The 144,179-nt window shown below is 41.1% G+C and overlaps 1 protein-coding gene across 2 annotated transcripts; it reads left to right on the top strand.

Moving 5' to 3' along the window:
* The first annotated feature begins 24,139 nt into the window (after window positions 1-24,139).
* LOC117515438 (uncharacterized oxidoreductase YjmC-like) lies at window positions 24,140-71,442 on the top strand. Of its 2 annotated transcripts, XM_034176003.1 has the most exons (12): window positions 24,247-24,263; window positions 41,025-41,095; window positions 41,202-41,350; window positions 45,785-45,973; window positions 48,045-48,106; window positions 48,249-48,302; window positions 50,796-50,894; window positions 54,917-55,052; window positions 64,069-64,187; window positions 66,799-66,894; window positions 70,064-70,174; window positions 70,318-71,442. In XM_034176003.1, the coding sequence occupies exons 3-12, from the start codon at window positions 41,248-41,250 to the stop codon at window positions 70,381-70,383; spliced, it is 1,035 nt and encodes a 344-aa protein (XP_034031894.1). In that variant the 5' UTR covers window positions 24,247-24,263; window positions 41,025-41,095; window positions 41,202-41,247; the 3' UTR covers window positions 70,384-71,442. The 2 variants fall into 2 exon arrangements, with proteins under 2 accessions (XP_034031893.1, XP_034031894.1); XM_034176002.1 differs by lacking the exon at window positions 41,025-41,095 and having other exon boundaries at window positions 24,140-24,263.
* Window positions 71,443-144,179: the final 72,737 nt, after the last annotated feature.

The following is a 144,179-nucleotide window of genomic DNA, read 5'->3' on the forward strand; positions in this document are numbered from 1 at the left end:
ACTTGATAATAGCTGTGGAAAAAAAACCCATGAATGAATACAACATGATTGTAAATTGCAGACCACCTAAAACTGAAGCATTTTGTTTTCATTTTAATCTTTTTATTTATTTATTTTTTCAATGTATTTCACACATATTGTTTTCGTGCAAAGCAGTTCAGAGGTCGTGACCAAGTGGTTAAGTGCACTTGTTTCAGATGTGGAAAATTCTGGATTCAAGGCCGCCCCTGCCCATTCATGTAATGTGGCATTGCATCAGGAAGGGCATCCGGCGTAAAACGTGTGCCAAATCAACATGCAGATCCACCTTAGATCTGCTGGGACAACTCAAAGGGACTTAATATAGAGCAGTGGATGTTTGAAGTAGAAAAGTGGTCACTATATTTATTTATAAATGTTAGATATTCCACAGCTTTTCATGATAGGGTTTTAGGCACATGAAATGTACCTAAAAAAAAAAATTAATGCAGTACTGAATAAATTGAGAGGAATCCTTCAGTCTGGATTATTTTATGAGTCTGGTACATAATCATGATTTCAGAACTAATCATATTATCAAAGAAACCCACATGCTAACATGATAAAGATTTTTTTTTTTTTTTTTAAAGGGCCCAAATCTGGATTAGGTTAAGGACTAACACATGGTTGATGACATCCTACTAATAAAAAAAAAAACAAAAAAAAAACTCAACTGACTGACAAAAAAAAAAAAAAAAAAAAAATCAACTCAATCAGAGACAGATCACTGCAGTTAAGAGATCAGTTCGCTGACAATATCCCCATCACTTAATGAGAAATTCCTTTTTTAATGTAATCAAAACAGACACTAATCACTTAGTCGTTCATTTTCTATACCCGCTTATTCCAATTAAGGGTCGCAGGAGGCTATCCCAGCAATTATAGGGTGAGAGGTGGGGTACACCCTGGCAGGGTTCCATAACACATTCACACCTATAGTCAGTTTCCAATTAACCTAATCTGCGTGTGTTGGAAGGATGCCGGAGTATCCAGAGGGAAATACTGCAAACATGGGGAGAACATACAACTCCAAACAGAAAGGACCAGACGAGACGTGATCCCAGGACCTTGCTGAGGCAACAGTGCTCACTCATCTTCAATGGCTTACTACAATTAAGGGTCATGGGGGCTGGAGCCTATCCTAGCAGTCAAAGGGCGTGAGGCAGGGTATACACTGGACAGGACCCCAGTGTATCACAGGCCACATATAGACAAACAAACACATACACACCTACGGACAATTTAAAGTTTCCAATTCACCTAACCTGCATGTCTTTGAATGTGAGAGGAAGCCGGAGCACCCGGAGAAAACCCACACAAACACGGGGAGAACATGCAAACTCCACACAGAAGGACCACAGATGGGAATTGATCCCATGACCTTCTGTGAGGCAACAGTGCTAACCACTAATCCACCATGCTGCAACACTGCCATCATGAGGGTACAGGCCATGCATGATTTATCAGTAAAACAATGCTAAAAATGGTGAGAATTTGGGGGAAGTAAACCTTGACATGTGTCATAGGCAGGAATTTCATCCAGTTTCTCTGAATCAAAATGCAGCATAAGTAATGAACATCAAAGAAAGATGTCCATTTCTCGTGCATTTTAACATAAGGAAAACAAAGAACTGCAGAACTAAAGAAGATACTTTTGTACCACAACATGAAACATTTTCAGTAGCTACAGCATGTGCTGACTGACATGCAGAAGTTGTATTGTGTAACAACATAAGTACGGGTGGATTTCTAATTACAGTGTGTGAGGTCTTAACTGAACCAGGACTGTATGAGCGAGCAAAAACAAATTCAATGAATAATGGATGCAGAGGAGATTAAACTAAAAGCTGAATACATTTTGATCAAGGATCATGCAAATACTTTCATTTTTGTTATTTATTCTATTTATGTTGAATAGAAACAGCTACAGCTGTGGTAGATAAAGAAGAAAACCTAAAAATCTGAACATCACAATGAACACAAATTACTTACAATCAACATTCTTCTCACACTTAATCCCTACTGAGTTTTTATGACTGATACAAAATATTTGCATTTGTGTCTTTAATTTATGTATTTTAATCTGATATCATTTTACTGATCATAACCAACCAGATATTTCACTTGTTGCTGTTTTTCTTGTTGATTTTTTTTTCTATACCTGTCAGTATGTATAGTATGTATTCTGTTTCAGACCCTCTGCCGCTTTTGTCTCTTAGCCAATAAAGACGAGGAAAAGCTGCTTTTGTGGTTTCACTTTAAAGCGGACATTTTTGTCTTTAGATGTTTGATCTTGAGGCGGGCCTGAGGGCGGAGTTTGGTTGTTTTCAAGTCATCCCAGCTCTGAGCCTGCTGCTGGACCGACTATATACAGAATGTCTCGTTTGGCTGAACTTTAAATGTGTACTCAGTTGTAGACCAGAACCGCCCGGGCAGACTGTGACAGAGCAGTTAGTCGCTGTAAGGAGACCTACAGTACAGTGGGTTGAGTAGAGCCACTACAGGGCCCGGTTTCATAAAACACTCTAATCTTGTTTAGTCAAATAAACTCAGTTGATCAACTTTTTGACATTAGTCGTTTCACAAAGTGTTTAGTCAGCTAAAGTTTTGCATTACCCAACTGAAGTTTTTAGCCTGGTACAGAGAAGGCTAATCTTATTTTAGTCAACAAAACTTCAGTGTCTTACCTCAAAAATGGCGGCTATCATGTACCAACACTTGATGGAACACTCAAGAGCACCCCTACATCACTCAGATTCCTCCAAAGGGGGAACTTCCTCCACTTTTGGCCGTGGTTGTTGCAGACAACTGTCATGATGTGTTTGTGACTCACATTAGCCACCGGGCGTCGATGTTACGCTGAGCAAAACAAGGCTTGACAGACGTGCTGTAAGTGTATATAGAAGCACGTCGTTCTGCAATTCGTATGTGTCCGTAAATGTTAATAAAGCCAGTTAAAGAAACAAAGGCTGGATAGTTCATGACAATGACCAACCCGGAAGTAAACAAAACTCTCATGCATTGGAGGCATTTCTTGGCAACAGCACTCGTGAGGCTGTTATGTGCGTGAAAATCATTGACTAACGTTAAACGGCTAATCTACAAGTTTAGCCGTTGATGTGAAACGGTGATTTGACAGATAATGTTAGGCGACTAACTGTCGTCGACTAAGTAAGTTTAATAGACTAAAAGAGTAGACTGTTTTATGAAACTGGTGTCACCGACTGAATGTTCCCCCCTAAAATCGGTCTTCCTGCCTTCACTGCACATGCGTAATTTCGGCACATCAGCAGCGATTCACAGATTATCACCTTGTTTCTGCTTAAAACTGACTTTAGAATGATTCAAGAGGTTTTACTTTATCATCTGATGGTTAATAATCATTTTATTTGATCGGTTTGGGTGTAGAGAGTCAGACTCAGAGAGTCAGATTCAGATGCACTGCTGAGGCACTCTGATCACTCCTCTGTCTTTTATTATGAAATAATAGAGAATTTATGTGGAAATGATTGTTGTACAAAAGCTTCAGATATCTGTCACTGAGATAGATGATGACTGGAGTGCAGTTTTAAGCAGAAACGAGGTGATAATCCGTGAACTACTGCTGACGCTTTGAAATGATGCATACACAGTGAAGGCAGGGGGACCAATTTTTAGAGGGGACCATTCAGTCGGCGACATCGGGCCCAGGTCCCCTTACAGCTGAATGCTCTGTATTATAGTGTTAATTTAACTCTGAAAATTCTAAAGCTCAGTATATACTCTCAAACTGTATTAAAATCAACTATTAAAGTTCATTTAACACCTGACTTATTGCTGTGTTGTGCTACAAAACACACACACAAAAAACCCACATAGAACTTTAAATTATATTCATATCCCAGTTACCACCGGAGAAAAGGAATTTAGATTTTAAAAGATAATAATGATCCTGCAAGAAGTGAAGCAAATTAATACTTCACTTTAAATCATAAAGCAGTTTATCATCTTGCTAGTTTGTTTACCATCAAGAAACAATATGTCCTGCAAGCAAAATTTGATGGACACGCCCAGTGCTGTTAAATGAAGTTAAATGTACATGCTTGTGAAATGCAGACGTTCTTGTCCTCCTGCTTGTCCACCTCCCACTCTTTGGAGTCCTGTCATATTAGCAGCCTTCCTTAGGCCTGCAGACTTTTTTTTTTGTAGTTGTTTTAAATACACCCAAATGACAGCCTGTAGCTTCCAACTTTCTGTTTTGCTCTGTGGTCTGACAGAAATGCTTGCAGATGTCTGTGCCGAGACAATTACAGACTGAAGGTCGACGCTGTGCTAACATCTCTCTGGGAGCTGCTCACTATAAAGCTGAGGCCTGGACAAAACACACACACACACACACACACACACACACACACACACACACACACACACACACACACACACACACACACACACACACACACCACACACACACACACACACACACACACACACACACACACACACACACACACACACACACTTGAATAGTTAAAAAGAAGGTTTTATTTTTTGACCTGAATTTAATTCTCTCAAAACCAGTCTTACATTTTAGAAAGAATTACCACAAAATAAAATACAAATAAACAAATACAAGTATCCATTGAGAGGTGATGCAAACAAGTGACAATGGTAGTTCTATGTGTTAAATCATTTAATTATACAAAATTGAAATAAAAACGGCAAATTTTTAAAAAATAAATTATTTATGTAACAGTTCTTCTGTGTTTGCAGCCGTGAGTCTTAACCAACTTTACATCTGACTAAAACCAAAACTATTCACTTTGACCTCATGGTCAACTTTGAAAATGAACTTGAATTTGGGACTGCAGCTCCCTCTTGTGGCTATTACAGACATCTACAAAAGTATGCAAAAGAATCTTGGGCTTCATTCACTAAAGTGTGCAGGAATGTTCTGATAAGTGCAAAACCACTGCCAGATTCATCACACATGCATACCAACCAATTTTATTCTCACCACTGTGCGTATGTTTGTGCATCACAATTATTCTAAACTTACGTGCCCCTGAGTTGCAGTCTACATACTGCCACGCCTCTGATTCTCTGTACAAGGTCATCTGTTTGGTGTTCGTTACAAAAATGTAACGCATTTGCTATATACGTCTTGCATATACGTCTATATGCGGCATTGTGACAGACTGGCGTCCTGTCCACGGTGTACCCTGCCTCACACCCTGTGACTGCTAAGATAGGCTCCAGCCCCTCATCACCCTTAATTGGAATAAGCAGGTATAGAACATGGATGGAGGAATATTAAATACAATTCTTAATAAAAACTTTAAAACATGAAGTACTATGTATTTAAATAAAAGGATGTTTTTTCATGTTTCCTGGAACACTTGGGCCTGAGGTTGTTCTAAATTTGGTCACAGAGTATGAACAAATTTAAGCATAAACATATGGATCTAAATGGAGCAGAACCATCAATTACTGTGATTACTGAAGTGCAAATTTCAAAAACATACTAAAAACCTCACAAAGATGATGGAAGCAAAGCATTATGGGATGGCAAAACCTGGAAAATCCTTGACAGTCTCTCCAAATAGTGTATTTGCATGGCAGCACTCACATTTGGTGGTGGAGCAGCAGTCACTGCATTTGAATACTGAATGCACATGCAACTTATTTCACTCCAAAATTCAAAACATTTCCTGCAAAACAGAGTTTCCACATTTATTTAAGTCAAAATCATTTCAGTGTTTCTTTTTCTTTCCCTCAAGCTTCACACACATGTACAGGCTCACACACACACACACACACACACACAGCCTCACAAATATGGAGGCAACTGGGAATTAATTTTGTATCACCTCCATATTCTGTGGATAAAATGTACATCAGGCTGAAACAATCTCATCACATATCCATCCCCACTAATTTACACTTCTGGAAATGTATTATTTAATCTCAAGCTAAACAAATGAACAGATCATAAAGGTTGGGCTTCGTTTTTGGCACTATATGGCAGGGAATACTTCCTGACAGACTTTATGCGGGACACAAGTGACGTGTGTGTGTGTGTTCGTTCATTCATTTTCTGTGCCCGCTTACTCCAGTTAAGGATCACGTGGGAGCTGCAGCCAATTCCACCAGTCATTGGGCAAGAGATGGGATACACACTGGACAGGCCATCAGTCTATCACAGATGCGACATATGGAGAGAGAAACATTCACATTCTCACTCACACCTACGGTCAATTTCGAGTCACCAGTTCAGCTAACCTGCGTGTCTTTAGAAGTGGAAAGAAGCCAGAGCACCTGAAGAATGACTTGATGGTGACTTTGTCCCACCTCTGGTGTTGAGGTACATGTGAGGGACCAGCTGGTTAGACAGTATTCAGTGTGACTGAAGATCATTGAGTGTAGGAATGTCCTGGCTGCGTTCATCGTCAGGCTGTGCCTGATATGCTTAAAATTATGTTAAATTTTCTGGAATTCACCACCTTTTTGACCTGGCTTTTAAAGACCAAGGTAAAATCAAGTATGACTCCAAGATATTTAAACTCGGATACCAACTCTAATTCATTACCATTTAAGAAAATGACAGAGTGTGTTAAATTTAAAGATTGTTTAGTGAACATCATACTGACTTTTCTTTTTTTTTTTTAGTTCAACAGGAGGCATGATTTAGTGAGCCAAACCTGGACATCAGATAAAGCAGATGTCAAAATGCATGAGGCTTCTTAGATGTTATGAGCCGGACCTATTGTCATGGTAACGGTCGGGTATGGGAAAATATCAGACACTCAGAGTGCACGTACACTCGTAGCCATATAATAAATTTGAAAATTAAATATGTTAGTGAATTGAATGGACACTTAATAAAATAAATTATTAACAGAAAACATTGTACACTAATCTGCACTATTTTAATGTTCCTGTGAGACAATTTACTTCTGTTAAATGTCCAAATATATCAATGAATTTGGATCCCCCCCAGCCCCTTACTGAACTTTAAATTCATCTGTACTGAATCACTTTTATCCAAATAAAATTTTTTGTACAACTGGTCCCTGTAAATAAAGCACCGACTGAGGATTAAATGATCTTTTAGTCAGATCACCTGGTTTATCTGGATACCTTGATGCAAGTTTGCATGTTTCACATTGGGATCTATTTTAGCAGTGAGGAGGACGATTTTCTTAAAAAGAAAACCTGAAAGTTCAGCTACAGTTTGCCAAACACTGAGAAAGAATCAGCCTGGAAGCAAACCTGGGATCTTCTCGTTATGAAGCAACAGTGTCAGTATTATATATATATGTGTGTGTGTGTGTGTGTGTGTGTGTGTGTGCGCGTGTCCTGGACCCTGAATATGACTTTGATTTCTCACGTTGATCATTGACCAGTCTTAACCAAAAATCCAACCATTTCTTCCCATAGTCTCAAGGTACAGTGCCCTTCAAAAGAATCGGACACTTCACATTTCACACATTTTAATTTGTTTATGCCATTTCAAACACACAAAAAAAAAAAAAAAAAAAAAAAAACTAAAAATTTCTAAAATTAGCTTCCTTAAACTCAAACTGAAAGCAAATCTCTAAAACTTGATATAAATGAATTAAAATTATAAAGCTAAGATGATGGATTGCATAAGTAACGGAATGCTTTGGTATAATACCTGTAAATAATCAGTATTACTGCCAGTTTTCTTCACACAAGTCGGGATGGATACATGAACATTTCCAAGTCACTAGATATGTCTTGGACTTTATTTACATCAATTATGAATAAATACAAACAGCGCAACACTCTATGGTAAATCTGTATGGAGTAGATAGTTCTCAAATACTGAGTGCATCATGCAAGCTTTACATTTTGTATCCCCAGTTATACAGCTTCATGATAAAGTGGTATACAGAAGGATGTTCTTTCAGCAAAACATCAAATCTCGGCTTGCATATCAGATGTACCTTTTGACAAACTGTAGCTGAACTTTCAGGTTTTCTTTTTAAGAAAATCGTCCTCCTCACTGCTAAAATAGATCTCAATGTGAAACATGCAAACGTGCATCAAGGTATCCAGATAAACCAGGTGATCTGACTAAAAGAGAAGTTTCAGAAGAAGTCGGTTTCAGCATTTTATCCGGATATTCCACTGTTAAAGGAGATTTTTTTAATGAAAGACGTGCGGATGGGTCCGCGCGTCGGGACGCAGCCGACGTAGTGCGGCGGCACAGGAAAAACACCTCCGTGTTGATAACCATTTGTAAAATCCAGGCGGCTTTTGATGGCTTTCAGTGGAGTGAGTATATGAGAAATTGTTTAACAGGCAGGACATGTTCCAACTTGTCCTTAAGGCTTCCAACGGAGGTGTTTTTCCTGTGGCGGAGCGTTGCGGCGGCTGTGTTGCGGCGGCTGCGTCCCGACGCGCGGACCCATCCGCACGTCTTTCATTAAAAAAATCTCCTTTAACAGTGGAATATCCGGATAAAATGCTGAAACCGACTTCTTCTGAAACTTCTCTGTTCTCTCACGACGTCCTGGATCAATAGAGCCTGAAATGTGGAGGTTTTCAGCTTGAAACAGGCTGACAACGGCGGCTGAGAGCGCTGAGCGACGTCTCACACCGTGGGAAGTCCTTAAAGCGACAGAATCACCTCAAAATCTCTCATCAGCCGTTAAAATTTTCACTGAAAACCAGCTTAATTTTTCGAACCGTGTCCACTTCGATGTGTCTCACAGGTTTAGAAAAAAGTTTGATCAAACAACGCGCCAGTCTCTCAGCAACTTCTCAGACAAAGGAATTCCGACGAGGGGCTGGACGACTCCTCCCGCAAGGAGTGCTCACAGGCGAATGACGTCACCGACAGGCGTGGAAAAACTCACGCATGCGCACGAGGGTTCAAGCATGTCTGACGTAAAAACATATGAATGAAATCCATATAGTTTTTGAAAAAAAATAAAAAGGACCGTTACTTTATTGACAGCCCACGTATTTTATAACTTAAAGCAGAGAAAAAAAACGAGCACTTACAGGGACCAGGAGTGGAGGTGCAGGGCTCAAAAACTAAGTCAATATAAAAATATAGCCAGGAACACTCAAGTGTCCTTCTTAATAAAAGTTTTAATGACTCACGGCAAGACGACAGGATCAGGAGCACAGACGCATTTCGACTAGGTCTTCATCAGTGTGTAAGGCCGTTCAGGAAATGACATCTTTTATGGTAACACCAATCAAAAACAGGTATAAAACTCCACAAAACATGCAAATGCTGACATTACTGATAACAAACCAAAACGTACAAAAACGGATAATAATAATAATAATAATAATAATGTATTTTATAACTTAAAAACGGGACCGATGCTAACGTGTTAGCATGTCTATAGAGTTTTCAATGTTGAAGTTAGCATTAAGCTGTTGCAGCTGTCAGCACATTTGTTTTCTGTATAATAATTCATGGCTCAGCGTTTGTTGTCGTAAAAGAGTCAAATGTATTACAAATTGTAATATTTTATTCATTTATTTGTATTTATATATCAGTAATAATAATAACAGAAACAACAACAATAATAGTAATAATAACAAATAATGCCACAATACAGTTGTAGAGAAATGGACAAAAAGAATCTGATAAAACAAAACAGAAAATTTAAACCAACTAACAATGAACATAAATAAATATAGAAATAACTGTTTCCTGTGAACACGTAGTGACTCTTAAACCTCCACTTCATCCCTGTTTTATTAAGTTTAATGACAATTTGTTTCAGTCAAACCACATCTAAGCTGTGTTTTTACACAAGAAAAAAATAAAATGCAGTAAACTGCACATTTGTGTCTTTTTTTCATGAAAATATCTTATTAAATATAACATATTGCACTTTCGTCAGGCCTTTAAAATACTTTCGTGGACTCTTGCTGTAATATGTTGTCAGTGGTTGAGACAGTTGCTGTAGGCATCTAAACCTGATGGAAATCTCTTTGTGGTGTGTCGGTGATGTATGTATGTGCAAAATAAAACAAAACACTACTCCAGGTATGTTTTTGATGAGAATATAACATAACTTTGTTACAAGGTCAAACGTTGATGTTGTGTGATAAAGGCCTTTAATAATAACTCACTTAAAGAAATAATGGCAAAACTCACATGTAAGTAAAAAAAAAACAAAAACAAACAAACAAAAAAACAACCCAAAACGATTAATCGAAAAAATAATTGACCGATGAACTAATTAGTAAAATAATCGTTAGTTGTAGCCCTAATGTTTAGGCTGAAATAAAATATGTCTTTCCTAAAAAATCAAAATCCGGATTTCAAAAAAGAAGAGAAAAAAGGACAGGGAAAGAAACTAAATGAGGGAAAGCAGCTGCTAACCAAATTCTTTGAGAAGAGAGGTGAGCTTGAAAGCTAGCTATATTGAGTTGGGGGGGTCTGGGGGACCAAATTGCACCGGGGCAATTTGGGGGGTCTTCAATATGGTTAGTACCTAGGGCCCAGAATTTGGTGCTACGCCCCTGGCTGGTATCCGAGTTTAAATATTTTGGAGTCATTTGATTCTACCTTGGTCTTTAAAAGCGAGGTCAAAAAGGTGGTGAACTCCATAAAATTTAACATAATTTTAAGCATATCAGGCACAGCCTGATGATGAACGCAGCCAGGACATTCCTACACTCAATGATCTTCAGTCACACTGAATACTGTCTAACCAGCTGGTCCCTCACATGTGCCTCAACACCAGAGGTGGGACGAAGTCACCATCAATTCATTCTCAAGTCATCAATCTGCAAGTCCCAAGTTAAGTCTCACGTCAGCTTGCAAACAATTGGCGGTCATTATGACTTGAGATTTGACTTGGGACTTGCTGATTCATGACTTGAGAGTGACTTGATGGTGACTTCGTCCCACCTCTGCTCAACACTCAAGGAACCTTGAGTCTTTGTATAAGTCATTGCTAAAAATATTTGATAAGAAACCACAATCATATCATTATTGCAACATCTTAAATAAACATGATTTCTTAAGTTTTGAAAACTATATACATTTTAAAAGAGCTTGCTTAGTTTTCAAAACATTTAATGGCCTAGCACCGCCTCCCCTTGGGTTACTTCATCAAACGCCGCTCCTCTTGTGGCCTGGAGCCAGAACCACTCGAGCATCCGACTGAGGCGACTGTTTCTTCCCGTGTAGATGCACCACCTTTGGCTAGATGGCTCTATCTGTCAAGGGTGGTCATTTCTGGTATACCATACCATCCACTGTTAGGGAATACCCCATTTTTAGTATTATAAAAACATCTGAAGGGATGATTAATGTCTACCCAAACCTGCCCTCACAGCTATTAGTGTTTACTATTACACTCAACAAAAATATAAACGCAACACTTTTGGTTTTGTTCCTATTTTGTATGAGATGAACTCAAAGATCTAAAACTTTTTCCACATACACAATATCACCATTTCCCTCAAATATTGTTCACAAACCAGTCTAAATCTGTGATAGTGAGCACTTCTCCTTTGCTGAGATAATCCATCCCACCTCACAGGTGTGCCATATCAAGATGCTGATTAGACACCATGATTAGTGCACAGGTGTGCCTTAGACTGCCCACAATAAAAGGCCACTCTGAAAGGTGCAGTTTTATCACACAGCACAATGCCACAGATGTCGCAAGATTTGAGGGAGCGTGCAATTGGCATGCTGACAGCAGGAATGTCAACCAGAGCTGTTGCTCATGTATTGAATGTTCATGTCTCTACCATAAGCCGTCTCCAAAGGCGTTTCAGAGAATTTGGCAGTACATCCAACCAGCCTCACAACCGCAGACCATGTGTAACCACACCAGCCCAGGACCTCCACATCCAGCATGTTCACCTCCAAGATCGTCTGAGACCAGCCACTCGGACAGCTGCAGAAACAATCGGTTTGCATAACCAAAGAATTTCTGCACAAACTGTCAGAAAACCGTCTCAGGGAAGCTCATCTGCATGCTCGTCGTCCTCATCGGGGTCTCGACCTGACTCCAGTTCGTTGTCGTAACTGACTTGAGTGGGCAAATGCTCACATTCGCTGACGTTTGGCACATTGGGAGGAGGTGTTCTCTTCACGGATGATGCGAAGGAGATGTGTTGCACTCCATGAGGCAAATGGTGGTCACACCAGATACTGACTGGTATCCCCCCCAATAAAACAAACTGCACCTTTCAGAGTGGCCTTTTATTGTGGGCAGTCTAAGGCACACCTGTGCACTAATCATGGTGTCTAATCAGCATCTTGGTATGGCACACCTGTGAGGTGGGATGGATTATCTCAGTGAAGGAGAAGTGCTCACTATCACAGATTTCGACTGGTTTGTGAACAATATTTGAGGGAAATGGTGATATTGTATATGTGGAAAAAGTTTTAGATCTTTGAGTTCATCTCATACAAAATGGGAGCAAAACCAAAAGTGTTGCGTTTATATTTTGTTGAGTATATGTGAAACTCAGACATTGTGTATAGGGTTGGGTATGTGCCGCAATCTATGTTGTAGCAGCATTGTGGAGTACACTGTGTTTAATATGATTTTGTTTTGTGTTTTTTGTTGTACTATTTTAGGAACTTGTCTGTACCTATGGCTGCAATTGTATACATTTATGTTTTTATTATTATTTGTTTTAAAAAGAAAATGTTCATTAATGTGCCTTGTTCATCTAAGCAAATAAATTTGAGAAATTGGGACTGCGTATCAGATTTGCGACTTTGCTTAAAATTTTCATGGTGTGAAATAAAACAAAACAAAAAGCGAACAAAGAAATTATGAGCGATGAAGAGGACCATTCTCCGAGTGGATTTTATACACTGACGAGATTGAATTGGAGGAATTAACAGCAAACAAGCTCGAAGTGAACGTGCAAAATGAAGACCATGATGAAAACACAGCTCTGAACAGCCATATAATGAACAGATTTGCTTGCTTGGGTCTGTACGGGAAGACCTCAGTCTGATATGTTTCCGTACAGATCTGCGCTTGGTTATTAATCCTTTATTATAATAACTAATTGGGCAGCCCGTTGAGGGCGGGCGCTAAAGGGGTAAAATATGATGCATATGACGTAATTTCTCTACTTCTGGGAACAGAATCACAGCACTTTCTCTGAGATTTCGGCCAAATTACATGCAAACAAAGGGAAATACAAAGAAAGAGTGATGATGCGGTGGAAAGTGGACATGTGTTATGGTTTGTTTATGACCTGGAGCTCAAACGTCTCGAGGCGGTTGTGCAGGTGAGAAAACGTAGCTACTCTGGCTAGCTGTGTAGGCTATCACTTATCAACACGATGTCTCCCATTTGCCTCGTCTTCCCTTCTCCACTGGGAACTGAAAAAAACTGCACTTTTTGCAACTGCTTTGGTGTGTTAGCGTTGTTTTATGTGTGTTTTTTGAGTGATCTCAAAAAGAATTGGACAGGAAATGGACTCCAAAGTTTAGATGTTGTAAGTGAAAGGTGCCTACACTGATAACACTGATAACAGAGTCATCTAAAGCAGAGCTGGGGTCTTCATTATTATCAGGTTGTCCTAAAGTTCCCTGAAAGCCTTCAGTTAATTCAAAATGCTGCAGCTAGAGTACGGACAGGGACTAGAAGGAGAGAGCATATCTCACCCATATTGCTATAGACTTAGACTGCTGGGGGGGTTCCCATGATGCACTGAGTGTTTCTTTCTCTTTTTGCTCTGTATGCACCACTCTGCATTTAATCATTAGTGATTGATCTCTGCTCCCCTCCACAGCATGTCTTTTTCCTGGTTCTCTCCCTCAGCCCCAACCAGTCCCAGCAGAAGACTGCCCCTCCCTGAGCCTGGTTCTGCTGGAGGTTTCTTCCTGTTAAAAGGGAGTTTTTCCTTCCCACTGTCGCCAAGTGCTTGCTCACAGGGGGGTCGTTTTGACCGTTGGGGTTTTTCCGTAATTATTGTATGGCTTTGCTTACAATATAAAGCGCCTTGGGGCAACTGTTTGTTGTGATTTGGCGCTATATAAATAAAATTGATTTGATTTGATTTAATTCGAACAAATGTCACAAGCGCCGTTTGAACAAAGAGCCACGATTTCTCCCTGTGCTAACTTTTATTCCTGAGCCCCCATGTGGGCGGTCCTTAGATGGTCGTGAATGCGTGGCTGTATGATTGGCTGCAAAGTGAAGTAGGTGGGTATAAGCGGGTGTCGTGTTCACGTTGCGTTCAAGGCAGTATGAAAGATTTTATGGTGTATTTGTTTGTCGGCGTGCCAAGCAACAAATCAGAGTGTTCCATAATGCCGTTTCCCATTCTGTTCCAAATAGATGCAAATACTTTGGTTTTATCAATTAGACAGCTATAAAAAGCAGTTAGGTCAAGATCAGATAGTAGCACCAAATCCAAGAACATTTTGGATGTGCGGTCAGTCATTTTGGGACTTTGGGCGTGCGTTGGCCATTTTGTGGTATGTATCAGGAACACTGACAGGTAATGGCAGGCGAAAACCAAACAGTACACCATTTTTCTGTGTGAAGCTATTCTGTGTATATATTGGCGCAACGGGACCTGTCCAAATCCCGCGATATCACGCAGGGTTTCAAACAAGACTGTGCTACACTATTGAATATACAGTTGAATTTAAAGTCATGGGGGGTGGGGGATCCAAATTCATTGACATATTTGGACAGTTTTTTAAAAAGCAACGCAACAGTTACTTTCCCTAGTAACTAATTACTTTTATAATGCTGTAGTGGCATGAGAAGTCTTGTTGCATTAACTCAGTTGAAAGTTGAAATAACTTTAAGAAAATCTGTTGCAAATTGTTACATCAGTTTTTCACATTGAGACAGTTCCTTTTTTAGAATGCACATGAGTAAAGACACTTATCCTGTGTGGTCTTTTCCTGTTCACAGACTGACTGTCTGGGACATGGGCGTAGACAACGGGGTGAGGGGTGGGAACAGCCCCCCAACCCCCAGAGTAAAGATCCACTTCTGAAGATATTTTAAAGACATTTTTGCACATAATATGCATATGTCGCGGACATGGACGAGCGAAGCTCGTCAGCATCTCACCATGTGATTTAGGTCCTTCAGACTTTATTTTGAGTAAATGCTTCAGGGGAGCATAAGCATGGCAAAAACCTTTCAGCTTCAGACCCCCCCCCCCCCCCCCCCCCCGCCTTTTTAAGCATTTTTCTTTATTCGCCTCTCACATTCCTGGAAAAGCTCCTCGCCATCTAACCATGTCCTTTAGTCCTTCAGACTTTTTTCAGTAAAATGGGTCTTGGGAGCATGAGCATGATTAGAACCTTCAGACCTCCTGCCTTTTAAGCATGTTCCTTATTTTGCTTTTCAGCTGACCCCCCCTAATTACAACCCTCTTAAGCCCCTGCCACCTAGGCATTTTTTAAATGTAGATGTAAATTATATTCAATGTTTTCAGCTGTACAAGGGCTGTACAATATGGCCAAATTATCGTATCTCAATAGTGTCATATAAATTGTCATGTAAATGTCACTTATATACATGCTGTCCATATTTTTGAGCCGCTTAGGTGGGTAGGGACAGTTCCCATGGGATAAAAAAGCTTTTCAACCTACCATCCCTGGTCTTAAGACCATGCAGGCACCTAAGTGGCTCTACTCTTTTTTTTTTTTAAGATATTTAAGTGTACCTTAGTAAACACTAGTAGAGTTCCACCTTAGATTTGGAATGTATAATAGAAGATATACCTTACTGAATTTTCATATCAATATGATATATGATATGACTATGATTTGACATAAAGTGCAGCAACAGTGAAAATTAAACATTCTTAAACAAAACAGTAATAATACCCCACTCATTTTGCACTCTCCAAAGTATTAGAACACTTGGATTTCACACATTTTAATTTGTTTATGCCAGTTTAAATACAAGAAATACCAAAAAAATGAAGACATAAACATTTCTAAATTATCTTCCTCAAAACTCAACTGAAAGCAAATCTCTAAAACGTGATAAAACCTGTAAATAATAATCAGTTTTATTGCCAGTTTTCTTTAGGACAAGTCCAGGGATGGAAACATGAACATTTCCAAGTCACTGAATATGTCTTGGTCTTTACATAAATTATGAAAAATACAAAAGTTAGCAAGATGTGAGACTATCACCAGGTGAATGAAACCCTCAGCTGTGCTACAAAAGTTCCATTGAAGCACACGCTGGGACGCTTCTAGTTGCGACGTCACTTGTACTCACGAGTACTTTGTTTTTCAGACGTCTCCGTAGCTGTTTGTTGTGAATACCGTATACTTTGAATCTGGTCACGGAAGTGCACAAAGTAATCCACGTGGATCACCAGATGCTCACTAACAGCCTAAATCTAAGTTGTTATGATTTGGTGTGACATGTCCTTTAACTATGCTGCTCCCTTCTCCTCTTTAGAAGGAGCAGAACTATCAGAGTGGTCACAATGGGGAATTTAATAAATTTAAAGGAATGAGAGAATAACACCTCTGGTCGTGTAATGTTTTTAGATATTTCTCTCTTTTTTTTCTATTTTTTCCAAGGACATCAATATGCGCATTGGGTTATGCGGAGTCTTTGCATCCATCTGTCTGTCCGCCGTCTGTCTGTGCTCAGCATAAGTCCAGTACAGTTACTGCCAGAGTAATCAAATTTACAGGGAACTGTTATGTGCAGACGCAGGTTGAGGAGCCGGACCAACGCTGACTGAACCCAGCGCTAAATAACCAGAAGCGGTTTCCACAAACAAAACGATTTATTTCCCCCTCTAGTGCAATAATTAGTGTACAACATAAATATGTGGTTTGTCTGGTGGAGTGAAGGACGGGCGCGCTCTCCAGCGCCCAAAAGGATCGAAGCCCCGGCGCTTCTGGACTCAGATTCACCGCCACAACACCCCCCAGTGGACACGACAAACTGACTCTGTGAAGGATGGAAAAGGTGAGGTAAGTCAACAGAGCTACAGCAAATATCCTCAGCGGCACACACTATCAGCAAACCATTCAGGTCTGAATTTAAGCTTTATGTAATGAGCAGCTTCTCACAGCAGGTGAGGATCATCAGTCCGTACGCCACGGCAGTGAGAAGCAACTGCACCATTCTCATCAATGTTCAAATACACTGCGTAACAAATACCAAATTACTATTAACGATCATTCAGACAAATAATCCCTCTGATGTGTGATGACAGCATGTGTCCCCTCACCCCGTCCTTCCTTCACAGGCATGATGTGTCAAACCCTGGCGCGGTCCTCATGCGTCTCACAAACGAACGTCCACAAGGTCGAGTTCCCGGCAATTCTGCTTGAACCACTCATGGCTTAAATGCAGAATGCCATCTCCTTACTGCTTCAGCTGAAAGTCTTTAAGTTTACACCGTGAGCATCATCCACAGGTGCAGCTAATAATGCTGATGAGGGTGAAGGACTCTTCTGCCATCACCGTCTCCCACAGACAAAAACCAGTTTGCATACTACCTGGAGAGCAAGAAAAGAAAAACAACACAAAAACATCCAGCCAAACCCCCCAACACACAACGTACCCCCCCATCAACGGGAGCCTCCGGCGACCGAACAGGACCAGGCCCGAGAGAACAACACCTCCCTCCGGGGTCCATGGCGAAGAAAGCAGCCAGCAGCAGGGCACTGCTGCGGGGGAAAGGCCGGCTGGGCATCAACAAAAACCCCAGGACAAGTCCCATATACAACCCAACATAGAAGAAAAACACAAACCCACCCAAACCCTCCCCAGGGGACCATCCCATCCAACCCCGGGAAAAAAGAAAAACTCCCAATGCAATAACCCAACACAGCCCCAATAACACAATACCAACATAAATTCACAAGAAAAATAACAAACAAACCCCCCCCAAGAACGATATGCAGAGCCCACCCCCCCCCCAGAAGACCTTTACCGCCAGTTCCAGGAGAGAACAACCAAAACCGGAATCTTACAGAGGTCCCCAGGTTTACATGGAGGAACAGCGCCCCCCAGAGGACCGTACCATCAACCCCAGGAGGCACCCTCCCCACAACCAGGAACCCCAGACCCGGCCACACTTGGTTTAATCGGCCCCCACAATCAATTCCCCCCCAGAGGACCGTCCCATCGACCCTGGAGGTGGAACCTGGAAGGAAACATAACAACACAAAAATCCAACCCCCGGCGGACTTCATTAAAACACCCGGGGGCAAAATAAAAACACTGTCAACCCTGTTACCCCCCCGGCACCCCGAAAGACCCCAGATCACTCCCAGAGCCTATCGTTAGCACAATTTTGGCGAACAGCACAAAACTACTAAGCTGGGGAAGGAACAGGAAAAACTAACCCGGCCCCATCCACGAAGTGCAGCGGAAAACCGGAAAGACGTCCGTGTGCCCCAACCCGACCATACCACCAGCCTATCAGGGAGGGGTGGAACTACCAAAATGGCAAACGGCAACAGATCGGCCCACCACTCCGACTGAGGTATGTTCCCGCCTGCACCACACCCCGGTAACACCAATGACGAACGGTCAAAGGCTCACCGGGGCTGGAGAGGAACCGGGCCCTAACCAAACCCAAAAAACGCCCCTGACAAACCCCCCCCAGGTGCAGAGGTCTTCTGAAAACGCTCAGCGTGACCAACCTGCACCACCCCACAACCCAAAAGACAACAATGGTCTCAGAGCAATGTGAGGTTGGGGTTAGGGAAGCAGGGAAATAAAAACAACAAACAAAACGACCCAATCCTCAAACAGAAAATACCTAAGTCCAATAATGAAAACAAACGATTACTGAGTCCAGCTGAGCTCCGAACTGCCAGTCGTTCACTCCTCCGGAACCGCCTCTAAATCCCCAAACAATTTATAACCCCTTACAAAAAAAACTGGGTCCATTTTGGAATGGCCGGGGAACTACTGTTATGTGCAGACGCAGGTTGAGGAGCGGACCAACGTCTGACTGAACCCAGCGCTAAATACCAGAAAGCGGTTCCACAAACAAACGATTTTATTTCCCCCTCTAGTGCAATAATTAGTGTACAACATAAATATGTGGTTTGTCTGGTGGAGTGAAGGATGGCGCGCTCTCCAGCGCCAAAAGGATCGAAGCTCGGTGCTTCTGGACTCAGATTCACCGCCCAAACACCCCCAGGTGGACACGACAAACTGACTCTGTGAAGGATGGAAAAGGTGAGGTAAGTCAACAGAGCTACAGCAAATATCCCTCAGAGGCACACACTATCATCAACACATTCAGGTCTGAATTTAAGCTTTATGTAAATGAGTAGCTTCCTCACAACAGGTGGAGGATCATCAGTCCGTACACCACGGCAGTGAGAAGCAAACTGCACATTTCTCATCAATGTTCAAATACCACTGCGTAAACAAAATACCAAATTACTATTAACGATCATTCAGACAATAATCACCTCTGATGTGTGCTGACAGCATGTGTCCCTCACCCTGTCCTCCTCACAGGCACGATGTGTCAACCCTGGCGCGGTCCTCGGCGTCTCACAATGACGTCACAAGGTCGAGTTCCCGGTAATTCTGCTTGAACCACTCATGGCTTAAATGCAGAACGCCATCTCATTATCTGCTTCAGCTGAAAGTCTTTAAGTTTACACGTGAGCATCATCCACAGGTGCAACTAATAATGCTGATGAGGGTGAAGGACTCTTCTGCCAGCACCGTCTCCACAGACAAAACCAGTTTGCATACCACCTGGAGAGCAAAGAAAAGAAAACAACACAAAAACATCCAGCCAAACCCCCCCAACACACAACAGGAACATTCTTGGGACATAGACCTTGGACAAGTTCAAAGATGGTTAACCTTGACCTATTTTAAGAGGTATTTTAAGAGGTTTAAAAGGTTTCATTCTGTTCAATTCTGTTCCTTTTTTTTTTTTTTGAGGGGCCAGGGTGAAAGCCAGTCAGAGTAGAGCGGCACCGTAGCGTCGTGGCTGATTCTAAGCCAGCTGCAAACTCCATTTTGTTTGTGTGTACATCCTCTTCATCATATATTACGTGAAATCTAGCGAAGAAATAAACTTTGCCTCATTGAATGGTACGTTCCTGCTAAACATGCATACCATTCAACTTGGCTCACCTCATGAAATATTCATACCACTGAACTCATAAACATTCATTATTTGTACAATAACCAGCGGCATGATGGTTTTTTACCATCACTATCATCCATGTAATGGCAGGAGATCTGGATGCCCTTTGATTAAGTTGAGCATATAACAGCAGTTTTAGGTAAAATGGAGAGCAGGCTGTGAATGCCTCTAATCAGCTGTGTGTTGTAAGGTTGTATGATAGCATAATCTTGTGAAGTCAGGCCATGTGCTCCCAGCTATGCTAGCTCAACATCTTGCTGAATAGCTCTCCATGCTAGCTTAGCTGGCGTATAAGTTTGTATTTCCACCATGTACAAATCAAGTGCAGCTGGAACATTTTTAAAAGTATTTTAGCAGTTTGATTAAATAGAAAAATCTAACAAAGATGCTAAATTAAAAGACCTTTAGGGTCAGTGCACACAGCTGCAACTGCATGCGATTTACTTAAAACATAACAGCACTCAGAGATGACCTTCTGGTGTCAGTGGACTGAGGGACGTTTTGTCCCTCAGGCTTTTGTCAAGATCAACATCACTGTTAAGACTCAGGAACAGTAAATCACACCCTTGTAACTAGGATTGGGTATCGAGAACCGGTCTTTCGGCTATCGTTCAGATCAGGGAGACAGATACCCTCTCTACTTTTAAGATTAGGCTTAAAACTTTCCTTTTCGCTAAGGCTTATAGTAGGGCTGGATCGGGGTGACCCTGGACCATCCCTTGGTTATGTGCTTTAGACGTAGACTGTGGGGGGTTCCCATGACGCACTGTTTCTTTCTTTTTTGCTCCGTATGCATCACTCTGCATTTAATCATTAGTGATCGATCTCTGCCCCCTTCTCGGCATGTCTTTTTCCTGGTCTTTCCCTCAGCCCCAACCAGTCTCAGCAGAAGACTGCCCCTCCCTGAGCCTGGTTCTGCTGGAGGTTTCTTCCTGTTAAAAGGGAGTTTTTCCTTCCTGTGGCCAAGTGCTTGCTCATAGGGGGTCGTTTTGACCGTTGGGGTTTTTCATGGTTATTGTATGGCCCTTGCCTTGCAATATGGAGCGCCTTGGGGCAACTGTTTGTTGTGATTTGGCGCTATATAAGAAAAAAGTTGATTGATTGATTGATTGATCGTTAAGAAATAATTCAATCCACCGACATCAATAGCCTTTTTGCTTAATGAGTCCCTTATCAGTCCTTCAGATGCGGCCGTTGTTTTTGAGGGTGTTTGTTGGGAAAATGATCATCATCATCATGGCAATCGTGAGTCACTTTTGTGTGGATTAAAGTCACTAACTTTGACTCTGTCTTGTTGTAGTCAAGAAACGAGAATCGTTCTTTGTTTTGCTGGCACAGCTCCAAATGCTGCGCCGCTTTCTGCAGAGACAGAGTCTGGTCAGAATTAATAACTTCAAAGCAACTCGCCGCTTTAACTAAAATGACACCTCTTACAAACCTTGTAATACAAACAAACTACAGTTGACTAAAACATTTTTCTTCCTCCCAAAATGAGACGTCCTGCATTCTTTATGAATTACATCCTGACATGCAGCACAGCCAGCTTCAAGAGCTCAGCTCAGATGTATGGAAAGACATTCATGCCAATAAGGTCTGAAAGGAAATGCTTTTGACAAAACTACGGATTTTGTTTATTTCTATTTATGTCCAGAGATCAAGGATCTACCATGTAGAGTTTATTGTCCAGAGATCAAGGATCCAGTGACCAATTTCATATTTATTTACTTTAAGACTCAATAAAATGTTGTTGAGATAGAAAACCTGTAAACCTACTTTTAATACGAGGTCTGTCCAAAAAGTATCGTACCTTTTTATTTTTTTCAAAAACGATATGGATTTGAATCACGTGTGATTACATCAGCCAAGCTTGAACCTTCGTGCGCATGCGTGAGTTTTTCCACGCCTGTCGGTTGCGTCATTCGCCTGTGGGCAGGCTTTGAGTGAGCACTGGTCCACCCCTCCGTCGGATTCTTTTGTCTGAGAACTTGCTGAGAGACTGCCGCTTTGCTCCATGAATTTTTTTCAGAAACTGTTAGAGACAGGCAGTTGGAAACCATTCGATAGATTCACTTGGATATCGGTGAAGATTCTGTCGGCGTCATGCAGATTATGGACTGTTAAAACCTTTTTAAAGACGGCCCACAGCGGCGGAGGGCGCTGGATCGACCAGGTCATTTCTCAACTGAACGCTGTGTTGATCCGGGACATTGTGTGACTACCACAGAATGGCAACAGAGCTGGACATAGCACTGACATAGAGCAGCAAAAACACCTCCGTCTTGGAAGTCCACAGGACATGTTGGGGCATGTCCAGCTGTTACACAATTTCTCAGATACTCACTTGACTGAAAGCCATCAAAAGCCGTCTGAATCTTCTGAATGGTTTCCAACACGGAGGTGTTTTTTTTTTTTGCTGCGCGTCCTGAGCTGCTTCGTGCCGACGCGCGAAATCCTCTGCACGTCTTTCATTACAAAATCTCCTGTAACAGTGGAATGTGCCGCAAAAGTGCTATGTCCAGCTCTGTTGCCATTTCTGTGGTAGTCACATGATGTCCCCGATCAACACAGCGTTCAGTTTAGAAATGATCTGGTCGGTCCAGCCTGTCGAATGGCCGCTCGGCGCGCCGCGCGCCCTCCGCTGCTGTGGGCCGTCTTTAAAAAGGTTTTAACAGTCCATAATCCGCGTGATGCCGACAGAATCTTCACTGATATCCAACTGAATCTATAGAATGGTTTCCAACTGCCTGTCTCTAACAGTTTCTGAAAAAAATTTCATGGAGCAAAGCAGCAGTCTCTCAGCAAGTTCTCAGACAAAAGAAATCCGACGGGAGGGGTGGACCAGTGCTCACTCAAAGCCTGCCAACAGGCGAATAACGCAACCGACAGGCGTGGAAAAACTCACGCATGCGCACGAAGGTTCAAGCTTGGTTGACGTAATCACACGTGATTCAAATCCATATAGTTTTTGAAAAAAAAATAAAAGGTACAATACTTTTTGGACAGACCTCGTATAAAGAAAATTCACAAGAGGTATTGATAAGGGAATCAATAAGGAATCAGATCGATAAGCAGAATTGATAAGGATATCAATATCGATAAAATCTTATCAATACCCATCCCTACTTGTAACACATGGGCTGAAGATTAGACAAGCTTGCTTCACAATTTATGTGAGGAAAAGTCTTTCGTGAATCAATGCTGTCCGAAACATTATATCCCATGTCACATTTACAGATTCAAACCTTCCACATATTTTACATTTAAATGCCCCCCACAACAAACAAAACAACAACAAAAAAATTAAAATAATAAAAACAAACAAGCAAACTGTAAATAAGTTTTGCAAACACCCCTGATGCATTAATTTGGACACATCATCAGTGTTGTTTCCTGGAGTCACTGGGTGTTTCAGGTCTCACAACAGACACCCTCGTCCAGGTGACCCAACTGGGGCTGATCAGACCCCGGCCTGTATCCAAGTGGCATTTTACTCCCCTCACATCTCTCCCTCTTCAGCCAGAGCCATCTGGACGCTTTCTCCGCAGCCTCTGCATTGCTGGTAATGGCTCTCTTTCGATTGGCACCTGTTATACCTAGTGTGCCATAGGCCTGCTCAGGGAGTGGCTGGCAAATTCCCGGTTTCCCCACCTCCACTGGCATGCATCTGGTCCTCCAGCCATTCCTTCGACAGTCCTCCACCAGCTCCTGGTACTTCTCCCTCTTTCTCTCCTGTGCCTCCTCCATCCTATCTTCCCACGGAACTGTTAACTCGAGTATGGCCAATTGCCTTGTAGCCTCAGAGACCAGAATGATGTCTGGTGTTAATTTGGACTTGGACATTAGGAGCATTGTGGTGATGATTTGAAGCGTATTTTGCTGTTTCAGTCATGAAACGACATTTCTATATTGCCTGGGGGACCCGAGACCTTGACATTCAACAACGGGGCTGTGTGATGAAGACTCCACCCACAAACACTCCCACAGACACACACACACACACACACACACACACTACCTGACAGCACTGGGCGGTTCCACATGCTGCCAGGCTGCAAGTACAACTTGTCTCAATTGTCAGAGGCAGAGGATCAGTGGCACGCAACAGCAGATTGTCAGATACAGGAAGCGCACCAAGCAACTGTCAGTATGAGTCGGTAAGAATCTTCCTTTCAAACTGGTTTCTCTGCAAGTCATAGACTGACATATGAGTGAAAAACTATAACAAAGATGTGACTGTTGTGTCTGGCATGTGACTTGAATTTCACTTCTTGATGCAGTGTTTTTGGATGTTATGTGAATACACTGACTGTACATCTGTAGCTCGTCTTTCATGCACAGTGTGCACAAATTAGTTTCAAGTTATTCATTTAAATGAATGACATAAATAGTTTAATTCCTGTTAGAAGGGTAACAATCTAGGGTTCCGTGACCAGTTACACCAAACCTCTAAAACTCAGTTTGGCTGACTTCTAGGACCCATTTAGAGTAAAATTAGCTCGAGTGACTATTTTGGTCAGTGGAGGAACATTTTGAAATAACACATTTTTGATAATCACCTCAGAATCAGTTCCGACAGCAGCGAAACATGATAACTCTGGCTCTACATGGACTATAGGGACAAACAGAGTGTCGTTTCCAACTAATTCTGACCTGGGAAACACAATGGAACTCATATCAGTTCGATCCAAGATTTTATGGAAGCCACAGAAGCAGCTGAGTAGACTCTACAATGAATTAATCAGAAGTAAAGCTGAGAATATCATTACTGACTCCTCCCATCCTTTGTATAGTGAATTTGAGTTTTTACTTTCAGGGAAGCATTATAGACAACAAATAGCAAGGAAAAACTTTTATAAAAGGCCTTAGTTCCCAGACACGGTCAATGCAATAATTCTAATCCAATTACATTTTTTCTGCAAATCTGATTGGTTAATCATGTGAGATTTCAGGCTGTATAATATCGGGGTAATGGTGGCAAAATATTTGACCATTTCACATTTGAATGTATTACTCCGCACCCTGAACGGTGTTCTGATGAGATGTCATTCCTGTCGAATTTCATTCCTGTCCTCCGTGCAACTGTTGAGACATGGAATTGTCGATTTATGTGATGAGACGCACAATTCGACAGAACACCAGCTGTGTGTGCTGATAGCTGTTAGCGCTGTTAGATGAGAGCAAGAGCAAGTCGCGTACCACTGCCACCGCCGAAATGAGAGAATTTAATCTACCATACGAAAGTATTGATGTGGATTCTGATACAGAATTGCCTTTTCACATTTGATGGATTAGATGGATTGTCACATTTGATGGATTACTCCGCACCCTGACCGCTCACGGTACGCCTCACCAACCAAATTACCTACAGAAAAATAAACCGTGCAAACAATGGAATTGGATTAGAATGGGATTTGCAGATGTTCATGCTGTTATATGGTCGCAAATATCCTTTTTACCAGCGACGCGTTAAAGCTCGATTTACAACTGTATAACCAGCATGATTATCTGAAAATCATCAGACACAACAGAGTTATTCCCTAAATAAAACTCGAAGGTGGCAGCTGCTTACTTTTACTTCCGCTCCCTACCTTAGATGAGGGCTTTTTCCTGGCACTGGAGGTTTTCATGTGGTGTATTTTTATTGGTATGTTTTGGAATGCATGATGTCCGATAGTTACTGTATTTTAAATGCAGTTTTAATTTTTGTTAGAGTTTATATACATATTTTTACTATATTTTTTCTTAAATCTTTACTCTGCCGTGTTTTATTACGTCCTGTATGTCCTACTGTCTTCAGACCGGTGAAACCAAAGATGAATTTCCACCCAGTGGACAATAAAATTTTTGTAATCGTAATTTGAAGCACCCTAATGCTGTAAATCCAGCATGGCAGCCCCTCAGGGAGCATATCGTGGGGCTGAAAGTAGGCAAAGATACGTTTCTTTGTTGAGAAGGAATGAAGAAACAATAAAGTTATTATCATATTTTGGTTAATACTTACACACTACTATATAAATTAAATCTGTTTTTTTACATGTAGGCTAAGTGGTGTGTTGCCTAAATTGAAACAGTAAAATCGGCTGGTGGTCAATTATGGGATTTTGCTTTTGCTCTTGCTCATTTACATTACATTAACAAGTATACTGTCAAATGTGGGTGCTCAGTTCAATAATCAGAATCACTGTCTGATGCCTCATGCTCAGAGTCTTAATCAGACTCTTCATCAATGCTGTCCTCTGGGTTGTCTTGTGTAACTGGTGTGGGTAGCTGTAACGATGGGGGACTTGATGGAGTAGTGTAGCATACAGGAGTAATGTAGCGATGGAGTAGTGTAGTGTACATAGGATGTTCAGTCATTACCTCAAATCTGGATCTTCTGTGTAGATGGTGTGAAGCTTAAACTTTAACCAAACATCGCTGATTGAGAGGCGGCATATTTTGTTATCACATCTGCCTTTCTTTGACTGACCCTTTCTACACCAAACACAATGAGTCTGGTTGTGAACAACACCAGTCTCAGATTGTAGCCTCTTAGGTGGAGGTTGTAAGACAGATTCATCATCTTCTACTTCTTGAGTTTCTACTTTCACCTTCCTCAGTATCCTCACGTCTACAATTGCTACAAAAGGAGCTATAACAGGAACTGTGTATATAAAATACTTTACCTTCATCCCAAGAAATGGTATCATATAGGGAAAAAAATGGCCCATTCCCTTCCACTTTAAACATTACTTCTTTATTGCAATTGTCAGTGTTCCACGATGCATATCACAAAATGGCTGACACACATCCAAAATCTGTCTGATTACTACCTAACTGCTTTTCAAAATGGCTGATGCACAAAATGTCTTTGTATTTGGCACGACTATCTGATCTTTTTATAGCTGTCTAATTGATAAAAACCAAAGTATTCACATCTATTTAGATGGCATGATGGAACACTTTGATGTGTTGTGTGACACGTAGACATACACTATAACATTTTTACATACTGCTTTGAACGCACTGGGCCTCATGTATCAATGTTGCGCACTTGTGGCATAAATTTACGGCGTAAACTTGAAATACACCAAAGTCGCCGTGACATGTATCAAGCAGTGCGCACCTGCCCATTTCTGGCGTACGCCTGACGTGATCTTGATAAATGCGACGGGTGGAAACGATCGTAATTATAATAAACACGCCCATAAATATTCAGACTCCGCTTTAGACACACCCTCATTTTACGACATGGAAGCCAGGAAGACGACAATGAAAAAGAACTTCACCAATCACGACGCGTGCCAATAGAGCGTCAAAAGCAGCTGTCGTATCAATTGTTTTGTAGTATATAATCAATAAAGTGTTACAGTGGTCCCTCATTAATCGCTGGAGTTACGTTCTAAAAAATAGCCCGAAATACGCGAAACCGCGATGTTAGGCAGCGTTATTTTTTACAATTATTATAGATGTTTCACAGCTGTAAAACCCCTCACTACACAGTTTATACACTTTCTCAATCAGGCATGAACATTTTCTCACTTTTCTCTCGTGTGTAAACACTCTCAAAGTTCAAACCTTAGTAGGAAAATAATACCAAACTGTTTCAGGCCCAAACATTTGTTTGAGAAATAAAAATAGAACGTTTTCCTGTAAATAATTATGATGGCATTTAGAACTAACGAATTAATTTTAACGATCAATGAACGAGGTCGGACACATAAGAAATTATTAATAGTGACTGACCAGTATGTCACAGATCGCGCCTCTGCGTCCTGACGCCGCCCTTTTTCCACTCACACCTTGCTGCAGGTGTTTGTGTCCGTGTGACAAACACAGTTATGAGTAGTTGTTGGCACTCTTTTTTCTTCTGGGCGACAAGGTTCTTAGTCTAAAACGATCACACCACATAAAGTTAACCTCAGCGCTGCTCTGGCTCCAGGCTCGAAGTCTGGAGAAAAGGGCGAGCAGCGCTTTCTTTGCAGTCAGCGCTGTAGCCACGGATCGTGCTCCATAACAATCCCGCAAAAGCGGGATTTGTATTGATTATTATGTAGTATAATCAGGAAAGTGTTATTTATGTAACATATGCATTGATTTGTATAATGGCACTGTTTATCATATTGATCATCTTCATTTTTATGTGGATTCCAGCGCTGGTTCATTTTGGTGTATATTTACGCCACCTCTCGACCTGGTGTATATTTTCAGCGCAGCGTACGCCAATGACCACATTGATAAATGCCAAGTAGCGCAGCCGTTTTGGCGTACACCCCATATACGCTCAAATATCACCGTACGCAACTTTGATACATGAGGCCCAATGTGAGCAGACACCCGCTAATACCCGCCTACTTCACTTTGCAGCCAATCACACAGCCGCTGATTCACGACAGGCTAAGGACCGCCCACATGGGGCCGGCTGGAGGAATACAAGTTAGCGTAGAGAGGAAATCTGGGCTTTTTGTTCCAGATGTGGCATGTGATCTGGTCAAAGACCCCAGCACTGCAGATGACTCTCTGTATCAGTATAGGAACTTTTTCAATACAACCTCAATTCCATTGAAGTTGGGACGTTGTGTAAAATGTAAATAAAAACAGAAAACAATGATTTGCAAATCCTCTTCAACCTGTATTCAATTGAATATACCACAAAGACAAGATATTTAATCTTCAAACTGATAAACTTTATTCTTTTTGTGCAAATATTTGCTTATTTTGAAATGGATGCCTGCAACACATTTCAAAGAAGCTGGGACAGTGGTATGTTTACCACTGTGTTACATAACCTTTCCTTCTACCAACACTCAATAAGCGTTTGGCAACGTATTCTGTTTTTATTTACATTTTACACAACGTCCCAACTTCACTGAAATTAGGGTTGTACAACATCTAACCTTTGAAGTCCGTTTCCTGTCCAATTCTTCTTGAGATCACTCCCCACAGAAAAGAACCTAACACAGTTCACGTTATCTCTGAGATACTATCATCTTTGGTGTAAACTTTGCCACATGGCCCTCCTTTGCCTGCTGTCTTCCATGATTGTTACTTCAACAGAGTTTAAAATATCTTGCCTGAAAAAGTTTAGAATAGTAATTATAATATTCATTTAGGTTTGTTTTTTAAATACACTAAAAAGATCCATATATAATCAAACTGAGTGATCATTAAGTAATATGCCTTAGTAGGAAGTTTAACATTCCAGTAATGAACTCCATAAAGAGGAACATAATTTGGAGCACAAAACACTGCAACTTCTTATAAATATATGGAACATGATTTCATAACATAAAAGAACAATAACTTACCTTTATGCCGCAATGACACTAAAGTAAAGAAAATGGTTGTTAATTTTCAATTTGCTAAAAGGATATCAATGGCATACAGTACAACTGAATGCCTGAAAAACAGTAAAGGATAAGACCAAATAAGGACCAACTGGTGTTTAGGTGTTTATTAGGTGGGAACACCTTTATTGAACTTAAACAGATAAATGCGATCCTTAGATTCTTGTAAACCTGACACCATGGAGCAAAATTATGTCTTCGGGAATAATAATTTTAGGGCTTCTTTTTCTTTTATTTTGTCCATGTAGATAAGTAGTTGTATATGTTTATGTTCACCGCCACAATATATTCCCCAAAGGGCTGCCATGCTGGATTCATGGCAATAGGGTGCCTCAAATCAAAGTGATATGAGTTCCATTGTGTTCCCCATGTCAGACTTAGTTGGAAACGGCACACTATTTGTCCCTGTTATCAGGTTCCATTGCTCTCGGAGCTGATTTTGAAGTGATTTTTCAAAAAACGCATTATTTCAAGAGGTTCCCCCACCTTCCAAAATAGTCACCCAAGATACTTTTACTCTAAATGGGTCCTAGAGGTCAGCCAAAGTGAGTTTTGGAGGTTTGAAGAAACTGGTCACAGAACAGAAGGCTGTTGAGTGGGATGAATTAGTTTTTCAAGTGCATGGGTGTGGTGAGGTGACTGTGACAACGTGACCACAGCTGTCTGAGTTAGTTAGCTGTAGGTGGAGCAGGAACAATAAGAAAACAAGCAAGACAGGTGCTTTCCAGGAACAAGGTTTGAGGCCCATGCACTACAATCACAGATATTGATCTTTTTACTCCACTAGAGTTGTTGGCGTCTCGGTGTCTTCCCTCGCTAGTCTCTGCAAATATTTGAGGATTGCATACTCTTTATAGATTTATTCTATGATGTCATATTCCTTACATTTGTTCATTTTTATTTAACTGCAGCCTAAAGGACATTAAGTGACACAAAAAATACAGCTTGGTGAAATAGAATAATGGCAATTTGTAATTTTGTAATAAAAGTATTTTGCTATTTTTATATTGAACATAGGTCACATTAGAGATTTGTTTTCATTTGTGGATTACAGACTACTTTTAAAAATGATCAAGAAGACTGTCATTTTTTGTTTGTTTTGTTTTCTTAAATTATGATTTGATGTGATAAAAAAATAAACACGAGAAAGCCTACAGTTTTGTATTCAATTTTTTACAGCCACACTGCATGCAACTGACATAAAAGTTTTAAGTGTAATCAGCCTATAATTTTTTGAGCTATTTATATGTCAGCAAGGGCAATACTTACTGCAACCTCCATCACATTTGCTGCACGAACATCAAACCTGTACAAGGTCTCAGAAAGTTGTAAACCACGGCAGCAAGTTTCATTACGATCCATGACATCTTTGTACCGTTATCAAGTGCCCTACGTTTCAGAGACTTGGCCCCTTAGTGGCTGCAATTATAACTGAAATGCCTTCAACAGTTAACTTGTCTGACACATTAGTTAGTTTGGTTTGCTTACCAAGTTTCTTCTTGATACACGAAGCCTTTGTAAAGATCACACACACATATTGACCACATAGACATATAGATGCACAGACAGGCAAACACAAGGAGCGAAGCAATGCCTTGACCTGCTGTAGTTGGAGATACAAGCGATGGAAATGAGATTCCTCTGTCGGGTATTTGGACTTGTATTGCGGGACATGGTGAGAAGTTTGAATATCTGAGAGGAACTCAAAGTAGAACCACTGCATCTTTGGATTGAAAGGAGCCAGCAGCGGTGGTTTGGGCATCCGGCAAGCATGCCCCCTGGCTCTCTCTGATGGAGGGCTTCCAGGCATCAACTAGGAGGAGGCCCCGGGGAAGGCCTGGGAGGGAGGGTATCTTCCAGCTGTCTTTGGAATGCCCCCCCACCCCACCATGAAGAGGTAGCGAAGGATAGAGAAGTGTGGGATGAGCTGCTTGGTTTGCTGCCACTGGGACCCGGATCCAGAGAGGTGGCAGTAAATGAGGGGTGGTGATCAAGTGGTTAGTGTGATTGCCTTCAGTGCAAAAGGTCCCTGGTTCAAACCCCACCCCTGCCACATTTCTCCATGTAATGTGGAGTTGCATCAGGAAGGGCATCCAGCGTAAAACTTGTGCCAAATCAACATGCAGATCCACCTTGGATCTTCTGTGGTCACCTCGATTGGAAAACAAGACAGCGGCTCTGCCCCATCGCGTGATGTTAAAGTAACTCTTTAAAAGTTGTTACAACACACGTGCAAGATTAAAGTTCAACTGGATGATCTCAGCACTTCCACCAGTTCAATCGAGTCTCCGCTCTGGTTACCAAAGTCAACTTTAAACTGCTCCTTCCACTGCTGACAGTCACATATTGTTTTGTTACATGTCAATAATGACTCAGCCACTCATGACTGTGTCACTTCATCTTTAGGAACAGACAATTGAGGATTCTGATGATTTTTAGTAAATGTTCCTGTTTGTGCAGCGTGAAGCAGAGGAGGAGGTGTCGCTCTCTTTCCCTCGCGGCATTCTGGCACATCCTTTGCTAACAGAAAGTCAACCAGTGCCAGATTTCCCAGCTCTGCTCACTACGAGGAAAAACACTATAATTATCTGACACGAAGAGACAAAAAGAAAATGTCATGAGTGCAGCTGCATTTTCTGAATCGTTTTTACACAAATTCTGAGAATCTTGTGTTTGCTCCCTGCCAGCTACAGGAAACTGTAAAGTACACTTCTTTTTTTTCTTTTAATGTACATTTTGTTTTTCTTGTCGTTGCCCAGTTTCCACTGGAACCACCTCCATACATCTGAGCCTTAAGGAGGCCTCTTTCTGGATTTCATTAAATGTACCATGTGTTTCAGTCTGCTAGCCCACATCTGCAGTTCAAATCCTGCCTCTCTGCAGATGTTTTTGTCTTTGTGGTGTCTTGAACTGACCGTACTATCATTTACATTAGTAGAACTACAAATGCATATTGGAGCAGAACTTCAACACGTTGACGTGAAAAGTACATTTTGGCCACAAAAAACTGATGCATTGGATGAACTCAATTCAATTATGAGCAGGATTTCCATCTAATAAATATGGTATGTGTAGCCCTAACTCAAATAAAGCACATCCATGCAAGACAATTTAATTTAATTTAGTTGGGGCTACATATATTTATTAGATGGAAATCCTGCCCATAATTGAATTGAGTTAATCCAATGAGTCATTTGTTTGAGTGATACACTCAAAAAACTGACTCATTGGATTGGATTTCCATCTATCCATCTATTCCATCTATGTAGTTCCCAACTAAATTAAATTACATTATCTTGCATGAATGTGCTTTATTTGAGTTGAGGTTACATATATTTATTAGATGGAAATCCTGCACATAAAAAGTTGAGTTCATCCAATAAGCCATTTTTTGAGTGCAGATTGACGGAAGGTTTGCATGATCATGATGATGCTCGCTAGTGGAGCACAAGGGGGAAGTTGACCTTGAAGGTAATAATACAGGGTGTCCCAAAAAAGTGTCACAAAGTCATTTGACTCGAATTCTGCAACAGCTAATCTGAATTCCATTTTTGACATCAAGATATATGTGAGGAATTTCTTCTTATGTAGTTTGAGACTGATCCAATGAGGATGCCACTTACAATCGAGCAAAAAGGGAAACTGCTGGAATTCTACTTTAAGACCAAGTCGATCGTGCAAACACGACAATATCAATGTCACTTTGCAGTTAGAAAAGCTCCAGACACAAAGACAATCGGGAGTATAGTAAAGAAGTTTCAAAGTGATAGAATTGTTCACAATGTTAATAAAGGGAGCTCTGGACAAACCAGAGGAGCTGTGCACTTATTAAGCACATCTTGCAAATGCCAAAACTCTTACAAACTGAAGTGAAATTATAAATGAACACTAGAAATAAAATTTCTTGCTTCAAGATGACATATGACAGATATCAGTATCCAAAAGTGTGTAGATTTTCTACAACTTTATTTTTGTGGCACTTTTTTTTGGGACACCCTGTAATAAAGGATTATTAACCAAGTGTGAGGTCTGTACGGGAAAATATCAGACCAAGGTGTTGACAGTATGACTTGAGCATTAGCGAGATCCATGCGAAAAAATACCTCGGTCCGATAATCTCGTACAGATCGAGCAAATGAGGTTAATCATTTTTTATTATATGGCTATTATATACATAAAGACAGAAACTTTGAGCATCGCCTGAATATGAAAGCTGCTGACAGTTTTGGGTTCGTAGTCAGACCTGTTCGCTTCACCTCCGTGAAGAACTTGCTAACAGATGGTCCATTCATTAGCTGGTAAACTTTCAATCTGTGTGCTTTTTTTTTTGATTGATGCTCTTTAGATATTTATGGAGTATGTTCATATCCAACTTGGTTTTTCTAATCGTGTTTTTAGCTTTCTGGTTTGTAACGAATGGGATACGTGTTTCGGACTGATTCTCATGGCAACCAGTCTGATATGGGAAAATATCAGACTGGAAATCAGCCAATCAGAGCACGTATAGCATCGCAGCTATATAATAATAATCCATACTGTCCTCCTGGGTGGTTGCCAACCAGGCTGCAGGGCTTTTCTATAGACGCCTTTACAGTGTCAAATCTCACGCGTAATCACGTTCTCGCTGGGGAGCCCAAGATTTCGTTGTCAGTGTAAACAAGCGTTTACGGCAACTTGTTTGCAACACTGTGTCGGAGGTGAGTTCAAGCAAAATATGTATTTAGGTGTTTAACTAAGATAATTGTGAGTCTTTAATGTGAGTTTTATAAAAAAAAAAAAAAAGCGTGTTGCTGTTAGGGTTGCGTGTCGGGAACAGGTTCTTTTTGGGTATCCTTTAGAAATGATTCGATCCACCAACATCAATAACCTTTTTGCTTAACGATTCCCTTATCGGTCCTTCAGAGTGGCCGTTGTTTTTGGGGGTGTTTGTCAGGAAAATGATCATTTCTCTACATTGATTGCTGACCCTGCAGTGGGTCTGTTTTCAAGTGTTTCAGCAGCGCGGCTTTGCTTTCAAACTTGAATCAATAAAGCAGTGCTTCAATCCTCGATTGATGGTTTGTTGCCTCTTTGTTTTATTTTGCTTTATCTTAATTTTTCCCTGCTAAAACCCTGAAAAGCATATGTCTGTGAGCAATATTTACCTATTATGGTCTTCTGAAACAGTTGATAGATGTATTTTATAACCTAAAAATGGGACAGATGCTAATGCATTAGCATGTCTATGGCATTTTCAATGTTAAAGTTAGCATTAAGATGAGCCATTATCAAGCCTCCCTCCCCAGCATGCAAAGGATTCTGGGATACTCTAAAACCGTGAATAGCAGGGCTTTTCTAGTCACCTTATTCAGGAAGTCAGGGTGGGTGGCACCATTTTGTCAAACAACTTCTGGTTTGCCACTGAGTTGATGATTAGCTACGTAGGAACACAGTACGCCAGAAATGTCCAAACATGAGCAACATTAATTGTTCAGTTCATGGGTGCCACAACAACTGAAAGAAGAGGAAACTATCCCTTTCAGAACGATGTTTTGAACATGGAAAGTAGAGATCTGAGTGCTGTGGACCAGCATTTAACTTGTTCCCTCCTCCATTGAAAGACGTGAATCTCCGGTGCTGACTAAAGGCACTGAAGTTGAAAAATCCACCCAAGCGTCCCTGTGTCTGTTCTTTTCGTTTTATGGAGAATAAACCCACACCACTGGATCTTTACCCAGAGAAATGAATGGACTACAACGCTCCGTTGAAGAAGCCACAGCGGCTGCTAGTGAGACAAACGGGTAAGCCGTGTTTGTAGCATTAGCTGCTATCTTATTTACGCATTTTCTGGCGTTTGATACAACCAAACACTGCATGAAATAACACCATACGTATATTAGCGTTATGTAATCTTGGCATTACGGTGGTACTACTTATCAGGTAGTATTTTAACTTGATTGTGCTTTTATATGAGCTTCAGCGGTGCTGTGCGGCACGGAGCTCGTAGCTCCTCATAGCCAAACCGTCCACGCTGAGTGACAACACAAAGTAGTTAAAAATAATCGAAGGCCACTTTTTCATGTCATCTTCCCACTCTGTTATGACCCGTGGGTGAGCCAGAGTCGAGGTTCTTGCTTCTACCTATCTAATATCTTCCGTTGTTCTATACTGAAAACACCGCTCACCGGAAGTCCTAAGACAAAACGGAAATGCCTCTGTTGTAAAAGTGGGCGGGGCTGAATAAGGTGAATAGTATGGCGGCTGCACTGACTCATGCTCTCAGACCCACCCTCGTACGTGAGAGTGTAGCTGATATGATTGTCGCTTTGTAACAATACCTCACTTAGTGACATCAACATTGTTTGAGTGATCACGTTAAAGTTTTGTGCAAAGATGGTGATTGTGTTAAGATGGCTTTTGTAACTAAATTACAGAGAGGAGGAGACTTCTCTTGAACTGCTCCTAGACTCTGTAGGACACAAGTTTGCCGTTGGTGAGAGGTGTGGACATACAACCGCTTTGAGTGCTTGTTTGTGACAGAACAGGATAAATATGAATGCAATCAAACTTCATCTGAAGCAGCTGCAGAAAATTGATGCCACATTGATGCAGTGTGAGGAACACACGGTGGGCTAAGATTTAGTAAACTTATCAAGCCTTCTGAACAACCAGAAAACTGTTTTCATTTAGAGAATGTATATTTTCATTCATTTATTCATTAAGTTAGATCAATTATGCACCAGATTAACTGTTTTTTAGCCTTGACGACAGTGAATAACTTCAAAAGGTGATGAACACATTCGTAAAGAAAGAGCTCCACACCATTTCTCAGGATAGCAAAACTTTTATTGATTTTTTTAAAAAAAATTTTTTACCCCGCTTCAGCTTTTAGGGGTGCAGTGAGGCTATTGAGCAAGAACATACTTTTATTTGGACACAAACTGAGCAATGATCCAGTTACACAGCAGTTTGCCTGCAGCTCATATGCAGCTGTGTCTGGACGTAATTATGGTACGTTTTTTATGTTGAATTCCCTAACCACCAAATACCACAGAGTATGATGAAGTTGAGGAGGCAAACACAGCACATTTGTTGACTTAAAAAGCTGACAAACAACAGTTAGCTGCCTGCAGCTCACATGTGGATGTGTCTGGACATAATTATGGGCCATTGTTTATGTTGAATTCTCTAACCACCAAATACCTCCAACCATGATGAGGTTGAGGAGGCGAACATGAGCCTGTGAGAAATGGTGTACTTACCAGATACATCAGTGGAGCTATAGTTTAAAAGATAAGGATTTTCTTTTTTTTTAATTATTATTTTTCTGAACTAGTCAGCCTGGTGGCCATGTTGTCAGTGTATTTGCTTCCAAGAACATATTATTTAAGGAATAACGCTTTTGTGTCTGATGATTTGCGGACGTTCATGCTGGATTTTACGGTCGCAAATTGAATTTAAAAATGGAGATGTAAAACTCCGACATTTAAACTCTGTTGCATTTACGTAGAACGTCCACAAATCATCAGAGACAACAGGATTATTCCCATTCTAATCCAATTCCATCATTTGCACGGTTTATTTTTCTGTAAGTAATTTGGTCGGGGAATTGTTGTGAAAGGGTGTGGTCAGCTCTTCAAAGCTTACCGTGTGGCCCAGAGATGGCGGCAGCATTTCAGGATGTTGTTGATGTATGCCTTTCACTTTGCATGGTAGAGTTTGAACTTGCACTTGTAGATGTAGTGACGAACTGTGTTAACTGACAATGCTTTTCTGAAGTGTTCCTGAACCCACGTGGTAAGATCCTTTACACGATGATGTCTGTTTTTAATGCAGTGCCGCCTGAGGGATCGAAGGTCACAGGCGTTCAATGTTGGTTTTCGGCCTTGCCGCTTACGTATAGAAAGTTCTCCAGATTCTCTGAATCTTCTGATTATATTATGGACTGTAGATGATGGAATCCCTAAATTCCGTGCAATTGAACATTAAGAAACATTGTTCTTAAACTGTTGGACTATTTTTTCACGCAGTTGTTCACAAAGTGGTGATCCTCGCCCCATCTTTGCTTGTGAATGGCTGAGCCTTTTGGGGATGCTCCTTTTATACCCAATCGTGACAGTCGCCTGTTTACAAACAGGTGTTCTTTTTTGCCCTGTCCCAACTTTTTTGAAATGTGTTGCAGGCATCCATTTCAAAATGAGCAAATATTTGCACAAAAAATAAAGTTTATCAGTTTGAACATTAAATATCTTGTCTTTGTGGTGTGTTCAATTGAATATAGGTTGAAGAGGATTTGCAAATCATTGTATTCTGTTTTTCTTTACATTTTACACAACGTCCCATCTTCATTGGAATTGAGGTTGTAAAAAATTGTTCAGTTCAAAAGCCGCTGTTGTCATGCCACAAAGATGTATTTTGGCATTTGAAGCACGATTATGACATTAGTGTTTGCAGTGTATTAATACCCACCTACTGTAAATGTATCCAAAATATATTCTACACAAAACAAACTATGTAATCACACAAACTTTTCAAAGTGTATTTCTGCAGACTGTGACAGAGCCCTTTAGAACAGAACGTACGCTTCTCATCGCGTGACACTGAATAAAAACAGTATTATTGGTTCCATGTGCTGTGCTGGTTTTAATATTCAAGAGTTCAAGTCAAGAAAATGGTTCCAGCTCTTTTTTGTGTGTGTTTTTTATCTTCTGTGCCACAAATATTTAACAGAACAGCAGCACAGCCTCACTGACCTTGTAAAGAGTCATGGTTACAGGTTATACCATCACGGTTGCAAAGGTGGACTTCAAACTTTGAATATGTGCAATGTGTTTGTTCTATCAAATACAACACATACACAGAGTTTCATTTCAGTCGTTTCAGTTGCGTAATAACAGGCTGAGAAGTAATCAAGAAATGTTTTCATACTCAATTCTATTTATTATACAGCACAAAATCACAAGATAAGTTGCCCCGAGTCACTATACATGAGCAAGATTTAAACTCTATGCACCCCATGAGCAAAAAAAAAAAAAAAAAAAAAAAAACCCCTCAGGTGTTTTTCATTACAGGAAGAAACATCAAGCAGACTAGACTCAGTGGAGTGACCATCTGCTTTGGCCATATACTAAAAAAAAAGAAAAAAAAACCGCAATGAAATAAAACAACAAAGAACTGTCAGAACATGCAGTGACAGAAACATTACAGTCAAGTAACCATCCAATCCAGTGTTCACAATGACAGATGGCTAAAAAGAAGTAGGCAATGGTTATGTAGTTCCTCTAAAATTGACTAATTATAGTGTAACTGATTGTATTGATTCCAGATCAGTCACTGAAATAGGACATTTCTCAGTTATCACCCCAACCCTGATGGATGACCAATCACCCCACAAGATGCCCCATATCCCGGAAGCAAGTTCTGGAATTCAAAAGCTCCAATACAGACTGCATGTTTCAATGCAGAGGAGTCACATTCAGACAGTGGTAGGCACAGCTAACCAAAAAATTAGCTTTGATAACAGATAATCAGCTAACTGAAAAGTTATCTTTTGTAAAGCGAAACCGATAAACCACCCAAAAAAATTATCGATCGATAACTTCCAGTATTGTCTTTGGTACACTTGCAACTACTAACAAACTGATTTTGAGTTTTAACACCACAAACGCTTCTGCAAATGAGTCAGCACTTCTGTCTTTGTGCCCTGCCCACTGCTGGAAGCAGAAGTAGTTGAGAGGAGCAGCGAAGCTCAACTCTCTACTCAATAACAGTGTTGCCGTGAGGTGGAGGTCTTGGAAAATAAAGCAGTGCTGACTTATGGTTTGGTTTCTAAATAAAATTAATACTGATAGAATAACTCCATTAAACTCAATTCTGTCGTTTGTACAAAGTTAAAATATAACATATATCTTTTAATGTTGAATAATGCACTAATTTTGAAGTTTTGTAACAAACACAGACAGATGCCAAAGGGATTATGGGTAAAATGTGCCTCCACTAACACTGATTGCTTGACTCATTCATTCTATGTATACAAACACGTTAATGTGAGGTGTGTTATGTGTTGGTGTTTACAGATAAATGTGCTTTTGTAAAATATGCCATTTTTTATTTGTAAAAAAAGGCTTTAAAAAAAAAAGCCAAGTTGTAATTAGATAACCATCTGATATAACTGGAGTCAAAATAAATAGAACACTGCCAACTACTGGTGCCCAGACACTCAGTACTTATGCTGGGCTTACACTGTGCGAGTTTTGGCCCTTTTTCAGCTGATTTTTCACTCGTGCGAGAATTTTTTGGATTGTGATGAGTTTCAGCTAAATCGTGCGTCCTGCATCGTGTAGTATACATAGAGTAACAAGCTGCGTTTAACCTCTCACAACCACCTCTTGGTCGGCAATCATATGGCCGGAAGAAAATCAAACCTGGTTGATATTCTGGTCGGCCGTCGTGAGGGTATCCCGCTGCTGAAGCACTAGAAGTGTCCAACCTCTCGCACTGTGCATGTGCAAACACCAATGTGGAATTGGAGAGCGATCATCTCTTTCGGAGAGCAGCTTCTGTTTCTTTCCCTCCCTCTTTCTTCAACTCATGTAAAGTCTTATATTGTTTTTTTTTTTGTTAAAACTTTAATATCTCCCATTGAGACTTTTTGTAAAAATAAGAAATGTAAATAAAGTTTTAAAAAAAAGCTTCTGTTTTCATTTTGCTTCTGGAAACACGAGTCCGATGTGTGGTTTTTGAATGTACAATGTGAGCAGTCAGATCGCATCAGAGCATTGGGCCATATAGCATGAGAACATAAATCATGCGCTCTGAACTTTTACACCATGCGGTTTTGTTGCACAGTTTGAGCTGGAGCCGAGTACAATGATTGAAAGTATTGTATAGTGTCTGCCCAGCTTTAGGACGAATACTGCCATGAACACTACTGGCCAGTAGATGGCAGTAGAGACCGTGAAAACATGCCAAAACAAAATTCCAGATAATCTGTGTCTGCTACATTTAAGATGCGTGGAATTTAACAAACGGAAACTGAATTTCAGACATTTTATATATATATTACTCTGGAACAAAGACGGCAGACAGTGTTTGACATAAGCAGAACTCTAAATAGCAAACAGGAATTGATTGCAATGATTCCAATTGAAAATAATGGAGTAGCAACCTGAGCTTCTTCTGGCATTTTTGCATAAAACAAACACAATAACAACGTCTATAAACCCAGAGAATATATTCACGAGGGTTTTAGGCACAATATACACAGAGTTTAATGCTGTTGTCCATGTGGAGCCTGATCAGAGCGTCTCAAATGCATTTCTTCTGTCGAGAATGTACTGAGGGTACCTATAATGAACCTGTATTGCCCCAGTCCACCCAGCTGCATTTTCCCTTTAATCCTTTCAATTCTTACAGTATCCCAAAGGTGTGTCAGGGGAAAAAAAAAACCCAAATACCTTCAATACCCTCCTCTGTAAGTTGGCACAATCTATTTTTGCGATAAATAGCCCATTAACATATTTGTTTATCTGATATCCTTTCTTTCATGAATAAAGATGATGGCTACTTTGAAATGTCAATTTTACCTAAAATCCCTGTCTTTTCGCAAAGGAAGGAATTGGAACAGGAGCTTGACTTTGACCAAAATCAAATCACTGTTGATGTTCTGGAGATGGTATAAGGTAGCTCTTAGCCATGTGCACTTAACTGTGCTTATTTTTTTTTTTTAACTGAATTTTGCCTGTTGTGCATGTGGCTCTTCTAATGAGAATCCTTTCTTCTGCATAGGTGTGTAATTAGTATAGCTGAGGTCCAGAGCTTCATCGAGAGGTGCATGACTGCAGTGGGCACTAAACCAAATCATGCCAAAAGCTTGGCGGAGGTTTTGGTGGCGGGAGACCACAGAGGCCACTACAGCCATGGACTGAACAGGATGGGTCAGTGCGATGCCGTCAGCTTATTTCTGTTGCACGTATTGGGCCTCATGTATCAATGTTGCGCACTTGTGGCGTAAATTTACGGCGTAAACTTGAAATACACCAAAGTCTCCATGACATGTATCAAGCAGTGCGCACCTGCCCATTTCTGGCATACGCCTGACGTGATCTTGATAAATGCGGTGGGTGGAAACGACTGTAATTATAATAAACACGCCCATAAATATTTAGACTCCGCTTCAGACACACCTTCATTTTACGACATGGAAGACGGGAAGACGGCAAAGAAAAAGAACTCCACCAATCACGACGCGTGCCAATAGAGCGTCAAAAGCGGCCGTCGTATCAATTGTTTTGTAGTATATAATCAATAAAGTGTTACAGTGGTCCCTCATTAATCGCTGGAGTTACGTTCTAAAAAATAGCCCGTAATACGCGAAACCGCGACGTAGTCAGCGTTATTTTTTACAATTATTATAGACGTTTCAAAGCTGTAAAACCCCTCACTACACAGTTTATACACTTTCTCAATCAGGCATGAACATTTTCTCACTTTTCTCTCGTGTGTAAACACTCTCAAAGTTCAAACCTTAGTAGAAAAATAAGACCAAACTGTTTCAGGCCCAAACATTTGTTTGAGAAATAAAAATAGAACGTTTTCCTATAAATAATTATGATGGCATTTAGAACTAACGAATTAATTTTAACGATCAACGAACGAGGTCAGACACATAAGAAATTATTAATAGTGACTGACCAGTATGTCACAGATCGCGCCTCTGCGTCCTGACGCCGCGCCTTTTCCCACTCACACCTGGCTGCAGGTGTTTGTGTCCGTGTGACAAACACAGTTATGAGTAGTTGTTGGCGCTCTTTTCTCTTCTGGGCGACAAGATTCTTATAAACAGATACGCAGAACACAGAACACTGTAAAAAAAAAAGGCATGCAAAATTGGACTAAATACTCCGCGAGACTCCGAGGCCACGACAGGTGAATGGCGTTATAGCGAGGGACCACTGTATTCTCTTTTCACATGTCAATAATTCTTGACATGTGGATATTTGCTCGCTCAATTAATAAGACACGCCTAATCTGTCAGATTTCTTTAGTTTTTAAATGTATTTCTGTATTTATTTTATTGTGACAACCGAATGGAGACGACAAAACCTGGCTGCAGTACGGGCGAATTAAGGGAATGACGAAACTACAGTTGTTATTATCAATTTCATAGTCTAAAACGATCACACCACATGAAGTTAAGCTCAGCGCTGCTCTGGCTCCAGGGTCAAAGTCTGGAGAAAAAGGCGAGCAGCACTTTCTTTGCAGTCAGTGCTGTGACCACGGATCGTGTTCGATAACAATCCTGCAAAAGCAGCATTTGTATTGATTATTATGTAGTATAGTCAGGAAAGTGTTATTTATGTAACATATGCATTGATTTGTATAATGGCACTGTTTATCATGTTGATCATCTTCATTTTTATGTGGATTCCAGCGCTGGTTCATTTTGGTGTATAATTTACGCCACCTCTCGACCTGGTGTATATTTTCAGTGCAGCGTACGCCAACGACCACATTGATAAATGCCAAGTAGCGCAGCCGTTTTGGCGTACACCCCATATACGCTCAAATATCGCAGTACGCAACGTTGATACATGAGGCTCATTGTGTGAGACAAGTTATCTTCCTCTCATTTGGCTGGAGTTTCTATATCTCTGCATCTATATTCTCCACTGCTATTAGAACAGATTAAGGGTGCAGTGGCTCATTTTCAGTTTATAGTACAGCAGATAGAATATTTGCAGAGGAAGCTTTCAAATGTGGTTACAAGCACCAAAATTTGACTGTTCAAATTTGACTACAGCAGGGGTGGCCAAGTTCAGTCCTCGAGAGCCACATTCCTGACACTCTTAGTTGTCTCCCTGCTCCAACACACCTGAATCCAATGAAAGACTCGAGCCTTTCATTGGATTGAGAGCCACATTCCTGACACTCTTAGTTGTCTCCCTGCTCCAACACACCTGAATCCAATGAAAGACTCGAGCCTTTCATTGGATTCAGGTGTGTTGGAGCAGGGAGACAACTAAGAGTGTCAGGAATGTGGCTCTCGAGGACCGAACTTGGCCACCCCTGGACTACAGTTTCAGTTTGTACAGGGGTCAGAAGTTAAAGTTGCTCCAATTATTGTAAAATGTGATGCAGCTTATTAGTTGACGTAACAGGGTTTTCAAAAGGAATAGTTTGCACCATGTGTCATGCTTAGTTGTCATTACGGGGTAACATGTCATGTCATAGAATCCAATGGACGTCATCGACATTGTTTGACCTTTACCTTGTAGAACAATCATTCAACAGTCAGAACTATTCCATTTGTTAATCCTGTTACTTCAACCAATAATTTGCATGACTTTTTACCAAAATTGGAGCAACTTTAACTTTTGACCCCTGTACAAACTGAAATTGACCTTTGTCACCATCTTAAAGTTTTTACCCCATAACTCCAGAACATTCAGTCATAGATAGTCCAAACTATACCTTTTTGGAATCTTTGTGATCATACACATAATGTGGTATAGCTTTCAATATGATCAGAACATTTTTTTAATTTTGACCCCTGTGCAATTCTTCAGTTGACCCCTACTTGGCCCCCTATTGAAGTTTCAAATGGCTAATGTTATTTTTCTAAAATATGCACCAAAAGGTATACATAGTCAGATTTTGGTGCTTGTAACTAGATTTGAATGATTCTTACAGTTATCTGCTGTTTTATTAGGTGACATGTGACAGAGGTTCATATCTGATCTCTTGTTCAGCTATGAACTACTTCCACTGTGGGTGAACTGGAATGAAATAGTGTTAATTTCTTCAGATGAGATGAAATATGTTCATCAGCAGCCATTTTTTTCATGATGAAAACAAAACGATGACCCTACATCAGTGTTCCAAAAAGCCTGCTACGATGAAATTAACATGCATTATTGTTGACAAAAAAAAGATGAGTCTAAAACATTTTGCATGAAATAAAAACTGAAACATAATCTCTCTACTTTTTTGTCTTTGGAACACACAGGACAACATTACAACATTACACAAATTATTTATTTGAATTTATTCTGCTTAGCAAATTTCCAGCCGGTTGTGAATGTGAAAATACTTATAGAATAACTCAGCTTTACCTACCCCTGTTCCTCGAGGGCCCCTGTCCTGCATGTTTTCAACTCTCCCTGTTCCACTCCCAGGTAATTAACTCTATCAAGTGTGTTCAGACAATCAAGAGCTGGAAAACACCACTTCTAAAAAAATCAGGTGTGACTTGAGTAGGTAGATATGGATAACGTGCAGGGCAGGGGCCCACCAGGAACAGGGTTGGGCACAGCTGGAATAACTAGTTTGAACAAATGTTTCATTTCTAAAGACCTCCACAGCGCTGTGGATTTACAAGAAAACCAACTGTCTAATTGTATCTGTCAGGAAGCCTTCGGGATTTCAAATAGTGGGGTATGTCAGATGTGTGAAATATTATATTGACTGAAATGATAATCAAAAACAATAAAATATGTTTTTTTTATCAAAATGACAAAAATATCTCATCTGAAACAAGACTAAAATACATTGAGTTCTCTAATGACTAAAACTAGACTAAAATTAACAGACCTTTAGTGAAGTAAAACATGACTAAATAAAAATAGTATGTGAATGACTAAATATGACTAAAAGGACATTTGACAAAAGATTAAGACTAAATTGAAATACAGGTGACAAATTTAACACTAGAGTAAAACACTTACTGAAAGTAAAGGGGATGTTGCAAGTAGCATGTCTAAACATATAGTCTGCTAGGGACATGAAATGCGGATATTTTTCAGGTGCATCACCCCATATATAAGATATCGTCAATACACGTTTATATTATCTTATATATCTTATGTCTTATGCATGTTATGACGTCTCATATTTGCCATATAATCAGACTTATCTTGGGTCAATACAGTAAGCCCTATACAGGCCCTGAGGCCCCTTGGTGCTGGTGCCTATCCCTAGATTCTGTAGCATAAACCAGATGGTAGTCTACAAGTCCCACGTGGACCAAGCACCAGTCCAACACAGGTTACTTTCCCAACTAAGACCAGCACCCATTTACAGCTGGGTGGACTGAGACAATGTGGATGATGTGTCTTGTACAAGGACACAGACAGGTAGCATGATAGAGAATTCAACTCAGGTCTACATATTGGTAGCCTTCAGTCTTGCTCTTTATCCAACTGAGTTACCTTTTCTTCATTATCTGATGATATCAGTAAGAATAAACAGTTTAGTTGAAAAAGGATGCATGACATGCATTCCAGACTCAGTCTGGACAGAGCTGCACTCCATACAAACTCTATGAAAACATTCATCACCTGTATGTCCTTTGCGCCTCTTCTACTGGACAGACATGTATGTAAAAGACATCGAGTCAGGGATCTGCGCCAAAGACGGTGAGCCTGTTGTGCTGAAGGAGTCTGTGGCCACTGCGCTGGTGGATGGGATGAATCTCCTGGGCCCTGTAGTGGGAAACTTCTGCATGAACCTGGCCATGAAGAAGGCCAAAGAAGTTGGTATTGGCTGGGTGGTGGCACGAGGTGAGTCAACTGTTCTTTAAAGCAGAAAGGACCATTTAAAAGTCAGTATGACACAGCCACACACATCAGCTGAAATAGTTCTTCAAAGGCAATATCTTTCTGTATAATGCTGGATATACTGACATTGGCCGGATACTGATATCAGTGATATGGTTACCATCCCAGGGCAGCATCTTAAAGGGTGTGGCAAAAAAGCTTTCATTTTTGTGGACTGGATTTCTACCATTAATTTGCACTTTATGTCATGGATTGGGAGTGGGCGCATCCTCTCTATTTTTTTTTTTTTGCTGACTGATAGGGTTTAGGCTATAACTGAGCATGTCAAATGCAGCTGAGCCATGGACATGCTTCAAAACTGTTTGTTGAAGCTGTTGAAATTTGTTGAAGTTGTTCAGCTGAATGCTTCTAACCAGCTTCTTGTTTTCAATTCAGCCTGCAAGACTAGCTTCAAATCAAAGCTTTGAATACTCAAGAGTACTTCAATTGCAATTGTTGCTTCAAATTATGTGATATCCCACCTTGATATGGAATGTTACCAATCCATAACTAGGTATTGTAGCTTAGTCAGTCCACAGTTGGCTTCTTGTTTTGAATTTAACCAGCGACATGTTTCGAATCAAAGCTTCGATGTGTGCTTCAATATTTCAAAGAGCGCTTTGAGCTGATCTTTGTTTCGAATGATGTCATGAGGTAATCGCAAAAGCACATGAAATTAAACAAAATGAAAGCATTGAAATGACATGTTAGAATACATGTAAATGCATACTTACACTGAGCAGCACTTCCATCCTCTGACTCTGAAGAAACCATGCTTATTTCTTATTTATTAATTATGTTATGGTATATTTCCTTTTCTCAATATTTTGATCTCACACCCTTCAGTAACCAACTGTCCTGATTACTAATGCTTTGCATCTTTTTATTTTGGTCTTATCCCTTTTATCCTTTTATCCCTACTGGTATGATGCACTGTTGACTACATTTCCATGTTCCATGTAATGTTTCCCATCCCCTATCCTTTTATTTGTTGGAAAAAAAAAATACAACACAACCACCCAGTCTTGCAATGTCTGCATGACATCTGCTGGATGCCAGCATGATCTACATAATGTCCCAAATTATGTCATATCATAATGTCTCTTGGATGTCATAATCTGACATCAATTTGTGACATTTTTATGACATTTGGATGACATCATTCCATGACATGACTAAATACTGACCAAAACCTAATATAATCTGAACATCATGTGTTTGCTAGGAAGTCAGTTGTGGAACATGGTAGTGGTGATGTAGTGTAATGGTTTTGGCTTCTGGCTCCCTGATCTTTATTAATGATGCAACTCATGATGGTAGCATCACAACAGACTTCATCAGGGGTAAGTGAAAGGCTTGAGACTTATCAAATTAATCACTAGATGAAAAGCTGACTGAGGATTCACGGCCTGAAGAGGAGACTGAAGAGAGAAACCCCCAAAACCAATCAACAGCTGAAATAAGATCCTGAAAAAGTCTGGAAACACACAACAAAAGAAGAAACAAAACTTGGTGATGCCAGTGATTGACAGGCTCTGTGTTACTGCAAGTAAGAAGTGTGGAACCAAATATTAAGTCTTAGTCAAATTATGACTTACCTATTCCAATATCTATTTACTCACCCAACAATTGGATGAACTTTGATCTCAAACCAAAACATGATCAGTATGTAGAATAAAACAAAAGAATTAGCCTTGTTCTTCCATTATTTTCAGAGGGGACTCGAATTAAAGCATGTCTTCTAGACCATTGGTTTGGCTATTTTCCACCTCTTGTATGGGGCTGGATTCTCTCCACAGCAGGTCAGGAAAGGCGACTCAGAGAACCCGTTTCCTAGGCACTTCTTCCAGTTTCTAATGGAAGATTCCAAGATGTTGATAGGCTTGTGACAATCTATAAAGGCCCCTTTTGTCATGTATCCCATGGATTCTTCCCAGTTACAACTGACCAGAAACCCCCTCCAGAGGGAAATGTCCACTTTATCTGATTCCTTTGTACTAAACCATTCATTGTTTATGACACTTTTCCATTTTAGGTTCTAACCATTATGGCATTGCTGGATACTACTCAATGCGAGCGCTGAAAGAAAACATGATTGTGAGTAAAAAGTGACTCTTATATACGAGCAGGGGCTTTTGCATTTGCAGAGAAATGATGGGTGAGTGGGAAGATAAAATTGCTTTCTTTTTTATCAGCTGTTGTTAACACAAAGTGAAGATATGTGATCTGTTCATCACAGGGCATGTCGTTTACCAACACATCGCCACTGGTGGTCCCTACACATGCTAAAACGGTGAGAACATAATTCAATATATACTAGAACAATGGATTCTCATGGCGCTTGTTACTGTATATGATGGCATATAAAAAGTAAAGCATGCAAAAGGTAAAGGCCCAACATCAGAGGATGCTTGGTTTGATTCCCTGGAAAATCACTAAGGTCCTGGGAAGTTCCTTAATCTCACATTTGATTGCCGCTGCTGTGTAATTGTGCATCTTGGCAGCATGCTGGTGTGTGTGTGTGTGGCATCATAGTAAAGCGCTTTGGATAAATAAATAAATGCAGGATTATTATTTATTTTATGCATATTCCTACAAATTCCATGTGCATGGGCAACACTCCTTTCGCATTTGAAGGTCAGAAACACACATTTGTGCTTTGGAAGGTTAGGGTAATAATAATAACAACAACAATAGCAGCAGCAGCAACAATAATAATAATAATAATAATGATAATAATAAGAGAAATTTCTCCTTTTTATTTATTTATTTTGGACCGAAAATCCACCATCTTGTTTTCTGTGACATCATCACCCTGCAGGCTGCCGATTATGTGGGCTATGGACTATTTCCGTGCATGATTTCTCGAATGTTTTACTGTGACTTTTTGATGAGGATAACCTTCATAAAGCAGTTATTTTCAAACCAAAAATAGTCCACAAATAACTTGATAAAGTATATGCCCCCATCAAATTTTTATCCCATCTTTTGGTTTGGAATTCATCAATCCTAAAAAAAATGATCACAGCCAAATTTCCTTCTTTTGTGGCAAGAAGTCATCGGCTCTTTCAGCATAAAAGTTCATACTAACATGGTGCATCCAGAAAGTATTCACACCACTTCACTTTTTCCACATTTTGTTATGTGACAGTCTTATTCGAAAATGGAGTAAATTCATTTTTTTCCCTCAAAATTCTACTCACAACACCCCATAAACATAACATGAAAAACTTTTTTTTAATTTTTGCAAATTTCTTAAAAATAAAAATGATGAAGTCACATGGACATAAGTATTCACACCCTCTGCCCAATACTTTGTTGATGCACCTTTGCCAGCGATTACAGTCTCAAGTCTTTTTGAACATGATGCCACAAGCTTAGTGCACCTATCTTTGGGCAGTTTTACCCATTCCTCTTTGCAGCACCTGTCAAACTCCATCAGGTTAGATGGAGAATGTTGGTGCACAGCCATTTTCAGATCTCTCCAGAGATGTTCAGTCAGATTCAGGTCTGGGCTCTGGCTGGGCCACTCAAGGACATTCATAGAGTTGTCTTGAAGCCACTCCTTTGATATTTTGGGTGTGTGCTTAGGGTCATTGTCTTGTTGAAAGATGAACCGTTGTCCCAGTCTGAGGTCAAGAGCGCTCTGGAGCAGGCTTTCATCCAGGATGTCTCTGTACATTGCTGCATTCATCTTTCCCTCAATCCTGACTAGTCTCCCAGTTCCTGCCGCTGAAAAACATCCTCACAGCTTGATGCTGCCACCACCATGCTTCACTGTAGGGATGGTGCCTGGTTTCCTCCAAACCTTATGCCTAGTGTTCACGCCAAATTGTTCAATCTTTGTCTCATCAGACCAGAGACTTTTTGTTTCTCCTGGTTTGGGAGTTCTTTAGGTGCCTTTTGGCAAACTCTAGGCAGGCTGCCATGTGCCTTTTACTAAGGAGTGGCTTCTGCCTGACCACTCTACTATACAGGCCTGATTGGTGGATTGCTGCAGAGATGGTTCTGTCTGGAAAGTTCTCCTCTCTCCACAGAGGAATGCTGGAGCTCTGACAGAGTGACCATCGGGTTTAGTGGTCACCTTCCTGATTAAGCCCCTTCTCCAAGATTGCTCATTTTGGACAGGTGGGCAGCTCTAGAAAGGGTCTTGGTGGATCTGAACCTCTTCCATTTAAGGATGATGGAGGCCACTGTGCTCATTGGGTCCTTTGAAGCAGCAGCAATGTTTCTGTACCCTTCCCCAGATTTGTGCCTTGAGACAATCCTGTCTCAGACGTCTGCAGACAATTCCTTTGACTTGCACTGTCAACTGTGGGACCTTATATGTAGACAGATGTGTACCTTTCCAAATCATGTTCAATCAATTGAATTTACCCCAGGTGGACTCCAGTTAAGCTGTAGAAACATCTCAAGGATGATCAGTGGAAACAGGATGCACCTGAGTGCAATTTTAAGCTTCATGGCAAAGGCTATGAATACTTATGTACATGTGATTTCTTAGTGGTTTTTTTATTATTATTTTTAATAAATATGCAAAAAATAAACAAAAAAACATTTTTTGACATTGTCATTATGGGATTCTGTGTGTAGAATTTTGAGGAAAAAAATGAATTTCATCCATTTTGGAATAAGGCTGTAACATTGCGAAATGTGAAAAAAAGTGAAGCGCTATGATTAGGAATGTTATTCTCACTGAATATTGATTTCACTGGGTAGGCACTAAAACTGTTGCCAAAATCACAATCATATGAAGAATTATAACACTGTGATTACTTGTTTGTAGTGCACGTTGGGTACTAACCCCCTTAGTGTGGCAGCTCCTGGTACAGATGGTGACAGCTTTGTGCTGGACATGGCCACATCAGCAGTGGCTCTGGGAAAGGTAAGATTTGAATTCTAACCATCAGCCTTCATTCATTGGTTCATAAATGTTGTAACGTCTGTGTTTTACAGTGTGTCCAATGACAATTAATATTCTGTCTTAAATTCACAGATATTTAAGTTTCTATGGACAGATTAACACATTTATGAAAGTGCAGGTTTTGCTCATGGTTTTGTTCGACACATTTTCATGAAGATCAGTGCAATGGATTGCAGGGATTCGCTGTTTATTTTCATAGACAAAAAGGTTGATGCATGTGCCCACCTGTGCCGTTTGCTGATAGATACCTCAGAGCATTATTTGCTTGGACATACCTTCATTACAGCTGATGCAGGTTGAGAAGCAAGAAATGGGTGGCAATAAAACAGCTTTTATTTTGTCTTTCCCCACCACATTGCCCAATTTTATATAGTTCTACCCAACTGAAGTAGAAAATATAAATAAAAGAGACCACTATAATTTACAGGCAGCTGTTATTCAAATAATGAATGTTTAACTGTACAAATATTTCATGAGGTGAAACCTGGAATGTTCCATTCAATGAGGAAAACGGTACATTCCAGCTTTCACCGAATTAAATATCCTTTCCATTGAATGAATGAAAAATATTCATTATTTGTTCTATATAATGGCGGAAATAGATTCTTGTGATTTGATATTTTATTCATTTATAAACAACAGAAAACAGACTTACATTTTGGTGCTTTGACATCAACAGTCCAACGCAAACTTTAAATTGGAGTCCAAAATTGTTTTCAGTCACCTTGGAAATCAGTTAAACCCCCGTCACACATAGCTGGAATCCTGCAGAGTGGCGTCGGACTTATGAATTGGCGCACATCCGAAAAATGTCAGATTTCAGTTCCAAAACATTCTGACAGCCATCTGTGGAAGTCGACACAGTTGGTTAAAATCAGCTGGTGGCCCTGAGGGTGATGCACATGTTCAAAACTCTCTGGGTGCCGTCGAGATGGGACACCTATCCGGCGGTGATCCATGTGTAATCTGACGGCCATCTGACCGCAATTTACATATTCTGACGGCATCAAAACAGCATTTGTAATGATCTGATCGCGGTTGATTGAGCTCTGAGATCGATCGGTCACAGCAAAGCCTGCTGACATGCTGCACCATGTTTGAACCCCGGCCAGAGAGGGCGAAGGAAATGTTGGTTATATGTGGCACTGTGCCCCCATCAGAGGCTCAGTGCAACACCGCAATGCAGCTGAACAAGATATCACCGCTGTAACGCACGTATTATTACACGTTCACCTCCTAAGTCTGTAACAGGTATGATGTGGAAATGTTTCCTCACTAGCCATTGTTTACATGTGCTGTGAGACACTGGAACTCTGCTGACGCCGTGGTGCATTCTGGGAAACAAAAGGGGATTATGGGAAATGTTAAAATACTGAATGGGGAATGACTATGACGAAAGGGGGAACAGTGCAAATCTGTTGCCGTCTGTTACTCTCAACCATCAGCTCGAGAGAATTTGTTTAGTCAGATTCTGGATCTTAATGTCAGTCCCTTTGCAGCTGTGCAACTGTCAAAAACACATCACATCATAGCTCTCCAAAAGCAGGAGAAGAATGTGTCCAACATTGCATTGCAAGTTATACAAAACAAAATGAAAAATTCTTTGATTTCTTGGGTACATCACAGGTGGATGAAATAAATTATGGAAGCATAAAAGATTTTATTATGTTCCTACTGCTTTCTTGCCACACTGATCAGACATGCACCACATCTAATTCACTCTTCCTGTCACATTGCACCACATGAATTACCACTGCACCAGTCCCAGTCCTCTGGCAGGCACTGCACGGTTTCACTCATTCTGCAAGTGTCCACCTTCTCTATTATTTTGCAGGCAAGTCCAGAGAGGATTACAGTCCATGCATGAACTGAGCTGTGCCCAGTAAGAACAGTGGATTTCTTGTTACTTTGTGTTTTCCATTCATTTACATTTTTTTGTTGTCAATTCAGTTTAGTTGCATTTTGAAGAGTGAAGATGAGAATGTGAGCGCCAACATGCACCCCTCTGTGTGTACTCATGTCATGAACCTATTTGTGTAAGGTGTATATTAATGTATATTAATATGACACCATATACAGTAAACAGCAGAAAACTATGAAAGTGTTTTATGGCCATGTAGGAAAAAATAAAAAAGAAGGGGTGAGGGGTTCTATTCTGAGCATAAAAGTCAGAAATTCAGACTTTAAGCTTATATATTTACACATACACACATAAACCCCCCCCAAAACAACCCACCCTCAAATATTGTGTGAGTTTAAACTCACAAATTTACAAGAAAAAACTCACTAAAGATTATTGGTGGTAGGGGAGCTGGAACATTTGACTTTGCAAGGTGGAACATGTGCCGCACATTAGTGAGATGCACCACGTGGCTGCATAGTCATATTGTAATGTTAATTATCACACATTATCTGAATCTGAAGAGGTTTGTGTACAGTATGCGTGTGTGAGCAGAAAAACCTGACTTTCTGTCTTTCCATCAGGCATATGCACACACACACACACACACACACACACACACACACACACACACACACACACACACACACACACACACACACACACACACACACACACACACACACACACACACACACACACACACACACACACACACACACACACAACCTTCTCAAACAGATAATGCATGAAGATAAAGAGGATGATATTAATATGCAGCCATGTTCAAACTTGTTGCACTGGGTGTGTTTGGAATTCGGTGAGTTTTGCACATGCAAAGTGCATTGTGGTTCCCTCACTATTTTCCAAATGTTGCTTTCCCTCCTAAATTTGACATATATATTTTCAATGAAGTTGGAGGAAGTAAAGTTATTGCCCCTATTTGTTTGTTTGTCTGCTTGTTTGTTTGTTTGTTTGTTTGTTTGCTTGTGAACAGCCTGAAGCCCACAATTTTTTATATATTGTTATGAAATTTTTACTGAAGATTCATATCATGATAGGCAAGACCTCTCTCAGTTTGCAGGGTCACAGGTGAAAGGGAAAAGTGTGGAAAAATGTTGGAAAATAGGAAAAATCCCTATCTTTAACATTGAACAAAAATTCATAACTCTGTCAAACAAGATCAAATTTCTTCCATATCTGAAATCATTATGTAGGATGGTATCATTTATCACCTGACAAAATTTGATCTGGATCTGATCCAGATTACAGATTTTCTGGCCATTTAAATTTAACATTGAAAACCTCATTTAATTTATATGTTACCTTATATCTTAATCAAATGTGGGCCAATCACACTCATATTTGAAAGTGAGGTGTAGACTGGTGCTCACTATCGACTGACAAAGTTTGATCCAGCTCTAATATGGATTGTGGATTTTGTGGACATTTGTATTTAATATTGAACACGCATTTTGTGTACATTTTGCATTATATCTCAAGCAAAAGTGCCTCAATTACTCTTATTTGTGACAATGAGGTGCAAACTGACACTGTCAATGAACAGATTAAGTCTGATCTGCATCTGATCCATATTGCCGACTTAGTGGATATTTGATTGTTTTTTTTAACATTGAAAAGCCCTTTTGATCTATATTTTGTATTATATTTTAGCTTCTGAAAAGCCTCTTGTAACAGGACTTTGACCTTGAAAATTTTTTCCAAAGTAATAATTTGTGGAATTGGAAACTAGTGTTGACGGAGGTTTGTGCTGTATGAGCACGGTGCTCTAGTTTTTAATTCATCATCATCATCATCTATTTTATTTGAGCAGAGGATAAGAAATACAGAAAACAGAAAAAAAAAAAAAAAACAAAAACAGAAAACAATTTAACAATAACATAAAAAACAAAAAAACTGAATTTACTATTAACTCAGAACATTGAATCTGCTCAATAATTAATTAATTTTAATTTGTGACGTTGCCACACCTTCCTGATGAGAAGGAAACAGTCTGTTTTCAGGGAGTGCAAAGTCCTTCAGAGCTTTTTATTTAAAGTGTGTCCATGTTTAATGTGCACAGGTGGAGCTCCATGAGCGGCGTGGAGACAGCATCCCGGAGGGCTGGGGCTGTGACGCCCAGGGCAACCTGACCACTGACCCTAAAAAAGTCCTGAACGGAGGAGGACTGGTGCCCATCGGCGGCAATGAAGCCACAGGTCAAAGACAAACTTTTAGAACAGCTAGTACTGAGTCCTGCAGAAGATATGTTATAGCTCACAACTTAACTGAAATATTATTTCATCACCTCCAGTATGCATTTCATGTTACAATAAGCCCATCTGTTGAACTTTAGCCTTACTTCTATATATTAATGTTTAATGGCGACATTTTTAATTGGCTGATTGTTTTGGGCAGCATCTGTGGTGCAAATTTGGTGAGAATCCGTGAAGTAGTTTTGAAGTAATCCTTCAAAGCCTATATAAAGGGAAATGCTGATCCAGAATCCAGATCTAGATCACCTCCAAAATTCAGTGAAGTCTTCCATGCCTTAATATGTATCTGTGGTGCAAATTTGTTGAGAATCCGTGAAGTAGTTTTGAAGTAAACCTTCTAAGCCTATATAAAGGGAAATCCAGCGATAGAAACAATCCAAAATCTCTCATCAGCCGTTAAAATTTTCACCGAAAACCAGCTTAATTTGTCGAATGGTGTCCACTCGGATGTGCCTCACAGTTTTGGAAAAAATTTTGATGAAGCACAGCGTCAGTCTCTCAGCAACTTCTCAGACAAAGGAATTTTGATGAGGGGGCTGGACCAGTCCTCCCACAAGGCGTGCTCACAGGCAAATGACGTCACCGACAGGCGTGGAAAAACTCACGCATGCGCACGAAGGTTCAAGCTTGGCTGACGTAAAAACATATGAATCAAATCCATATAGTTTTTAAAAAAAAATAAAACGGTCGGTTTCTTTTCTAATAGACCTCGTATACAGGCCTTGAAGGATTATGTCAAAATTACTTCACTTATTCTCGCCAAATTTGCACCACGGACACACATTAAGCCATTGAAGACTCCATTAAATGTTGGAGGTGATTTGGATCTGGATTCTGGATCAAGTTTCCCTTCATATAGGCTTTGAAGGATTACATCAAAACTACTTAATGGATTCTCAGAAAAATTGCACTCCAGATAGATATTAGGCCATGGAAGAATCCATGTGATCCAGATCCAGATTGGCGGACATCAGAAATCTCAGATTGCTCTTCTTCTAGTTGGTTATTGCATGATGTTCTCCCCCCTCAAGAGACAGAGGAAGAACAAATGTTTCAACAAATGAAAAATTTTCAGATTTCAAATGCAAGCTCAGTAAATTCATGCACTGATTTAGGCAGTCCATATGTGTGAGCAATGTTCTGGCCTTGTAAACCATGAACATGAAGCAACATGTAGTTTTATTGTTCCTCAGAATACAGTAGTAACAGTGTGGCTTTAGGCAAGTTACAGGAATGACTGGTTCTGTGTTAGTACTGAGATGTCTTACGGAGAAACTTACAGAAATCTAAAAAGTGTATTTATGTTTATTATCAGGAGAACGTAACTGCATCACGAGTAACAGACAAGAGTCCAGTTGGATGACATCTGCACTGCAGATTTTCTTACAGAGGGTGCTTTTTTTGTTGTAGCTATGGACATGTTGAGTGTCAGGATTAAAAAACCAGTCCTGCTGGTGTTGCACGTTTTTTGCAGATTACATTACGTTGTGCAGCTTCAGAAGAAAGGCAACCAGAAAATCAGAGAAGGGCTTCAGAAGCCAAAGACCATTTATAAGAAACAGAATATCTGAGGCGTATGAAGATCATGATTCAAGAGTGTAGTTTAAAAGGAGAGGTATAAAAAGTTGGGACACTGGATTTAGAAATAAACCACAGGGTGCAGTCAAGATGGAAGAGAACTTCAAGAGGCTGTCAGGAGTTTTGTGCGACTGAAGATGTGGCAGCAATGAAGAATGTTGAGACTGACGCATGGAGTAACGAAACTGGACAGAAATAAAATGAGCAAATTAATGAATATTTGCAAAAGAGTGGATGACAATAGAACTGTAAAGGTTGACAAAGCATAAGGATCAAGTTACTGGACTGTATTTGGTTGTTTTCTTGCAACTTTCTGTCATTGTATGCTATTTAAAGGACATGTCACACTGAAATCATAGCAATTAAGATTTAGGCTGTTATTGACCATCCGATGATCCACCGGGATTACTTTTTACACTTCCGTGACCGGTTTCAAAGTATAACAACAACAAACAGCTATGCTTCAATGGCTGCTAACATTCAAAACTGAGGCACAGATTAATTCCAAAATTTACATAAGTGTGATGTTGTGTTATGATGACTCATTTTTAAGTGAAAACTGTTAATTTTGATGCAGTTATCACGGTTAGGAGTTATGGCGGCAAACTGGAACCAGGACTTAGATAGAGAAGAACCCCAGGGTACAGGACAGCTCAGACACAAATGATGGTGTTAAAGCTCAGTTTTATTAAACACAAGTGAGAATCAAACAGTCAGACTGAAGACAAAACTGGCAGAGGGAATCCTCTTCATAAACTGTTGAATATGAACTGAAGAATCTTCATCCTAGTGTGAGCAAACTAAAGCTGGGCTTACACTGTGCGGGTTTTGGCCCTTTTCAGCCGATTTTTCAATAGTGCGAGAATTTTTTGGACCGAGTTTCATCTTAATCATGCGTCCTGCATCGTGTAGTATACATGGATTACTGAGCTGCATTTAACATCTCACGACCACCCGATCAGCAATCGTATGATCAGATGAAAATCAAACCTGTTTGATATTCTGGTTGGCTGTCATGAGGGTATCCCCCTGCTGAAGCAGCGCTACAAGCGTCTACGCACTGATTACCTCTCGCACTGTGCATGTGCAAACACCGGAGAGAGCATAAACAGTGATCATCTCTTTGGAAGAGCAGCTTCTGTTTCTTTTTCTGCCTTACTCTTCAACTCATGTAAAGTCTTTGTTTGTCTTTGTGTTTTTTTTTTTTTGTTAAAACTTTTATGTCTCCCATTGAGTTTTTTACAGAGTCTGCCTGGGGACATGGTGGTTAATTTTTTTGGCCCAGATTATTGCATTCCCTCACAATACTTTTGCATGTGTGTGTGTGTGTGCGCGCGCGCGCATATGCGTTCAGTCTCCCCCCACCTGATTCCACTCACTGTGTGCTCTGATAGGCATGAGCTTTAATATGATATTAGGTTATTGCGAGGGAACGCAAAAACTATTGCAAGGGAATGCAGTAATCTGGGCCAAAAAAAAAAAAAAAAAAAAAATTAACCACCATGTCCCCAGGCAGGCTCCGTAGGTTTTTTGTAAAAATAAGAAGTGTAAATAAAGTTTGAAAAAATAAAGAAAAAAGGAAAAAAAAGCTTCTGTTTACATGTTGCTTCTGGAAACATGAGTCCGACGTGTGGTTTTTGAACGTACAATGTGAGTAGTCAGATCGCATCAGGACATCGGGCCGTACAGTGTGAGAACATAATTGTGCGCCCTGAACATTTACACCATGCGGTTTTGTCGTACAGTTTGAGCTGGAGCTAAGTACAATGATTGAAAATATCGTACAGTGTCTGCCCAGCTTAAGGAGTCTTAAGACTGGAGAGTTCCAAACACAAACAGAGTAGACCAAGGAGTTTCTCTCCATAGAAGATGAGTTCAAACACAGACAGAGTTCCTTTCTTCATGGAAGGTGAGTGTCTACACAAACAGAATTCAAATTTAGGCTTATCTTCTTCATAAAAACTGAGTATCAACTGTGAAGACTCTCTTCTTAGAGGAGGGTAACAACTGAGGAATCTTAACCAAAGATGAAAACAAACTGAAGAAACCACTTCATCACAGATGAGTCACAACTCAAACTAGATTAAACTAAGGAATGTAATTTTCGTCTGAGGAGTGGAATACAAACTCAAAGACAAAATTCAACCAGTCTTCTTCTTAAAAAAAAGGATTGAAACCCAGAGACCAGAGTTAACTCAGAAAGTCTTTTCTTCTTAGTAATGAGTTCAACTCCAGAGTGGAGAAAACCAGTACCATACTCACAACCAAGAGGGGCAAAATATATATATAACAGACATTCATTCAATCGTGCATTAATGCAATGGACCCACAACTGAGGACAAGCAGGAGTCACTATATATAGTAAGTCCCTTCGGCTGCTCCCTTATTTGCACTTGGGGTCGGCACAGCACATTCGAGGTGGATCTGCATGTTGAATTGGCACAAGTTTTATGCCGGATGCCCTTCCTGACACAACTCCACATTACATGGAGAAATGTGGCAGGGGTGGGGTTTGAACTGGGAACCTTCTGCACTGAAACCAAGTGCACAAACCAATTGGCCACCACCCCTGTCAGGAGTCGCTATATATAGCCAGCCTTAATTGTGCAGGTGCAGACCCAAACAGGTGAACTTAATCAGAGGCTAATGATGTGCAGGGGATCTCAGAAAACACCAGAGGGCAGCAAACATTTATACACTACATGAAACAGAAGATCATAAAAGGGAACACCAGGAGGCAGCAGATAGCCAGACACTGCAACAAACTGAAGGAAATAAAAAGGCAAATGCAGAGAATAATACTTGACAAGATAAATGGTGAAAAGACAAGATGCGATAACCTAACAAGGAGACAAGAGCTGATGAAGATAAGCGTAAACAGACGCTGGGATTAACTGTGAGGACAAAACACAAAGAGATGACTGCAGAAAGAAGATAAGAGTAGATAGGAGCTGGGGACAGATGTGAGAAGCAAAGACTAAAGCCCCCCCGTCACACATAGCCATGCCCAACACAGCAAATATTGCCATAATCCGATGCAGTCGGGAGGAAAAGAGGCGTGACCAGCAGTGTCGGAACGCAGACAGACCTGTCAGATCACATCCAAAACGTATGAAGATGTATGACAGCAGTCAGATGGCCATAAAAGGCACTGCAGACTGCCCGATTTCCAAATGTCTGATGGCAAACATGGAACCAGAGTGCTGTGTTCCTGCCTTTGCACAGCACCTGTACTGGACATCAAAGAACAACCAACGTATGGACCGGACTGACGCCATATGTGTCCATCCGTGCGTCACCCACTCCCATTCAATCACTCCTTCGCTCGTCCTTTTTTTTTACCAGACTCACTGACCTCATGTGCGTGTTTGTGCTAACATGAGGAAATGACTGCTCTGTGTGTGTGTTTTCATAATAAGCCGCTACATGTGCGCACATATGCACGCGTGCATGTGCTCAGCTGTCACTGGACAGTTTTACTGCCAGCTAAACTTCACTGTGTGTGCATGGACATGCATGTGCGTGCACACGCAGCAACCCTTTGCTGTAAGTCAAAGGACCCATTTGCTTAAAAGTCTGCAGTGAGCTTTCCCATTATATTCGTCAGACGCAGCCTTTCGAGCAAACTTTAATTTCTTTTATCCCCTCACATGGCAACTCTACATGGTGATTTCTAGTTGGATTATCCCATAGGATTTATTTATGGCGTAGTTGTTACACAGCATCCACAGGCTGCGCAGTCCTGGCTTCTGACGCCTTGTGCTGAGAAATGCTGCTGGAGGTGAGATTTATGTTTCATATGTTGTCATGGCGAAACAGTTCCACATCATATATCCAACAGAATTAAATGTGATCAAGCAATACTTTGTTTATTACAGCGGTGAGATCTGTTCAGCTCTGAGCCTCTGACGTGATGTGTGACGGCATACGCACCTGCCCGCCAGTTGCCGTGGTGTCGCAGATCTGATGGGCACAATATTTCACATTATTTATGTTGCCCATGGGGAGGAATATTATCTGTACTGTAAGGACTATTAATGGATATAACAGCCTGTCCAGATCTGCAGCGCCCTGCGCTGTGCGACACATTGACCCGCAGTGGGCACGGTGCTTTTGGTTTGTTTGCGCTATGTTCACATCACCTGCACATGGATGGCTGTCTGCCACATGCATATCAACGATCAATGGCTTCTTTTGCGCTCTGGGGGGGGGGGGGGGGGGCGTACTCTGTCACAACATTTGTTGTGTGCACATCAATGAAAATGAAACTGAAACTGAAAATGAAACAATGAAAACACACTTTGTGGACATATAAGCCTGTTCAGATGTGCTTGCTGCATGTGTGGTGCAACACACTGACCCGCAGTGGACACGGTTGTTTTGTTTTGTTTGTGCAGTGTTCACATTCCCTGCACATGGATGGCTGCGTGCCACACACATAAACATTTCCTATGTGGTGGAGTTCGAGTGACTCACTTTTATTGGCATTCGACCCTTACAGGAAGAACGAGATGCAGTTTCTCCAGGTCTTGGTGTAGTTAACTGGGACAAATGTTTTTTTTTTTTTTAAACCTAACCTATTGTATAAACTTTTGCAATATAAACTTTTGCAATGTGCAATATGCGCACCCCTGTGGCCATAGAATATATATACAAGGCACAGGGTCGGCAGCAGCAGTGTTAGAGTATTAAGAAGGTTCACAGTTTGGTGGTGGATGTTGAACTGTTCAACAGTCTGACAGCATTCGGGTAGAAGCTGTTTTTCAGTCTGGATGTTTTTGCCTGGATGCTGCACAGCCTCCTTCCAGAGGGAAGGGGTGTGAACAGACTGTGCTCAGGGTGGGTGGAGTCTCGGAGGATGCAGGTGGCTCTGTCTCTACATCTGGAGATGTAGATTTCCCCAATGGGTGGTAAACTGCATCCGATGGTTCTCTGTGCAGACTTCACCACCCGCTGCAGCGCTTTCTTCTCTGCCACCGTGCAGCCACCATACCACACAGGGAGGCAGCAGGACACCACACTCTCTACTGCACAGCTGTAGAAGGCCCTGAGGACCTCAGTGTTCAGTCTGGCCCTTCCCAATTTCCTCAAAAAATAGAGATGTTGGTTGGGCTTTCTTGATGACAGCCGTGGTGGTGTTGTGCCAGGTGAGAGTGTTGGAGAGGTGGACTCCAAGATACCTGATGGAGGAGACGATCTCCACCACTGCTCCGTTGATGTAGAGGGGGGAGGGGGTGGTGGGGTCTGACGTGTGGAAGTCAACAATTATCTCCTTGGTCTTCTGGGTGTTGAGGATGAGGTTGTTGTCTCCGCACCACTGTGTCAGGTTCTCCACTTCTCGCCTGTACGCTGTCTCATCCCCTTGGCTAATGAGCCCGATCATTGCTGTATCGTCTGCAAACTTAACAACAAGATTATTCTTGTGCTGGGCTCTACAGTCAAAGGTCATCAATGTGTACAGCAGTGGTCTGAGCACACAACCCTGGGGTGAGCCAGTGTTCAGGATGATGGTGGAGGATGAGGTGGTGTTGATCCTGACACTCTGTGGCCTCCCAGTCAGGAAGTCCAGGATCCATTTGCACAGTGCTGAGGGGCTCCTAGTTCAGCCAACTTGGACACCAGTTTCTGTGGGATGATGGTGTTGAACGCAGAAGTGAAGTCCAGGAACAGCAGCCTTGCATAGGAGTCCTTGTTCTCTGTGTGGGAGAGGGCCTGATGCACCACGGTGGAGATGGCATCAGCTGTGGACCAGTTTTGCCTGTACACGTACTGGTGCTCATCTACAGTCACACTGATGGTCTGCTTCAGGCGCGTCATCACCAGCCTCTCAAAGCACTTTGTGGTGATGGGGTGAGTGCGACTGGCCTGTAGTCATTGAGGCAGGATGGTGCAGAGGTCTTTGGCACAGGGATTATCCTTGATGTCTTGAGGCACGGCGGAACTCTGGCTTGGGACAGAGAGGTGTTGAATATACTATATATATCTATATATATAGATAGATAGATAGATCTGTGTCATCATGTTGGCTATGAAAAACAATGCCACGGAGACATCTATCAGATCTGATCACATCTGTGACATTTCATGTCATGTACAAAGCTGCAATCAACAGCTGAGCTGCACATTAAAACAGTGTGCTGCACACACACATTCAGGTCCAAATTCCCAGACTCTCTCAAAGTAAAATAAATATTTTACTTTCATTGAAAGCTCCATTGAAAGCAACAGCAGCAAAATATGGAAAAAAAAAAGAACATTCGCTCACCTAGTTGTAAACATTTACAAATAATAAGTCCACAACATCAAAGATGCCCCTACACATGCATCGTGCTTGCAATCGGGAACCAGTTCATTAAAGGTCCACTAGTCCTCGCACAGATGGAGAGCTAGAGAACATTTTCAAGTTCCACTAGACCTCAGGTACAGATGGCCGGCCATAGAATGTCCAAGTCGTGGGCACATAATGTCAGATCACAACTCTGCCTTCAGCTCAACTTCTGTCACAATTGTGGCACGTTAGATAGAGAGTCCATTATCTCCTGAAAATAGCGTCTTCTGAGTTTTTCCAATATAAGACACACATCTGTGTGTCCAGGCAGTCTGTAAAAACAGCGTGGTGGAGACAGTCCACGTCCATCATCACGGCAGCAATAAACCAGCATCCTGGGACACAAACAGCAGCATCACCACACTATAGGTTCCAAAATCCAACAGACTCTAACAGAGTTAAGAGTTTTGGGGTGAAGTGTGTCGAGCCATCACTTTCAAAGAAAAGCTCCAGAGCTTTGTGATCAGACATAACTGCATTTGTTTCCCTCTGTCTGTCAGTCATTGGGAGGTTTCTGTTTTGCTAATATGTATGTCACATGCCGAGAATTGCCATGTGAGACATTTTCCGCAACTGTTAACTCGCTCAGGGAGAGCAATAAAAAACATCACAGACCACTAATTATGAGCGCATGTACGCAGAGAGACTTACAATCATGAATACTTTGATGTTGTTATGCTAACTAGGACGTTAAAAAACGTCTGACATGTCTTTTAAGCTTGTGGTGTGTTTTTTGTTAGTGTTGTTGTAGCAGATGGTCATTCCACTGTCAGATCTACGAGAGGTTTCTTCCAATAATCAAAAAACAGTGAGGGGCTTTTTTCTTCCCACTGTCACCAGAGTGCTTGCTGCTGATGACGTAAATATGTAAAACTATCGCATATAACACAAACATTTAAAATATCCATGGAAAAGCAAACCTGGATAATCCCTGAGGAGGATTTTGTGACCCCACTGAGTTTCCCGATCCCTAGATTGGGAACATCTGGTTACGCTTTGTTGAGTTTTCTCACATAAAGTGACTGTTGTGTGTGGTGTCTGTGTTGTCTGCAGGAGGTTACAAAGGTTATGGACTGGGGATGATGGTGGAGGTTTTCTGTGGCATCCTGGCTGGTGCCAAGTACAGCAAAAATATCCGCACTTGGAAAGTAACCGATAAAGTTGCTGATTTGGTATGTTATTGAGTTTACTGTTTAAAATAGGATATTCTAAGATCTTTGTGTACTGCAGCTGTTGTGGGTACTATTTTGTTTAATTTTTCCTTAACAAGCCTTAAAAATCCTAACTTCTGCCTGCAAAAATGGATTCCTTTGAAAAAAAAAGTGGAAAAGGATTCATCTGTAACTGATAGCAGCTAACTCCTAAAATTGTCAAAGCAGGAAATTTTGAAATTGTGTTAATGGTCTGCAGCATTTTTTTAAATTTGCATGTGTCTGTATTGCATTGTATTGGGGCAGCATGGTGACATGGTGGTCTGGTGGCCTGTCCAGGGTGCACCCTGCTTCTCGCACTATGACCGCTGGAATAGGCTCCAGCTCCCTCATGACCCTAAATTGGACTAACCTGGTATAGAAAATGAATGACTGACTGTATTGTGTTAATCTATATTACTCATACTAAACAAAAACATAAACGCAACACTTTTCTTTTTCTCCCATTTTTTCACGAGCTGAACTCAATATTTACTATATACACAAAAGACCTATTTCTCTCAAATATTGTTCACAAATCTGTGTTAGTGAGCACTTCTCCTTTGCCGAGATAATCCATCCCACCTCACAGGTGGGGCATATCAAGATGCTGATTAGACAGCATGATTATTGCATAGATGTGCCTTAGGCTGGCCACAATAAAAGGCCACTCTGAAATGTTCAGTTTTGCTTTATGGGGGGGGTGTCAGAAAACCAGTCAGTATCTGGTGTGACCACCATTTGCTTCACGCATTGCAACACATCTCCTTTGTATAAAGTTGATCAGCAGCGAGACACCATCGAAAGTGAGCATTTGTCCACTCAAGTTTGAAGATGAACTGAAGTCAGGTCGAGACCTCGATGAGGACAGTGAGCTTGCAGATGAGTTTCCATGAGATGGTATCTGACAGTTTGTGCAGAAATTCTTTGGTTCTGCAAAGCAGTTGTTGCAGCAGCTGTCCGGGTGGCTGGTTTCAGTCGATCTTGGAGGTGAACATGCTGGATGTGGAGGTCCTGGGCTGGTGTGGTTACACGTGGTCTGTGGTTGAGAGGCCGGTTGGATGTACTGCCATATTCTCTGAAACACCTTGGAGATGGCTTATGGTAGAGAAATAAACATTCAGCTCATGGGCAGCAGCTCTGGTGGACATTCTTGCAGTCAGCATGTCAACTGCACGCTCCCTCAAAACGTAAGACTGTGACTGTGGTTGTTTGTCTGTTTGTGGCCCTGTGACAGACTGGCATCCTGTCCTGGGTGTACCCCGCCTCACCTCACGCTCTATGACTGCTGGGATAGGCTCCAGCCCCCCACAACCCTTAATTGGACTAAGCAGTTGAAAATGAGTGTGTGTGTGTGTATATGTGTGTGTGTGTGTGTGTGTGTGTGTGTGTGTGTGTGTGTGTGTGTGAACACAACTGAAAACAGATTAAACTTTCAATAAAGACTTATAAAAGCCAAGAAATTTTTATATGTCAATACTTAAAAAAAATGTAGCAAAACTGTAAACAGATTTTCCCTGAAGGTCAGCTGTCCTCCATATATAGTACAAATGCCCACATCTAGAACCCGTGGTTCCCCAGGGGTCAACGTCCTTGTATTATAGTGATGCAAATGTGTATGATGTAACTTTAAGGTTAAAGTGAAAAAATTTGGACGATGAGCATTGACATGACTTCAGATGAAGTGCCAGATTTGTATGTGTCATGTGTCTCGCTGGAGAGGTGTTCCGGGCACGTCCCATTGGGAGGAGGCCCCGGGGAAGACCCAGGACACGCTGGAGGGACTACATCTCTCGGCTGGCTTGGGAACGCCTTGGGGTTCCCCCGGAGGAGCTGGGGGAGGTGTGTGTGGATCGGGAGGTCTGGGCAGCTTTGCTTGAGCTGCTGCCCCCGCGACCCGACTCCGGATAAAGCGGAAGAAAATGGATGGATGGATGGATATTTTAATACATAACGTACATATACGTACATATTCATAATGTAAACACAAATATTAATACCGCTAAATACGAGGTCTGTTAGAAAACTATCCGACCTTTTATTTTTTGCAAAAACTATATGCATTTGAATCATGTGCAATTGCATTAGCCAAGCTTGAACCTTCGTGCGCATGCGTGAGTTTTTTCACACCTATCGGTTGCGTCATTCGCAACCAACAGGCAGATATAAAGTTTGCATTAATGTTATCTTGGTTCTTCCTGGATGGTTCTTATGGCAACTGATCCAATCCCAAGCAAGGACTATTTGTATATAAAAATGTATTTCCTAAAATGATACATTTTGGGTTTCAAATTAAATTTATGTAGCTTTTTACCCCTCAAAATCCTCAAAAAGCTTCTGTCCCCCACGAGGGTGTTGCCCCTCGACCCCACCAGGGGCCCTACCGCCCACTGGACCCCCAACCCAAGGATTTGAACCCCCCCCTTTCACATTCCTATATACGGCCCTGTGTGTTGTTCCTAATATTGAACGGTCAGTGTTATCATAAAGATAAGGATATTCAACAAGTCCTCCAGAGTTTCATCACTTTGAAAAAATTTTCAGTTTAATTTGGGTCATGTCACCGTCGTCATCATTTATTTTGTGTTTTCAGGGCCAGTGTTTTGTGGCGATTAACCCAGAAAATTTTGCTGACGGGTTCAACGACAGGATGTCTGACCTGATGTCCATTCAAAGACAGCTGGATCCTGTGAGTGATATGGATTTAACTTATTGAATCTATCTATCTATCTTTCTATCACCCAGTCTCATGCTTTTTTTCCGTGCCCCCATTACGAAATGAGTCACATTTTCGTTATGTTCTTTTAATTTTATTACTTGAATCCTACCCCTTCTCTTAATTGGCCTTTCACACCGGAGGCGTCAGCTGTGTCAGAGGTGTCACGAATTGGTCTAAAAAGCATTATTTTCAATGAGACACGTTGCTTTTTAGACGCGTCAGAAGCGTTGCATCAAAAGCCGAGCTAAAGTGACGCTTCTGACAGGAGTGCACATTGCTGCTTGTTGACAGGCTGCTGCGGGCAAAGTTCAACCCAATCCAACTTTTGCTGCTCTGAGCTGTGACGTAGCTTCGCGCTGTTCAATAGAAACAAGGCGTCAGGCCAAAACACGGATTGCAGAAACCACTGATTTGTACAAAACAATTATATACAGATCAGTGCCAGAAACGTGTCACAGGACTGCAAGAAAATCCTTGCGAATGTTTTTTTTAACCTCAAACTTAATTTCTGATTACTGTAAAAAAAAAGTTTAGAACACTTGTAATTAAAATAGTTATAAAATAAAATAAAAGATTCTTTAGAAACCTTTCTTCATCTGTAAATTAAAACCATAACTTGCCTGTTATTTCAGATTAGTTGATTTCTTGTTTAACATAAGGAATCTTGGACATGTATTTTTAGAGAAATAAGATTATTCATATCTGAATGAATGAACGGTTTATTCAGCACGCACAAACAAAATCTCTCATTTACAAAACAAGTCAAGAGAAAACAAAAATTAAAACATAGAACAAAACTCAAATAATTTACCAATTTAGTGCGGCTGAAAGGGTGTGGGCAGAAGCAGAAGCTTATAAACGGCCACCCCGTACATGTTTCTGTGTACAAACAAAAAATAAACACAAAAACAAATACCAATCAGTAATGTAACGCAGTGAAACAAACAAAGTAATACAACAGACAAACAAACAAAAAATAGCCACACAGGCAATTTACTTAATTACTCAAACTATAACAAGTTAATATATTATTTTTATACATTTTGATAAAAATATTTTTATATATTTTGAATTTGTTGGTTCACGATATGGTTTTTTACTTATCAGTCTTATAGGTTTTTTTGTAACAGAAATATTTAATTAGTATTTGTTTTATATGTATTTCCCCAAACTTCAATGCAATAAGTCATATAAGGGACAAGTAATGACTGATACAATGAAACCAACAGATGGTGGGGGACAAAGTACTGTAGTTTGTACAAGATAGCAATAACTTTTGATATTTTGGACTCAATATGTTTTATATGAGTTTTCCAACAGAGCTTATCATCAACAAAAACTCCAAGAAATTTAGTTTGAGATACAATTTCAATTTCAATGCCATTCAACAATAATTTACTGCTTACATTTCTAGGCTTATTTCTAAATATAATGCACTTAGTTTTACTGAAATGAAGTGATAATTTATTAGAGTCAAATCAATATTTAAATTTTTGCAGTTCCCTCTCCACCAAGTCCAAGAGCTGTCTCAAATTATCTCCACTACCAATCACAGTTGTATCATCAGCAAACAAAATACAATTCAACTTAGAAACCAAACCTATATCATTAATACACAACAAAAACAATAATGGCTGAGAACTGACCCCTGGGGCACTCCACACGTAATCCTCAAAAATTCAGATTTTATCCCACCAAGATGAACACACTGATACCTATTACATAAATAGCTAGCTATCCAGTTAAATCTCATTTCAACAGAAAAACAGACACTGTAAATAAATACAAATGTTTCTTATAAATACAACAGGAGATAATTTAACAATGACTGCAGTGTATTTGTAAAGTAGGACTTATGTGACATAAACTTCATGATGAAATCATTTTTTTAACTGAGTCATTTCAACTTGTAATGGAAACTGTTACGTACTTTTTTCACTGAGACTGTTGTATGGCTGGGGGGGCCTGGCTGCTGGTTTGTTTGCCTTTTGTTTCCTCCCAGGTGGCATGCATTTGGGACTGAGTGGCTGTGTTGCTGAGGCTGTTAGGACTTCACCCTGATCACCTGCGACTCGTCAGGACTCACAGCTGAGGTGCATCTGGAGGGATTGGAGTATGTTGGCATTTAAGACTGAAGTGCACAGTGTGCATTTGCCAGAGACTCGACCTTGTGACCAGACGGGTGAGATCGTCGTCTTGGGAGCCATCTCATCAGCAGCGGACGCTGAGAAACGTCCAGGTTTGATGCACGGTCTGTGAAAGAGGAGAGGGTGAGGTCTCACGCTCGTCAGCACACTTCCTGAGGTACGTTGGATTTGTGACTAACAGTTATACAGTCAGTAAATGTGGTGTCCCTCACACCTTATTGTATTGAGCTGTATGTTAGTCATGTATCAGCTTCCACTGCTGTGGTGATTTGTGAACGAGATGTTCCATGCCTGCAGGTTGGAAGCTGATCAGTAATCAAGCCAGGAAGTGTTTGCTGTTTGTACACCTTTAAGTGTTCTGTGTGTAGAGTGTGGACTCACATAATGGTTCCTTCTTTCACAGACTCGGTTGTTGCGGCCACCTGGGGGGTGTCGGCGGGGTCCTTGGGTCCGAAACAGCTTCTGGCTCCGGACCATTAGCGCTGCTGGGAGCGCACCACGCCAGACCGCACCTTTTTGTTATATTATGATCACTGTTATGTATTAAATTCAGTTAGCCTTTGTACCGTGCTCTGCTTATTTTATACTGGGTCCTTCAAACGCTGGTCGGTTCTCCGAGCTGCGTCCGACACATAACAGAGACAGCAGTTCATTTTTTAGAATGTATCATGAACCATAGATTAATTAACTTTTCGTAATGCCATCACAAACGTCCGTGAGATTATGAAACTGTCAAACCGTAATTTCCCTGAGGAAGTCTTCCCAAAGAATTAATAAACTTCTATCTATCTATCTATCTATCTATCTATCTATCTATCTATCTATCTATCTATCTATCTATCTATCTATCTATCTATCTATCTATCTATCTATCTATCTATCTATCTATCTATCTATCTATCTATCTATCTATCTATCTATCTATCTATCTATCTACCTACCTACCTACCTACCTACCTACCTACCTACCTATTGGCGCTGTCCTACTACAGGCTAACTCTGCTGCTCCTGTGTTGGCTGCTGGAGATCCAGAGAAGATGAATATGAAGCGGTGTGAGGAGTTAGGTGGGATCCCCTACCACATCAACGTCATCAATTACATGGTGAGAACTGTAAATTAAAGAATGGATGTAAAAAAAAAAACGAGTTGATTCTCATGCTGTGAAAAGCTGCAAAGATGTTCCACACTTTTCTCAAGTGATATCCTTATTTTTCTTTTAATGCCTATTTGCATTTTACTTTTCAGAATAACTGTGCTCAGAAAATCGGTGTGAGCCAACTGCTGCCATGTGACAAGCTGACCTCCAGTTAGACTGTGGAGTCAGGATCATTGGACACTTTATTGCATCAGGATGTCAATCGAGCAAGTTCGTGCAATAATTGAAACACACAACGTAGAATTAGAGTCTATCAACAGCCTTATTCCCATTCTTCAAGCGTTACAAAGAACATATTTTGAAGCAAGTAGTTACTGTACACATAAAATGATGCAATATCTTTTACTCATGACACTACAATATCTCAGTATATCTGAAACTACATGTAACTGTATTCAGAATATCTACATCTCTGACAGAACATTTACACTTTTTCACTTTTTATTTTATTTTGTTTTGTTTTTAAAGATGTTGAGTGATAAGGTTGTAGACAAACATTTGGGTACCCACTGAAAAATTTGCACAGATTTTTATGATGCAAAAAAAAGAAAAACGTCAATATTTAAAATAAATAAATAAATAAAGGAAAAGAAATGTCTACAACATGATCAAATTTAACGAAAAATCTCTTGCCATCCTCTTCATATTCACTGACTTGGAAATGTTCTTATATGGGCCTAAAGGTACACTTCATCAAGCCGTGTTTGTATCTGCACACTCAAATATTTTATATTTATTCAATATAGATCTCACTGAAGAGGAATGATCATCACTTATTTTATTTTGCTTGTTTCTTTTATATTATTTTACTCAACAAAAAGGCAGATTTGTTTCTTTTAAATTCTGATTTGATATCATAAAAAATTCATTTTTCCAGGTGTAACCAAATTTTTGCATCCAAGTGTAGCTTGTAAGAAACTTCACACTTAAATTTGAAAAAAAAAAACAAACAAACAAAAAAAACCACAATAATAAACCACAAGTGTTAGTCCTCAACAAACTGTGGTAGACCGGAGTGTTTCCAGCAGTAATGCCACCAAATTTTATATGTGTACACGTCATTGCCTGTTGTGACACACAAAAATATCATTTTAAAAAGAAATATGGATTTAATTTTTTTAATGGAGAGTGTTTATTTTCTATGAGATCATTTTAATCTGTCTATCTATACAATTTGTTGTGCTTCATTCAATAAATATTACATGGAAAATGTTTTTCTGAAGCTCTGTTCATCTGTCTGTCTGTCTCAACCACCAGATATCAATATAGAATCAATTTTAAATGTAACTCCATTTGATGTTAATGTATTGAAATAAATAGATGAATATTCATTTCTGGCTCTAAACACAGAGATCACAATGTGCTTTATCTTGATGAGCTATAACATATAGCTTAAAGTGCACCACACAGGTGGATTTGTGGTATATCCACTTTCCTATTCATAAAAACATATGAAATCTGAGCACAGACTAAGGCACAGGGCAGAAAAGGGTTGTATGTGTTTGGGTTTGAATGAAATTACTCAATCAGATTGTCATCTGTCATTCCTTTTAAGAGCAATGTGGGTTACAATAGTAAGTCCCTTCAGCTGCTCTCTTGTTTTTCACTCAGGATCACCACAGCAGATCTAATGAGGATCTGCATATTGATTTGGCACAGGTTTTACACCGGATGCCCTTCCTGACAAAACTTCACATTACAGTAGTGTTCAGAATAATAGTAGTGCTATGTGACTAAAAAGATTAATCCAGGTTTTGAGTATATTTCTTATTGTTACATGGGAAACAAGGTACCAGTAGATTCAGTAGATTCTCACAAATCCAACAAGACCAAGTATTCATGATATGCACACTCTTAAGGCTATGAAATTGGGCTATTAGTAAAGAAAAGAAGAAAAGGGGGTGTTCACAATAATAGTAGTGTGGCATTCAGTCAGTGAGTGCGTCAATTATGTGGAACAACAGGTGTGAATCAGGTGTCCCCTATTTAATGATGGATGAAGCCAGCACCTGTTGAACATGCTTTTCTCTTTGAAAGCCTGAGGAAAAGGAGACATTCAAGACATTGTTCAGAAAAACAGCGTAGTTTGATTAAAAAGTTGATTGGAGTGGGGAAAACCTATACGCAGGTGCAAAAAAATTATAGGCTGTTCATCTACAATGATCTCCAATGCTTTAAAATGGACCAAAAAAACAAAACAAAACAAAAAACACAAAAAACAGACGCTTGGAAGAAAATGGAAAACAACCATCAAAATGGATAGAAGAATAACCAGAATGGCAAAGGCTCACCCATTGATCAGCTCCAGGATGATCAAAGACAGTCTGGAGTTACCTGTAAGTGCTGTGACAGAAGATGCCTGTGTGAAGCTAATTTATTTGCAAGAATCCCCTGCAAAGTCCCTCTGTTAAATAAAAGACGTGCAGAAGAGGTTACAATTTGCCAAAGAACACATCAACTGGCCTAAAGTGAAATGGAGGAATATTTTGTGGACTGATGAGACTAAAATTGTTCTTTTTGGGTCCAAGGGCCGCAGACAGTTTGTGAGACGACCCCCAAACTCTGAATTCAAGCCACAGTTCACAGTGATGACAGTTAAGCATGGTGGTGCAAGCATCATTATATGGGCATGTTTCTCCTACTATGGTGTTGGGCCTATATATCACATACCAGGTATCATGGATCAGTTTGGATATGTCAAAATACTTGAAGAGGTCATGTTGCCTTATGCTGAAGAGGACATGCCCTTGAAATGGGTGTTTCAACAAGACAATGACCCCAAGCACACAAGTAGATGAGCAAAATCTTGGTTCCAAACCAACAAAATTAATGCCTCACAGATGTGAAGAAATCATGAAAAACTGTGGTTATACAACTAAATACTAGTTTAGTGATTCATAGGATTGCTAAAAAAGCAGTTTGACCATAATAGTTTTGAGTTTGTAGCATCAACAGCAGATGCTACTATTATTGTGAACACCCCCTTTTCTACTTTTTTTACTAATAGCCCAATTTCATAGCCTTAAGAGTGTGCATATCATGAATGCTTGGTCTTGTTGGATTTGTGAGAATCTACTAAATCTACTGGTACCTTGTTTCCCATGTAACAATAAGAAATATACTGAAAACCTGGATTAATCTTTTTAGTCACATAGCACTACTATTATTCTGAACACTACTGTACATGGAGAAATGTGGCAGGGATGGGATTTGAATCGGGAAGTCTCTACACTGAAACCAAGCACATAAGCACTTGGCCACCACACCGTCAATGTGGGCTACAATCTGATATGCTAATATTTAAATGTCAGACTCAGGTGGCAGCAGTGAGCAGTTTTGTGGTGACATACTGGATTTGCGCATTGTACAAAAATGTCAGAGCAGGTATGAAGATCATTTTAGGGAGAGGCAACCACCAAAGGTCTGAGGTGAAGCACTTAAGCGTAACGTATCCTCCTCTTCTGTCCACCTCATATTCCATCAGTAACAGACAGCCACCACACCGTGACCACCCTGTGGCCAGGAACATTTCCACATACAAACCCTGGGAGAAAGACAACCAGTGTAAGGGCCCCTTCACACATAACACGATTGAAGCCGACTGGTGCACAAAGGAGGAATCATATGCCACTCGTCAAAAATCAGAGCCACCTTGAACAGCAGTTGACACAACCATTCGGGCACAGCACATGCACTCTACATTCACATGCAGCTCGCGGTGAAAACCCATTCGAACAGCGTGCAAGATGAGGTCGCACTGCCATTTGATTGCGTTCGCAGCATTCGCACAGCGTGTCGAACACAGGTCGGACATTTCGTTCTGCAGCTGAGGAACTGAACAAAATCATCGGCCATGTCGAACCATGGCCGAATGGTGCGATCGAGGCAGCCTTCACACCTGCAGTCAAATGTCAACGAATCCTGGATGAATGGCCATTCCACCCACTCTTGGCCGGAGTTGGCCAAGGTCCAGGTGCCACTCACAAACATCCAACACCACTCACGGGGCACTTACAAAAGGTGGGACTATTTGCGCAGCGGGCATGAGAGTAGAGTGCAGACGACCACTTTCGACCTGGCTGTGCAAATGACCTCACATTTTCTAAATGCCCCACGAGTGTGCCGTTACCATGCAACACAAATATCATGCAAGTGCCCCCTCCCCTGGACGGCTGTCATGTCCACTGGAACAGCTGACCACTGTGTACTTGCAACTCAGCTGGAGAACACATATCGTGCCATGAACACCATGAACAACACTCCACACAAAATACATGTGTGGGTGGTCTCTCATGCTCTCATGGCATGATGATAATTACGTACAGACAAGGGGGCCGCATGGCACGGTGTAAACTTTGTTATGAGCCGGCCACCCAGGCTAATGTCACTGCACACTGAGTCGGCTGCAAACTAACAGTAACACTTTGTGCTACACTGTGCACTGCTTTGTGCCAGTGATAAGATCCCTTTGTGTCTGCTGTGTTATTAGACATACCAAATTTGTAATATAAATTGAAATGTCCAGTATATAAAATAAAGGCTATGGAAGAGACCTTCCTAGATGTTTAAAAAGCACCATTGACATGATCTTTTAATGGGAAATAACAAAAGATGGAATTAAAGGGGTGACACTATCCTGTTTATGTCAGTACTTGGAATATGTGTACCAGTACATCCAAATGAACTGATTCAAATCACACCTGTGGAAGGGAACGTGAGATTCCTCAAGGCTTAGTGCCTGGACGGTTGCTGTTCATTTTACAGTATCTGTCAATGACATGTATGAGGTCTTCAAAATACTAAAGAAGGTGTTATTTACAGATATTTCAAATGTATTTTGTGCAGTGAAAGAATTTAAAACAGCCTTTGGACATAGTGGAATAAGATGTGAAAATAATATAGCATTAGTTTACTTCTAACAAATAATCACAGAATTTAAGTAAAACTGAAATGAATAATATTTGGGAATCATTTAACTAATTTAAAGAAGAAGCTTATAATGAACAATATAAAGTAGAGATAGAAAGTGTAATTGGAATCAATTTCTTGAAAAAAAATTGCTGGAAATCACATATGTCAAAGCTAAAATATCTAAACCAGTTATTATACAAAGACAAAGATTTATTAAATCATTTATTGTAGCTTATGCTGTTCAGTCATACTTCCATACCTAATCTGTGAAATGGAAGTGTGGGAAATACTTATAAAACAAATTTAAATAAGCCAGAAGAATTGTAAATAAAGTCAAAATGATTTTGAGACATATAGCAGGTGCTCATGGTGGCTTAGTGGTTAGCACCGTTACCTCACAGCAAGATGTTCCTGTGATTAGTTCCCACCTGGTCCTTCCTGTGTGGAGTTTCCTTGCTCTCTCCGTGGGTTCCCTCTGGGTGCTCCGGCTTCCTCCTACTTCCACAGACAAAACTTTAAATTGACCATAGGTGAATGGTGTTTGTCTGTCTACATGTGGCCCTGCAATGGACTGGCAACCTATCCAGGGTGGACCCCATCTCTGTGATCCTTAAATGGAATGAGGATGAATAAAGATGATGAATGAATGTTTACACTGAGGAGTTGCCCTATTTGAGAAAAAGTCCTGGTGGCTTGCATGTGAGTGGATTCACCACTAGATGGAGATCAAGCAAGAGAAAAAAGTATTTGTATTCTTTACTCCACATTCAAATACATGCTGTTTTTCCAAAGTATTGTTTATTAGTATTTATGAAAAAAAAAAAAAAAAAAAAACAGGTCTAAACTGCACAGCAGGTAGATCTGTGTGGAATAGAATTTGGACTCCCAATATATAGACCAGGGTTTAAGTCCAAATCTGTGCTTCTCGCTACCTGTGTGTGTCCTTGGACAAGACAGTTCAGTTGCATCATGGGTACCAGCCTTGGCTGGGGAAGCAATCTCTCTTACAGGGGAGTCTAGATTCTCACACAGTAAATTTTGCAGAGTAAAATATACTCTGCCAGGATAACATTTGGTCCCAGTCCAAATAGAGTTAAATACACTCTATTATAGAGTGAAATCAGCTCTAAAGTCTTGTCAAATCAAGTTATTTTCTAGGCCAATAAGAGTCACTCACAGCATGATAGAGTTGATTTTACACGGTGATAGAATTGATTTAATACTATGATAGAGTATATTTTACTCTATTTGGACTGGGACCAAATGTAGTCCTTACAGAGTATATTTTACTCTATAAAATTTACTGTGCATCTGCTTCACTCTACGGTATGCTGGGATAAACAATGGCTCAGTGGGCCTCAAGGCTCGGATAAGACTTCAGGTACTGAAATGGTACTTACTGATGTTAAGTCAAAACTAGATTTGTGACAAAACAAAATTCATTTGTCAGCTACAAGTACTCAGGTGTTTTTTTTTTCAGCACCAAATTCTTACAAGATACGAATAAGGACAAACCTCAGAGACACTCTGAACTGACCATAATTAAAACAAACAAATGCTACCACCACCAATAAAAACAAAACAAAGCATAGAACTACAAATTGAGTGCATGACACTAATGCAGTGACCTACATGGAAAAATATATATTTGATACTATGAGATGTAAGATATCTGTTTAGAATGCTTAAAGGTGTACTGCCACTGTTTTTTTTTTTAAAGATTTAAGTCATAAAAATAATTTTCTTTGGCACAATAATTTTACTTCTTAGCCTTTAAAAAATGGATTCATAATATAACATTGTCAATATGATTAAAATGTGCATTTTCTGGAAGAAATGAGTAAATAGTTCCCCTGAAGGGAAAAATTTCAAACAGATGGCCTTAAACTATGTTCGGTAGCGATCCATACAGTCTGTGATAGCAACCGTAGATCATGTGGGGGTGGGGGGACTTGCACCAAGAATGCTGGGAAGCACACAGTGACAGCCAATCAGAGTAGAGAATGGCAGCATGACATCATATGGCTGCCCGCTCAAACAAAATAAACCAATAAAGCTGAAATGAATCTAATATATTTGTATATATTTAGTAAAAGTTAGCAAGAAATAAACACTTCTAAATCTAAAAACGCTGTTTTTGAAACCAGATGACACCTCTGAAGTGTTTTACAAGACACCTTACGACAGCTGGCATGCTTGTCCCATGTACTCACATCACACAAGGTCGTAGGTAATTTCCGTTAATTTCAAAACCTCTTGCATGAGCACACACGCTTCCTCCTGTAGACAGCATTAAAAGGAAAATAGGAAAATATTCATTATGGAATTCTCCGTCTGTCAGAGATAAGAATGAAAGAGGGTGGACCTTGCAGTGACAGATGCCCAGATCAGAACCATAATATCCCGTGCCAAAAGTCCTGGAGCCGGGCCTTGGATCCTGGATGTCGTGTTAACACTCGGTCGGCTGCAGACAAAAGAAGAGAAATCAACAAATCAATGTGCTTTCAGCCACACCCGGGGAGGGAAAGGGGGTTGGGGGAAAAGTGAGCACACGGCTGGGCCAGGTCTGCAAGTGGGTGTGAAGGGGATGCATGGAGATTAGGTTCACGCTGGATGAGAGTCCAAGGATTATGGGGCCAATTCAAATACTCCTTACAGGGGCCAGACATGGAGGTGTGTTTATGCAGGGACGGGAGGATGGACAGAGGGCGTCTAATCTGCCCTGGCCTTGGCCCTGTACCCTTGTGGGGATTATCTTGGGCCCAGTAAAAGCCCACAGAGTGGGGCTGCTGGCTAGGATTAGGCAGAGTCTAACAGGTGTTCCTTTTTTTTGTTTTGTGCTGCCGAGGAGGGATCTGTCCATCACTAACTGAACACCCAAATCATGAACTGACCTCCTATTTCTGATGCAGTGACTGATGCTAAATGGGCCTGGCGCGTGTGTGTTTGTACTGAATATGCATGTCACACGGGCAGAATGAGTCTGTTTGTATGTTGGAGGGTCATAAGTGTAGGATACCAGATGGAGCAGCAAACAAGTCAGCAAATATAAAATAAGCACTGAGATGTCAGATTATCTGAGCACATATCCATACAGAGAATGAAGTTTTGATGTTCGTTGTTTGGATGTAAATTAACAGCTCTGCATGGTTCCACTATGAAGATCAGTGTATCTGCTGACAAGCAACACTTTCACACAGCAGGAGGGCTGGCTCAGAAGAACCAAAAAAGTCACAGTAAACCAGTGCAGAGAAATATTATTCTACAGAGCAACTAACATTCTGAGAACACTCAGTTTTAGTCTGGCCCATAACTATCTGGACATTAGAGTTGCATCTAGATTAGATTGGATAGAATTTTATTAATCTCTGTGGAAGACTCCCTCAGGGAAATCAGCAGCACACAGGGTAAGAAGCACACATATCATCAAAAGTGAAAAGAGAGAGAGAGAGAGAAAAAAAACACTTTGCAAATATAAATACACAAATATATATTCCAGGCATACTGATCAGTAATGGTTTACTGGCTGCTACTGCTCCTCTCCTTCCTGTCCTCTGTATTCCTGTTCCTCCTCCTAGATATGGTAACTAGCATAGAACATAGCAAGTTTTGTAACAGACCACTTACACCTGAAAAGAAGAAGCAGTTAGAATGTTTCATAGAATTTTCTTGTTTATACAGATGAGTCATATATAATTACAGAACCATTGCTGCTCCTTTATATAATCTCACTTCTGTTACATTCTGGTTCCAGTGACCTGAGGGAGCTGAGTCCACCTTTTCCACCCTTAAGAATCGCTTGTCATCCACTCCTATTCTCTCCTTACCATATCCCGCTCTTCGGTTTATTGTAGAGGTAGGCGTCTCTGATGTGGGAATCGGGGCTATTCTGTCCCAGCGCTCTTCTGAGGACAACAATGTTCTCCTATGTGCTTAGTTTTCAAGAAAACTATGCATGGTGAGGCATAGTTGTGATGTGAGTAACTGGGAGCTCTTGGCTGGGAAATGGCATTAGAAGAATGGAGACATTGACTGGAGGGAGCAGAACAACCATTCATAGTTTGGACTGATCATTAAAAACCTTGACTCTCGGTTGGCCATGTTTTAATTTCACATTGTCTTATTGCCCTTGTTCGTGCAGGATATGTCCAAGATATACTGTTTAAGGAATGACATGTCTTGGACAATGGGACTCATTCACAAACAGTTCATAGGCACAAATTTGTGCTTAAACTGTGCGTACACGTTTGACACACAAATCTGGAATTCATCGATATGTTCTTACCTAAATTTGTTCATAGTCTGTTAACAAATTTAAAACTTCATCAGACCATGCATACGTACAACTGAAATATAAAGCAATGCTAAAATACCCGTGGCTGTATGAGCATTGTGTTCTTCATAATTTCCAGTTGTTTAATTAATTATTAAGATCCATGTTCTAATGTTCTAATTTGTTCATGTTGTGCAAATCAAGGAATATTTGTAGATCAACCTCTGTGCATTTGCAGTTATTAATGAGACAAATTTAACTCCATAGGAAGTTAGCTATGAGTTAGCTAATGCCTGCAGAATGTCTTGTAAATGACTCCAAAGGTGTTATCAGGTTACAAAAACAGCATTTTCAGTTTTAGCAGTGTTTATTTCTCGCTACCTTTTAGATAATATACCAGAAACAAAGCTGTTAGCAAGTAGCTACACCAGGAAATGATGTCACCATGCTAACCTTGGCAAAATCTCTTTTAAATGAGTTTAGAGGTGTTATTAGGTTCCAAAACCAGTGTTTTCAGCTTTAGAAGTGTTTATTTCTCGCTAGCTTTTACATAATATATGAGAAGCATGTATATAAACACACAAATTAAGGGGTTTTGAAGAGACCTGTCACCTGCGTTACTCAAAATCAAAACGGATCAGATTGAAACAGAATGTGACTTTTTAACCTCTTAAAATACATCAAGGTTAGCCATCTTTGAATGTGTCCAAGGTCTGGGTCCCAAGAATGTTCCCTCTGAATTTCAAGAATCTGGCAGTAATAGGACTGGACTTATGCTGAGCATGGACACATGGACAGATGGACGGAGGGATGGACGAAAAGCCTTTGCAATACCCGATGGCCATATTTGAAGGCTTCGGGTAAAAACACACCCTTTTAAATATACCGAATATGAACATGTTTTTAAAAAGGTTTTCAGAATTATTTTATTTTACATTATTAAATTAAATAATTCAGTTCACTGGCGTAAGCAGGTATGGAAAATTCAATGTAGTAATGTGTTCACCAAATCTATGAAATACAGTGCCGGTGCTTTCAAGCAGACAGCCAGCAGAAGGCAGAAAAGTGCTTTTTTTTCGGCATTTTTTGTTACAAGCAGGCATCTATGCTAGATCAAGTCCTTATATAGTAAGGTTTCACATCGGGGTGATGCCAAAAATAAAAATCATTTTTTGGCCATTTTTGGGCCAAAAACCCCCATTTTTGGATCAAAATTCAAAAATGGTCCAATCCTTTTGATATGCATATCAAATTACTCGTCTTGACGAATAGAGTTCAAAAATATATAGTTTGACCTATTTTTGACCTTTGCGTTACGTCACAATGACCGAAAATGTGGAAAGGTCAACGCACTTTTCGTAAAGGATCAAATTCATAAAATCTGTTATGATGGTCTGATTATGACAATTTTGGTGTCTAATTATATGTTTTCTTGCACAAGAAAACCAATAAGACAACTTACATAGACTATTATGCCAGTCTTAGCTATGAAAATACAATTATGTCAGATAAGATGGGTCTATTGATTAACTTTATCCAACTTCAAAATGGTTATGACATCAAAATTGATCATAATTGGCCTCTTTTACATCAAGCACATTAATTAAATATAAAAATTGCATAAGTATGTTTTTTTGTGAATATAAAGAAAATCAGAATACAAAAGCAAAGAAGACAGAGGCATTTTAGAGTACACTATGGCTAATTTATTAAAATCATTTTTTATGATTCATTGTTTCCATTACACAACACACACTTGATACCTCAAGTATCAGAACCATTCAAAATAAGTTCAATACACCCATTATTTGTTGTTGTTATTAGTACCAAATTGACAAATTTTAGTTACCTTAAATGGGCATTCCATAAAAAAATAAACTGATTACCACCCATGTTATGGAAAAAACATATTAATATGATTTTGGTAAAACTATGATTTGATGTGATTTGTCATCATTTTAGGTATATTTGGGTGTAAATAGAGGGAAAAAGGGTACAAACAACAACCAAAACAAGACATCTTAGGGCAAAAAATATCAATTTTCTTAGAATCACATTTTCTGATTCATTGTTAACTTTACACATCATACACATCCTGATGTGAAGCCTTACTACATAAGGACTTGATCTAGCATAGATGCCTGCTTGTAACAAAAAATGATGAAAAAAAATTTTTTGGAAGCACTTTTCTGCCTTCTGCTGGCTGTCTGAAGCGAAGTAAAGCAAAGACTTTCTGGAGTAAAGTCACATGTCACTTGCTGTTTCAGTGGGAAGTTGGAAGTCAGATTTCAAACAGGAAATTTTGAATCTCAGAAAATCATCAAATCATCTGTTTACAGCATCTTACTGTATTATTTGGAACTTGTATATTTTGTGGAATGTTGTTATGTAAAGCATAACAAACCATGTCAGTTGCACTTTAATAAATATATCTATATTTAACATTTTTTATTAAATGAATAATTTAAATGATTAAATATATAACAATTACAGTATATATATATTTTGTTTACTAAATAAATTTATATTTAACAATTTTACTCATGATTTACATTTAATATTTACATTTCATTTATATTTAAATCTAAAAGAAATGTGCTAAATAATTAAAACAACTGAGAAAAATGTGCAAAATAATAATAATAATGATAATTCTATAAAAAAATACACATCTGACTTTACAAATGGCGCTCCACAGCCAACCAAGTACATGATACTTCTGCCATGAATTTTTAATTGAATGAATTGACACACACTTTCATATATATATATATATATATATATATATATATATATATATATATATATATTCGAGGTCTATTAGAAAAGTATCCAACCTTATTATTTTTTCAAAAACATATGGATTTGAATCACATGTGATTGCGTCAGACAAGCTTGAACCCTCGTGCGCATGCGTGAGTTTTTCCACACCTGTCGGTTGCGTCATTCGCCTGTGAGCGGGCTTTGAGTGAGGAGTGGTCCACCCCCTCGTCGTTGTTTCATTGTCAGGAAATGGCGGAATGATTTGGGCTTTTTTTCCATCAGAATTTTTTCAGAAATTGTTAGAGACTGGCAGCTGGAAACCATTTGAAAAATTTATCTGGCTTTCGGTGAAAATGTTACAGGCTTGGTAGAGAATAAGGAGTGTTACTGTCGCTTTAAGGACGGCCCCCAGCGGCTGTGGGGCACGCTCCGCCATCAACAGGCTGAACAACCATTTCATTTCTAAACGGATGGCTGTCTGGATCCGTGACCATCGTGTGCCATTTCTCTGGTTATCACAAGAGCTGGACATCAACCATTTTCTGGCAGATTTCACTTTTAACAAGAGATTTTGTCATGGAAAGTCGAGCGGAGGCTTCGCGCATCACGATGGATTCGCTACTGGAGCGAGACAAAACCACCTCCGTTTTGGTCTCACAGGACGGCTTTGAGTTGGCTTTCAGACAGCTGTCAGTGGTTTTTCCATCGAGTGATTATCCGAGAAATTGTGGATGTGCCTGGACATGCCAGAACATGTCCCGTGAGGCTTCATCACGGCATTGCTTTGCGCCATGCGGCACCGCCGCGACGCGCGGAAAGTGCTGATGTCCACGTCTTTTCACAATTCCTGTGCTAGTCAGATGACATCCCGGATAAAACACAGCGTCCAGTTTGGAAATGAATGGCACATTCCATTGTTACAGGAGTTTTTGTCATGGAAAGAGGAGCGGAGGGGCCGTCCTTAAAGCGACAGTAACACTCCTTATTCTCTACCAAGCCTGTAACATTTTCACTGAAAGCCAGATAAATTTTTCGAATGGTTTCCAGCTACCAGTCTCTAACAGTTTCTGAAAAATTCTGATGGAAAAAAAGCCCAAATCATTCCGCCATTTCCTGGCAATGAAACAACGACGAGGGGGGAGGACCACTCCTCACTCAAAGCCTGCGCACAGGCGAATGACGCAACCGACAGGCGTGGAAAAACTCACGCATGCGCACGAGGGTTCAAGCTTGTCTGACGCAATCACACGTGATTCAAATCCATATGGTTTTTGAAAAAAATAATAAGGTCGGATACTTTTCTAATAGACCTCGTATATATATATATATATATATATATATATATATATATATATATATATATATATATATATATATATATATATATATATATATATATATATATATATAGTATGTGGACTGTCAATGGCAGCATGCATGCCTGGTGTGAGTAACATAACTGGAGCCACAGAAACCTTAACAGGTTTATATATACAGACATGACCAAAGAAAGAATTCTTCTATTAGCAACCACAATGTGAGTTTCTGCGTGTGTGTGAAAAGAAGAGTGAGGGGTGGGTTGATGGAGGGAGTGGGAGGAGAAGTACAAACACTTTGCTTCCCTCCTGCTGGGTTTTTAATGAAGTGGAGCAGCTTCCTGGTCCGTTCCTCCCAGCTGGTTGTCCCTACAAAGCCAACATATTTGGCCTTGGCTCTTTGTCCTGTGCAGCCTGCCATACCTCCAAATGACAGAGGGAACATGTACAAATCCCAGCTGAACATCTGGTGTTCTGTTCTCCTCCAGCTGTTTCAGTATGCACATATCTATCCGTCCATCTGTCGCCTCCCCTCTGAAGAGCCTTAAATCAGTGCAAGCTGATGTTCCTGCTCAACAATCAGAAAACAGTGAAGATGCTGGAGAAAGAAAAATGACATTATGGAATTTGGACAAAACAGCATGAGCTTTAAGTCATCACTTTGAGCAGATGGGATGAATTTGTAATGTTTGTGAGGATCACAGTTTCCAGCACTGGAATGGTGCAATAATTATACTTGTCACAAGGTGGCAGTAAAGAATCAGAATGCCAAATAAAATGTCAGAAAATACAAAGTAAAATAAATAAATATATAAATAAATAAAGAATTCTCTGTATAATTGTGAGGCTTAGTACCTTGACAGACTTCACAATTTTATTTTTTTTTGTCTTGTCACCAGGGAGGCGCTGTTCTTCTCCAAACAGTCTCAGTATTATTCAGCTTTGTTCGTGGGGCTCTTCACACTTCATTTCTCCAGTTTAAGTTCACTTTGTTCTGTTGACACATTTTCCTTTAATGTTACAATATTAATCTATTAAAATCATAAATTTTCAAATGTATTATTCCTGTGAAAATATTATTTTCACAGGAATAATACATTAAGCAATGCCAGTAAAGCGACATAACACTTGCAAAGGTGATGTCACTTGTTTTGTCTTCCAAAAAGTGCAAAATCTGTCCAGTTTCCTATCATATTTGATAAAAAAAATATTATGCTTAAAAATAACAAATAGATCATTAATTTTAATATCAACTGTCAAAGAGTGGCTGACAAACCTCCAACTTATCGTTGCAACTCATTCATATTCCAAAGTGAGTCCACAGATCCCATCTATTTCATGACCATTACAGAAGAAGACACCCACTCCCACTTCTGGATGGAGCTGCACCTTGGACAGAGAGAAACAAGAAGGGCACTCGATAGAGCGCATACCTCCACCACGCCACATATCAATACTGAAGGATGTGGATTCACAAAAGGGCAAACTAATACATTATGCTATATTTTCCAGAGTTTAATCCGGATCATCACCAAATTTTAATCGATTGATCCTGGACATATTTCCCATCATTCCACCAAATTTGGTTCAAATGCATTTAAACCTTTTTGAGTTATTCTGTTAACAGACAGACAGACTAATGCCGGTGAAAACATAACCTCCTTGGCAGAGGTAAAAAACAGAATCAGGTGGCAGAAAGACACCAAATAAGGTATAATTAGTCAGCATTAAGCAACAAGAAAAACAAAAGAAATACTAAGGTGATTGCTGGCCACTAGCCCTAAGCTCCACGAAAAGACCCAGAGTTTAGATAAAGTTGAGGCCACAACCACTTTTGTCTACTAATAAAATGAATTAAAAAGGGCTGGAAGCATAGTACCATACTATGCCAGAATGCTAGCCATACAAAAGGGAAACTTACAGTAAAGGACATGACTGGGCAGGATGAGAGAGTTACTGCACCTGTCTTCTCTTTGCTTTCGGCTTTATCTGATGGTACTGAAGTAATCGGTCTTTGAGCCAAAATGTCATTTTCTTCAAAAGCATAAAAAACATAGTTTATCGGCTCAACATCCTGTATAACAACTCATCATACTGAGACAAAGACACAGACAAAGAAAGTGCACAATGACTTGGGCTTATAACATCTGATTTAATGTGTCTGTGTCGCAGACTGAACGGTCCCCCCAAAAACTGGTTCCCCCGATGACGAGGTTCATGGATTAACACCTCGTTTCTGTTTCAAACTGCACACCAGTCATCATCTATCTCAGCAACAGATATCTGAAGCTTTAGTACAACAATCATTTCTACATAAATTCAGCATTATTTCATCATAAAAGGCGGCGGAAGCAATCAGAGCGCCACAGCTAAACGAGCTGCTAGCTGATGCATTCACTGCGTATCGGACATTTCAAAGCATCATGGAATTTCGCCTCATTTCTGCTTAAAACTGACTTTAGAATGACTTAAGAGGTTTTTAACTCTATCATCTGATGGCTAATAATCCCATTTATCCATTTGATTGCTTTGGGTGAAGAGACTCCGTCTCAGACTTGCTGCTGTGGTCCGAAAAGATGCATGCGCAGATGCAAAAGGTGGACCGATTTTTAGGGCAGACCATTCGGTCTGCGACACCAGGGCCTCATGTCTCAAAGACGACACAGCTTTTCTTCTAAAACATGTTGCACTCAAACATAACCAGACAAAAGTTTGGGGATGTCAACACATTGTCATATCGTGTTCATTTTTGACCCGAGGCCAACACATGGCCATCGGGTATTGCAAAGACCTGGCGTCCGTCCGTCTCTCTGTGTACAGCATAAGTCCAGTCCTATTACTGCCACAGTCTTCAAATTCACAGGGAACATTCTTGGGACACAGACTTTGCACAAGTTCAAAGATGGCTAACCTTGACATATGTTTAAGATGTATTTTGAGAGATTAAAAACTCACATTCTGTGTGAATGTGTTCAGTTTTGTTTTTCAGTAGCGGGCGTAACAGGCAATCAGAGTAGAGCTGCACCGTGACGTCAGTGACTGGTCTCTCCAAAACCACTTCATTTTGAGTGTTTATATGCATTTCTCATATATTATGTAAAAGCTAGCGAGAAATAAACAGTTTTTGGAACCTAATAACACCTCTGAAGTTATTACGCGGACGTTAGCATGGTGACATCACAGGCTGGTAGCTAGCTGCAAAACTCTGTTTTGTTCGTGTGTAAATATATCCTCTTTGTCATATATTATGTAAAAGATAGCAAGAAATAAACACTTCTAAAACCAAAAATGCCGTCTTTGGAACCTAATAACACCTCTGACCTTATTTAGCAGACGTTAGCATGGTGGCGTCACAGGCTGGTAGCTAACTTAGTTAAATTTGTCTCTAATACCAGCAAATGCACAGAGGGTGATCTATAAATATTCCTTGATTTGCATAACTTCTGCTTTTGTCAAAAGCTCATGTATACACACACACAAAGCCTCCTGCAGACACTGTTAAACATAAATATTGTTTTTGATTGACTGATTAATAGAGGGGCTTCATTGAACATGTACAAACTGTATGTAAGAAAATAGGATAATAATTAATTAAACAACCGCAAATTATAAAGAACACAATGCTCAAATGGCTGACGATATTTAGCATTGTGTTATATTTATACATTTCAGGATGTGCACAAAAAATAGCATAAATATGCACCATTACCACATGAGGGCACCAGTGAGCAGACTGCCACGTTCTTTACAGAGTTTCAACCTACTAACCTCACTATGCTCCACATCACAATACTTCAGAACAGCACATCTCCCATGATTTGTCACTTCATTTCACCCACTGAACACTAATCTGCACATATATGACTGTGGACCATTCCTCATTCATTTGAACCCAAAATGTGGAGCACTTGTCTGGATTGTGGCTTCCACACTCTGGTGTTCTTTATGACAGTAAAAAGAGTATATTTGGCTTTTGGACTCTTTGGACCTTCGTATCTGTGATGGACACCCCCCACCCCTTTTTTTTCCTGTGACTTTTAGAGAGATGATAATCAATTGATTGGCAAAGTGATTAGTTGTTTGAATCCTACCATTCAGGTCTTGAGCTTGTTCCACAGACTCCTCATTGAAGACCCCGACTGACCTCTGACTCCTGAACAGCTTCATCTTTTGCAGACAATGCCATGTCCTCCTGTGTTCCTTCTGTGGGAGGTGCTCTGAGTAACAGCGTGCTGAATAACAACGCTCTGAATCATGGAGTCAGGGCACCATGAATTGCAGCACTACAATGCGTCATAGGTATGTTAGTTCTGTTATGGAACAATTGTCATGCAACCTTGCAAAAGCTGCACTGTCTGCACAAAAAGCAGCAGTGAGTCAGTGGCATGTGCCAAGCCCTTTAATGGAATGTCCACATCAGCAATAAGAAAACAGACTGTTTCACATACAGGATGTGATGAGCTAAGCTGTTTCTCTTAAAATTTAAGAGATAAATTATATTTCTCCGAAAACACACATCTCCAAGTGTAAAGACAGGAAATCTTGAAAGAGGTTGTCCACTCCACCAACGGAGTAGTCAGGAGTCTGGAATCTGGCTGCGGCATGGTGAGGAGCACTCAATAACTCTGAATTAACAAACATCGTCAGTCAAGTGTGTCGCACCTTTTGTCTGTGGAGGTCCTAAAAACACTTTAACAGTTATCTCTGTGTGAGGCTTTCCACACACTGGCCTGTTTTGTTCTGTCACTTCATTTCCCATCATTACCTTTGTTTATTTTCTCTTTGTAGACATGGACTTCAAGAAGTGCTGTTTTCATAGTATGTGTTTTTATTCTTTCCTCTTTAACTAGAAAAGTTGTGTATCTGTGAGGCAGTTTCATATCGATACATCGCTGGCACAGTGACTTTGAGACCGTACAAACTTCACTCAACTAGGCAATAGTACTCATGGGCATGAAGATTCCCATGAAAACAGGATGATTCCTTGCTTGGTGGACATCTGGTCTTTCACCACCACTGACCTCAACCTTTACCCAAATGATTGACCTTTGAGCTAGGACAATTTCATAAGCCATTTGCATATGTATGGAATGTTTGGTCCAAATCAAGCTGAATTTCACCAAAATTAAGCCTTTAAAAAAACAAAGTGGCTAAGGATACGTACATCTGTATCTTCTGTGGGACTGCTAAAGGTACGGACTGAGGAGAATAAGCGAAGTGCGCAACACATCTGCGCATGCATGGGTCAAATGGGGGCAAAAATTCCAACTACCAAACTCACACCGCTCCCATTGAATTTTGTATACAGTAGCATTAGCGGACTGTGAAAGTTAAGGCTTAAAGGGATTGTTTCAAAGGCTTTAAGCCTTAAGCGACGCATACAATAATGACAGGTGCGCACGGGTACGGACATATTTGCGCATTCTGATTGGTCGGTAAGACACGACGTCACCGGGGAATACCCTCCGTATCTTTAGAACGGTCTCTGTAGATACGGGTCCGTACCCATAGCCACAGCCTTAAAAGAAACTCTGACCTCCATAAAAGCAGCTCTGACCTTCATCAACAAACCACATTGGGTAATGATTGGCCAAAGCCAGTACTAAGCCAGTGGGGCTTACTAGTCCCAGCAGTTGCTAGTGGGGATGTGATGGTCTGAGAAGACTTGGGTGAGGGTAGAGGGTAGAGAAGCGTGGGATGAGCTGGTTTGTCTGCTGTGATGGCACCCTGGACCCAGATAAGAGTACTGATATAACACAACTAATACAGAGCCAAACAAGTCCTGGAAATGAGTGAACAAAAGTTATACCCAAACATGATGTTTGATTTTTCAAAGGAGATGTTTGTGTTTGTGTGTGTGTGTGTGTGGGGGGGGGGGGGGGGGGGGCGCTGTCACTGTTGTTCTATTTTTTTTTAATTTAGTTGTAATTGAGTCCTGTATTAGTTTTGGTAGACTGATTTCATCTTCGCTTGTTCTTGATCTTCCTTGTTTGTGTGATTTAATGTTCTGGATGTCTGTTCCTGTTCCTTGTTTTTTTTTTTTTTTTCTGATTGTAAGTTGTCACTTGTGTGTTGTAGTAGTTAATTTTTTTATTTACTACACTTTCTTTCTTTTCTCCAGCTGCCTCTGTTCCCCATGGGTGAGACTGCACAATTCCATGTCTGCTTCTTTTCCTGCACACCTGTCACACACCTCCTTGTTAGTTTTGTGTAGCCTGTTGAGTGTCACTCTCTGTGCTTGTTTTTCCTCTCCTGTGCTCCCTGCCATCAATTTTGCTCATCTGCTTGCTGCTTTTTGGGCTATATCTCAATTCCTGGACTGTTTGCAGTGTTTGGCTGTGCACGTTTTTCACGTCTGGTGATATCACTCTATCCTCAGTATGCTCGTATTTTGCAAATTGAGTTCAGATTTTCCTCACCTTAACAATGTGGCTCCTCTTCAAGTCTTATTGCTGCATCATATGATTAAATATCAGACTGTGAATGATTTTCTTTACAACTGTGATATGACCTTATTATAAGCACATTTAATACATTTAACATTTGTGTTTTTGAAGTAAGCATCAAATAGTACAGAAAGCGCTGATGAGTTGGTTTGGTGAATGTTTTGTTTTGAAAAAGTCGGTGTGGTACTGAGGTAAGTGTGGAAAGGTCATAGAAAGTTTCACAAGGTAATATATTAGCACTATTCTACTGATAGAATCAAGTCCTGATGTTTCCTGTGATGGTCCACACCTGTCAGCTGTGAAGACTTTGTCACATGTTCCTGATATACTCAGCTACAGTCACAGGAGTGAACTGTGAAACAAAAGCTTCACGGGGCTGCGACTTCACGCCGCACACAGTGAGCTCAGTGGACGAGGCCTTTAGCAGGTGATGGATATGACACATGTCAGCGTTACACTTTTCTTGGAGATGTTATATCTTGTTGTAGTCTGGGCTGTTTGGGTCTGTGTCTTTCTGCCTCCTCATGTTGTTGTAGCCATCTACTGACTTTGTGAAGTGATTATTTTGTTGCATTAAACTAAAGGGTATATCAGTCTTCCTCACCACTGAGGGATTGCCATGATGAGAGATACTAATGGATGTGTTGAGTGGTGTTGTTGTTGTTGTTGTATGTCTGTGCTGGTCATGGATTGTCCATAACAAACACCTTGTTCAAGCGTAAGCAAGGGTGCACTTTAGAACTAGAAATTGGGGTTGACAAAGTGCGAGGCCCCAAAGCCCATAGGATGGGGGTCTGGGGCCGCTTTAGGCCCCCATAAGCCAACGGTTTCTATATAAGCTCAGATGCATTCTGAGCATCCAGAACAGTAATTTTAATGTTTTGAGAAGACCATAAAGTGGACACCATTTGACTTATACAATTTGAAACTGTGGATATAAGTACTTTATTCTGAGAATAGCCAGCATTGATTTTATTAACATCCTGGTGTAAATAAGGTATCACCACATGTGTAGAACTCAAAAAGAATGATAGGTTGAGTTTTCATTAAAAAACAACTGCAATGTGGTAAAATGTATTCATGAATATGAAAGAACAGGCTCTTAATAATTATTAACTATCACATACTGTATTTTTTTTCTCAAGATTTGTTTTTGCATAAGTTTGAAAAAACAACAGATCATAAGTTTAGGATAAATGACTTATCATGAATTTAATTTTCAAAGTGGCACTAATGACAACACTCATACTGAACATAATTTCGCTTGCATAGACTGATTTTGGAGATCAAGCAATAATTGCAGATGAGCTTTCTGAGGTCCCAGATAGCTTTTCTGATTTCCTTTTCTAACTTTCAGAATTTAGTAAATTAGCATATGGTCCATTGATACTTATGTGTAGACACTAGTCCCTAGAGGCAACTATTTTTGGTTTCAAATCTGGGCAAATGCAGTCCCAGAAAATTCTGAATGTGACAAACAAGAAACAGGTATTGTAAACAAGTCAATGCTGCTAAAAATACAAACTTGCAGAAACAAAGATACTATTCTGACATGGTTTGCACATAAGACTGACATAGCATGTTTCAAGTACACACATATATGTCAGAAGGTGGGGGGGGGGGGGGACCATACCATATTCTGTCCCCCCTGGTTGAAAAGATAGGGGGGACATGTCCCCCCTATCCCCCACCAAATTGCGCTCATGAGCGTAAGGGTGTTCATGAGTACACTTGGTACCAGACCACCCTCGGTCAAAGGTCAATGATCAGTTTTGTAATCATGTCATCAGACCTGCAACTGTATATCTTGGTCACTCAGGTGAAGAGAGCATCGGAGCTGTCAACTGATCACCACTTGGTGATGAGTAGGGTCAGGTGGCGTGGTAAGCCATTGAGCCAACCTGGAAGGCCTAAATACGTGATGAGGATGTTCTGGGAAAGTTTGGTTGAAGAGCCTTTCCGGACAGACTTCAGCTCACACCTCCAAAGAAACTTCTCCCCATCCTGAGGGAGGTCAGGGACATGGAAGCATTGTGTTCCATGTTCAAGACCTACATTGCTGAGGCGACTGTGTCGAGCTGTGGCCAAAAGGTTGCCCATGCTTGTTGTGATAACAACCCAAGTATCCGCTAGTGGAAAAGCTGTCAGGCTGAAGAAGGAGGCTTTTCATGTCTGGTTGGCACAGAGATCTCTGGAATCAGTAGACGGGTACTGGTAGGCCAGAAGGACTGCAGCCTCAGTGGTGGCTGAGGGAAAATCTCAGGTGTGGGATGAGATCTGTGCTGAGATGAGAAGTCTCTGGATGTTGTTGGGCTGTCATGCATATATAATGTTGCATGGAAGTCAGGGACAGTCCTGAGATGGTTCTGGCAGCAGGTTCTGCTATGTGATTTCAATGCAGAAGGCTCCCTTTTCAAAGTCCACCCCTGCCACATTTCTCCATGTAATGTGGAGTTGCGTCAAGAAGGGCATCTGGCGTAAAAAACTTGTGCCAATTCAACATGCAGATCCACCTTGGAATTGCTGTGGCGACCCTGAGTGCAAACAAGGGAGCAGCTGAAGGGACTTACATTAGTGGTGGCAGTGAGTGTGCTGTTCTTTCACTTTGCCCATCCATATTTTGTCTGTCTGACAGGGGCATCAAACAATGGACACAAAGTCCTGTGACCTACATTTCCTTGTTCTCTGGTCACATACCTTAAAAACTACTAATTTGATTTGGCAATATGAGTTTTTTTTAATTATACAAGGCATTATTCTTCACTAAAGGGGATGTGATGGTCTAGTGGTTAAGCATTGGGCTTCAGACCAGAGGATCCTCAGTTCAAACCCCAGCCTGACCAGAAAATCACTAAGGGCCCTTGTGTAAGGTCCTTAATCCCCGTGCTGCTCCCGGTGTGTAGTGAACGCCTTGCATGGCAGCACCCAGACATCGGTGTGTGAGTGTATTTGTGTGAATGGGTGAATGTGAGGCATCATTGTAAAGCACTTTGAGCATCTGATGCAGATAGAAAAGTGCTATATAAGGGTGATTCTTTAACTACGGGCACTATTGGCCTTGTAAATGTCATTTCCACCACACCATTGCCTTACAATATAAAGCGCCTTGGGGCAACTGTTTGTTGTGATTTGGCGCTATATACATGTGCTCTGATGTCACTGTTTATCTCCATAGAAACTACCCAAACAATCTTTCATACAAACTGTTTAAAGGGACATTACAGTGTTGTGGTGGAAATTATGGCAATAGTGTGGGACAACTACATTTTCTTTAAAAAAAATCACACCAATTGTATGACATTGAATACCCCAGTTATGTTTTGATTATTTTACTGATATTTTATTCAGAGATATTTTAAAACATTAGAAAAAACGTTTTTTTTACCATTAATTTTTATCATTGAAGATAAAAAATCTGGGTGTGGGACAAGCACAAAACGGCAATATTTGCATATAATGATGCTGAAAAAAAGGTGAAAAAGTCATCATAGACTACTAGAACAAATTTCTTAAAACACTTTCATTGTAAAGATAACTATAAAAATGTGAAATTTCCCCTTTTTTCTGTTTTTCTGTTCTGTTTCCAGTACAACTGATAGGCTTCAATCTGGCAGACAGTTATAAATGTATTGTTGTTGTCATTAACAAACAAATAGACCACGTTATTGTCACTATTACAAAGGACAAAACAAAGATTTCTTTGAAAAAAGCTTGTCAGCAGGTGATCAATGATGACTGTTGTTTTGCTCTGGAATTGTTTTGGTGTGTTTGCAGTGTCAGCTGGTCCACACAGTGAGACCGACACTTCCACATATTCCTCATCAGCCGTGAGGAAATCTGCTGCATTCCGTGTGATCATCAGGACAGCTGGTGCCCAGGCAGCTGCACGGCTGCAGGGTGGCTGGGAAAAACTCCGATGCCTGCATGCTTGAGAGGGGTTTCAGCATCTACTCAGCTGTCGAGCCTCCCACCCCCACCCTCCTCCTCCTGTTCCTTCACACTCCATCAGCTGAGAGCTGCAGGAGAGACAGCTGGCCTGAGTTTTTGGGTGTGTGTGTGTGTGTGCGTATGTTAGGGAGTGGGGTGTGTACACCTAACAGATGATGACATCACAGTCAAAGTGAGTCTTTATCTCACACACACACACACACACACACACACACACACACACACACACACACACACACACACACACACACACACACACACACACACACACACACACACACACACACACACGTGTAAAACACTGATGCCAAAGCTGTCTTGGTGGAGAGGAATTTCCATTGACAATCCAGCCAAGCAATTGATGGATAATCCTGTTGTGGGATCGGTAGATAAATGTTCTCGCAAAATTGTCACCACTCACCGATAAACTTGATCACTTTAATGTATCAGGCAGCAGAAAAAAATGCTTTTTTTTGTAGACATTTAAGGCTTTTTTCTTTGGATTTTGGGGTTGTAGCATGCTGTTGATCTCCTTTGGATCAATTAATATGCTTGTTGTACAACCAAAAATTATGGAATCACCGGCCTCGGAGGATGTTCATTCAGTTGTTTAATTTTGTAGAAAAAAAGCAGATCACAGACATGACACAAAACTAAAGTCATTTCAAATGGCAACTTTCTGGCTTTAAGAAACACTATAAGAAATCAAGAAAAAAAGATTGTGGCAGTCAGTAACGGTTACTTTTTTAGACCAAGCAGAGGAAAAAAATATGGAATCACTCAATTCTGAGGAACAAATTATGGAATCACCCTGTAAATTTTCATCCCCAAAACTAACACCTGTATCATATCAGATCTGCTCGTTAGTCTGCATCTAAAAAGGAGTGAACACACCTTGGAGAGCTGTTGCACCAAGTGGACTGACATGAATCATGGCTCCAACACGAGAGATGTCAATTGAAACAAAGGAGAGGATTATCAAACTCTTAAAAGAGAGTAAATCATCACGCAATGTTGCAAAAGATGTTGGTTGTTCACAGTCAGCTGTGTCTAAACTCTGGACCAAATACAAACAACATGGGAAGGTTGTTAAAGGCAAACATACTGGTAGACCAAGGAAGACATCAAAGCGTCAAGACAAAAAACTTCAAGCAATATGTCTCAAAAATCGAAAAATGTACAACAAAACAAATGAGGAACGAGTGGGAGGAAACTGGAGTCAACGTCTGTGGCCGAACTGTAAGAAACTGCCTAAAGGAAATGGATTTACATACAGAAAAGCTAAACGAAAGCCATCATTAACACCTAAACAGAAAAAAACAAGGTTACAATGGGCTAAGGAAAAGCAATTGTGGACTGTGGATGACTGGATGAAAGTCATATTCAGTGATGAATCTCGAATCTGCATTGGGCAAGGTGATGATGCTGGAACTTTTGTTTGGTGCCTTTCCAATGAGATTTATAAAGATGACTGCCTGAAGAGAACATGTAAATTTCCACAGTCATTGATGATATGGGGCTGCATGTCAGGTAAAGGCACTGGGGAGATGGCTGTCATTACATCAACAATAAATGCACAAGTTTATGTTGATATTTTGGACAATTGAAAGGATGTTTGGGGATGATGAAATCATTTTTTCAAGATGATAATGCATCTTGCCATAGAGCAAAAACTGCAAAACATTCCATGCAAAAAGACACATAGGGTCAATGTCAATGAGCAGATCTGATTTGATGCAGGTGTTAATTTGGGGGATGAAATTTACAGGGTGATTCCATAATTTTTTCCTCAGAATTGAGTGATTCCATATTTTTTCCTCTGCTTGGTCTAAAAAAGTAACCGTTACTGACTGCCACAATCTTTTTTTCTTGATTTCTTATAGTGTTTCTTAAAGCCAGAAAGTTGCCATTTGAAATGACTTTAGTTTTGTGTCATGTCTGTGATCTGCTTTTTTTCTACAAAATTAAACAACTGAATGAACATCCTCTGAGGCCGGTGATTCCATAATTTTTGCCAGGGGTTGTATGATCGATTAAAATGGGATTGATATGCCTGTTTTGTGTTGAAGTAAATGTGATCAAAAGTCACTTTGAAGTAGATGTGAATGTCACGATTATTTCCAAGGTGCAGCATTTGCAACGTCTCTGTAAACACTTTTCTTGATATATTGACAGAAGAGGGCAAAATTTATTTATTTCTTTTGGATTATGGTGAAATTTGGTGATGAGATGGTCCTTGGGTCAAGGAAGGGCTGAAGAAATATTGATGGTTTGGTGAATCTCCTTCAATTCTCCTTCCTATTTTTATCTCTTTTTGAAATTTTTGAAATGTGATAGAAGTGTTATGTCAAAACAGTTTAGTGGGGATAAACGTGGGAATTCTGGCTCTCTCTGTTGTTGATGGAGTTAGTAGTGGTTGGAGGTTTATGTTGTCTGCATTTACCTCTAACACATCAGTGTGACATTTTATTTTAATACTCTTTAGCTCTGTAATTCAGGAATCCATTGTTTCGGGTCAGGTCAGGGCTCAGGCCTGGGAGAATGCTCTGGTGCTGCCCACTCCCACATCCACACCCACCCATCGATGGAACCACACAGGGTCCTTCCTCACTGGCTTCCACCAAGGCGCACAACCTGTCCATCAACACCTCCCGACAGTAGCCATCTGTCTGCCACAGCCAGTTGAAAGATAGACGTCCCGTAGGCCCTTTACAGTTGCTGGGGTCCTCAGCACGTGGGCACCTGCACACTGGATCATGTTCTGGGAAATGCCACATGGCCTAAATGTCATAACTGACATTTCCTCATGAGGCATATGGTATACCGCATGCAAATCACTCTAAGTAACCTTTGTCTGAACACCATTACCCTAAGTGATTTGACCTTTATTCTCTTGCAAAGGTCTCAGCATCAAGAAACACCACTGTCCAGTGACCTCATCACTCCATACAATTTTCTCAGGAGTCTCTTAATCTCAGAGGTCAAGGTCCTAGAAATATCAGTTTGACTACACAGATTATCTCTCACCACAAATGAATATTCTTCTGATGGTTGAGTGCAAGAAGTCTTTGAAAGCCTGAATCTCCGACTTGATCCAGGATGATCACAAGGTGACTTGCTTTTATTTTGCGCTCTGTGCAGTCAGTGCATCAACATGTTGACTAGTTTTGGAATCCGGTCTAGGATGCTAAACCATTATGTAGTAATGAGCAGACACAGAGAGAATGGACTGGGGTGGGGTTTGGGGGGTGGGGTGGTCAGCGTTTCTATTAAGAGAAGAACATGTGTGTGTATGTGTGTGTTTTGGGGATGGGTGAAGGCAGTTTAAATGAGCAGGGGTCAAAGCTGGGTGTGGTGAGGAGGAGCAGGAGGAGGAAGGGAAGGAGGAGAAGGGAGGCGGGCAGGATGGTGGATGCACTACAAATCAGAGTTCCTTTGTTTTTGGATAATGTGGACCCTGCAGTTTTGTGAGAGAGTGCAAAAGAGAGTTTAAACACCGAGCACAGCACTCGGTAATGACTGGAAAAAAATATATACACTCAACAAAAATATAAACGCAACACTTTTGGTTTTGCTCCCATTTTGTACGAGATGAACTCAAAGATCTAAACCTTTTTCCACATACACAATATCACCATTTCCCTCAAATACTGTTCACAAACCAGTCTAAATCTGTGACAGTGAGCACTTCTCCTTTGCTGAGATAATCCATCCCACCTCACAGGTGTGCCATATCAAGATGCTGATTAGACACCATGATTAGTGCACAGGTGTGCTTTAGACTGCCCACAATAAAAGGCCACTCTGAAAGGTGCAGTTTTGTTTTATTGGGGGGGGATACCAGTCAGTATCTGGTGTGACCACCATTTGCCTCATGCAGTGCAACACATCTCCTTCGCATAGAGTTGATCAGGTTGTCAATTGTGGCCTGTGGAATGTTGGTCCACTCCTCTTCAATGGCTGTGCGAAGTTGCTGGATATTGTCAGGAACTGGTACACGCTGTCGTATACGGCGGTCCAGAGCATCCCAAACATGCTCAATGGGTGACATGTCCGGTGAGTATGCCGGCCATGCAAGAACTGGGACATTTTCAGCTTCCAAGAATTGTGTACAGATCCTTGCAACATGGGACCGTGCATTATCCTGCTGCAACATGAGGTGATGTTCTTGGATGTATGGCACAACAATGGGCCTCAGGATCTCGTCACGGTATCTCTGTGCATTCAAAATGCCATCAATAAAATGCACCTGTGTTCTTCGTCCATAACAGACGCCTGCCCATACCATAACCCCACCGCCACCATGGGCCACTCGATCCACAACACTGACATCAGAAAACCGTTTGTTCAGAAATTCTTTGGTTATGCAAACCGATTGTTTCAGCAGCTGTCCGAGTGGCTGGTCTCAGACGATCTTGGAGGTGAACATGCTGGATGTGGAGGTCCTGGCCTGGTGTGGTTACACGTGGTCTGCGGTTGTGAGGCTGGTTGGATGTACTGCCAGATTCTCTGAAACTCCTTTGGAGACAGCTTATGGTAGAGAAATGAACATTCAATACACGAGCAACAGCTCTGGTTGACATTCCTGCTGTCAGCATGCCAATTGCACACTCCCTCAAATCTTGCAACATCTGTGGCATTGTGCTGTGTGATAAAACTGCACCTTTCAGAGTGGCCTTTTATTGTTGGCAGTCTAAGGCACACCTGTGCACTAATCATGGTGTCTAATCAGCATCTTGATATGGCACACCTGTGAGGTGGGATGGATTATCTCAGCAAAGGAGAAGTGCTCACTGTCACAGATTTAGACTGGTTTGTGAACAATATTTGAGGGAAATGGTGATATTGTGTATGTGGAAAAAGTTTTAGATCTTTGAGTTCATCTCATACAAAATGGGAGCAAAACCAAAAGTGTTGCGTTTATATTTTTGTTGAGTGTATTTTCAGTGAGAAAACAACATTCGTTAGTGCTTCAACAAACTAGGAACTGAAATATTGCAGAAAAAAATTAAAGTTTAAAAATTAACAACTGCATATAAGACTGATAAGAATTCCATTGCTGCTCCCATTTCCCTTCTTCACCTGATGAAATGTGTTATTGTACAAATTTCACATGCAATAAATAACTAAACATATATTAGAAAACATTTAGGTGGAAATAACAACTGCATCAGTTTGCACAATAGGTATTGTGACATTTTTTTGGACTCTTTTTTCTACTTTTTTGTCATAGATTTCAGTTTTATTATTATTATTTAGTTATTTCAACAACTTTGAAATCATTGCAAGAGTACAATCATTTCAGCATTCAATAAAATATTTTTAGGCCAATTGTCTTTTTATTGTACAGAATGATTGTGCATTTAAAAAATATATGTTCCAGTTTTTGTTATTTAAATATATTTACAGATATTTCCTGGAAACTGGACACAACCATTCAAAAATATATTTATAAAACAGGTGATTTTAAGAGTTTTTACTTTATTGTATACAATTATTTCTTCAGGTGTATTATTTAATTATATGTTCCATTTTTTATTTTAATAACTTTACAAATCTTTCCTAGAAACTGGATGTAATCTTTCAAAAATTTATTTAAATGATTTGTGATCGTGTATTTTTAAATTATAAATTCAAGTTTTGTTACTTAAATTACATTTCAAATATTTACAGGGGTCTAATTGCTTGAGTGAGAAACTGAAAATAATATTTTAATAATGTATTTAGAAAATGTGCCATTTAAAAAAAAAAGACTTGTTTTGTTGTTTTTAAAATTGTGTAAATCATTATGACTTTGTAATGATATTTAACTGTAGGGAAAAGCAAAAAAGAAGGTTTGCAGAGGTTCATTTCTGTTTTCAACTGTGTTGTTCTCAACAAACAGGTGAAAAAGCTTACTGTCCCACATTTTAAATTGTGCACAATTAGGAAAACAACAAATTCTTACACACAACAAAAGTGCAGAAATGCGGTTTTAGCTCCATTAGACAATATGTTGAGTTTTTTCAGAGATTCTTGAGCTAAAAAAAATTAAGCTAAATTCATTGCTGAAAATGGCTTTAATGAGCTCTGAGTAAGAGACCTGTGTGGGGGAAAAGTACAACCAGTTTATTTCTGTCATCCATCTCAAGTTTCAGCAAAGTAGCCAAAGTCCATCTGTTCTGCTGTCAAATATCGCTGCTGATCATTGATCCCTTATTGATATCATCAATTGTTTAACAGCCATCAAGCATGACTCCATATTTTAATAGCCCCAGGCTAATTTAAGAGAGATTATTGTTATTGCCTGACAATGGAAATAGAGCACATTAATAATGCTGGGGAGTTAAACAATAGGTGACAGATGACTGACTGAACACTGAGTGGCTTTTGTAGCGCGTAATGAGCCCAGACTCTCAAGATGAGTTGACCATAGTGCTGCAATTTATTGCAGACTAAAAAGGAACATATTGTGAAATGTCTTATTTGTGTTAACCTTGTCAAAGAACAACTGCTGAGCGACAATTTAAAATTCATATCACATTGTGTCACACCATGTGATCTGCGCACCATGTGATAGAATTAATACTGCAATTCTATTTAAAGACACCAGATTGTTCCCTTTTCATCAGCAACTCTGTATTCTTACGCATTGGAATATACTTGTAGTTTACAGACATATATATCTTCTTCTTTGTCTTTCGGCTGTTCCCGTTAGGGGTCGCCACAGCAGATCAATCGTTTCCATCTCACCCTGTCCTCTGTATCTTCCTCTGTTACACCAACCACCTGCATGTCCTCTCTCATCACATCCATAAACCTCGTCTTTGGTCTCCCTCTTCTCCTCCTGCCTGGTGGCTCCATCCTCAGCATCCTTCTCCCTATATACCCTGGGTCCCTCCTCTGCACATGTCCAAACCATCTCAATGTCGCCTCTCTGACTTTGTCTCCAAACCGTCCCACCTGAGCTGTCCCTCTGATATGTTCATTCCTAATCTTGTCCATTCTCGTCACTCCCAAAGAGAATCTCAACATCTTCAGCTCTGCCACCTCCAGCTCTGCCTCCTGTCTTTTTGTTAGTGCCGCCGTCTCTAAGCCGTACAACATAGCTGGTCTCACTACTGTTTTGTAAACTTTCCCCTTCACTCTTGCTGATATTCTTCGGTCACAAATCACTCCTGCCACCTTTCTCCACCCACTCCACCCTGCCTGCACTCTCTTCTTCACCTCTCTACCACACTCTCCATTACTTTGAACAGTTGACCCCAAATATTTAAACTCATCTACTTTCACCACTTCTACTCCTTGTAACTGCACTATTCCACTGGGCTCCCTCTCATTCACACACATGTACTCAGTCTTGCTTCTACTGACTTTCATTCCCCTTCTCTCCAAAGCATATCTCCACTTCTCCAGACTGGACTCAACTTGCTCTCTACTCTCACTACAGATCACAATGTCATCTGCAAACATCATAGTCCATGGGGACTCCTGTCTGATCTCATCTGTCAACCTGTCCATCACCACTGCAAAAAAGAAAGGACTTGATCCTTGGTGTAATCCCACCTCCACCTTGAATGAGTCTGTCATTCCGACTGCGCATCTCACCGCTGTCACACTATTCTTGTACATGTCCTGCACTACCCTAACATACTTCTCTGCCGCTCCAGACTTCCTCATACAATGCCACAACTCTTCTCTTGGCACCCTATCATAAGCTTTTTCTAAGTCCACAAACACACAATGTAACTCTTTCTGTCCTTCTCTGTACTTTTCCAACAGTATTCTCAGAGCAAACATTGCATCTGTAGTGCTCTTTCTCGGCATGAAACCATATTGCTGCTCACAGATCTTCACCTGTTTTCTAAGCCTAGCTTCTACTACTCTTTCCCATAACTTCATGCTGTGGCTGATCAGCTTTATGCCTCTGTAGTTACTGCAGCTCTGCACATCACCCTTGTTCTTGAAAATAGGAACCAGCACACTTCGTCTCCACTCCTCAGGCATCCTCTCACTTTCCAAGATTTTATTAAACAATCTGGTTAGAAACTCTACTGCCATCTCTCCTAGACATTTCCATGCCTCCATTGGAATGTCATCTGGACCAACTGCCTTTCCACTCTTCATCCTCTTCATAGCAGCCCTCACTTCTTCCTTGCTCATCTCTTTTACTTCCTGATTTACTCTCACCACATCATCCAGCTTTTTCTCTCGCTCATTTTTTACAATATAAAGCGCCTTGGGGCAACTGTTTGTTGTGATTTGGCGCTATATAAAAAAATTGATTGATTGATTGATTGATTTTTTTTATTCATCAACTCTTCAAAATATTCCCTCCACCTTCTCAGCACACACTCCTCACTTGTCAGCACATTACCATGTGCATCTTTTACCACCCTAACCTGCTGCACATCCTTTCCAGCTCTGTCCCTTTGTCTGGCCAATCGGTACAAGTCCTTTTCTCCTTCCTTACTATTCAACTTCTTGTACAGCTCGCAATATGCCTTTTCCTTTGCTTTTGCCACTTCTCTTCTTGCCTTATGCCGCATCTCCTTGTACTCCTGTCTACTTTCTTCATCTCTCCGACTATCCCAAAACTTTTTCGCCAACCTCTTTCTCCTTATGCTTTCCTGGACCTCTTCATTCCACCACCAAGTCTCCTTGTCTTCCTTCCACTGTCCAGATGTCATACCCAGTACTGCCCTAGCTGTCTCCCTCACCACATCTGCAGTACTTTTCCAGTTGTCCAAAATTGCTTCCCCTCCAACTAGTGCTTCTCTCACCTGCTCGCTAAATTTCACACAACAGTCTTCCTCCTTCAGCTTCCACCATCTGATGCTTTGTTGAGCTCTCACTCTCTTCTTCTTCTTTACCTCTAAAGTCATCCTACAAACAACCATCCTATGCTGTCTAGTGACACTCTCTCCTGCTACCACCTTACAGTCTGTGATTTCTTTTAGCTTGCATCTCCTATAAAGAATGTAGTCCACCTGTGTGCACCTTCCTCCACTCTTATATGTTACCCTGTGCTCCTCCCTTTTCTTAAAGTAGGTATTCACCAAAGCCATTTCCATCCTTTTTGCAAAATCAACTACCATCTGTCCTTCCCCATTCCTATCCTTGATACCATATCTACCATTACTTCCTCATCACCTCTGTTCCCTTCACCAACATGCCCATTGAAGTCCGCTCCTATCACCACTCTTTCATGCTTGGGCACACTCTCCACCACCTCATCTAACACACTCCAGAAATCTTCTTTCTCCTTCATCTCACAACCTACCTATGGGGCATATGCACTGATGATATTCATCATCACCCCTTCAATTTCCAACTTCACACTCATCACCCTGTCAGACACTCGCTTAACCTCCAACACACGTTTAACATACTCTTCCTTTAAAATGACCCCAACACCATTTCTCTTCCTGTCCTCACCATGGTACAACAACTTGTACCCACCGCCGATGCTCCTGCTCTTACTTCCCTTCCACTTGGTCTCTTGCACACGCAATATGTCTACCTTTCTCCTCTCCATCATATCAGCCAGCTCTCTCCCTTTACCAGTCATACTACCAACATTCAAAGTCCCCACTCTCATTTCCACCCTTCTAGTTTTCTTCTTCTCCCACTGTTCGTGGCAACGTTTTCCTCCTTTTCTTCGTTGTCTTCACCCAGCAGTAGCCCAATTTCCACCGGCACCCTGTTGGGCAATAGCACCGGTGGCGGACGTTGTTAACCCGGGCCGCGACCGATCCGGTATGGGAATTCGATTCTGAGTCTGCATAGTTGGGTTGGCTTGTTTTACGCCGGATGCCCTTCCTGACGCAACCCTCCTCATTTATCCGGGCTTGGGACTGGCACTCAGAATGTACTGGCTGCACACCCCATGTGGCTGAGTTACAGACATATATATATATATATATATATACATACCATGTAAAATGCAGTTAGTAAAAAGTTCGATACAACTTCAAATCAGAAAAAGTTGGGACGGTATGGCGCACAGGAGGATCGCCAACACGAACACAACTCCCATCTCTGGATGGAGCTGCACCTTAAACAGAAAGACAAAAAATACTGTATAATTTGCCAGCATTAAACAACAAGAAAAACAGAGAAATACGAAGGTGATCGCCGGCCACTAGCCCTAAACTTCACTAAAAGACCCAGAATTTAGGTAAAGTTGAGGCCGCAGCCCGCTCCAATTACTAATAAGTGAATTAAAAGAATAAAAAGCATAAAACAAAACTGTACCAGTATGCTAGCCATATGAAAGGGAAAATAAGTGCGTCTTAAGTCTGGACTTGAAAGTCTCCACAGAATCTGACTGTTTTATTGACGCAGGGAGATCATTCCACAGAACAGGGGCACGGTAAGAGAAAGCTCTGTGACCCACAGACTTCTTATTCACCTTAGGGACACAAAGTAGTCCTGCACACTGAGAACATAAAGCCTGGGCCGGTACGTAAGGTTTAATTAGGTCAGCTAGGTAGGGAGGTGCCAGTCCATGAATAATTTTATAGGTTAGTAGCAGAACCCTAAAATCTGATCTCACTGGGACAGGAAGCCAGTGAAGGGATGCCAAAATGGGTGTAATGTGGTCGAACTTTCTGCTTCGTGTCAAAAGTCTGGCTGCAGCATTTTGAACCAATTGGAGACCCCTAATGCTAGACTGCGGTAAACCAGAAAATAGAACATTGCAGTAGTCCAATCTAGAAGAGATAAATGCATGGATCAGGGTCTCAGCATCAGCCATAGACAGGATGGGACGAATCTTCGCTATATTTCGCAGGTGGAAGAAAGCAGTCCTAGTAATATTTCAATTGTAATTTCATTGTAATTTTTTTTATTCTATTTTCAGGGCTGATCTGTGCTTATTGCTGTAATTGTAAAGGAGGTTCAGCTGGCCACACCCTCTTTTCCGATGTAGTACAGGAAGCAGCTGAAAGAAAACAGCAACATTCATTTGAGCATCATCTGTTTATCCAATGAACATCACAGAAGTAGAAAATGAGCCATTTGAGGCCTAAATGTTCTCTACTGCAGGAGAATTTTACAAACCAGTCACATATTTGAATTGTGGGATTCACAACATGAAATATGAACCACTTGTAACTGTAAAACTAGATTAAAAAATAGTACGATATGGACCATTTAAAAAAGCTGTTGTTATTCATCCTGTCGTGCTGTTTTCGGCGCTCCTGTTAATGAGACATCTGTGTTATTTCAGACCTCACGGTTTGAGACATTTGAGCGCAGACCTCCCTGTTAGGCGTTACTTTTGACTGTCTTCTGCTGGTTAGTCTCAGGGTTTGGTGAGGCTGGTGTCGCTCTGTGTTAGTTATATTTGCCAGACAATTTGTTGTGTTGTGGTCAGCAAGAAGTCTAAAGGCCAACGTACACTTCAGCCTTGCTGCTGAGCGCACAGAAAGCACAACTTCCCCAGAAGGGGAAGTTAACAGTCCTTGAAGGAAATCTACAAGGCATATCAATGCTTTTATTTTCTTTCAGTTGCCCCATTTGCTCAGGGTTGTCATGACAGAGCCAATACACATCCACTCTGGGACTTGGAACAAGTTGTTCCCCTCACCCAGTGCCCTTCCCAATCCAACTCCAGCTGGACATGGACAAACACACTCACAGCTCACAGTGTTCCCAAGTGGTCTCCCTGACAAATACAACTCAGGATCTACTGTACGTAGGTCTGACAGAATCTGGTGTGCTTATCCTCATGCAGCTTTCTCACTAAAACATATGGAACGGAATGCCAACAATTTGAATGTATAAACCACATAATCGTCGACCAGCAGTCTGCGGTCACGAGACCTTAAATTAAAAAGTATGGCAGATCTTTACTCACTCACTCATCTTCAACCACTTACTCCAATTAAAGGTCATAGGGGGCTCGAGCCTATCCCAGCAGTCATTGGGTGTGAGGAGGGTACACCCTGGACAGGATGCCAGTCTGTCGCTGGGCCACATATAGACAAACAAACACAGTCACACACCCGGACAATTTAATGTTTCCAATTCACCTAACTGGTGTGTTTGGATATGGGAGGAAGCCGGAGCACCTAACTCCACTCAGAAAGACCATAGGGTGGGAACTGATCCCATGACTTTCCTGTTCTGAGGCAAACAGTGCTAACCACTAAACCACCATGCTGCCTGAGATTGTACTACATTGTTTTTAATTTTATTTAATTAAAGTGTACATTAAATTCTTATCCTATCTAGCTAGCTTTGTTATACCTGTATATCTATTGTATATTTTTGTTGTTCTTATTTTCAGCTTTTTTTCCCTTTTTCTTTTTAAATTAATGAGTATCACCAGCAGATGTCAGTGTTAGCCTGCTGGGGGGGCTTTTCTTCACTGCATTGTTGCAGTAAACCTGCTGTTGCACAGCTAAACCACATTCAAACTTGAGGCATTTCGTTTCTAATTTGTCATAAAACATAAAAAAAAAAAAAAAAAAAAAAAAAAAAAAATCAAAGGTAAGAATTAGAGACAAAATTTAATTAAATTATGCTGAAAGATGTTTAATATGTCCAGATTCAAAGAAACCTGGAGAGATGAAATAACCCTTAAAATATTTATTTTTTCAGTTTCATGCTGCTTTTGATTATAATTTTGCAATAATGGAATCGATGTGATATTCTTAATTCATCCTCATTCACTGTCAAATACCAGTACGGGGGCAGTTTAAAGGCCCTTCCTCCTTGTGTTGGATGAGTTTGAGAAACACCAGATAATTCTGAATATAAATGTAACAGTTTTCTCCTGTTTTATGCTCACCCTCATCAGGATGGGTTGAAATGATGTCCAGTCTAACTCATGTCTCTTCTTTTGAGTGCATTTCTGGAACAAGTGTCTCCAGCGGGGCTTCCCAATTTGGTGCCTGCAGACCAAATGTGGCTACACTCCAGTTATTTTGACCCATCATTTAAAGAGGATTGTTTTTTTATGATTTTGAAATTTTATTTTAAAATTACAATGTAAATTTTCAGTCAGTATAATAAAGTGCATCCAGAAAGTGTTCACAGTGCTTCACTTTTTCCACATTTTGTTATGTTACAGCTTTTTTCCCCTCAAAATTCTACCCACAACACCCCATAATGACAATGAGAAAAAGTTAGTTTTTTTTTTTTTGATTTTTGCAAATTTATATATAAAAAACCCCAACCAAAAGCAACAACAACATGTAAATAAGTATTCACAGCCTTTGCCACGAAGCTCGAAATTAAGCTCAGGTGCATACTGTTTCCACTGATCAACCTTGGGATGTTTCTACAGCTTATTTCAAAGTATATGTGTGCCAAGTTTGGCTCAATGCTACAGCACAAATGTGTCTCTCCCCTTGATGACTTCTATTCTTCCTCTGCAATGCAAGTATGTTTTTTCATGCAATAGTCGTGTGAAATAGGAGGCTTGAAGAACTCAAGCTGGTAAAAAAATAGTTACAGTATGTACCCATTTAAGTTTCCCCTATTTAATCAAATGTTCCTGCCTGGTTTTATGTGCTTAGTTTGTACTACATTGGATTTTAATGTCAGTTTTCATTTGTGTTATGTAGGCCTGAAGCAGCCATTACAAGATGATAAATGTGTCATAAGCTTGCAGGAGGTGTGACCAAGTGATGACTGACACAGCCTAAGGCCTATCATGATAAGCCATGGAGATAAGACTAAAAGGAAATGCTACTCATAGACATTTAAAACATGTCACTGCTCAAGAAATATTAGGAGTTGCTTATGAAAGCATGTGTATCTTTACCCCTGCTAAAAAATGTATATGATATGATCCATTTGACCTTCAACTTAAAGACAACTGCAGATAAAGCTGTTTTCAAGCAAACTGCACAATGATAAACCTGAAGGGAAATTCACAAATGCAGTATTCAGAAATCCATACAAACAGAAACAATGAGTCTTAACAAAGTCTGCCCAGTCTGGATTATAATGGTTACATTGGTCATTATTATATGCCTGAAGCTTCTGCTTTGTTTCTTTACCCCATATTTCTGTTTTCTGCATCAGCTAGAGGCCATGCAAAATATGCAGCAGCAGCACAGAGATAAAAACCAGGCTTCGCTCTACTTAATGTTAAGCTGTAATGAGTGAAATAGCAGTCACAGTAAATGCACTGTCTCTCCAATCACAGAAAATGAAGCTTGTGCTCCTTGACAAATACGTAATCCTTCCTGCCAGTGGTGTAGTGAAGATCCAAACATTCATGGCCAAGGCAAAGGCTTTGACAAACAAACCCAAAGCTTGAAATCTTAAAGCAAAGGCATGGAAAAAAATATCATAAAAGGATGGAGGTTCACACACACACACACACACACACACACACACACACACACACACACACACACACACACACACACACACACACACACACACACACACACACACACACACACACACACAAAAAGATAAAGAACATGGAATTTTAGTTCCCAAAGGTTGTAAATTATGAAAGTATCTTAAAGAACAGATATTTCCAGAAAAAGTAGTATGATATAGGTTGTTTCAGTACCTACACTGTATTTGAAGTGTGGACAAAAATGTGTGATGATTAACTTTGTTTAAGATTACAATTAAGTTGAATTGTACTTACGTTGCCAGTTGTGTCAAAATAGCCTGAAGTGTTTCTAATATTAATCTATATGTGGACAGGATTTTCTGGACTATATGTGCAGAAAATACATCACACCAGAGTATTAATTGCATCTGCCCAAAAAGTACATCATGGAGAGAGAGAGAGAAAAGGAGAGAGAAATATAGAGTATATATAGACCTCACATCAGTTATGAGTCATATTTATTTTTGATTTATTTTGGTTGTTGGTTTCATGCAATAAGAAGCAGAATGAATTATATCAGTACATTTTTTATTTATTATGAAAACCACGCACTGTGCAGTCCAAACAACTGGGTTGCTGAGCAGTATGAAGATTAGGGTATTCCCTATTTTAATTCAAGAGTGTGGTCTTTCAGTTTGAGAACATGATTGGGGCCCCTATACACATAGTACGAATTTGGTCGAACTGCGCATGAATTGCGCATGAAGCAGGAATCGTATGCAAAACATGTAAAATCATTCCTGCCTCCGTGCCTCCTCATGCACCTGTTGTTACAACTACTTGTGCACACCAGCAGCTGAAAGACAGCTTGTGCGCTGTGCGAACCCATCGAACCCTTCCAGCTAAAGCACACAAACATCTAACACTGCTTGTTTGGCACTTAGAAAATGTGTGGCCATTCCCACTATTAGCACAAAAACAGTCAGCAATCACTGTCGAGCTGGATATGAGAGCATAACACGCAGCGGGCGATCTGAATGTCATGTGACCCACGTGAGCTCTGTTCCACATGACGTGGTGTCAGTCCTGTGGCGCCCCATCCACAAGACATGCGTGTCAGGCATGACACGTGCAGGGCTGGCTGGACACGCCGCCAGTAGATGTTGATATGATAAGAGCGCCCTGCTTCTCATTCATGTCATTTCATGACTGTACGTCTGTGACCATGGGTCATCTACAGAGGAACAGACGGATCATACTTGTATTGTCCGCTTGATAAGAGAGAGTCAATAAATTGCAGTGTTTTTATAGTGTGTGGTTTTAATTTTTTTTTAAATACGTCAATGCTCTTCTTGATATCAGGTATTTTCCCGCACCTTTCACAGGACAACAATGGTAGCTCAAAGCTTTTGGAAAGAGCAGGGTCGAATCCCATGGGTGATAGGTTTTTTATATATATTTTTGTATTTTCACAGCAGCTGTGTGATGTGGTTACACATGCTGCAGCTACTCGCACTGTGTTCCCATGTGCATGAAACCGTTGCAGCATGATTTTTTTTTTCACAGCAGCTGCACAATGTGGCTGCTCGCACTGTGTTCCCGCATGCATGAACTGCCGCAGCAGCATTGTGCACGCCTGCCCATCGGCTCGATGTTTTTGTGGTTCACTCCTATGAGCTGTTCCACTGTGAGTCGCCCAGATTTGGCCTTATTCTTACTACTCGTATGTGTGAAGGGGCCCTTCGGTCTTGGGTATGACTATAAACTGCATCCGGTGGGGCTGCAGTTTGGGAGATCTGCAGTTTTGAGGAGCGTGGAGCCACCTCTTAGCCATCATTGCTGGTCCACTCTGACCCAGAGTGGTAGTACCAGAAAGGGTCCCTGCCAGGGGTCAATGGCACTGTTTCCCTCAATGGCATCTCTGGGCGGATGAAGCACTAGAAGCCTAACGGCTGGGTTGGCGGATGAAGGTTTCCTCAAGACCTCAACGGCAGATCATGCAGAAGAAGTTTAACTAAATCAATGGCTGTGAAGGTGGATGAAGGCTGCAATGAATCTGCTAGCTCCAATGGTCTTGATTTCCTTGCCATTGGATCCAGCTGGCAGATTTGTGAAGGACAGTGTGCTTTTTGCAGTGCAACAAGTACACATTAAAAAAACAACACGCACAGGCATCTTTGTGTCATCTACACACATCTAGGCTGAATCTCAATTCTACCCCTTGGCCCTTCCCCTTACTCCTTCCCCTCCATTTTGCGCGGGCACGAGAGACGGAGGGGTGTCTCAATTCTCCTTTTGGAGCGAGGCAGAGGGGTAGACGGAGGGCTTCATACCCCTCCGTTTGGAGTGAATTTGGATGAACACTCCATTTGGAGGGGTAGGAGTAGCTTACCGCTGTTTCCGAAAAAACAAACATCGCCGAAAGAGCCGCACAAATGAATCGGCTTTCATTACAAATTATGCTGTTTAGAAAGTTATAACTTGCCAAAAAACTTTACAGACAGTTGTCTATGACAGCAACGTGTATGCTGCTGGATGCATGTTGCGTATATTGTCGTTCTGAAGAATATCGTAACTTCGCTCGAGTGCTGAGGCATTATAATGCGCATACACACGACGCTACGATAAGACACTTTTATATCTCACAACGGAGCAAATCATGATAAAGGATAAGCACGTTAATTTGTATGTTCATAAATCTTTGGATAATATCAATCCCTGCTGTTGGATTTCAAGGTCTGTAACGTGTGTGTATTTTGTAAACAAACAGGGAACCCTGAGCAAACTCGTCTCCTAATAAGCTTTCAGGCAGAAAATGAGACGTTTCATCAATAGGAGTAAGCTGGAAAATATAAACACACACATGTATATGTGTAACACATAACCTGACGTCCTAATAGACTGATATTATTTGTCAAGGAAATTCTAAAGGAAATAGTGCTGGATGCAAAAAATGGGAGAATTTGAAAAATAAATATAAGGTTAACAGAACTAGATGCAGCCCATAACATACATACAGGTGCTGGTCATATAATTAGAATATCATGAAAAAGTTGATTTATTTCAGCAGTTCCATTCAAAAAGTAAAACTTGTATACATTCATTCCACACAGACTGATATATTTCAAGTGTTTATTTATTTTAATTACTAATTAATTAATTACATAATTACTAATCAATCAATTAATGATTAATCAAAATATGAATTATTACTAATATTGATTAATTATTACTAGTATTATTAACATTAATCAATTACTAATTAATTAATTAATTATTAATACTATTAGTTATTATTATGATTATGAATTACAAATTAATTAAATTAATTAACATTCTTCTATTTCTTTGCATTTACGCAGAAAGGCAAGAAAATAAAAAGAGCAAACAGGCTACTGCAACAAGTTGCATTTCGGTTGTCATGTTAACAAACAGTGAAGACGGCAGTTTGACACAGGCAGTTTTTTTTCTCCTAAGGCAGAGGGGTGTCTCAATTCATAGGGCTAGAGGCATACCCCTTCACCTTACCCCTTGTTTTAAAGGGGTAGGCGTAGGGGTAGGGCCAAGGGGAAGGGGAAGGGGTACAAAAGAGAACTGAGATTGGGGGTTAGTCTTTCAAGCCTTCTGGTGATTGGGGAAGGGCGACGGGAGCAGGCTATGTGACAGCTGGGAGCTCTTAGTCAAGGAATGGCATGGAAGCGGGGAATATCTGATTCAGTCGTTCGACTTTTGGACAGAAGCAGGAAAGCTGTTCAGCAGCAATATTCTCGACTGAGCAGTCCTTTTTAGGATCCACTCTGCTCACCATGGATTTGGGAGGGGGCTAGAAAAGGTGCCCTAAGCATAGTCTGCTTCACCACCATCCTGTCAGGAAAACCGTGTCCAGAGGGATCACCATCATGCGGTCGAAACTGCTGGCAAATCAGCAGTTCAGAGTAAATCCCGTACCCTGAAGAACCAGTGGTGGAGAGAAAAAGGTTGTGAAATTCAACACTTCGACATCGACTCCAGAGGTTTATCTATGGACCATACACACATGGAAAGCTCCTCAGAGGAGTAAGGATGGAATGACCATCCTGAAAAGTAACACCGAAATAGGAGGCAGATGGAAAGAGCACTTCAAAGATCTTCTTAATCATAAAGCTGCCACTGACAGAAACCTGCTTCTCATGATTCCAAATGAAGCCAAAGATGACTCTCTTGCTCAAATTCCATCCTTTGAAGACGTCAGAAATGCCATCAAATTGATGAAGAACAACAAAGCAGCAGGTCCTGATGGAATCCCAGCAGAGATCGACAAATTTGTAGGTGAATCACTCCATCATCAGTCCTACCAACTCCTGATCAAAATTTGGATAATTAAAGATGCACCATCTGATTTCAGAGATGCCAACATCATTACCATTTGCAAATGCAAAGGTGATCGATCTGAATGTGGAAATTACCACGGGATCTCCTTGTTGGCATCTGCAGGAAAGATTCTTGCACGCATCCTGAACAACCACCTCAAAACGCTGTCAGAGAGGATCCCTGCTGAGACACAGGCTGGCTTCAGACCATCACGAAGCACAACCAATATGATTTTTTCACTGCGCCAGCTGCAAGAAAAATGTCGTGAGCAACACCAACCACTCTACATGGCCTTTATTGATCTTTCCAAAGCCTTCGATTGTGTCTCAAAAGAGTTCCTCTGGGAAATACTCGCCACATATGGATGCCCTGACAAATTCATCCAGATTCTCCGACTGCTGCATGACAACATGCATGCCAGAGTTCAGACCAATGGGGACAGTTCTGAACCCTTCAAAGTCACCTCTGGAGTGAAGCAAGGTTGTGTGATAGCGCCCACTCTCTTCACCATCTTCATTGCAACAATCCTGCAAAGAGATGACCTTCCACCTGGCATCAAGATTTTGTACCGAATGGACGGCAAACTTTTCAACCTCGCTTGCCTCAAAAGCAAGACAAAGACAACAGTGCAAAGTCTGCTAGAATTTAAATATGCTGATGACAACTGTGTAGCGGCTCTCAGTGAGAATAATTTCCAACCAGAGTTGTCAAATCCAGCTTCAGAAAGTAAAAACCCTCCAGTGTCACCTAAAACAGGTGATCTCAATAATTAGCTCATCCACCTGCCTGAAGAGCTTAACTAATTACAATCAGTTGGTTTATTGGGAAGATGGAAGAAATATGTGGCTGGACTTTTACTTTCTGAAGCTGGATTTGACACCTCTGTCTCCAACAGATCCTGAATGCTCTCCATCTTATGTACACAAAACTTGGGCTGAACATCAACATCAAGAAGACTCAGATACTCTACCAACCACCTCCCAACCCCTGTGTTGACAATCCACCAATGATGCGACTTGAACACTTCTGCTACCTTGGGAGCCACCTGTCAGCAAACGCTGACCTTAGTGATGAAATACAACATCGACTGAAATGCATAGGGACAGCCTTCAGCAAACTTTGAACGAGAGTTTTTGATGATCGGGACATCCAGAAAGAAACCAAACTCATGGTGCATAAGGCTGTCATTATACCAAAGCTCCTTTATGCATCTGAAACCTGGACTCCATACCATCACCACCTGAAAATGCTTGAGAAATTTCACCAACGCTGTCTTCGGAAGATCCTCAACATCAGCTGGGAAGACAGGAAAATCAACGTCGGCGTACTACAAGAAGCGAGCACTACCAGCATTGAAGACTGCATCATTAAGAACCAACTAAGATGGAGTGGTCATGCAGTATGGATGCCTGATGAACGCCTCCCCAAACAGATCTTCTATTCCAAACTCAGGGACAACAAGCGTTCAAGAGCAGGTCAAAAGAAGCGTTTCAAAGACATCTTGAAAGCAAACCTCAAGAAATGCAACACTGATTTCACAAACTGGGAGGAAATAGCAAGAAACAGACCTCTCTGGAGAACCACCATCAGAGAAGAAATGGTGACCTTTGAGTCCAAAAGTTCCACAGAGTTGGAAGAAAAAAGAAGACAACGCAAAGAGCGCCAACAAATACCTTGACATGCATTTCCTCCTGGAACCACATGCCCACACTGCCACCGATCGTTCCAAGCAAGGATTGGCCTTATCAGTCACCTACAGACCCATTAGTGACAATATGCGAAGACTGTCATCCTTGACCCCAAGGGACTGCCACGATGACGACGAAGGGGCCCTAATTAATGTAACGTCTAATGCCCAGCATGTTGTCCTGGTTCAGTTATTCTTCTTCTCCTACAGGAGTTAACATCCATCTTAATTACAGTATGTCATTCAGATCAGTACACAGGAGAAGCCTGTTGTAGATTTATTATGTTGTGGCCATTGCTGATAATGCAGTATTTTTTCATAGATGTCTTTTTCATAGAAACAAAAAAGTTAGAAAGCAAAAAAATAAAAAAAAGGCCCACAGTTTATAATGTGGAAAATCTGATGTACATTCTTAACTTCTGAGACAAAGTTACATCAAAAAAATTATTTCCTGAACTTATTTCCATCTGGTACTCAGAGCGTGTGGGTTTGAATCCTGTGGCATGTTTTTCTTTTTATATAACCAGGGTTATTTAACCGCGGGCATCTGTATTGCGTCCCCTTTTATGTATTATTTATATCAACCCAGTGATATTCACTATTTATACAGCTGTTTTTTTTTCCTGCACATCACCGGCACGATGTGGTGCACCTCGGCCCCGCTCGAAAGACACCATAGCGTGCACGAACCGTCGCACCCCGATCGTGCATGCCTACCCGTCGTCATACGAGCTGTTTCGCCGTGAGTCGCCCTGAGTTGTACATATTTGCACTATGTGTGAAGGGGCCCTAAAATCATTTGAAGAAACAGCTGTATGACAATATGACATGCACTGAACACTCTGAACGAAACATGATATTTTTCAAAAGCAGGTAAGAACACAAACAGTTTTACGGCTTCATTATCTGGCCCTATTAGGTCTACCTATGTGTATTATCTTCATAATAAACTATTAAAAATTCCATATTCATTGAAAATATGTGCCTTGAGTTTCCTTGAGATGACAAAGGTTTGAACTTTCAAGGCCAGGACATCCAAGGCCATATTACCTCCAAATTGTTTGAATTAAACAGTTATGGTCTTGAGTTTTGTACTTCATCTTAACCTATTCCTTGGACTAGCCACTCTAAATATTCTTTATGGAAAAAAAGAAAGTGGCTGTGATATTTTAGGGGTTTTTTTTCTTCTCAAAAGTGAAATCTCTTTGCCATTGGCTGACCTTCAGTCATTCTCCCACATTTGGTCCACATCAGATAAAAATCTGATTTGCAGTGTTTAGTTCACACACAGAGACACACAAGACCAAAAATACCCCCCCAACACACACACACACACACACACACACACACACACACACACACACACACACACACACACACACACACACACACACACACACACACACACACACACACACACACACACACACACACTGTCCCAGCATAATAAGTGAGTAATAACTGAGTGATATATAACACTTGAAAACAACTCTTGACATTTGGAATACTGACAGAATAACAACACAGCTGGCTTTGAAGGAGCTCAGCACCCAAGTGTCCAATTATTTCTGGCATCTTCAAAACAATACTGGGCACATTCATTTTCAGATATTTATTTCTATAACCAGGTTTGGCAAGGTTTGGATGTTGTTGCATCTTATCAGTACATATTAGGCTTCAAAACGAATCTACGAGTGTGATGATAGACTGCTTTGTGCAGAGACACAGTGCTATGCTCACAGCGTGTAAGTCATCGGTGCACCTGTGTTGGCATCAGATCGTATTGTGATCAAACCGCTTGACAGTGTCTTCCGAGGCCTTGCCAACATCATGCCGTTCTGCCACATCCACACGGGCTCGGTGCCACCCTGGATTTGCATCCTTCCTCCGGCACTCTGCTCTGTGAGGGTTTTCTGTGCACAAGGCCGTGTCATTGCTCCAGCTATGAGTTCATTTCCCAGGCAGAGGTCCAGGGGATGTTTAATTTGGCCCTGGGTTCTAGTCATTTCACTGAAGTCGAGGTGATGGCGATGTGTTTATTCACGCTTCATTTTGAGGAAGCGTGTCATTCTGAATGCGTGTGTATTTGCCGAGGGAGGTAATGTGGATGTGATTCAGGGAGCACGCACACTTTAAAATACCTGTGGTGAAGTTGTTATTGGTAGACTCTGTGAGTGACTGTTAAGGACAGTGATGAGAGGTGTTTGTGTTTATGTTTTTACCGTAACGGACTGGGTGTGCATCAAATTAATGATTTAAAGAGTGATGTAATGTGTTTGTAGCAAATGTGTGAATGGTAGTGAACAAAGGCTGTATGTTGTGCTTTGCAGACATGCAAAGTGACACACTAAACATGACAGTGTGTTTCAAATGTTGGAAAAAGAAAACAAAGAGAACAGTCTAGTGAAAATCTCTTATTGAGCTGTCTCAGACAAATCATGCGGGGGTGGCTGAATGACCGACTCCGATTTTTGATTAAATTTTTGCAATATACCCTTCAAGTAGATGGATTAGGATTGGCAAAGTTAGTTTTTCCACCAGGCAAAATTTTACTTGAATTTTGGTCAGTTCAAAATTTGATGTCAAAATGGCCTCAGATTGTGTTACATTAAAAATATAGTAAAAATGGCCAACTTTGACATAGCTGTTCTCAATTCTTGACGGGTAGATAGAAAAGGTGAGCGTGATTCCTCATACGGGGTGCCAGTGACCTTCAAAAAGCACTGTTTGTTCTGTGGCATATTTCCGTATATTTCTGTAATTGACACTTTTTGAATCCTGTAGGTGAGCACTTTCAGGGCCAAATCTAGGTGAGCAGGAACTTGTCTTTTGGCCGCTGGTGTGCGCGAATGGATGTAGCGACAGTAATCCTTAAAAGCCTATATAAAGGGAAATCTTGAGCCAGAATCTTACATGGCCTAATATCTCGCTGTGGTGAAAGTTTTGTCAAGTAGCAGTTTGCAGTAGTTCTGATGTAATCCTGCTAACAGACAGACAGACAGACAGACAAATAAATAAATGCCAATGATTTTATTATGTCCTTGGCGGACATAAAGATCTCCTGATTGGAATGACATTGACATCATAGTGATAAAGAAAGTCAGAACAAACTGCGAAACCATTAACTTGTGTCTTTACTACGTCTTTTTCAAACCGGTACATTTCCCAACAAAATGAAAATTGCCAAAGTAATTCCATTTTGCAGACACCATTTCACAAATTATTTACCTAAGAGGCAGCAACTGTTACAAATAGGTGAACATAAATCAACATGTATGAATATCACGTGCGGTGTATCTCAGGGATCAGTTTTGGGTCTGAAATTGTTCCTTCTTTGCATAAATGACATGTAGAATGACATAAAGTGACCAAAGAGTTTAAATTTATTATATTTGCTGATGACACAGCACATTTTTTTTCCTCTCGGGAGAATTTACAGTTGCTTTTGAAATAAATCACAACAGAAAGTAACACATTAAAAAAAGGTTGTTTGATTAAAAAATGTCTGTAATTTAAATGAAACAAAACTTGTTTTATTGGGAAATCATGGTATAGATGCAGAGGTGTATATCAAAATAAGTTAAGATCAACTTTATTTATCCCAAGGGAAATTATTTTGCCAGAAACAGTAAACGTTGTTGTTTTTTTTCCTTTTACAATAAGTACAACAAATTTACTCTGAATAACTGAATAACTCTGAATAGCTCTATTTGTTATGTATTCATCCTGCAGAAGGGGGAGGAATTATACAGTCTGCCACACGTCAGAAAGACCTCCTGTGGTGTTCTGTGGCGCATTGCAGTGGTGTCACTCTATGGTTGAAGGTGCTCTGACAGGATGTCAGTGTGGCATGTAGGAGCTGGGAAGTGTTGTCCAGGATGCTGAGCAGCTTCCTCAGCATCCTCCTCTCTGACACCTCCACCACAGACTCCAGCTCAAGGATAGAGCCAGCTCTCCTGATGAGCTTGTTGAGTCTGTTTGTCTCAGCTTCCTTCAGCCTGCTGCCCCAGCACACATAGAACACATAGAAGATGACACTGGGCCACCAAGTGATAAAACATCTGTAACATACGTACTCGTATTTCTTTTATTGTTATTGAAAGAGTGTATGGAAATAGATTTCTTGGTGTGATATCGGACCACAAAATCAGCTAGAAATCCCATATAAGTTACATTCAGTCAAAGATGGCAAGCAGTGTGGCAGTATTGGGAAAAACTAGACACTGGACTGGAATATAAATCACTGTATATCGTCTTAGTTTACAGCATCTTTATTACTGTATGGAGGTCTGGGCAACACCTACAAAAGAAATTTACAACCATTATACATCTATGTGTATACAAACCTGTGAAGTCTTCTGTGGGCACAGTTATCTCAGCTGTTGCACACTCCAAACAGTCCACATAATTCCATAGCAAATGTCAGACACTTTAAGCCTTGCAGTATTTTGCCATTTTGACCCTTTTTGAGGAACAAATCCTTCAAATTTGCTGACAAATACAACAAATGATATTGACAGGATCATTTGACAAAGTTATAGCAAACAATTTCATATACTTTTAACCTTTTTTCTAGCAGATTTAAATCCAAACTGTTCAGAATGCTGGCATCCATTATGGAAAAAACTGGGGATGAGCGAGTACACCACTATCTGTATCTGTATCTGTTCTACCATCAAATTATCTGTATCTGTATCTGTACCCATAATGGGCGTGGCCTAAACCGGAAGTGGGCGTGGTTGAACCCAAAATGGCTATGGGCTTAAATCAGTACATTATTTTAAGCCTGAAATTGATATGGATTGATCAGAAGTTGCTATATTTATTGCGTATTTGAAAACTATTTGCAGAACAGCCTGAAAATTGACATTCAAATAAATGATTTTGATCACAAAAACTCAGAACATGAATATTGTATGAATGAATATTTACAGAACAGCTTCAGAATTAAGATTCAATGTTTTTGATCACAATAGTAAAGGAACTATTTTACAGAACAACTTTTTTATAAACTCAGAACATTAATATTCTTAAATGTATGAATAAAAAACAGAACAGCCTCAGAATTGACATTCAATGTAGTAGGAGATTATGAACTACTAAGTATGCATGAACAAGAATTGTCATACTCAGCACAACTTTCTTTTTTTTAAAAATGTTATGATCAAACTGTGATTTTTTTTTCAATTATTTATTTATTTTTGCTACCTAACGTTCTTGGCATTTTTTTCCCCACACAAAGTTGATTAAGGTGTGTGTGTGTTGTGTGTGTGTGTGTGTGTGTGTGTGTGTGTGACTGAGTGACTGTGTGAGAGGGACAGAGGTTGTTCGACTGACCAGTTTATTTTTATGAACTGCAGTGAGAAAGTATCAGATACTGCATGCGGCCATATACAATAAAAATATTAATATAGGCTACTTTGTGTGTTCAGCTATATGTGTGTATATGTGTAAGTGGTCTGTGAGACTGTTTATTTTTTAATGATCTGTGTGAACTTGGTGATTCATGCAAACATCCAGTGATGGCAAACAGGGAAATAATATGTCAGCTTTGTTCAATGTATTCTTCTCAAAAGCACCGCGTTCAGTAGGAGCAAAGTTTTCCAACTGACTTTATATCACCAAACCAAACGAAGAGCAAGCAAACGGTTAAATAAATAAATAAATAAAAAGCCGCCGGAGGGGAGGCAGTGACAGACGTGACACGAGCCGTTTTCAGCTCTGTCTTGTCAAAAGTACCGCGTACAATACGAAACAAGTTCAAGTAACTTTAAATATCATACAAACTGTAAAAGAGGCGAGCTGAAGAAAACGTAAGCAGTACTGAGAGAGCAACATGAGGTAGAATCAAGCCAAGCACAGAGAGAGAGATCCTGTCTGTGTGTGTGTGAGAAGCTGCAGACAGACGTGTCTGTGTAGGGAGGGGCGGGTGCTGTGTGTGACTGGCCAATCACAGAGCGTGAAGACAGTCAGTTAGCCAATGAGAATTTTCCTTCAGCACGAGCGCAGATATTGATGAGTTTTACTCGTATCATGCTCATCCTCATCAAAAATGCTTTATCTGTACCCGATACTCTTCTGAAACAAGTATCCGGCTCAACCCTAGAAAAAAACGTCATTGTTATGACTTAAAAGTGAGGCTGGGGTCACATAGTTTTGTTTACATTCTGTTGCCAAAGGGAATGCCCCAGAAATCTCACAGGCAACAACAAAATCTCACAGACAACAACAGCAAATCAGATATCAATTTCACTTTTGGGTTTCACAGGAAGAAATGAAAAGCAAAACAACACAGGAAAACAACTACAACCCCAATTCCAGTGAAGTTGGGACATTGTGTAAAATGTAAATAAAACACAATACAATGATTGCAAATCCTCTTCAATCTTTATTCAATTAAATACTTTATTGTTTTTGTGCAAATATTTTCTCATTTTGAAATGGATGCCTGCAACATGTTTAAAAAAAGCTGGGACAGTGGTATGTTTACCACTGTGTTACATCACCTTTCCTTCTAACAACACTCAATAAGCGTTTGGGAACTGAGGACACTAATTGTTCAAGCTTTGTAGGTGGAATTCTTTCCCATTCTTGCTTGATGTGTTGGGGAAAGTGAAATGCACGGACCCACACCAGGGGGCGTAAATGAACAGCCAATAGAGAATCCAATAAATACAATTTATTGCTGCAAATGTGCACAACAGGTCAAATAATGCTTTTAGTCTGTCAATATCAGTAGAACCAAAGATGACGCGTGGGCAGGCCCGAGGGTAGGAGACGCCTAACCAGAGAAGAGCCGAGACCCACAATGTTCCCCACCAGTGGAGACCTGCAACACACCGGAGCCACCAAGTCCTGAGTCCCCAGGTGGCCACTGCTTCCAGCTGTCAGATCCGGTACTGCTGGCAGGAAAAGAGACAGGTTACGGGGTGGGTGTGTGAACACCCAGCAAACAGTCTGCATACTCAAAGAAATCCTCATGTTGGAATAAATCAAGATACTCCCAGAGTGCAGAGGAAAACTGGAGGACGTGCAGTGTCAATTGTTATACTTAGTAAATCAGAAGTTGGGAGTGGAGACACCAACTCCTCCAACTTCCACAAAACTCGGCTACAAGCTGCAAGTATAAATCACAACTGCAAAGACTTCAGAAAACAATCAATGTGCGTACAGCACAAAACGGCTGAGTCGGTTTACCTTCAGGGTAAGCTGATAACTTGGCAGAGTTCTGATGTCTCTCCCAGGCTTTTATGGGTGGTGGTGATGACATGATGAGTGACAGCTGTCAGCTCCGGGCTCCTGGTGGACTCCTGCGGCAACTGCGCCCTCTGGTGCCTGAAACCCGACAACAGGCAGGGCGCCCTCTGGTGGTGAGCCAGCAGTACCTCCTCTTCGGGCGGCCCACACAACATGATGTATGACTTCAGTTGCTAACCCTAACCCTAACCCTAACCCAGCTTGTCGGGGTGTCGCTGGTAGAAGTCCGCCAGGAGGGCGGGATCCAAGATGAAGCTCCTCTTCACCCAGGAGCGCTCCTCTGGCCCGTAACCCTCCCAGTCCACCAGATACTGGAAACCCCGACCCTTCCGACGCACTTCCAGCAGCTTCTTTACTGTCCAGGCTGGCTCGCCGTCAATGATGCGGGTAGGAGGCGGCGCTGGTCTGGGGGGGCAGAGGTCCGATGTGTGGTGTGGTTTAATTTGTGAGACATGGAAAACCGGGTGTATCCGCAGTGAAGCTGGGAGTTGAAGCTTCACTGCGGCAGGACTGATGATCTTGGTGATAGGAAAGGGTCCGATGTACAGGTCTGTCAACTTAGGTGAGTTTGTTTGCAGAGGGATGTTTTTGGTTGAGAGCCACACCTCCTGCCCAAGCTGGTAAGCTGGGGCCGGGGCTCGACGACGATCTGCAGGCTCTTCGCCCGCGTCAGGGCCTTGAGGAGAGCAGAGCGGGCTGACTTCCACACCCGACGGCATCTCCTGAGATGGGCCTGGACCGAGGGGACCTCGACCTCTCCCTCTATGGCTGGGAGCAATGAGGGCTGGTACACCAAACAGACTTCGAAGGGGGAGAGGCCAGTCGCTGACGAGATCTGGCTGTTGTGAGCTTACTCGATCCAGGCCAGATGTTGGCTCCAGGCTGTTGGGTGCACGGAGGCAACACACCTCAGGGCCTGTTCCAGTTCTTGGTTTGCCCGCTCTGCTTGGCCGTTGGTCTGGGGGTGGTACCTGGACGACAGGCTCACGGTGGCCCCCAGTTCCCTACAGAAACTCCTCCAGACTTGTGAGGAGAACTGGGGACCACAATTCGAGACGATGTTAGCTAGGATACCATGCAGATGCACGACGTGGTGGACCAGGAGGTCTGCAGTCTCCTGGGCCGTCGGGAGCTTCGGGAGGGCTACGAAGTGGGCCGCCTTGGAAAACCGGTCCATTATCGTCAGGATGGTGGTCATTCCCTGGGACGCAGGGAGGCCCGTGACGAAGTCCAGGCCGATGTGGGACCAGGGGCGATGAGGCACGGGAAGCGGCTGGAGGAGTCCTTGTTCGGGTTTATGGACTGCCTTGCCCCTGGCACAGGTCGTACAGGCCCGGACGTAATCCCGGGTGTCAGCTTTGACTGACACCCACCAGAACCGCTGCTGGACCACTGCCAGGGTTCTGCGCACCCCTGGATGACAGGAGAGCTTGGAACCGTGACAGAAGTCCAACACTGCAGTCTGAGCGTCTGGTGGGATGTACATCCGGTTTGGTGGTCCACCGACGGGATCAGGATGTTGGGTCAGGGCCTCCCTGACCACTTCCTCGACGTCCCACGTGAGGGTGGTGACGATAGTGGACTCCGGCAGAATGGTATCAGGTGGATCCGACAGGTTTGGTCCAACTTCATCTTCATGCACCCAGGACAGTCCATCAGACCTTTGGTTCTTCGTCCCGGGGCGGTAGGTGATCTTGAAGTTGAACCTACCGAAAAACAGTGACCAATGGGCTTGCCTGGGGTTCAGACGCTTGGCAGTCTGGATGTGTTCCAGGTTCCGATGGTCAGTGAGAACGATAAATGGGACCACAGCTCCCTCCAGCAAGTGTCTCCACTCCTCCAGAGCCTCTTTCACTGCCAGGAGTTCCCGATCGCCAATGTCATAGTTCCGTTCAGCTGGGGTTAACCTGCGGGAGAAATAGGCACATGGGTGGAGAACCTTTTCGGACTTCCTACTCTGGGACAGCACAGCTCCTATCCCTGAGTCTGAGGCATCCACTTCCACTATAAACTGGCGGTTGGGATCCGGCTGCACCAGAACTGGTGCAGTCGAAAACCGGCGTTTTAACTCCCTAAACATGGCTTCGCACCGATCCGACCAGGTGAAGTGGACTTTTGTGGAGGTCAGGGCAGTAAGGGGACCAACAACCTGACTATAGCCCTTAATGAACCTCCTGTAGAAATTTGCGAAGCCGAGGAACTGTTGCAGCTTCCTACGGCTTGCCGGTTGGGGCCAATCTCTCACCGCAGCTACCTTAGCCGGATCGGGTGCGACGGAGTTGGAGGAGATGATGAACCCCAGGAAGGACAAAGAAGTACGGTGGAACTCGCACTTCTCACCCTTCACAAACAGCTGGTTCTCCAATAACCTCTGCAGGACCTGACGTACATGCTTTACATGGGTCTCAGGGTCCAGAGAGAAGATGAGGATATCGTCTAGATACACGAAGACGAATCAATGCAGGAAGTCCCGCAAGACGTCATTAACAAATGCTTGGAATGTCGCGGGGGCGTTAGTGAGCCCGAACGGTATGACCAGGTACTCAAAGTGACCTAAGGGGGTGTTAAATGCCGTCAAATCAAATCAAATCAAATCAATTTTATTTATATAGCGCCAAATCACAACAAACAGTTGCCCCAAGGCACTTTATATTGTAAGGCAAAGCCATACAATAATTATGGAAAAACTCCAACGGTCAAAACGACCCCCTGTGAGCAAGCACTTGGTGACAGTGGGAAGGAAAAACTCCCTTTTAACAGGAAGAAACCTCCAGCAGAACCAGGCTCAGGGAGGGGCAGTCTTCTGCTGGGACTGGTTGGGGCTGAGGGAGAGAACCAGGAAAAAGACATGCTGTGGAGGGGAGCAGAGATCAATCACTAATGATTAAATGCAGAGTGGTGCATACAGAGCAAAAAGAGAAAGAAACACTCAGTGCATCATCGGAACCCCCCAGCAGTCTAAGTCTATAGCAGCATAACTAAGGGGTGGTTCAGGGTCACCTGATCCAGCCCTAACTATAAGCTTTAGCAAAAAGGAAAGTTTTAAGCCTAATCGTAAAAGTAGAGAGGGTGTCTGTCTCCCTGATCCGAATTGGGAGCTGGTTCCACAGGAGAGGAGCCTGAAAGCTGAAGGCTCTGCCTCCCATTCTACTCTTAAAAACCCTAGGAACTACAAGTAAGCCTGCAGTCTGAGAGCGAAGCGCTCTATTGGGGTGATATGGTACTATGAGGTCCCTAAGATAAGCTGGGACCTGATTATTCAAAACCTTATAAGTAAGAAGAAGAATTTTAAATTCTATTCTAGAATTAACAGGAAGCCAATGAAGAGAAGCCAATATGGGTGAAATATGCTCTCTCCTTCTAGTCCCTGTCAGTACTCTAGCTGCAGCATTTTGAATTAACTGAAGGCTTTTCAGGGAACTTTTAGGACAACCTGATAATAATGAATTACAATAGTCCAGCCTAGAGGAAATAAATGCACGAATTAGTTTTTCAGCATCACTCTGAGACAAGACCTTTCTAATTTTAGAGATATTACGCAAATGCAAAAAAGCAGTCCTACATATTTGCTTAATATGCGCATTGAAGGACATATCCTGATCAAAAATGACTCCAAGATTTCTCACAGTATTACTAGAGGTCAGGGTAATGCCATCCAGAGTAAGGATCTGGTTAGACACCATGTGTCTAAGATTTGTGGGGCCAAGTACAATAACTTCAGTTTTATCTGAGTTTAAAAGCAAGAAATTAGAGGTCATCCATGTCTTTATGTCTGTAAGACAATCCTGCAGTTTAGCTAATTGGTGTGTGTTCTCTGGCTTCATGGATAGATAAAGCTGGGTATCATCTGCGTAACAATGAAAATTTAAGCAATGCAGTCTAATAATACTGCCTAAGGGAAGCATGTATAAAGTGAATAAAATTGGTCCTAGCACAGAACCTTGTGGAACTCCATAATTAACCTTAGTCTGTGAAGAAGATTTCCCATTTACATGAACAAATTGTAATCTATTAGATAAATATGATTCAAACCACTGCAGCGCAGTGCCTTTAATACCTGTGGCATGCTCTAATCTCTGTAATAAAATTTTATGGTCAACAGTATCAAAAGCAACACTGAGGTCTAACAGGACAAGCACAGAGATGAGTCCACTGTCTGAGGCTAAAAGAAGATCATTTGTAACCTTAACTAATGCTGTTTCTGTGCTATGATGAATTCTAAAACCTGACTGAAACTCTTCAAATAGACCATTCCTCTGCAGATGATCAGTTAGCTGTTTTACAGCTACCCTTTCAAGAATTTTTGAGAGAAAAGGAAGGTTGGAGATTGGCCTATAATTAGCTATCCAGGTAATAACCAGGTGATAAGCATTACACAGATCGAATTTGGTGAAGATTTTAGCTCCATGCAAGGGCGTGAACACTGAATCTAATAAGGGCAACGGGTATCGGTTGCGAACCGTGATCGTGTTCAGCCCTCTAAAATCAATGCATGGACGGAGTCCGCCATCCTTCTTGCCCACAAAAAAGAAACCCACACCCAACGGGAAGGAAGAGTTTCGGATTAACCCGGCAGCTAAAGAGTCCCGGATGTAGGTCTCCATTGATTCGCGCTCAGGACGTGAGAGATTGAGCAGCCTGCTGGACGGATACTCAGCGCCCGGAACCCAGTCAATGGCACAATCATAAGGTCGGTGCGGGGGAAGCGTGAGTGCCAGATCTTTGCTGAAAACGTCAGCAAGATCATGGTACTCAGCCGGCACCGTTGTAAGATTGAAGGGAACTCGGACCTCCTCTTTAGCAGTCTCACCGGGTGGCACTGAGGATCTTAGATCCTCCCGGTGGCAGGTTTCACTCCATTGAGCCACAACCCCAGACGGCCAGTCGATCCGGGGATTGTGCTTCACCATCCAGGGAAAACCCAAAATAATCCTGGAGGTAGAAGGTGTTACTAAGAACACAATCTCCTCCCTGTGATTACCAGAGACAACCAGAGTTAAGGGCTGTGTCTGGTGTGTGATTACTGGGAGGAGAGTGCCATCTAGTGCCCGTACCTTCAATGGTGAAGGAACGGCCACCAGAGGGAGCCCTACCTCCTTAGCCCATCTACTGTACAGTAGATTTCCCTCTGACCCCGTGTCAATCAGTGCTGGGGCATTAAGGGTTAAATCTCCACAGAGGATTGTGACTGGGAGTCATGCGGATTTACGTGTTGTTCCCGCGTGTGTATTATGGCTCACCCTTAGCCCAGTCTCTAAGGGCGAGCGTTTGTGTTTAACCGCTTGGGGCAGTTTTTCTGCATGTGCTCACTTGAGCCGCAGTAAAAACACTCTCCTTTGTCTGTGATCAGATTTCATTTTAGCCCTGCTCGTGTCCATAGCTTCGTCAGCAGGGGGAGCTGTCGTCACGCAGCGCGCCCTGGCTTTGGAGCGGGGGGGAGGACAGCGCTGCTTCGGACCTGGAAGGGAGAGGGACGGCGCATGCCTGGCCACGTCCTTCGTCTCGCTCCTGTCGATGTTCCTCTAATCGATTGTCTAATCGTATAACCAGGTCGATAAGCCCATCTAAATCCCGCGGCTGATCCTTGGCCACCAGGTGCTCCTTAAGGGCCGGAGACAGCCTGTTTACAAAGGCGGCACAGAGCGCTACCGTTTTCCAGCCGGCTCTCGCTGCCGCGACGCGGAAGTCGACGGCATACTCAGCTGCGCTCCTGCGCCCCTGTCGGATTGACAGTAGCACATTTGAAGCAGTCTCGCCTCGGTTGGGATGATCGAAAACCTGTCTGAACTCCTGAATAAACCCAGTGTATGTCGTTAGGAGCCGTGAATTCTGTTCCCAGAGCGCCGTAGCCCAGGCGCGTGCCTCGCCTTGAAGCAAATTTATAACATAAGCCACCCGGCTCTGGTCTGACGCGTACATCACGGGGCGTTGTGCAAAGACAAGCGAGTACTGCATTAAGAAGTCCACGCACGTCTCGACACAACCCCCGTACGGTTCTGGGGGGCTAATGTATGCTTCAGGGGATGGGGGGGCACTTCCACCTGAGCGGTGACAGCCTCCATCCTACGATTGAGCAGTATATTCTGCTCGGTCACTAAATCCAGCCGAGCAGTGAGGGTGGTTAGAATCTGCTGCAACTCACCCAACACGCCTCCTGCTAGAGCCTGCGCACCTTGCATCTCCATTGGTTGTTCAACCGGTGGTATGTGCCCCTTGGAATCCATGACGTGGCCGAGTTATCCTGTTGGGGAAAGTGAAATGCATGGACCCACACCAGGGGGCGTAAATGAATGGCCAATAGAGAATCCAATAAATACAATTTATTGCTGCAAATGTGCACAACAGGTCAAATAATGCTTTTAGTCTGTTAATATCAATAGAACCAAAGATGACGTGTGGGCAGGCCCGAGGGTAGGAAATGCCTAACCAGAGAAGAGCCGGGACCCACGATGTTCCACCGCCAACGGAGACCTGCAACACACCGGAGTCGCCAAGTCCTGAGTCCCCAGGTGGCCACCGCTTCCAGCTGTCAGATCCGGTACTGCTGGCAGGAAGAGAGACAGGTTACGGGGTGGGTGTGTGACATGATGAGTGACAGCTGTCAGCTCCGGGCTCCTGGTGGACTCATGCGGCAACTGCGCCCTCTGGTGCCTGAAACCTGACAACAGGCAGGGTGCCCTCTGGTGGTGAGCCAGCAGTACCTCCTCTTCGGGCAGCCCACACAACATGATGTACGACTTCAGTTGTTCAACAGTCCGGAGTCTCCATTGTCGTATTTTGCGCTTCATAATGCATCACACATTTTCAATGGGCTGCAGGTCTGGATTGCAGGCAGGCCAGTATAGTACCCGCACTCTTTTACTACGAAGCCATGCTGTTGGAACACGTGCAGAATGTGGCTTGGCATTGTCTTGCTGAAATAAGCAGGGATGTCTCTGAAAAAGACGTTGCTTGGATGGCAACATGTGTTGCTCCAAAACGTCGATGTGCCTTTCAGCATTGATGGTGTCATCACAGATGTGTACATTGCCCATGCCATGGGCACTAACACACCCCCATACCATCACAGATGCTGGCTTTTGAACTTTGTACTGATAACAATCTGGATTTTTTTTTCCTCTTTTGTGCGGCGGACACGATGTCCATGATTTCCAAAAACAATTTGAAATGTGGACTCATCAGATCACAGCACACTTTTCCACTTTGCGTCTGTCCATTTCAAATGAGCTCGGGCCCAGAGAAGGTGACAGCATTTCTGGATGTTGTTGATGTATGGCTTTCTCATTGCATGGTAGAGTTTTAACTTGCACTTGTAGAAGTAGTGACGAACTGTGTTAACTGACAATGGTTTTTTGAAGTGTTCCTGAGTCCACGCAGTAAGATCCTTTACACAATGTTGTTGGTTTTTACTGCAGTGCCGCTTGAGGGATCAAAGGTCAAGGGCATTCAATGTTGGTTTTTGGCCTTACTGCTTCCGTGTAGAAAGTTCTTCAGATTCTCTGAATCTTCTGATTATATTATGGACTGTAGATGATGGAATCCCCAAATTCCTTGCAATTGAACATTGAGAAACATTGTTCTTAAACTGTAGGACTATTTTTTCACACAGTTGTACACAAAGTGGTGATCCTTGTCCCACCTTTGCTTGTGAACGGCTGAGCCTTTTGGGGATGATCCTTTTATACCCAATCATGACACTCACAATTAGTGTCTTCAGTTCCCAAATGCTTATTGAGTGTTGTTAGAAGGAAAGGTGATGTAACACAGTGGTAAACATACCACTGTCCCAGCTTTTTTGAAACGTGTTGCAGGCATCCATTTCAAAATGAGCAAATATTTGCACAAAAACAATAAAGTTTATCAGTTTAAACATTAAATATCTTGTCTTTGTGGTGTATTCAGTTGAGTATACTGTAGGTTGAAGAGGATTTGTAAATCATTGTATTATGCTTTTATGTACATTTCACATGTCCCATCTTCATTGGAATTGGGGTTGTATAAGTGGGGGGAGGGGAAGGAAAACACAGAGACCAGTTCTTTAGGAAAACCTACACCAATGGCACAGTACTTCACAAATAAAACAAAAATAAACAAAAGTTACTGGAACCACAGGACAATGGCATGGTATATTCAGTACTAATAATCCAGTCACCCTCCGTTTTAAAATTATGCAGGATTTTACAATACTTTCCTCAACCTTATACACTCTATTCTCCATTTACATAAGCACACGACTCTCTTCCCTGTCGATGTTTATAGTTCGATTCTATTTTATTTTCATAGGCTGCTTTTGGATGCAGGCAAAAGACATACAGTTGTGGTCAGAAGTTTACATGCACTCATCATGAGCATGAATATCATGGCAATTTTGGGTTTTTAGTGATGTCTTTGAACTGTTCTTTTGCCAGGGTGGAATGATGAATACATCACTAATGACTTGAATTTGGGGCACAAGTTCATTTCAGTTCTATGATTGGTAAAAAAAAAAAAAAAAAAAAAAAAAAAAAAAAAAAGATGATTTCCTTTAAATAGTATTCAATATAAAATATATGTACATTTTCATATTTCAAAATGAATCAAAATTATTACCAATTCTATAAGCTCCCTCCATTTTTATTTATTTACGGCCATTTTTCCAGCCATCCCTGACTATGACCTGAGGTACCATTCTGTGGGCTTTATATTTAGCAGAGGGGTGGACAGTATCTTTCTGTATTTAGCAGTTTAAAAATTTACGCACAGTACAAAATAGTACCTTTGCTCTGCTGAATTAACATGGCAGTAGTAGTTGGACGGTTGTGCTCGCACACCAGCAACGTTTGGTTCCCATAGTAACAAAAGTAATAAGTGATGCCAACATCAACCTGAACACCTTCCATCAAACTTGTAACCTTGCGGTCATGTGACCAAACACAGTGGGGGAGCAGCAAACCACCACAGCCATTCTGCTTCATTTGAAGTGCACCTGTGCTTTCATATGTTTCCCTCCGATTTTGTGCTCCTTCCCGCCTCCTGTTTTGCTGGTAAGGGGATTAGTTAATGAATGACAGGCTCAAAGTGTAAACGTTAACCTCATGAGTCATCTTGACCTCAAGCCTGTGTAGCAATGTGCAGAAAAGATGACATCATCCAAAAGTGTGTATGTTTGGGCGGTTAGTGGGGGGAGGGGGGTAACTGTGGCTATTGTTTGGTGTGAGCATGAATGCGGAAGTTGTCTGTGTGTGTGTATGTGTTGTGTGCTTGTGTAAGCGTGAGGCTGCAGGTTGGTTGGCTAACGGCACTGCGGCACTCCACCGTCTTGACGCGAGTTTCCAGGTCTGTCTCCATTTTCCCGCTAAAACTCTGTCCCGCTGTTTTTTCCACTGCTACCCCCACAGATGTTCTGCACTCCTCCTCCACTCCTCCCCTAATCCTTGGGCTTCATTCTAACACTTCTGACCTTTGCCCTCCTGCTCCTGTTGACTCAAGAGGCCAAGAACAGCCACTAATGCCTCTGGACAGAAATAAATTCTCCACCAAGTGTGTGTGAGTGTGAAGTTTATGCAATAAAGTCGGGACAACAAATCCTCAGAAATGAATCAAACTACTTAATTTATCCATTTAATACATTTGACAATGACATATTGGGGTTGTCAAGAAATTTTTTTAAAATTATATCCCTTTGAAAAAAGTGCATTTATCATTGGTCTGAAGCAACAACAACAACAACAGCTTAACATGCTGGCATCCTGTACGGGTTGTACCCTGTCTCACGCCCTATGACTGCTAGGATGGGCTCCAGTGTCCTGTGACCCTTAGTCGGAATAATGAGCATTCTCAAGGTCGGTCATCTGGGCATTTAACCTTGAGGGGCGGGGTTTCATGGTGAAAACACTGCCAAACTCATTACAAATACATGTAATACAGCTAGATCTGAGGCTAGCAGCGGCTACGTCCGAGGCTAGCAGCGGCTACGTTCGAGGCTAGCAGCGGCTACGTCCGAGGCTGGCGGCGGAGGCATTGGTGGAGGCGGTTCATCCAGGCCGAGGCATCGGTGGCGGCGATACATCCAGGCCCGAGGCGTCGGCTACATCCGAGGTTAACAGCGGCTACGTCCGAGGCTAGCAGCGGAGGCATCGGTGGAGGCGGTTCATCCAGGCCCGAGGCATCGGTGGCGGCGATACATCCAGGCCCGAGGCGTCGGCTACATCCGCGGCTAGCAGCGGCTACATCCAGGGCTGGCGGCGGCTACGACCGTGGCTGGGGCGGCTGTGAACGAGGTTAGCAACGGGGAGGGTTGGGGTGCGGCTACCGGACCTGTGGTGGTGGAGGCTACTGGTGAGAATTGTTTTTGTAATCAATAGTGGCCATACTGAGCCACGACAGTCGGCATGGCACCACCCAGGAAAACAGATAAACTCGAGGAAGATATAGAGGAGATAAAGACCTCATTAAACCATATATCAAAAGACATGTCTAATCTAGACAAACTGATGGTGGAAATTAAAGAACTCCAAAATCTGGTTAAAGAGAAGGACAAGATCATTAAGAAACTTGAGCAACGTGTAGATGAACTTGAACAATTTACTAGAAAAGATGACGTTATAATATCTGGACTAGAAACAAGGCATCGGACATATGCAAGGGTGGTGGATTCTGGTGGAACCAGTGGGGAGAATGCACCACCTGAAGAAAGACAATCATTGGAACAACAAGTTACAAACTTTTTATATCAAAAAGGTGTTGTCATCCATCAAGATACAATATCAGACTGTTATACTATTCCAACTAAAGATAGAAAAAATAAACTATCTAACATTGTTATACGATTTACAAGCAGAAAATATAAATATGAGTTATTAAGACAGGCAAAGAATTTGAAAGGAACGAGTGTCTATATAAATGAGCATCTAACAAAAAAAAATGCAGATATTGCTAGGGAAGCAAGACTACTAAGAAAACAGAAACATATTGTTGCTACATGGGTCTGGAATTGTAGGGTGTGGATTAGAGTGAAAGAAGGAACAAACGGTATACAAATCAAAAACATGGAGGACCTTACGAAATACAGACCTGAATAGACAATCAAATATAACATCTGTTGGTAATTGGACCAACAAAAAATCAGATCAAACATGGAAACAGAGGATAAAATATATGACATAGACACTAATATTGATGAAAGTATATTTGACTTAAAAACGATTGGTTGTGAGTATTATACAGTAGAACAGCTGAATAGTGAAAAAATTGCAGAAGATACCCTGTCACTCATACATATAAACAGTCGAAGCTTGTATTGTAAAATGTCACAAATAAAAGATTATTTAAATCAGTTTAAAAATAGATTTAGTATTGTTGCAATCACTGAATCTTGGCTTAAAGATGATCTCATGGATGAAGTTCAAATGGAGGGATATGAGCTGTATTTTGTAAACAGAAGATATAAAAAAGGCGGTGGTATTGCTCTGTATACAAAAACAGATCTGATGTGTACAATTGTTGAAGAAATGACAATTATGAATGATGTCATAGAAATTGTAACAGTGGAACTTGTACATGAAACATCTAAGAATATTTTAGTTAGTTGTGTATACAGAGCACCAGATTCTTGTGTTGTGAAATTTACAGATAAAATAATTGAATTATTCCATCAAATTAAAAACAAAACGCTTTTTATGTGTGGGGACTTTAATATTAACATAGAAAGCTCCAGCTGCCAAAGATCAAGTGATTTTGTGAATACAATGTATAGTTTGGGGTTATTCCCCTTGATAACAAAACCAACCAGAATTACATCGCAAAGTGCAACGGTAATTGATAATATATTTACAAACAGAACAGATGAAATTATCAAGAATGGGATCTTCATGACAGATATTAGCGACCATTTACCAATTTTTTCAATATTTAAATATAAAAATAGGTACAACAAAAAAACTGATATAAACTTTAAAAGAGATAAGTCAGTAAAAGCCTTAGAGGCATTAAAATATGACCTTAAAAATCAAAACTGGGAAGAAGTTTATGTCAGTGATGTTAATGTAGCATATAACTCATTTATGAAAATATTGATGAAATCATACAATAAAAATTGTAAATTAATTGAAATTAGTAAGAAAAGAGTAAATAAACCATGGCTGACAAAGGGAATAAAAAATGCTTGTGCAAAGAAAAACTATTTATACAGGTGCTTTTTAAAATTGCAAACAAAGGAATCAGAACATAAATACAAAAAATATAAAAATAAACTATTAACAATAATTAGGAAACAAAAAAAAGATTATTACAGTGAAAAACTAAATAAGAGTAAAGATAATATGAGGGTAACATGGGGAATTATAAAAAGTGTGATTGATAGTGATGGAACGAAAGAAACTATTCCAAATTACTTTGTTAAGGAAAATAAAGAGATATATGATATAAAAGAAGTTGCAAATGGGTTTAATGATTATTTTTCAAATGTAGGGTCAAGTCTGGTGGGAAATAAACCAATAATAGAAGATAAATTATGTACATTGGTAAATATGGTCAATAGTATTTTCCTGGACAATGTGGAAAAAGATGAAATAAGAAATATTGTAAAAAACTGTGTAAGCAAAAGATCAACTGACCATGAAGATTTAGACATGATGACTGTAAAAAGTATAATAGAAATTGTTATTGAACCATTTACTTATATTTGTAATCTGTCTCTGTCAACTGGGGTTTTTCCAGATGAAATGAAAATTGCTAAGGTAGTCCCATTATATAAAAATGGAGACAAACATAATTTTTCTAATTACAGGCCAGTATCATTGCTTCCACAGTTTTCTAAAATTATGGAAAAAGTTTTTGTAACAAGATTGGATAAATTTATTGAGAAACATCATATTTTAAATAATGCTCAGTATGGATTCAGAACAAAACATTCGACAGCTATGGCAATTATGGAACTAATAGAGAAAATATCAACAACAATAGATAATAAGGATTATTTTGTAAGTATTTTTATTGACCTGAAAAAGGCTTTTGATGTTATAGACCACTCAAGATTGCTCCACAAGTTACAACAATATGGAATAAGAGGTGTTGCACATCAGTGGGTAAAAAGCTACTTAGAAAATAGAAAACAGTTTGTTCAGATAAATAATACCAAATCAGAATTGTGTAACATTATTTATGGAGTACCACAAGGATCGGTACTTGGACCCAAACTGTTTATTTTGTATATCAATGATTTTGTGAATGTATCCAATGTGCTTTGCAGCATTTTATTTGCTGAAGATACAACGCTGTTTTACTCTGGATCAGATATACAGGAAGTAGCACAAGTGATAAATACAGAGTTGGAAAAAGTTAAACATTGGTTTGATATAAACAGATTGTCACTAAATATTAATAAGACAAATTTCATATTGTTTAATGATAGAGCGAAAGAAAATAATGTGTCATTACAAATAGATGGAATGGATATACAAAGGGTAAAAGAAATGAAATTTTTAGGAGTCATGATTGATGAAGATCTTACATGGAAGTCACACATAAATTACATAAAAGGAAAAATAGCGAAAGCCATTGCTGTTTTGCATAAAGTAAAATATTCATTAAATAGTTATGGTTTATTAACATTGTACAATTCATTGATTGTCCCATATTTAACTTACTGTGTAGAAATCTGGGGATCAACATATACAACCTATATACAACCTTTATTTATTTTGCAGAAAAGAGCTTTAAAAGTGATTAGTAACAGTGGTTTTAGAGATTCATCTAATCCATTGTTTATTAAGTATAGGGTACTTAAATTTCATGATTTAGTTGATTTGAAAATATTACAAACGATGTACCAAGTTAATAAAAATACTTTACCAACAAACATTCAAAATATGTTTGAAAAAAGAGTAAGTAGTTATAAATTGAAAGGAATAGAAGTCTTTAAAAAACCAAGATTTAGAACCAAAGTAAAGGAAAGGAGTATTGCAGTAAATGGTGTCAAATTATGGAACAATCTTAATAAAGAAATTAAAGAATTAAGGTCGCTTAAATTATTTAAAAAACATATTAAATTAGATGTATTAAGTAAGTATGAAACTATGAAGTAAGTCAGTGGGCTGCAAGAAAGTCAAAAAAAAAAAAAAAAAAGTAAACTGTTAATAATGTTTGGAGTGTCTTAAGTTTAAATGTAACCTGTCAGTGATGTAATCTATTAATTAATGGTCATAATTATGAAATGGGTCAGTGGTATGTGACAAGTTAAAGAAATGCAATCTGTTAAATAATGTTGACTATGATGCTGTATATTGAAAGATTGTATTGTTAAAAGGGGCAGAAATCATAAGACTTGTTCTTCTTTCTGCTCCTTTTCATTCTGGTATTGTGGTGCTTTTGTTTTTTGCTTTTCTGTTTTTCTTTTAAATGAATGAAATAATTTGGTCACTTTTCAAACAGGTAAGGCTCATCAATAAAGTCAATTTAATGTACAATGGGTCATTTCAGGTCAGCTTGGTGTATAAATCAAGTTAGAGACAATAAGAACCCAGACGTTTTCAATAGAACAGCATACAGACCGAGCGTGTTTTCACCTAGTGACCAGTCATGGAAGCACAAATTCTCACCCTTGGATTGACCACTTCGCTGAAGAGTGAAGTTGCGTCAACCTTCAGTATATATATATATATATATATATATATATATATATATATATATATATATATATATATATATATATATATATATATATATATATATATATATATATATATATATATATATATATATATATGTGTGTGTGTGTGTGTGTGTGCGCTTATGAGACCCAGAAAATAAAAGTGTTAAAATTTTGCTTTTTGCTTTTGCTTTTTTGCATTAAAAAATTGTCAGTGAAAACAACATAAACTGACAGAATCAATTTTTGTTTTTTGTGGAATGTCCTTTCCAGTGGACAATGGGATCAAGTGCTAACTGAATAATTCCTTTGCAGTAAAGCTGCAAGCTCATGAGGTTAATTACACATGCACAAAGTATCAACTGGTTTACTCCAGTGGACACTGCATTGAGTGACATTAATGCCCCAGTCACACTAATGAGGCACAGAGCAAAAGGATTAGTTACGTATTTAAATATTTTCCTGGTTTACAGACAAATATGCTGCTGAGAACAGCTCCGCTGCATCACCTCACTGAGACAGAGAGAGGCAGAAAGAGAGAGCGCGCTGTCTATTTTTTCCAGACATGGAGCTGCACTTAGACCCCTGTCACACATAGACCGATTGAGGCAGAATGGCGTCAGAGTGATACAGCCACCCACAGTCAGGAAGTGTTGAGGTGCGGTCTGAAGATGGACGGACGACAGCCTCAGAGCACTTTACGTAGTTGGTCCCATTTGCTCGGCTATCCCAAGTGTATTGCATAGTTCAAATCACTCTTGCTGTTCTTGGGATGCCCATCTATCTGATGGTGGTCTATATGCAGTTTGTGCACCATCAGATTGCAATCCACATATTCTGATGGTGTCATAACAGCTTTTGAAATAATATGATCATGGTTAATTAATTTCTGAGATGTATCAGGCATGGCAAAGCCTGCCATGTCTTGCTTATGCTGTGTATGTCCACCTCCACTGGACCCTGGCTAGGGAGGGCAAAGGAAAGGTTGATATGTAATAACATGCATGTGGCACGCATTCATCATGTGCAGTGAATGCGAACAGTGCAAAATCAAACCGAAAGCACTATGTGCCACTGCACGTCAACACGCCGCTGCAGATCTGAACAGGCTGTTATATCTCTAATAGACCTTACAGTACAGATACATTTCCAGTCCTTCCCATGGGTGACATAAATAATGCAAAATATTGTGCCCATCATATCTGTGACACCACGGGCAGGTGTGCCCTACCACTGCCTCATGCGCATTAATGCCTCATGCGCATTAATGCATCATTGTCAGAGGCTCACACCTGAATGGATCTCACCGCTGTAATATATATATTATTACTTGATCTCCATATACCTCTGTAGGAGGTATGACGTGTAACTGTTTCTCCAGGCCATGACAACATTATTAAACATGAATCTCGTCTCTGGCACGGCCCCAGGAGCATGTCGCAGCGCATGGTGGACAGGAGCCAGGGACCACAGCCTGTGGTGAAAACCCTCTCACCCGGCTATGCTGTGTGCTGCAAACAACCACAGCATAAATAAATCTCATGTGATAATCCAACTGCACATCGCGGTGTACAGAATTGCGTTGTGCTGTTTGCTGGAATGGCTGCATCTGATGACTGTTGCATGCTTGGGGAAGCTTGGCCCACTGCCTGCAAAGTTTAGCAGCAAACGGTGTCCAGTGGCTAACAGCGGCACACACTGCTGCACGTGTAGCGGCTCATTCAGCCGGTGTGAAGACAGACACGCTGAGCGATCATTTTTTTTAGCACCTGTTCTATGCACGCACATGCACATGTGACCTCCTGCTGTCAGGTCAGTGAGCGCTGGGAAAAAGAGGATGAGGGAAGATGTGACTGCATGGGAGTGAGTGAGTGAGTGAGTGACAGCACCAATGCTGGCTTGGACACATATGGCGTGAGTCCGGTCCATACATTGGTTGTACTCCAGTGTCCAGTTCCGGCAGGGACTGTGCAAAGGGAAGACACAGTGCTGCCTCCCACTCCGGCCCTGTCTTTGCAATCCAGATATTTGGACATCGGGCAGTCTTCAGCACTTTTTATAGCTGTCTGACAGCAGTCTGTGTCATCTACCCATTGTCTAAATACACTTTCGATGTGACTGTGCAAGTGTGAATGAGGTAATCTGGATGGGATCCGCCCACAGGCTACACGCCTCTTTCCCTCTTGACCGATGGCCATTTTTGCCATGTCAGCCTGGTTCCTGCGCATTCTTACTATGTGTGACGGGGGTCTTACTGTGTCAGTCCTTTCTCCACTTGCTGGACTTTTGACCAATCAGAATGCCAGAATGAACAATTGGACAGCATCAAGAAAAATAAATGACATGCAGAGGAAATGCCCAAAAAAATGCCCAAAAAAACCCAAACAAAAATCAACCATGCAAGCAGCGGCAAAGTTCTGATATCCAGTCAAAGTTTTGAATATGCTAAAACATTCAGACGGACATCAGCTGACAAGGTGGGAAAATTACTTTTGTAGGACAAACACGAACTCAAATGTATAGAATCAGATCCTCATACATTTCCTTAGTGTGACTGGTGCTTAAAAGTCACACACACACACACACACACACACATACACACATCATCATGAGATAACAATCCGTTAATAGTCCCACAACTGGGAAATTTACGATGTTACAGCAGCACAGGGACAGTCACAGTGCAAATATGCAAAAATAAGATAAAAGAACAATCATTACCAAAATGTGGATGTCAAGTTCTGTGTGAAACAACAATATATACAGTCGAATCATTGTACCTGATTTGAAACAAAATTGAAATCTTGGTGTCATTTTTCAGTCAAAACTGATTTTTGCATAGAAATGTGCAAATTTACACCTTTTACCCACAAACCGCTAAACATCAGAGTCTCAGCTGTTGTTGATGTAGCAAAGTATCAGTAACTATCAAACAAACCCACTTGGCTCACATCAAACACATGTAACTGAGTTTCCTGCAAGTCAACACTTAATCTTCGGCTGTTGAAGGTCCACTGAATAATCTTGACCCCTCGGTTCATGAAAGACGTAGTACAACCAGCCATATGATGTCATCAGGGTCAAAAGTCATGATTTGTGATGCCGAAATGGCCTGTGGTCTTCAAACAAACTCCAATGGAATAAGTAGCGAATCAAAGACTGTGAAGTTAGAAACACAGAAATTACTGTTTTCTACTTAGTTGTTAAATACACTCAACAAAAATATAAACGCAACACTTTTGGTTTTGCTCCCATTTTGTATGCGATGAACTCAAAGATCTAAAACTTTTTCCACATACACAATATCACCATTTCCCTCAAATATTGTTCACAAACCAGTCTAAATCTGTGATAGTGAGCACTTCTCCTTCGCTGAGATAATCCATCCCACCTCACAGGTGTGCCATATCAAGATGCTGATTAGACACCATGATTAGTGCACAGGTGTGCCTTAGACTGCCCACAATAAAAGGCCACTCTGAAAGGTGCGGTTTTATCACACAGCACAATGCCACAGATGTCGCAAGATTTGAGGGAGCGTGCAATTGGCATGCTGACAGCAGGAATGTCAACCAGAGCTGTTGCTCGTGTATTGAATGTTCATGTCTCTACCATAAGCCGTCTCCAAAGGCGTTTCAGAGAATTTGGCAGTACATCCAACCAGCCTCACAACTGCAGAGCATGTGTAACCACACCAGCCCAGGACCTCCACATCCAGCATGTTCACCTCCAAGATCGTCTGAGACAAGCCACTCGGACAGCTGCTGTAACAATCGGTTTGCATAACCAAAGAATTTCTGCACAAACTGTCAGAAACCGTCTCAGGGAAGCTCATCTGCATGCTCGTCGTCCTCATCGGGGTCTCGACCTGACTCCAGTTCGTCGTCGTAACCGACTTGAGTGGGCAAATGCTCACATTCACTGGCGTTTGGCACGTTGGAGAGGTGTTCTCTTCACGGATGAATCCCGGTTCACACTGTTCAGGGCAGATGGCAGACAGCATGTGTGGCGTCATGTGGGTGAGCGGTTTTCTGATGTCAATGTTGTGGATCGAGTGGCCCATGGTGGCGGTGGGGTTATGGTATGGGCAGGTGTCTGTTATGGACGAAGAACACAGGTGCATTTTATTGATGGCATTTTGAATGCACAGAGATACCGTGATGAGATCCTGAGGCCCATTGTTGTGCCATACATCCAAGAACATCACCTCATGTTGCAGCAGGATAATGCACGGCCCCATGTTGCAAGGATCTGTACACAATTCTTGGAAGCTGAAAATGTCCCAGTTCTTGCATGGCCGGCATACTCACCGGACATGTCACCCATTGAGCATGTTTGGGATGCTCTGGACCGGCGTATACGACAGCGTGTACCAGTTCCTGCCAATATCCAGCAACTTCGCACAGCCATTGAAGAGGAGTGGACCAACATTCCACAGGCCACAATTGACAACCTGATCAACTCTATGCGAAGGAGATGTGTTGCACTGCATGAGGCAAATGGTGGTCACACCAGATACTGACTGGTACCCCCGCCCCCAATAAAACAAAACTGCACCTTTCAGAGTGGCCTTTTATTGTGGGCAGTCTAAGGCACACCTGTGCACTAATCATGGTGTCTAATCAGCATCTTGGTATGGCACACCTGTGAGGTGGGATGGATTATCTCAGCAAAGGAGAAGTGCTCACTATCACAGATTTAGACTGGTTTGTGAACAATATTTGAGGGAAATGGTGATATTGTGTATGTGGAAAAAGTTTTAGATCTTTGAGTTCATCTCATACAAAATGGGAGCAAAACCAAAAGTGTTGCATTTATATTTTTGTTGAGTGTACATTTGGAGTGTGTATTATATTCTGATGACTGCTTTGTGGGAGGACCTATGCCTTTATCTGAAATGGTAATAAACAAAACTCAAAAACAGTGTTCTAATGAAATAACATCTCAGAGGTGAAAAGTCAAGAAACATTTTTAACTATGTGTGATCTGTTGAAAGAGAAAAAGAGAGAAAAAGAAGTGATTGAGGTGAGATCTGGACACACACTATTACACGTGCACAGTCACACACTTGTGCCTTGTAGAGATGTTCTGGGCTGTAACCTACACATTGATAAAGATCAAACCAACCATCTCTCCTGCCAGCCCCTGGTGGCTGCATTTTATTTTGCCCCACATTTCATCTGAGGAAATACACTGATCCAGCTTCCACCTTGTTGGTCTTGTTGACCATTTTCTTTGGCTCCAGTGGGGTGGTGCATCATGAGTACGTATCAGAAAGTCAAAATATTAACAGAGTATTATTTGGAGGTCCTAGGTTGCGTTTGTGATGCTGTGCGCCGCAAATGACCCGGGTCATTCTGCTCACCTCATTTGGGCTTTTCAGACCAAACACAACACTCCTATGATTCGTTCGGCTACCTACTCTCCTGCCATGCTTCCCTCTGATTTTTTGACTGTTCCGCAAGATGAAAATGCCACTAAAATACAGTCGATTTCAGTCGCGAGAAGACATCATGTGGAACGCAATGACCCAGCTGGACCCTTTTCAAAAATGAAATGCTTCCAACCCTGGTAGAACCGCTGGGTGAAGTGTGTGCAGTCCCAAGGAGACTACTTCAAAGGGGCTTAGGATTTCATACCCCTAGGTGAGAAATTGGATTTTTATGCAGCCAAAGGTTGGATACATTTTGAATGTATCTGATATCCTGCAATATCATCTTTAGGTGACAAGATGCTCCTGTATACTGATCTGAACGAGGTACTGTCTGATCTACATTCAGGAGCAGAATGTGGTGGTAATGCACCATTAGGCTGGATACCAACCACTATAAAACAACAAGAAGAGAAAATGTTGAATGACGAACAAGAACAACAACATGAACATAGAACAAGTAAATCGATAACTCATGCTCTTGAAGAAAGAGAGGAAATAAGTTTTACGAGTACACTATTCAGCGCGCAACTTGTTTGCACTTTGGAGGACAACTGGAAATGCAACAAGGACAGCTAGGCTAAGATGAGTCTTCTTCTTTGTCTTTTGGCTGTTCCCGTTAGGGGTCGCCACAGCAGATGAATTGTTTCCATCTCACCCTGTCCTCTGTATCTTCCTCTGTCACACCAACCACCTGCATGTCCTCCCTCAGCACATCCATAAACCTCCTCTTTGGCCTCCCTCTTCTCCTCCTGCCTGGTGGCTCCATCCTCAGCATCCTTCTCCCTATATACCCTGGGTCCCTCCTCTGCACATGTCCAAACCATCTCAATCTCGCCTCTCTGACTTTGTCTCCAAACCATCCCACCTGAGCTGTCCCTCTGATATGTTCATTCCTAATCTTGTCCATTGTCACTCCCAAAGAGAATCTCAACTTCTTCAGCTCTGCCTCCTGTCTTTCTGTTACGAGTAGTGTCACCGTCTCTAAGCCGTACAACATAGTTGGTCTCACTACTGTCTTGTAAACTTTCCCCTTCACTCTTGCTGATATTCTTCGGTCACAAATCACTCCTGCCACCTTTCTCCACCCACTCCACCCTGCCTGCACTCTCTTCTTCACCTCTCTACCACACTCTCCATTACTTTGAACAGTTGACCCCAAATATTTAAACTCATCTACTTTCACCACTTCTACTCCTTGTAACTGCACTATTCTACTGGGCTCCCTCCCAGTCACACACATGTACTCAGTCTTGCTTCTACTGACTTTCAGTCCCCTTCTCTCCAAAGCATATCTCCACCTCTCCAGGCTAGACTCAACTTGCTCTCTACTCTCACTACAGATCACAATGTCATCTGCAAACATCATAGTCCATGGGGACTCCTGTCTGATCTCATCCGTCAACCTGTCCATCACCACTGCAAACAAGAAAGGGCTCAGAGCTGATTTTTGGTGTAATCCCACCTCCACCTTCACTGTGTCTGTCATTCCGACTGTGCATCTCACCGCTGTCACACTATTCTTGTACATGTCCTGCACTACCCTAACATACTTCTCTGCCACTCCAGGCTTCCTCATACAATACCACAGCTCTTCTCTTGGCACCCTATAATAAGCTTTTTCTAAGTCCACAAACACACAATGTAACTCTTTCTGGCCTTCTCTGTACTTCTTCAACAGTATTCTCAGTGCAAACATTGCATCTGTAGTGCTCTTTCTCGGCATGAACCCATATTGTTGCTCACAGATCTTCACCTGTTTTCTAAGCCTAGCTTCTACTACTCTTTCCCATAACTTCATGCTGTGGCTGATCAACTTTATGCCTTTGTAGTTACTGCAGCTCTGCACATCACCCTTGTTCTTGAAAATAGGAACCAGCACACTTCGTCTCCACTCCTCAGACATCCTCTCACTTTCCGAGATTTTATTAAACAATCTGGTTAGAAACTCTACTGCCGTCTCTCCTAGACATTTCCATGCCTCCATGGAATGTCATCTGGACCAACTGCCTTTCCACTCTTCATCCTGTTCATAGCAGCCCTCACTTCTTCCTTACTAATCTCTTGTACTTCATGATTTACTCTCACCACATCATCCAGCCTTTTCTCTCGCTCATTTTCTTTATTCATCAGCTCTTCAAAATATTCCCTCCATCTTCTCAGCACACACTCCTCACTTGTCAGCACATTACCATGTGCATCTTTTACCACTCTAACCTGCTGCACATCCTTTCCAGCTCTGTCCCTTTGTCTGTCCAATCGGTACAAGTCCTTTTCTCCTTCCTTACTATTCAACTTCTTGTACAGCTCGCAATATGCCTTTTCCTTCACTTTTGCAACTTCTCGTTTCACCTTACGCTGCATCTCCTTGTACTCCTGTCTACTTTCTTCATCTCTCTGACTATCCCAAAACTTTTTTGCCAACCTCTTTCTCCTTATGCTTTCCTGGACTTCTTCAGTCCACCACCAAGTCTCCTTGTCTTCCTTCCACTGTCCAGAGGTCATACCCAGTACTGTCCTAGCTGTCTCCCTCACCACATCTGCAGTACTTTTCCAGTTGTCCAAAATTGCTTCCCCTCCAACCAGTGCTTCTCTCACCTGCTCGCTAACTTTCTAACTTTTTAAAAGTTAAAAAATATTGAAATGTTTATAAAGT

The sequence above is a fragment of the Thalassophryne amazonica genome, chromosome 8 (genome assembly GCF_902500255.1).
Source record: "Thalassophryne amazonica chromosome 8, fThaAma1.1, whole genome shotgun sequence".
NCBI lineage: Eukaryota > Metazoa > Chordata > Actinopteri > Batrachoidiformes > Batrachoididae > Thalassophryne > Thalassophryne amazonica.

What these genes read in the sequence shown, in the direction of transcription:
- LOC117515438 (XM_034176002.1), top strand. Translation starts at nt 24,148, where the DNA reads ATGCTGCCAGGCTGCAAGTACAACTTGTCTCAATTGTCAGAGGCAGAG. An exon ending in CCATGGACTGAACAGGATGG is followed by an intron (nt 41,351 to 45,784) that starts GTCAGTGCGATG and finishes TCTACTGGACAG; the next exon opens with ACATGTATGTAAAAGACATC. An exon ending in CGGCGGCAATGAAGCCACAG is followed by an intron (nt 55,053 to 64,068) that starts GTCAAAGACAAA and finishes TGTTGTCTGCAG; the next exon opens with GAGGTTACAAAGGTTATGGA.